At 50.9% G+C, this 113,740-nt stretch overlaps 5 protein-coding genes across 12 annotated transcripts; 1 reads left to right on the top strand and 4 right to left on the bottom strand.

Annotated features, from left to right (window-relative positions):
- Positions 1-1,817: 1,817 nt before the first annotated feature.
- Positions 1,818-14,726, bottom strand: SPATC1L (spermatogenesis and centriole associated 1 like; the record flags this gene model as incomplete). 2 transcript variants are annotated; one of them, XM_079100794.1, is made up of 4 exons in its annotated part: positions 14,241-14,726; positions 9,467-9,814; positions 2,599-2,750; positions 1,818-2,144 (listed from the first exon to the last, which is right to left on the bottom strand). In XM_079100794.1, the coding sequence occupies exons 1-4, from the start codon at positions 14,440-14,442 to the stop codon at positions 1,818-1,820; spliced, it is 1,029 nt and encodes a 342-aa protein (XP_078956920.1). In that variant the 5' UTR covers positions 14,443-14,726. The 2 variants fall into 2 exon arrangements, with proteins under 2 accessions (XP_078956920.1, XP_078956921.1); XM_079100795.1 differs by lacking the exon at positions 1,818-2,144 and having other exon boundaries at positions 2,649-2,750; positions 9,531-9,814.
- Positions 14,727-21,227: 6,501 nt separating this feature from the next.
- Positions 21,228-47,061, bottom strand: LSS (lanosterol synthase). Of its 3 annotated transcripts, none has more exons than XM_079100753.1 (22): positions 46,919-47,061; positions 46,625-46,793; positions 45,528-45,666; positions 44,242-44,350; positions 43,483-43,604; positions 41,955-42,051; positions 40,030-40,165; positions 39,530-39,638; positions 39,173-39,291; positions 38,339-38,436; positions 37,787-37,814; positions 36,569-36,625; positions 35,984-36,055; positions 35,015-35,065; positions 34,400-34,549; positions 33,760-33,856; positions 33,008-33,113; positions 24,393-24,458; positions 23,840-23,920; positions 23,132-23,302; positions 22,032-22,110; positions 21,228-21,490 (listed from the first exon to the last, which is right to left on the bottom strand). In XM_079100753.1, exons 1-22 carry the CDS (start codon positions 46,930-46,932, stop codon positions 21,359-21,361), a joined length of 2,202 nt encoding a protein of 733 aa, XP_078956879.1. In that variant the 5' UTR covers positions 46,933-47,061; the 3' UTR covers positions 21,228-21,358. The 3 variants fall into 3 exon arrangements, with proteins under 3 accessions (XP_078956879.1, XP_078956880.1, XP_078956881.1); XM_079100754.1 differs by having other exon boundaries at positions 45,561-45,666; XM_079100755.1 differs by lacking the exon at positions 24,393-24,458.
- Positions 47,062-49,181: 2,120 nt separating this feature from the next.
- MCM3AP (minichromosome maintenance complex component 3 associated protein) lies at positions 49,182-92,542 on the bottom strand. Of its 4 annotated transcripts, none has more exons than XM_079101334.1 (29): positions 92,085-92,542; positions 90,462-91,765; positions 90,010-90,230; positions 86,948-87,026; positions 86,556-86,697; positions 84,317-84,507; positions 82,575-82,714; positions 81,245-81,442; positions 80,483-80,751; positions 79,287-79,449; positions 78,718-78,878; positions 77,722-77,963; positions 77,189-77,394; positions 76,293-76,393; positions 73,333-73,464; positions 72,693-72,806; positions 70,458-70,610; positions 68,634-68,831; positions 66,827-66,895; positions 66,613-66,747; positions 64,787-64,940; positions 58,955-59,213; positions 58,670-58,767; positions 57,064-57,454; positions 55,752-56,009; positions 55,177-55,306; positions 53,184-53,390; positions 50,836-50,986; positions 49,182-49,480 (listed from the first exon to the last, which is right to left on the bottom strand). In XM_079101334.1, the coding sequence occupies exons 2-29, from the start codon at positions 91,663-91,665 to the stop codon at positions 49,322-49,324; spliced, it is 5,925 nt and encodes a 1,974-aa protein (XP_078957460.1). In that variant the 5' UTR covers positions 91,666-91,765; positions 92,085-92,542; the 3' UTR covers positions 49,182-49,321. The 4 variants fall into 4 exon arrangements, 3 of the variants coding, with proteins under 3 accessions (XP_078957460.1, XP_078957461.1, XP_078957462.1); XM_079101335.1 differs by having other exon boundaries at positions 53,184-53,357; XR_013757400.1 differs by lacking the exon at positions 49,182-49,480 and having other exon boundaries at positions 50,848-50,986; positions 53,184-53,319.
- A 137-nt stretch (positions 92,543-92,679) lies between these two features.
- Positions 92,680-98,816, top strand: YBEY (ybeY metalloendoribonuclease). Of its 2 annotated transcripts, XM_079101337.1 has the most exons (5): positions 92,692-92,885; positions 93,264-93,561; positions 94,927-95,055; positions 97,254-97,322; positions 98,347-98,816. In XM_079101337.1, the coding sequence occupies exons 2-5, from the start codon at positions 93,352-93,354 to the stop codon at positions 98,431-98,433; spliced, it is 495 nt and encodes a 164-aa protein (XP_078957463.1). In that variant the 5' UTR covers positions 92,692-92,885; positions 93,264-93,351; the 3' UTR covers positions 98,434-98,816. The 2 variants fall into 2 exon arrangements, with proteins under 2 accessions (XP_078957464.1, XP_078957463.1); XM_079101338.1 differs by lacking the exon at positions 97,254-97,322 and having other exon boundaries at positions 92,680-92,885.
- An 11-nt stretch (positions 98,817-98,827) lies between these two features.
- Positions 98,828-111,349, bottom strand: LOC306670444 (uncharacterized protein C21orf58). Its single transcript, XM_079155087.1, is given in 10 exon segments — positions 98,828-101,425; positions 101,791-102,008; positions 102,312-102,430; positions 106,637-106,655; positions 106,657-106,715; positions 106,718-106,750; positions 108,479-108,671; positions 109,405-109,478; positions 110,416-110,476; positions 111,195-111,349. Coding segments are annotated over 10 exon segments (885 nt in total). The 5' UTR covers positions 111,258-111,349; the 3' UTR covers positions 98,828-101,379.
- Between the last annotated feature and the right edge of the window lie 2,391 nt (positions 111,350-113,740).

Here is a 113,740-nt window from a genome sequence, read left to right as displayed (position 1 = left end):
GAGTGTGTGCTTGTGAGAGTGTGTTTGTGCAGGTGCTGGCGTGCACGTGTGTGTGGGCGTCAGTGTCCGTGTACACACAGAGGACAGGCAGACGTGGTAGACGTGGGCGTGTGTGCACCTGGGTCGGGCAGAGCACGATGTGGGTGTTCATGGCAGCACTCTGTAGGTGTTGGTGAGTGTGTGTCAGTGCGAGCACATGTGGGTGTTTTCGTGGGTGCTCTAGCATGCACGTGGGTACTAGTGTAAGCATATGTGTGGACGTGGGTGTGTATGGAAGATGGTGTGTGGAGTGTGGATGTGTGTGGGTGTTGACACAGCATGCACATGGATGTTAGTGTTCATGTTAATGTGAGCGCATATGTGAATGTTGGTGTGTGTGGACATGGGCGTGTGTAGATGGTGTGTGTGGATGTGGGGGTGTGTGGATGGTGTGTGTGGATGGTGTGTGTGCAAGGTGTGTGTGTGAGGTGTGTGTGTGAGGAGCAGGATGAGCCTGGAGCACCTGCTGGTGCCGAGTTGGGCGGGAGGTGCATGGAAAGCAAACCCAAGACCAGGCGCCACAAAGGAGGCCCCGCAGCCTGGGGAGGCCACACAGGAGCTCCAGAGTCCCTCCAAGGCGCCTGTATGGGGACTGCGCGGGGACTGCGCAGGGATGATGCCCCACGCCCAACATCGGCCTTGGGCAGGCAGAGCTGGCCGGCTCCCGCCAGGCCCACTGTAGGCTCCAACCCCTGCGCAGGGCCAGTGCTGCCCAGGCGTGGCACAGGGGCAGGCCTACCTGGGCAGCGTCCTCCCGCTGTTGAAGAGTAAGGAGAGGCTCGCAGCCTCTGGCCTGCTGGAGAGCCCCCAGAACCTCCTCCTGCAAGGGCAGCAGGGGAGTGGCCTGCTGGTGGGGACCCGGCCAGCCATGGGTGTCCCTCAGGGGCCCCCCCACAGGGTGGACACTCGGGCCCACTGTGTGATGGGGTGAGCCAGCCAGAGCCCGAGGGCAGACTCCTGCCCGGGAGCTGAGGACACCAGGGCCCTGGGGGAACGTGGCCCAAGTCGGGTGCTCCGGCCAGGGGGGCACTGGTGCAGCAGTGAGCTCCAGGCTGGGGACTGATGCTAGAGTCCCGCTCCCGTGCCCCTCAGGACAGTTGCAGACATCCACAGGTCTCCTTGGCCCCAGGGCTAGCCCCATGAACACAGTGGACAGGCTCGCTTCCCCTGGTGCTGTGGCTTCCTCACTTCCTGCCCCAGGTAACTGACCTCCCCGGCTGGCTCAGTCGCACAGGCCGAGCACAGTTCAGCGTCCCTCACTTTAGACCGAGGGCCGCGTTTCCCATCGGCACAGGGCCTGGGGCTCAGCCATCCCGACTTCATCCAATCCCACCTGCAGCCCTGCGTCTGAAACCCGAGCAGCGACGGACCTCGCTGGTCCTTTCAGGGAGGGTCTGGGGCTTCTGAGGCTGTGTGCCCCTGGCAAGGCGCTGAGAGCCCTGGCACAGTCCTGGCGCCGGGCCCCGTGCCCTCCCCACGGGCTCTTCCCACAGACACAGTGGGCATTTCCTGCAGGCGAGCAGAGACCAGGGCGCTCTCCACGCCCTCAAAGAGCCAGAGGTAAGGCAGACAGGTAAACATGCTTTTAATAAGGCGACAGGTGCCCTCGACCGTGGGTGGCGGCGGGCTGCGCAGTGCCCCGGAGGGCGGCTGGCCGCGGCGGGCCTTTCCCCGCTGCAGCGCCAGCAGACCAGCGCCCCCTGCGGGAGGGACATGCAGGAGCACGGCGGCCCCGGGTTTGGAACAGACATATTTATTGCGGGAGGAGGCGGCGCGGCTCACCAGGCGAAGAGCGGCTTGCTGTCCTCCTTGGAGAGCTCGCACAGACAGTTCAGCAGCAGCAGCGAGTCGCCCAGGAACTTCGGCGGCACGATGTCGATGACCAGCTTGCGCAGCGCGGCGGGGCTGCTGTGCAGCGGGTTGGCGCGCAGGTCGGGCCGCTGCTTCAGGATGCCGTAGGTGTTGATGAGGAACTCGCTGAAGACGGGGTGCACCTCGCGGCTGTAGCCCAGCTTCTCCAGCCGGGCTGTCAGCGTCAGGTAGCGGTGTGTCAGCTCCCGTAGCTTCTTCTCGTCCACCGAGCCGTCCAGGGACTTGATGGAGGTCTGGGAACACAGAGTAGTCAGGGCTGCCTCCTGGCAGTGGGGTGGGAGCAGGCAGGGCTGCCCCAGCAGGTCAGTGGAGACATCCCGGCTCCCACCCTCCAGCACCTCGGGAAGATGAGCCATGGGGCCCTGGTGGACCAAGGACAGCCGGTGCCCCAAGATTGAGCCAGCCTCAGGGTGCACCCAGGTGCCCAGCAACCCCTGGGTCAGCCCCAGGATGTGCCCAGGTGCCCAGCAATTCCTGGGTCAGTTCCAGGATGTGCCTAGGTGCCCAACAACCTCTAGGTCAGTTTCAGGATGCACCTGGGTGTCCAGCAACCCTTGGGTCAGTTCCAGGATGCACCTGGGTGCCCAGCGACCCCTGGGTCAGCCCCAAGGTGCAAGCAGGTGCCCCCGCCCATGGGTCAGCCCCCAGTCACATCTGGGGTCCCAGTCCCAGGCAGCCAGGATGCACCTGCTTGATCTTCTCAGGGATGTTGGACACGGTGAAGCCGTAGAGCCGCGTCACGCCTGGGAACACGTAGGCCAGGATGCGCCGGTCCAGCTGGAAGGCGATCTCTCCAACAATGCGGCCGTCCTTCTCAGCACCCGCAAAGCTCTGGATCTCTGCACGAGGAGAGGCAGGCGTGGCTTCCAGTCAGAATCATCCAGGGGCCTGGCCCCCACTGCCCACCCGGCAAGAGCAGAGACCTAGAGTGGAAGGGAGCCTTCCCTCTGGTCTGCCCTCAGAGGTTCTTTGGGGGCCAGACACTGTGGCCCCCTCCTCTGCCAGAGGTGTGTGGACTGCTTCAGAAGCTGAGCGAGCCCAGCCTGCTACCTAGGGCAGTTCCCAGGTTTGGTCTCCCTGCCCAGTGCAGGGCTGTCCCTGCTGACCTGGATGCCACCCTGCCACCAGGCACTGAGGAGAGGGCTAGGTGTGTGCCCTGGCCTGAGGACAGTGGGGGGCAGTGGCCCCACAGCCAAGGGAAGGGTGAGACTCTGGGGCACACAGCCGGTCCTGGGCCCCTGAGGCCAGCTCTTCCCCGACTGTGCAGGGAATGCTGGGCTGGCAGGAGACCCTGTTCATTATTCCCTGTCACCACCTGGAACACTTCCTCCCACACACAAAAATGGCTCCCGAATGCCCCTCAGGCAGCCTCTGACGCCCTGGAGGCACTGGCCACCTGATGCAATGCAGGTCAAGACCCTTCAAGACTGGGGGCTCTTGGAGGATGAGTCACAGCGAGGCCCTGGCTAGAGATCGTTTTGGCCGTTGCCCCACCCTCCTCTCTGCCCCATCCCTGAGGTGCAAGAGCAAGCGTGCCCACAGCTGCTCCCCTGCTGGTGCCGCTCAGAGGCCCTCTCCCCCCGTGGAGAGGCACACAGGCCCACCCACATCCACAGCATCCTGAAGGCCCTGAGACCTCCTCCTCAGAGTCTCTCAGAGCTGCCAGCTGGGCAAGGCCAGCTGCAGGTGCAGGTCCTGTGCCCCCATGACACAGTTCAGCACCACACTCAGGCACCAGTGCCACGGAGGCAGTCCTGACCCTGCCCTGTGCAGCTAGTGCCCATGGCCTTGGAGTGTCTGGGGTGCTCCAACCCAGCCCTGGAGACCCAAGACCTTCTGGTCACCATGGAGTGTGAGGGGCCAAGGCCAGGACCATTCTGCCTGCTGCTCACCCTGGACAGACATGCCCACCAGATGTCAAGTCCTGTACCAGGGGCCAGATACACAGTGACGGACAACTGTGTCTGCAGATGAGCCTGGGCAGCTGAGGCTGTGGACTCGGCTGCTGTGGAGGTGCATGGGACCAGGCCAGAGGAAGCTTCTGCAGGGGGCAGGGTCCTGCCCGGGCATGCACACGGGACCAGGCACACAAGAGGCTGGGCCAGTGCTGTCCAGGACACTGTGTCAACTGCCGTGTCCCCTACAGGACCAGCCCCTCCCAAGGCATCTACACTGTTTCCCAAAGTGTGCTCCATGGAACACCGGGCCTGCAGGGCGAATGCAGAAAGGCTGCGTGCTGCCAGAGCTGGGATGATGCGCCCTGCTCCCCTGCACAGGCTGCTGGAAGCTGGCACTGGCACAACCTGTCTGCCCAGCCAGACACGGCAGGGGCGCGCCCTTGGGCATCCTGTAACTGCAGCTACTTCTGGCCCAGGAGGAAGAGGCCTCTGCGTGGGCGGCTGTGACAGGCCAGGAGCCAGGCTGGGGGCAGGAGGATGCAGGCTGCCTCTGCACGGTCCCTCTCTTGGCACACTTCCCAGACTTTATGGAATGTGGTTCCCCTGCACAAAGGTCCTTTGGGGGAGCCTGAGACAGCTGTGGGAACTAGGTCTGGGGCACCTGCTACAACATTTTCATCACCTCAAAATAAATCCTGTCCCTGATAACAACCACTCCCCCAGCCCCTGGAGACCAGCAGTCTGTTTTCCGTCTCTATGTGTTCATCTGTTCGGGACGTTCCACAGAATGTGTGGCCTTTCGTGTCTGACTTCATGGCACTCAGCATGGTGTTCCAAGGCCCATCCACACGGAAGTGAGTCCCAGCGCTTCATTCCTGTTTATGGCTGAGTAATATTCCATCATGGAGTTAGATCATAAAGTTTTATCTGCACTGCCAGCTTGTGGGCATCTGGCTGTTTCTACTCTGGCTAATCTGAGCATGGCTGTGTAAACATGCAAGTACAGGCTTTGCCTTCCAGTCTCTGGGTGCACACCCAGGAATGGGGTTGTGTCACGTGGGAACACTGTGTTCAGCCTGTGAGGACTGCCAGGCTGTTTTCCAAGGGGCCGCCCACTGGCGTTCCCACCAGTGTGCGTTCAAGGCTCCACTTCCCGCCCAGGCCGTTTGCTGTGAAAGGCAGCTCACGTGGGTCTCTGCATCACCCTGATGGCACAGACCCTGTGACCACTTCACCTGCGTGCTGGTCATCTGCACATCTTCTTGAGGGTTGTCCAGCCACACCCTTGGCCATTTTGACTAGATCATCTGTAAGAGCTCTTCTGAGCGCACGATTTGCCAGTACTTCCTCCCATTCTCTAGGTGATACTTCACTGTTTTGAAACTGTTCTTTGAAGCACAAAGTGTCTACTCTGGCGAAGTCGAGGTGACTAGTCTTCTCTGGTTGCCGGTGCTGTTGGTGTCAAGGTGACGCTGACCTCACCTGGGCTTCCTCTGCGAGTGACGGCTCAGGCTCGTTGAGCTCTCTGGGGCACTAGATGGGCCTGAGGTGGGTTCTGTGCATGGCGCAAGGTGGGGTCGACGGCTTCCTTTGCAGGAGCATGTCCCCAGCACCGTTTGTTGTGGTCCTTCCTTCATTGGATTGCCTGGCACCTTTGTGGGACAACCAACCATGAATGTTCGAACTTATTTCTTGGCTCTCGATCCTTTTCCACGGGTCACTGTCTGTCCTTATGACAGTACCGCACAGCCTTGATTTCTGTAGTCTGACGGGAAGTCTTGGGATTGAAAAGGGTGAGTCTCCTGAGTTCGCTCCTTTTTAAAAATTGTTTTGCTTATTCTAGGTCCCTTGTATTTCCATGTGAATGTAAGTTTCAGCTTATCAAATTTTTGTAAAGAAACCAGCTGGAACTTTGATAAGGATTGCATTAAATCTACAGATCAATGCAAGTTATTGACTATTAAACAATATTAAGCATTCTAATCCATGAACCCAAGACTCACCCTCTACTGAGGTCTTTCATCACTCAATGCTGTGTTGTAGTTTGGTGTCCGTCTTTACCAGAGGCTGCAGAAGGCAGACTGTGCAGCACAGCACCAGGGCCGGCGGGGCATGAGAGGGAGGTGTACTCCTTCATCCCTAGCTTCTCTCGTGTGCCTCTGCCCCCACCTCCCCTGAATCTTTAATGGGCGGATGAGACTGCTACACCTGAGATGTTCTAGAACTCCTCTAGTCCAAACTGTGCTCTCCGCCATCCAGCCAAAAGCTATTCTTCAAAAAAGAAGGTCAATACAACCAATATACCTCCAGCCCCACACAGAAACCACATGGGGAGTGGGAGGTGACACAAGCCAAGGACATCTGCAGGCAATGAGAAATGTCAGGAAGCACTTCAGACCAAGAGCCCTGAGAGCCTCGAGAAAAGGGACCAAGTCCTGAGAAGACATAAACTGCTGCCTGAGCCTGGTAGTCACGCCGTGGTCCCAGCAACTCAGGAGGATGAGGCCAGGGGGTCACGAGTTCAAGGGCAGCCTGGGCAACTTGACCAGGCCCCTCTCTCAATGAAAAGGGCTGGGATGTGGTTCAGTGGCAGAGCACCTGGGTTTAGTCCACTGGTTCGAAAAGACAAACCAGCAAAGCTCACTCAAGAAGAGAGAGACAATCGGGATAGCCATAGATCAATAAAACGGAATGTATGGGGGAAGACATTCTTACAGAGAAAATCCAAGGCTCAAGCAGTTTCATTGGTGAATTCTACCAGACAGTTAAGAAATAAACAGTACAAACTTGACACACACTCTTCCAAGATAATTAAAGAGGAGGAAACATCCCACCTGGGTTCAGGCCAGCCGTATAATACCTAGTCAGAAAATGGCATTAAAAGAGGACTACAGCACAAGATTCCTCATTAGCAAAGGTTCTGAACCAGATCTCAGTAACTTGAATCTAACAATACAAAAAAATGTGACACATTGTGATGAAATGGGCTTTGCCTCGGGAATCCTTGATCTGTTCACATAGGAGCACGCAACCTGTGTGACTGTTTGGTGCACAGCCACAAGAATGGGACGTTAACGCCATGTGTGATGAGATGTCAAATTACATTCTACTGCCATGTATGACTAAAAAGGACAGATCAAAGATTTGAAAAAGGAACGAATGCATGGTTGGCTTCACACTCAAGGATCAACGTGGTTTACCTTACGCCGTGGCCTGTAGGGGATTGGTCTCTGGGGGTGAGCTTTAAGAGGGAAGCCTCAGCTCTTTGGACATGCCCTCCCAGTGCAGGTGGGACCCCCTCGCTGACGCTGCTTCCTGGCTCTGAGAAGCGCTCCTGCCATGGTGGGCAGCCTCACCAGAGGCCCAAACTAGTGGTGGACATAACCTCCAGAACCATGAGCCAAAATAAACCTCTCTTTACTTCATAAATAGCCTGTGCCAGGTGTTTCATTATAGTGAAGCAAAGCTACTTGATACACAATGTTCACCAACCACAAAGGAAAACCAAATGCTCATCTCGATAGATGCAGGAAAGCATCTGACAAAATCCAACATCCACTCATGACAAACAAGCAAACTAGATTTCAAAAGGAACTTCTTCAAGACCATGAAAGGCATCTACAAAAACCTCAGCTAACTCCAGGCTCACTGGTGACAGACCGAACCCCACACCAGGGGAAGGCACCACGCTGCTCAACACTGCTTTGGAGGTCTGGCCAGCACAGTAAAGCTGGAGGAAGAGGTATAGCACCTTCTCAGCCTGTGCAGCTTCATCCCCAGCACTGAAAGGAAGAGGAAAAAAGGAAAAGGCATATCACTAGAAATGTTTAAAAAGTTTAAACATTTGTCTTCATTCACAGCACAACCATCTCTGTACTTTAGGATGCTAAGGACGAGACGTCCAGGAGAGATGGCAGAATGGAAGGGTCCTCTGCATGACTGCAAGTAGAAAACAACACTCCAGGTGAGGAGGGGCGCTCCAGGCAGGGAAAGCTCGGACGCCAGGGAATCCCACAGGAAGCTACTAGGACAAGTTAATGTATTGCAGAAGGTAAAGACCAAGCCAGAAAGATGACAGACATGTCACTCAGAAGCACAGGCATGGACTTATTAGCAGTTTCTCCAGAGAAAGAGAACAAACAGGGCATGTGCCCACAGAGACTAATGGCCCAAGACCGGCAAGCTGGACACCCAGGAGGCCTGATGGTGTGGGTGTGGCTCCTGCTCAAAGGCCAGCAGGCTGGAGACCCAGGAAGAGTGATGTGCAGGGTCAGGATCAGAGGTAGCCAGGTAGGAGTTCTCTCTGACTCAGAGGAAAGTCTGTCCAGGCCTCAACTCATCGGATGAGGCCCAACCTCAGTGAAACCTCAACCTCACACAAAGATACCTGCACAGACACAACCAGAATAAAGTTAGGCCAAATATCTGGATTCTCATGGCCTAGTCAAGGTGACTCATGAAATCAACTATTGCAGGGTCAATATACAAAAATCAATTGTGCTACTGTTTTCTAGAAATAGACACCAGAGATTGATATGATATAGCAATACTACTTACTATAGCATCAAGAATATTAAATACTCAGGGGTAAACGTGACTAAAGTGTGCAAGACAGGGGAAGGAGGAGGGGAAGAGACGGGAAGGTGCTGGGAGGAAACTGTCAGCTGTGCCACGTGCACGTGCAAGCAGGGCACGAGGCATCCCACTATCGTGCTCAGTCATGGTGCTCCAGTAACGGACAAAAAATGGAAAGGAAACTTTGAAAGTGTTCAAGACCTGCATGTGCAGAACCACAGAACATTGCTGAGCACTGGTACAGACTGTGGGCCGACACAGAGTCCACAAAGGATCCATGCTGTGAAGGTGCCCTTCCTCTGACACTTGAGCTCGTTGACTTGCAGGCTCGGATGATCCCAGTCAAAGTCATAGCAGGCTTCTTTGTAGAAATGGACAAGCTGATTCCAAATGCATATGGAAATGCAAAGGATCCAGGAGAGCCAGAACAACTTCAAGAAAACGAAGCTGAAGAGCCTATATGTCCTGCTTGATTCACAGTCTTGCTATAAAGCCACAGGACTCTAATCCAGGTGGACACAGACAGGTGGACAGGACGCACGGAGGACGTAGAAACAGCCTCACGGGTGTTCAGACAGCCGATGTTCAGCAAGTAACCAAACAGTTCAACCACAGGGACTGTCCCTGAGCACTGGGGCTGGTGGAGCAGATGTCTATATGGAAACCCAAACCCAAGACAGAAATGACGTGGACTTATAAGAAGTCCAAATGTAAACCCTACAGCTGTAGAACTTCTGGAACACAGAGGAAAGAACCTGGATTTGGCAAAGACTTTCCAAAAGTACCAACTACAAGAGAATATCGGAATATTGGACTTCATCAAATTCAACAGTTTTGCTTCCCCAAAACATCATGGAAATGGAAGAGTCACAGACTGGGAGGCTGTGTCTAAACAACATGCCCACAAAGGACTTGTATCTAGAATATTCAACAAACTCTCACAACCAGAAAGGCAAGCAACTCAGCTTTCCTAGAAGGTGCCCAAAGCCCTGGACCCTACCCCAGACCAGCAGCCCGCGTGCTCTGCGTGGCTGGAGAACCTACAAGCCAGGTCGCTGCCCAGCCACCTGCACACGCCTCACCATTGAGGTAGTAGCTCCGCCTGGTCCTGTCCCCGGTGGGCAGGTTGCTCTCTGAGAAGCACACCTTCTTGGGCCGCACCATCTCCCTGGGCTCGAGCAGGGTCTTGTCCACCAGCGGGTCCTGCAGGGGGCTCAGGAGTGGAGACAGCTTCCTGTCGGTGCCCCGTGCATGCAGCTCCGGGGCACCAATGAAGGCTTTGAAGGTCACCTGGGAGGAGGTCGCACAGCCCGGGGATGCTTCGTCCTCGCTGGAGAGGGGGGCGTGCGAGCACAGTAGGTCCTCCAGGGAGGACGTCTGCATCTGGGAGGGCGTGTCCGGGACACTGCTGAACCTTCCAAAGTCTGGACCTGGGGTGGAGAGGAAAGAGACGGAAGGTCAGGCAGGAGATGGACACCCTCAATGTGCAGAGCACCCTGGGGAGCCCCTAGGGAGCACCAGCACCCCAACCACCGCTCTGGCCCCTGCTGGCACCTCCCTGGTAACAGGTAGCATTGGCTCGTGGGCTCGAGCAAAGCAGTGTGCAGGCCTCACACTCGGGCCACTCCCACAGTGACTTCCGCACGCCTCTCTAATTTGTCAGCAATGGCGTCATTCTGTGGGAACTGTCTGAGATCTGTCCGTGATCAGACACCTGCACACAGTGACTCCCGACCACGGTGGGGAAGGCCCAGCTGTGGGTAGCCTCCCTGGTCGGCTCCTGGGCTCAAGTAAGTGAGCGTTTGGTGTTTTTGCTTCACACACCATGGGGCACAGACAAGCCCCATCTCCCTGGGGTCAGATTCAGCTTAACTCTTATTGCTGCTGAGGTCCTGTGCTACCTGCATGTCAGGAGTTCATTCTCCTGGCAATAAAGCAAAGATACACTTGAAAAACTATTTTAAGAGCTATCAAAAAAGCTTGTCTTAAAATGAGTATATTCAGGAACCAGCTATTTTACACTCAAAAATATCTTCAGAGGAAAAAGAAAGTTTAGAGGAAGAAAATTCACCAAGATCCTGCACCATCTTCCCAAGGAGGAGGCCTGCAGACCCTCTTCACACTAAGAAGGGCACCGTGTATGAGTTCCACCTGGGAATGCCGACACAAGCAGAGCTCCTCAAGGAGATCATTAAATGATTCAATAAGAAGTAGAAAACCCACATGGGCCAACAAAGAGAAGAAATATCCAAATCTTATAAATAGGTACTTATAAATAATCATTCCCTGAAGGACCGCAGGCCCAGGGGGTCTGTGGCAAGTTCTTTCAAGTTCCCCAACAGCGTATGATCCCTACATCATACCAGTCAGGTTGAAACGCTGAAAAAAATAGAAGATGCACAACTAAGGTGAAAACAAATCATAGTACAATTCAAACACCAAGAAATGTTGTCACAAATCTGAATCAAATTCCCAAAAAGATACTCCCCAGAAAGGAAAGTGGTCTGGGTCCACATAGAAAGAGTACAGAAAGAAGTCACGCACGACCGTCCTAGTACGTCCATGCAGGGGAAGCTCAGGACCCCAGCCAGCAAGGCCCACTATGGGGAGAGGAGGAGGGCACCTGGACCACCTGGATGCAGGCTCTCAGGACCCACAGGGGCCACTCGCAGCTGCTTCCGTACTTCACAGTAAATACTGGGAGGACTGTTCTCTGCGCCCAGCTGTGCCCATGCCCAGGCAGCTGGGGCTGTCAGACACTGCCCACAGGTGGCCAGGACTGTGCACCAGCAGCTCTTCTCTGGCCCCAGGGAAGAAGCCCCACGAAAACTACAGCCAGCCAGCGTCTGAGCAGTGAGGACGCAGCAAGAAGAAATCACTTAACATGGCCACTTGTGCATCAGGGGACTGTGGAAGGCGAAACTGGGAACCCGGATGAGAGTGAGCAGAGAGTGCCGGAGACGGCCGCCACACGGGCTGCCTGTGGCTCCACAGGCCACGGAAGTCACCATGCTGCCGAGGACCTCTGGCTGCTGTGCCTCCGACTGCCACACGGTGTCTGAAGGGGTCCCTGCAGTGTGTGAGGTCATCGGGGTGTTCAGAAGACACAGGAAGACCCTAAATTTACTTCTGCCTTCCAAACTGTGACCCTGCTTGTAGAAATGGACACTCGAAGGAAATAACCCTGATTTTTAAAGGAAGACCTTTTTGCAGTGTTACCTCAGGGGAAAAAAGAATTTTAATTTCAGAAGGAAGAGAGTTCATTCAACTGTGGCTCATCTGGCACTACGGCCTGCACAGCCTGCTTAAAACACATGTGCAGAGCAGGGACGATCGTGTCTGATGCCAAACAGGGGCTGGAACTCACGGCCACCAGAGCTCGGCGCCGCTCGACCAGCCAGATGCTGGCAGCACCGTCCTCCAGTGCTCTGCTCTGGACGAGCCCCAGAGGCACGGTGGAGCAGGGAACCAGGAGGACCCCAGAAAGCAGAGGGCAGCCTGCGGGAACGGGGCCCTGCGGGAACGTGTGCCACTGGCTCTCAGGCCCGGGAGAGACCACGCCAAGACCCTGCTTGCCAGGCCCCCAGGCAGACAGACATCTGTGAGGAGGCCAGGCGGCAGGACACCCTCCCATCCCCTGGGAGCACTTGGCAGTGTCTATTTTGAGATAGGGTTAGGGAGATCCCTGGCACAAGGTCAGAGGGCGTGGCTGCTCACAGCTGCACGGTCTGTGGTCCCAGGGAACTGGGAATGTGCTGCCCCATCACAGGGCCCAACTTCGAAGTGTGCTGTGCAGACACAGGAGGACCAATGGAGGGCGAGGGTAGGATGGATGGTAAGGGGTCAAATTGCGAACATGATCTTGGTTAGGTAAACTAAAAGAGCAGACGGAGTCACTCCTGCTTGTCCATCAGGAGTGCCAGAGGAAGCTCATCAGCGTGGGCAGTGCCTGTGGGGGTGAACCAAGAAGCAGGGACATCCTCTGTGGCTTCTATGCTGGTGGCACTATCGAACGTGCATCCTGGTTCCAAAGCAGACATCAGGGGACTCCTGGAGACGTGCAGCCACAGCTGCACCTTTGCTGAGCTGTGCTCCTTCCCATCTGTAAACTTCCATTCCACCAAGCACTTGGCACTGGCTTTCCAAACTCCAGTCCCCAAGCCATGATTGTGCCCCTGCTGGACGACCCAGGGGTCTCAAGGGTTAGGGTTAGGGTTAGGGTTAGGTGGGGCCAGGCCTGAATGAGCCCCAGGAACCCGACTCATCCCAGACACACCCAGATGTGGGGAGGTGGGAGGCCGGCCTGCCCTTGCACATCAAGCTGCCTGGCAGACCTGACTGAAGCCCACAGCCAGCCTGAGCCACAAGACCCTTAGCACGTGCCCTGTGGCTGGGTTCCCCCACTTTGTGGGAGATTTGGGGGCCTCAGGTTGTGGCTCCCCTGAGCCTGGAGTCCAAGAAGAGCCAGGCCTGCTGGGACTGCTGAAGGACAGGGCCCCTGGCAGCTCAGAGCTGCTGACAGTAGTCAGCATTCAGGCCTGAGCTTAGCACCGTCCAGCTTCCCACCGTTCCAGGGTCTCTGGTGTCCATGGACTTGATTCTGGCACTCCAGGGTGCCACAGGGACCCAGCAAATGTCCTGTGGCCTCTCAGCCACTCCCCAGAGGTGCTGTCCCCATCTTCCATCCAACTCCCTGTGGGGAGCCCCTGACCACCTGAGCTCCCTCTCATGGGTTCCCTGGGGCTAGAGGTGCCAGGGAACCCGGGATAGATCTTTCCATCCCGCTCTACATCAGGGCAGTGGCCTTGCCCGCAGTTGGACCATGCAGGATGCCCTTTCCAGTGATAAACACGAGCAGAGGAGGGTGGCAGACACCCCAGGGGGACTCCAGGAAGTGACCACAGCATGTGCAGGCCGCAGGGGGCCCCTTGTGGCCAGCACTGGCACCCAGGGCATCCCACGAAGCTAGCCACAGTCAGCCAGATGCTCCACCTCACAGGCAGCAGAGCCTACAGGACCCCCAGGCTACTGCTCCGTTTCAGAGGCCTAGAAGACTGGACAGTGTCCCTGGCCTGCCAGCTGGGCCACGGTGCTCAGGCACAGAGTTCTCAAGCCTGCCTGGGGCTCTGCCCACTGTCCACCATCACGACCCAAGGCCAAGGCCACAATGTACCAACTGCACCCAAAGTCAGCCTATCACTATGGAAAGGGAACTTCTCGGGCTGGGCTGTGGCTCAGTGGAAAGAGCTTGCCTGGCATGTGTGAGGCACTGGGTTTGATCCTCAGCACCACGTATAAATAAAAAGGTCCACGGACAACTAAAATATACATATATATGCTAAAAAAGAAAGAAAAGGGAATTTCTTTCTCAAAAACATTCTAAACAGAACCAGAAAGCAATTGGCCTTTGTCTGTCTTCTCTGTAAGAAGTCACAGGAGGCTGGAGCAGCACCACGTGGCAGGCCATGGAGCCACGGCCTCCCACCCACTTGCCCCACAGGCTCCGTGGGGCCACTCCGGGCACCAGGCAGTCCCGAGACCCCTCTGGCTGATGACGTGTGGTGGCCCTGACAGAGCAGAGGCACAGTGCTCATGGGGGCCCATGCTCTGTGAGGAGCAGGCCAGGCCAGCACCGTCCTGCAGGAAGAGAGGCCCTCGTGGCTCAGGGCCGCAGGAGCACCCGTCCGCTCCAACCACAGTGGTGCTTCTGACGTGGCTGACGAAGGCAGCCCTGGACCCCGCAGGAGCCAGCCACGGCCGTGCTCCAGGCTGGACCCGAGGCCCCAGAGCTCAGGAGGACCCAAGGGTGGGGAGGTGCCCGCCTGAGTGGGAAGCCCCGGCCCGGCCGCACCTCACCTGCACACCCCGGGGAGCAGGCCTCAGGGTAGGCAGGGCCCCGGGGGAAGAGGGGCTCGCGGCCCCCGCGGCTGCAGCTCTCTTGGCAGCTCTCGCTGAGCAGCCGCTTCAGCATCTGGTTCTCCTTCAGCAGGCGCACCTGCTTCTTCAGGTCCGCGTTCTCGCTCATGAGCCTGTTCATCAGCTCGCTGCCCTCAGCCATGGCCGCCTCCGTGCTCACGTGCAGGCCTGCGCCCCCATGGAGATGGAAGTCCAGAGCTCACAGAGCCCACAGGAACCGCCTCAGACCCTGGAGTTCCACGGCTGCCGCCTTCCACAGCCTTGTGATGTCGCCCCCTTAAAGAGGCAGCACCGCCATCATCGGGGCCCAGACTGGGTGGCGCCAGGCACACAGACGTCCACTGGGGCTGGCCCGGCGTCCACACCTGAGGAAGGAAGGGCAGTGGGGGCCGACAGGGGAGCCCCGCCAGGGACACCAACACGATTCGCTGACTGTCACAAACTGAAGAGCCAGTGGCAGAGGACCACGCACAGGAATGCGGGGCACAGCGGGTCACACAGGGAGCCTCAGGCCTGTCAGTGACCACCTGGAAACAGCGCTGCACTGCTTCTCCAGCTGCCGTTTCTGGCTGGGAAGGCGCCGAGGGCGTCTCCCGCTGCTCTGAGGGTGAAGCCCCTGCCCCTTCCCTTCCCTGGGCTGGGCTCTCAGGTGCAGGCAGTGGAGGGGACCCGACAGAACGAAGCTGGGGTGGCGCTGCCTCGAGAGCAGCTGGGGCTTGGGGATAGAGGGGCCTCTGAACGCCAGCCCCATCACTGTCCCAGCACCAACCTGGGCCTGCAGGACACGGCCTCGGGAACTCGGAGCCCCCCAGGAGGGCTGCTAGGGGCTTCGGGACGGGAGCAGAGCAGGACCCTGGTCCACCTGAGCCCCAGCCTCCACACCCAGCCCCGCCACACAGCAGCTTGGAGCGGCTGGGCCACAGGCCTGCACTGTCCCTCAGCATGCTGGCCAGGACCCACTGCCCTGAGCCACTGGCTCAGCCTGTTACTGCTTGTGTTCCCGAGGGAACCGATGGGAATCTCCTCGTGCCTTTGCCTGGTTTATAACAGAGTCCCATAGCACGAGGGCCACTCTGCTCGGGCTGTTAGGTGACTGCTTTCTTAAGTCTGATGGACTCTACCAGAGATGGCATCTAGGCCCAGATTTCTCCTGGAATTTTAAAGTTTCTAGCCCAATTTCCTAGACAGATGTGAGGTGACAGCTGCTGTTTCTTCTCGGATCCACTGTGACAATAGATTTCTCAAGGAACTTGCCCTTGCTGTCCATCTGAATCACCCTGAAGGACGGGCAGATCCACCAGGGAGGGTGCCGGGAAGGACTGGGGAAGCAGGAGACCCACAGCCAGCGAGGGGAGCCCGGACCCCCAGGCAGGCGGGCCGTGCAGGGGGAGGGCCAGGCGGCCCTCATTCCTGGCAGCAGGCCGTTTCCTGTCCCACCTGGTCGGACTGGGCTCGGGCTCTGTCCTCACTGCAGGTGACTGCTCTCCTGCTCCCTTGCGCAGGCGCCCCAGCAAGGCGCTGCGGACGCTGGTTTGATCTGTCACTGTTCGTGGCAGCTGCGTCACAGGTCCACCTCGTGCTGCTCAGCCAGGAGCAGTTCTGCTTGTCCTGTGCTCACTCCATTTATTTATTTATTTTTTGTCCTGGGGTGCTTGACCACTGAGCCACACCCCCAGCCCTTTTTAAAATATTTTTTAGAGACAGGGTTTCACTGAGTTGCTTAGGGCCTCGCTAAGTTGTCCACGCTGGCCTTGAACTTGCTATCCTCCTGCCTCAGTCTCCGCAGCTGCTGGGATCTCAGGTGTGGGCCACCAGGCCTGGCCTCTTTTTCAAAGAGGTAAAATTGGGAGGCAGGAACAGAGACACCCTACGCCCTTCCTGCTCCACATGCAGTTCCCACCGGCACCCCACCAAGGGCCCACCTGTTCCCACCGCAGTACTAAACCGACAGGCCCTCACCCATGTAGGGTTCACCTGGGGGCTGTGCATGGGGCTGGACAGCGTGCAGTGACACGCACGCAGCACTACCGTGTCAGGAGTTTCGCTGCCCTAAAACCCAAGCTCTGCCTCCTCATCCACTCCTGCCCCCAGTGCAGGTGACCAATAACCTCCAGTCACATGGTTTTGCATTTCCCAAGACACAGGGCTGGCACCGCAGGGTCTGTGGCTCCCAACCCGCCTTCTCTCACTGAGGAATCTGCAGTCGGCTTCCAAGTCTGTGTGTTCCACAGCTCGTTTATTCCTTGCGCTGAACACTACCCATCACCTGGGTGGACTGGTTTATCTGTCCATCACCTGCTGAAGGACATCTTGGGTGCTTCCCAGTCTTGGCAATTCTGAGTCAAGCTGTGTGAACACCTGTGTGCAGGTTCTCTGAACTCCTCTGAGCAATGCCAAGGAGCATGCTGGCTGGATGGCATAGTGAACCTGCGAGGAGCTTTGTGGAAGCCGCCACGAGTCTTCCAGAGAGGCTGCAGCACTCTGCACCCCGCGGTCAGGCGCCTGTTTTCTCTTTTGGTCCTGGGGATTGAACCAGGGGTGCTTAATCACTGAGCCACATCCCCAGCCCTTTTTTTTTTTTTTAAATTTTAGAGACAGGATCTCACTGAGTTGCTGAGGCTGGCTTTGAACTCACCATCCTCCTGCCTCAGCCTCAGCCTCCGGACCCTAGGGTTACAGGTGTGCACAACCATGCCCAGCTCTTCACTTTAATGAGCTCCGGCTGACCATTTTCTTCTTCATGGATGACGCATTTGGTGTTGTACCTAGGATGTCACTGGCACACCCAGTGGTGGAGGTTCTCTGTCTAGGGGTTTTGTAGTCTGCACATTTAGGTCTGAGATGCACTTACTTTGTGAAGGGTTTACGGTGTATGTCTAGATTCACTTTCTGCTGAAGACTCCTTTTCCACAGGATGCTCTCGTAATGTTATTTGACTTCCAAATATTTGAGATTTTCTGGATCTTTCTGGCTTTGAGCTCATTTAATCCCATTGTGCTCAGAACTCTGCAAGGTTCCGATCCTTTTCAGTTGTGAGACTCAACTCAAGACCCAGCTGATGTCCTGTCTAGGTGGACGGTCCATGAGCACTGGGGTGTGTCTCCAAAGCCAGGCCGAGTGTGCCCTAGCACCTGTGAGCACATGTTGGCTGGGGATGTCCAGGTCTGTCCTCCCGAACCTTGTGTTCACCAGTAGCTGAGGCAGGTGCTTAAGTCTCCCACAACAGCACTAGTCTAGTTCCCTGCCTGGTTCTGAGGCGCTTGCCCATGTATGTTAAGTGGTTATTAAGTGTTCTTTTTTAAGACAGGGTCTTGCTATTTTGCCTAGGCTGGCCTTGAACTTGTGATCCTCCTGCCTCAGCCTCCACAGCTGCTGGGATTACAGGCGTGCACCACCACACCCAACCTAAACTTTTACTTTCAGCCTGTCTCTATACTTAAAAGTCTATTATGGACAACACAGACAGGCTGTGCTTTCCCATCCATGTGGCCATCTCTTTCCTAGTGGGGGCACTTGGATCTTTTCAATTGATAAAACTTCTAGGATTTGTCTGTCTCCATCTCGTTAGGAGCCACGTGTCCCATCTGGCCTCTGCTCTACCGACCTCCCTTCCTGAGCCACGCCTCTTTACTGTGAGGGGCTGCAGCAGGTTCACCTTGGTCCCGTGACTCACTGCAGCCCACCTCTCAGTAGTAAACTACCTTGTGACCTACCTCTTCTCCTGAGTGGGGGTCCAGACCATGTGCTCCCAACCTCCCTGGACAGCCTCTGTTCCTGTTGCCAAGGGTCCTTGTTAAAAGCCCCATTGTCTGCTTTTAAATGTCAGTGGCACTCTATTTTTATTAAAGAGAGTGTTTTAAGCAAAGAGGGAAAGCCCTCTGTACGGGCTGCCTACCATCTGGGTGGGCTTCCTTCCTCGACCAAGGGCACGACTTCCCTTTGGCTTTAACACCTTGACATTTCCGTGGGGTACCTGGTGGGGAGTCTTTCCAGCATGGTCAATCGGGAAAACGTCTCCCTGGCCTTCATGTCAAGTTGGCCAGTGTCCCCAGAACTGTACAGTCGGCCTGCATCGCGGCCTCCTCGTGTTCTTGACCTGCTGGTTGCTGTTGTGATGTGCCAGGGGGCTGCTGTCTGCTGAGCTGTGTGGATCTGTGGGCTTACATGTTTTCCAAGCAGAAACACCTGCCAGCAGGATCACTTCAGTGGTCCTCAGCCTTGGTCTCCCAACAGGTCCCTGTGCTTGTCGGTCTTCTGGCCATCTGGGTGCTTGAGCGCACTGCTTTCCCTGGGAGATCTGAAGGCAGACTTGTCAGGGGAGCACAGACCTTGGGCTTGCCCTTGTAGAAGCCTGTGTCTGGGGCTTTCCTGGGACTCAGAGACACCCTCGGGGCCTCGCTGCCTGGAGTACAGGACGTCATCACAGAAACCAGGGAAGACTGTCCCATAGAACCAGTCAATTCTGGTCATCCACTCTACCCTGTCCTGCTGCATGTGGAATGGAAGACTTAAGCCAGCACCCGTCATCTCAGAGAAGAGAGCGGAGAGAACACTGCATGTCACCAAGAGGGGCAGGGCAGGAACTGCCACCCAGAGGTCCTAGTGAGTTCACCCAGCTCTCCAGAGTCACACCCCTGGACTCCTCTGGCCTCCCTTTGAGGTCTGGCTTGACCACAATGCCCTTGTGGAAAGGCGCTGTGAGGAATAGCCCAGGGAAACCTGGGGTCCCCACCCACCCTCTCTGGATGTCCCCAACCAGAGGGTTGCACATCTCCTAAGCCACAGGGGTTTCCTCTCCAGTGCCTCCTGGAGACTGAGCACATCTGTAGCTCTGGGAGTGAGTCAGTCAGACACTGGTGCGCACGGCAGGTGCTAAGCTTCCTCCTGACCCATCGGAATGTCCTGCCTGTGTTTTCCTGTCTCAATTTTCTTTCTTTCTTTCTTTTTTTTTTTTTTATATTTTTTGTTGTAGGTGGACATATTTTTATTTTACTTATTTTTATATAGAGCTAAGGATCAAACCCAGTGGTAGGCAAGTGCTCTACCACTGAGACCCAGCTCCTCTGTCTCAATTTTCTAACCTTAATTCCTTTCTGAAAAAAATTGAATTGTAAGTAACTTATGTTGCAGATAGAGAAATTAAAATAAATCAATCTAACTGATCAATCACATGACTGTATCGTCCTATTTGCTGAAGTTAGAGAAGAATGAAGCAATGACAGAAACAGCTGCTGGGAAAATCTGCACAGCAATATCTTGCAAGGCAAACACTTTCTCAGAGACGAGTTTCATCCAGTTAGGCCTTTCCCACTAGAAACTCCCTCCACCAAGCCAACCAATGTCCACATCAGCATGCACACAGGAGACTCAGGGCAGCACCTTCAGAACCTGCTCCTGACCACCAAACCCAACAAGCTGAGCCCAAGACTCCTCAGCAACTTACTCAGGACAGAGCCTGCTTTCACTCATGCCCAGGTAAGTGTTCCCCTCCAGCAAAGGGATACTGGTCTCCAAGCAGCTCTCTGGTCACTGACCTGAAGCCAAGAGACCCATACACCCCACACAGGGACAAGGGGGCAGTCTCGGAAAACCCCAGACCACAAACTCCCCAGACCAAGCAAAACCAGCATGATCGCTTCTCCCTAAGGGTTTAAGCATCACTTTATTAAGGGAGCTGGTCATGTAGGTGACTTTCAGTGACATATTCAGTATATAAGTGAGTTTGCAGCTGCCTTCTGGAAAACCCACGTCTTCTACAGTGATCTGGTCATAGCTGGATTCCTGAGAAAACCAGCTGCTGCTAGGGCAGGTCAGGCAGAGAGGGACTGGTCAGCACAGGCAGCAGTGCAGGCTGGGACCTGAGGCAGGAGAGCTGGGGAATCACGCTACGCAGGGAACAACAGGGTTGGGCAGGAGGCAGAGCTGCAGACCTGTGCTTGAGAGGGGGCAGCCCTGGAGGGTCCTGGGCAGGAGCAGGGGATCAGAGGGGCAAGCTTCTAAGGGAGAACAGAAGGGGCAGAGGTAAGAGCAGAGGCCTGGGGAGGCACTGCGGGGCCCACTCACCAAGGCTGGGAAGGACAGCTGCCACCAGGGGGCCTGAGTGCCTGCGTGCTCCTCCATGTGCGCAAGGTAAAGCCAGGGCCCACTGTCCTTCCCTGAGCCCTGGCTATGCAGGCCAGGCCCCACAGGGCTGGGGTTGCAGGAATTCAGAGCTCACTCAGGTACTGCTTTGGCAACACAGCCCTCACCTCCACTCACAGCACACACTTGGCGTGGAAGGTTGGCAGTGGCCTGGGGGCACTGTGAGCATTGTCCTGGGCCCCGGGTGGGTGGTGGCTGGGGGTGCTCGACTGCCTGTGGCACACAGCAGTACCCCACAGTAGAACCACCATGACTACACCCGTCCTCCCTGGCCTGCAAAGCCTGGAGATTAGGACGCTAGCACCCTCAGACAAATGAAGGACAGACAGGTGAGCTCACAAGCCAGGGGGAGGCCAGGTGCCACGCTGGGCTCCCATCACAGCCTCAGATGTGCACTGAGTCCCAGGGCATCACGGTGAACAAGAGCCAGCCCACTCCCCACTGACCAGTCTCTCTTACACCACCGTTGTGGGGCAGTGTCCCTCCCTGTCAGCACACAGGAGATGGGAGGAGCTCAGCCCAGGGCCACAGGCCATCAGCACCAGGCAGGATGCCCAGGCCCAGCGGCTCCCTTCCTGAGGACAGTTTCTCCAGCCTCCCTCCCTCAGGCAAGGCGTGAGCCAAGGTGTGCGGCGTGAGGTGCTGCGGCTCCTCAGGCGGCAGTCAGGCTTGCTCCCTTCCTCCCTGAGCCACTCTCAGAACCTAACCTGCACTGACAGTGTCTGAAGCCACCAACCAGTCCCCGTCCTGCCTCAGGCCTGATCCCGACACACAAGCTGAAGTGGAGCAGAGGGGCTGCAGCCCAAGGCAGGGGACTGGCTCCCACCAGCTGACCCCTGGCGAGACGGCTCATCTCGCAGGAACTGGGGTGAAGATGACACTCGCCACCCGCAGCGGCCAGGACGGTGGGTACACTCTCAAGGGCGGCCAGCGAGGGCTCTCTCGGGGTACAGGTTGGCGAAGCGGCCCAGGACCCAGATGGGGAAGATGTTCTTGTAGTTCGTGTAGCTGATGGCACAGGACTTGTTGAAGACCCCAGAGGTGTTCTCCTGGAAGGGCAGAGAGAGGGGCACCAGGCCCTGAGGGCCCTGTCCTGGACCCCAGCCCTGGCCTGTTGGACTAGTGTGGGCCGCTGAGCAGCAGGGGCAGGGAAAAAGGCGGGCAGTCGTCCATCTGGCCTCAGCCCAGCCGGGGGCTGTCCCCTGAGCAAACCCTCCTGGTCTTCAGTGCCCCCTGCCACGCCAGCTTTGTGGGCTTCGGCAGTACTCCTGCAGGAGGGGGCTGACTCAAACCCCTCGGGATGGGGAGACCTCTCCGGCACCTTCTGAGAGCGAGGGGCCACGTGTGGCACCACACGGTGGAGCAGTCGAGGGTTGTGCTGTGGGGGCATCTCCCACCCAGCTACCCACCAGAACTTGATTTGCGGATAGCAAGGCCTGCTGGGAACCGGCAACCTGGTCTGAAACTCCACCACACAGGCCTCTGGCTGGCACAGTGTCTGCACCCAAGCCCCAAAGCACCCAGTGAGGGACACCAGGGAGGATCTGAGAACCGCATGCAAGCTAACGGCCAACGCTGGGTCTCACGCACCTGGGGCCAGTCACCATTGGGAAGTTGCTTCTCCAGCAGACACTGGACCCCTCTCTCCTGGGCTGCAACATCAGGATGCCTGAGGAGAGGAGACGCGTGCTTGGCGGTGTGCAAAACACATGTGTGCAGGAGCCTGTGCTCACCATCACACACTGAGCTCACAGAACACCCTGCAACACTGTATGGTAGAGGACCTCAGCCTGCTGTGGCAAAGGGGAGCAGGGCAGGCGGGATGTGCCTCCTGCAGACCCGTGCCCAGAACCCAGCTGACCAAGGAGCCTGGTGCCAAGTATTGTTCAGCTCCCGGGGAAAGAAGGCTGAGCTGCACGCCCACCCAGCATGCTGGAGGCCGGGTACCTGTGTGCACCAAAGCACTCAGTGATGAGGTCAGAGCCTCCGTCAGAGGAACTGCGGTTTGGCAGGGCTGAGGTCAGCTTTGGGGGTGACCAGGAACAGAGTCCTGACAGTTCTGCCCTGGACACCCCTGCCTGTCACACCTGCTCACACCAACTGAGGGATTCAGGCTCTTACACCAACGAGGAATGCAGGCTCTGACTTGGCAAATCAGCAGACTGGACACTGCTTGCACAAGTGTGCACCTGCCTGTGCATGTGCACAGCTGCCTGTGTGTGTCCACTTGTGCATGCACACCTGTGTCTGCATGTCTGTGTGTGCATCTATATGTGTGGCTCAGTGCCAGTTGTGAACACAAGAAGGCCAGCTGCAGGGACGGAGGCTCTGACTAGTGGGACAAGGCAGCCACTGCAGCCGCCACATGAGAAGCAGTCTCCCACAAAGCCTGTCTCACCCCAGCTCCCTCAGGTCCCTGCTTTCCTTGCTCTGCCAACCACTGCTGGCCATCAATGCTGTCAACCAGAGTAGTCCACTTTCAAGAGGCAAGCCTCTCTGCAGGGTCCCACACAGCCTGATGGGCTGCTACCAACCCAGGAACGGAGAACTTGGCTCCTGGAGGAACCTGTGTCCCCAGAGTGACAGCTGAGCAGCAGCATGGCCCTATGACCCCTTGACTCTTTCCACATCTGCACTTGGCCCAGGTTGCCTACTTACAGTCAAGTGTCCCTCTGTCCTGTCACGCTTACCTGACAGCCATCAGCCCCATCAGGGCCCAGCACGTGTTGTGGATCTGGGACTGGGCACTCTGCACGTAGCGCCGCTGCTCACAGGACTCAAAGTCCTCCCCCCAGCCTCCATCCACCATCTGCAGGGATAGCAGGAAGCTGCAGGCCCGGGACACCTCCTCACAGGCAACCCTGCAGAGACCAGGAGACTTGAGACACCCTCACTGAGGAAGGTCAGGGCCCACCAGATCCCACCCTGGCAGGAAGCCTTAGGGCCAGGGAGGGCCTGCAGCTGTGAAGTGGGGAAACACACCCGCCTCCTAAGCTACAGGCCAAGTTCCTGAGGCAAACCAGTAACTGGGTTGCATCCTGTCAAGCACAGGTCACAGCACATCCCACATTTGCAGCTCACCTGATCCGGGAGGGCTGGGTGGGGTAGCCAGAGACAGGGCTTGGACCCACAGCCTCACCCTTCTCTCAGCAGGGCTCAAGCCCTCTACAGCTGGGAAAGCAGCATGCACTGGGAAGGCCTGGGGTCAGCTCTGGAGAACTCTGAGATGGCCCCTATCCGAAGGCTCACACGCCAGGGGAACATCTTTGTTCAACCTGGGATTCACATTCGTTGGGTTGTTGTTCTTATCCCACTGTTTAAAAATACTAGGAAACCCCAAAATCAAACATCAAACAGGAAAACACACGCAGAGGGTCAATGTTGGCAGCTGCACTCACCCCTCTTGGTAGGTGTGTCCCATGCAGGCGAAAGCTTCCAGGCCAAACCAGGTGCCGTAGGTGAAGCAAACCCCCCAGGAGCTGGAGGGAGAGGGGAGAGGGCCTCAGCCTGGGTTCCCACCCATGAGGAGGAGGCTCTGAGCAGAGAGGACAGGGCTGGGCTATTGCCAGGAAAGCATCTGCATGCCCCTCAGTTGCACCACCTTGCAGGGCCCTGACACGAGGCTGCAGCCACTGCACCCAGCGTCCAGGTACAGGACTCCTGTGAAGACTTAAGAGTCCCACACCTGTGACACAGGGACCACCTGGCTCAGCTGCCGCCTCCCAGGCAGACCTGGGACAGGGAGAAGGCCTCGCACTCAGGGCACAGAGCCTTCCACACACACAGCTGTCTGCCCCACAGCAGGCAACATGGGCACACACACCAGAAGCCCAGCACCCAGCAGGAGCCAGGACTGCTGGGCCACACCCTGCCTCCCACACAGGTGGCAGCAGGCAGAGTCCTAGCCCCACCCTCCGCCTCACCCGCTGTCCATGGTGCTTGCTGACTCACCCCTCCCAGGAGCCATCCGCCCTCTGCTTCTGCCGGCAGAACGCCAGGCCCCGCTCCAGTGTTTCCCTGGAACACAGGTGAGCCCCATGAGCACTCCAGCAAAACCAGTAACCCCCCAATTCCACCCAAACCAAGCTCTCCTAGAGGGAGCACAAAAATGGTCAAAATGACCTCCAGACAGGAGGAAAAGCAGCAGCCACAGGACACAGGAAGGGGGAAGCAGATGGTCAGAGCTTCAGAAAGACAGGCAAGAGAAAGGCCTGTGCTGAGTGCAGTGACTGACAGGATAGCCGCAAGACATTGCTGTCAGTCACACAGGCCCAGGCCTGTCCCAGGGAGTGAACAGGCGGGACTGGCCATGGACATCACTGTCGACCACAAAGGCCCAGGTCTGTCCCAGGGAGTGAACAGGCGGGACTGGCCATGGACATCACTGTCGACCACAAAGGCCCAGGCCTGTCTCAGAGAGTGAACAGGCGGGACTAACCATGGACATCACTGTCGGCCACACAGGCCCAGGCCTGTCCCAGAGAGTGAACAGGCAGGACTGGCCATGGACAATGCTATCGGCCACACCACAGGCCTCAGCATACCACAGGAAAAAAGAAAAGAAAATTTGGTTATAGAGGAATGATCAAGGCTGCAAAGGTGCACTCTACACCTGGCTGTCCATCTGAACTATGAGCTCTCTCCAAAGGCTGACCCTCCTCCAGGACCCATGCCCAGGTCATCCTACAGGGCCTGCCTTGCTTCTCAAGAACAGCTGCAGCAGAGCTGACGATGTCCCTATGGGGACCTCCCTGGGAAAGACAAGCAGACTCCCTCTCTATGGGTTCTCTCCCTTGCCAGTTTCACGACGAAGCCACCAGGGGCCCACACAGTGGAAGAGATGGCAGCTTCCAGCCTGGGACACACACAAGGAGTGGGACCCTGCCCACAAGCACACACTGAGAGGCAGACCCCCACAGCTGGTGCTTGGATGAGGCCCAGTCAACACCTCTGAAGCCTGAAGCAGGGGACCCCCTCAGCTGTGCCTGGCAGACCCACAGAAACTGAACTGTATGGGTGTGCTGTCCACGTGCTAAAATGCTGCTGCAAAGCACGTGGCCACACTGCTGCTCAGCACCTGAGCAAACGTGCACCCAGGCAGAGGAGCAATTCCAAGCGTGGAGTGATGTGACTCTAGTGGGAAATTCCAGGGATGCAACATCAAAACTGCCTCAAGGTAGAGTGCCTAGAATCCTAAAACTACTAAAAACAGGAGTCAAAAATGCAAACTGTTCCAGAAAGAAAACTCCAGGCCCAGCAGCTTTCTCATAAACCCTGCTCAGTCATGAACACCCACCCTCCTGTCACAGGGACTCGCCCTAGCACACAAGGTGAGGAACGCTCTTTGCCCACCCAGATGTGGGCCTCTAACTTCCACATGGGGAACCAGCTCTGTCGGGGCTGCCTCAGCAACGCCAAGGTCTGCATGGCAGCCCTCTGCAGCACCAACGGTACAGGGCAGAGAGAAGCCTCTAGTCAAGGCCGAAACTCAACACCCGCTGGCGTCGGAGAGAAGCCCCACCTCACAGCAGGAGCAGCACTTCCTCAACTGAAGAAGGCCGATGCTGAGAGCCCCCAGGAGTCCCACTCTTGCAGAGACACAGCAGCTCTGCCCCTAGAATCAGGAAACCTGGCAAAGATGCCTCTGTTTCCACTTCTGAGAGAGCGTTGGAAGGTCAGCCAGGGCAGCAGGAGCGTTGGAAGGTCAGCCAGGGCAGCAGGAGGAGGAAGACAGCAGCGCTGAGGACCGACAGGAAGGAAACATCTCTAAGTGTTTCATATACACTCACTAACGTGGTTTTGTGGACTGTAGATCCAGTTTTAAAACCAAAAAAAGGGAAAGAATGAAGTCACTTGCCAGTGACATAAACATCCACAGGGAAAGCTCAAAAAGTCATCAGGGTAAGGATTTGCCCCAGTGGTTCAACCAGCGAATTCCACCAAACTCAAGGAAGAAACTACACCAAGTCTCCAGAGGACAGTCACTCAGTCTGCGGGGCCAGCACATGCCACACCAAGGCAGACCAGGCCGCTCACAAAATGAAGGCGAGGCGAGGATCCTCCGGAGCAGGCAGAAAAGCCCTCCACAGAACTCACATCACACCTGACAACGAGTAAGAGAGCTATAGGCCAGCAGCCAGGGATCTAACTCCAGGGCAGCAAGGCCGGCTCAGCCTCTGCTGATCAGTCAAGGCATCCATTATGCAAACAGGCCGAAGAAGAAAGGCCACGACCGGCACAGATGCAGCTCAGTGGCAGGGCCGTCGCCTAGGTTCCAGCCCAGCACCACAAAAAAAAAAAAAAAAAAAAAAGAAAAAGAAAGAAAGAAAATCCCAATCAATCGATGCAGAAAGAGCATTTGACAAAATTCAACATGCCCTCATGATGAAACGCTCAGCAAACAAGAGACGAACAGCTGAATCAAGAACATCTACAGAAGCCCGAGCTAGTCCGGCACTCAATAGTGAAAAAGAAACCAGGAGCTTCTGGCTGAGCCTGGGCAAGGTCAGGAGCCCACGCAGCCCCTGTGGACACTGCGCCACACTTCCTAGCCACTGCGACAGACAAGGGAGAGACCACACAGTCAACAGAAAGGAAACAGACCACGAACGGCTGTCTATACAGAATATCCCCAAGAAGCCACAGCGACAGCACTGCAGCTCCTTGGCAGTCACAGGCTGCGGGACTCCATCAGCCCCCTGCTGCAATGGCGGTTAGGTCCCACGTTTACAACCTGGTGCCACACATGAGCACCCAACTTGGAATGATCCACTGCAAGCCTAGCAAAAACACGCACAGGATCCACACGACACCACAAACTCTGACCAAAGAAGTCAAAGATCCTCCTGCCTTGACTGAAATTCCAGCAGGTTATTTTGATTCCAAAATTTATTGGAAAAGCAAAAACACAGAACAGCCAACACCATCGAAGGGAAATAAAATGAGAGGACTGAATCCGCCCCATTCCAAAACTCACTATGAAACTACAGTAACCCAGCCAGTGTGGCACTGGAAAAAGAATCAGCAGAGCAGCACGACACAACAGAGCCCAAGGGCAGACAATCAAGCCAGCCAGGGATCTCCAGCAAAGCAGCAACGCAACACAGGGAGAGAAGGCCTTCCAACCAGTGGAGCTGAACTCCTGACACCATGCTCAGGAAATGACTTGGAAGCAGACCTGACTTTCTTCACAAGAATGTAGTCAAAATGGATCACAGGCTAAGTGCAAAATATGAAACTTGATCACTTCTAATGCACAACACAGGAAAACCGAGGTAACTAGGGCTTGGCAAGCATTTTGTTTGTTTGTTTGTTTTAAAGTTGCCAGTGAGCCTTTATTTAACTTATTTATTTTGTGTGGTGCTGAGGATCGATCCTAGGGCCTCACACATGCCAGGCAAGTGCTCCACCACCAGCTACAGCCCCAGCCCAGCAAGTGCTCTTTATTTCCCCACAGTTTTGTTTTGTGTTTGGTACTGGGATTGAACCCTGGGGTGCTCCACCACTGAGCTACAACCACAGCCCTTTTTATTTTTTATTTTGAGATAGGTCCTCACTAATTGGCTTAAAGGTCTCAGAAAGTTTCTGAGGCTGGCCTTGAATTTGCAATCCTCCTGCCACACCTACCCAAGTAGCTGGGATTACAGGTATACGCCACCACACCCTGCTTTGCAATTACTTTTTAAATACAACACCGGCCAGGAGTGGTGGTATACACCTGTAATCCCAGCAATTCAGGAGGTTAAGGCAGGGGGACTGCAAATTCAGGGCCAGCCTCAGGAGCTCAGAAAGGCCCTTAGCAACTCAGTGAGACCCTGTCTCCAAATCAAATATAAAAAAGGGCTGTGGGGTTGCTCAATGGTTAAGGACCCCAAGTTCAATCCCCAATACCAAAGAGCATGCTCCATGAGTGAAAACAATGGATGTCACCAACACAAAAAACTTCAGCTCTGCAAAAGGTATTGCCAATAGCTGAGCACAATGGTACATGCCTTGTAATCCCAGCAACTCAGGAAACTGAGGCAGGAGGAGCACAAGCTCAAAGCCAGCCTAGGCAACTTAGTGGGGCCCATCTCAAAATAAAAATAAAAAGGGCAGGGATGTGGTTCAGTGGTGAGGTGCTTGCCTAGTGTGTTTGAGATCCTGAGTTGATCCCTGGTATCAGAAGAGACAAGACAAACAGGTACCCAGCTCTTTCCTCCAGTGCCCCTGCTGAAGCGGCAAAAATGGAGCTCAGACCTGTGTCGGGGGCATTTCAAGGCCCTGCCACAGTCACAGGAAGATTGTGCAGTCCCTTTCCAAAGAGCCGAAACAGAAGCAGTGTTCAACCTGTGCCCTTCTGAGGGGATGAGGAAGGTGCTCAAGGACACGACAAGGGACAGCAAACTGGCAGAGCCGTCAGGCTTGCAGCAAGAAAAGCATCGCAGGCTGGGCAGGCGCAGGGAGAAGAGGCTGATGGCACAGGCAGTCGTCACCAGGCCGAAGCTAGACAGAGAAGACATAGGACAGCAGCCTCACAGAGAACTCACAGCGGAACGCTGCCCAGACCGGGGAAGCACCATCAGGGCACTGCAAGCAAACCCACACCAGCCCACAGCCCAGACCCTGGCAGCTCCAAGGCTGGCGAGGGTGCGCAGCGGGACTGTGGCTCTCGGTTGGCAAGAGCGAAGGACTCGCAGACAGTCCTGCAGTTCCTTACAGAGCAACGCAGCTCAGCCTCGCCTCCACACTCCCTGGCATCGGCCTCCAGAGCAGCTTTACGTGTAACTGCCAACACAGAAAACAGACACCGCACGCTTCTGAAGACAGAAGAGGGAACGTGGTCCAGCATTGGAAAGCAGCTCAGTGGTGGACTGCATCCTCAGCAAGTACGAGGCCCAGGATGTGGCTCCCAGCATGGCAGAAGAGAAAAGGCAGGGAAGAAATGGAGTGAGGCACCACGCCATAAAAAGGCGTGTGCGCCCTAACTGCACACTGTGAGTGACAGAGGCCGGGCTGGACAGTGCATCCCGCAGGCAAGACCGCGGAGACAGGGAAAGCACCCAGCTGCCAGAGGCCAGGGCGGGGTACCCAGGACAGCACAGGAGCTTTCGGAGCAGCTCTAGACCTGATGTGGACATGTGTCACTCACTGTGCTTTGTAAACATCCTCAGGATGCCACACAAAGAGGGAGTCCAAATGTAAACTACCGACAGTGGACTGACGACATTGGTTCATGGGCTGCAACAATGTGCACGTCAACGTGCGAGGTGGATACTGGGGAAACCACGGGGAGGAGGCGGTGGCGGACTCTCTTCCCCTTGATTTACTGTAAATATAAAACTTTGCTAAATAAAGCATATCGGTTTTTCTAAGTCTAGCAGATTTTCTAGCTGTGCAATCATATCAAAATCAAAGGCCATGGAGATAATAAACAGATGGATGAGGCAGAGGCTGTTAGTACAACGTCCACAAACATGAAGGGACAGCAACGGTCCTGAGGCCACACAGGTACCGGAAGAGGAGGAGCGCCACAGGTCCACACTTCAGGGATCCCTGGAGAAGCAGCCTGCACAGGTGCCCTCCAGGGGAGAGTCGGGGCTGTGACGCACGGCAAGCGCCTCTCGGCGTGCACCTTCACAGTCCAGCACAGAAGCACCTGCCAAATGCACCCCACAATATCACCTCCCTTCAAGCCCAAGACCAAAGACCTGCCCCGATGGAGAGACCAGGCCAGACAGCCCAGTCAGAGTTGGGGGAGGACTGCACTTTAAGGATCTAGTAAGACAGCCGCTGCCAACGGGGCAGAGGTTAAATGACATCAGTGACTCCCAAGAACCCACAGCCTGCCAGCCGGGTGTCAACACGGCACAGCATAGCTCACTGCTGTGCTCAGGAGACAGGTGGGCTGCAGCAGGAAACGTGGGGAGCCAACACAAGACGCAGACAACCAAGGGAACAGACGAGAAGCAGGACTGCCTCCTGCTGTTCTGTGACCTTTCTGTCACTGTGAAATCAAGGGAGAAGTCTGACGTGGGGTAGTAATGGAATATTCCAGGTAGTGTCGAGCAACTGCCAACCTCAAACTGCATCTAAGACACTCTTGAAATAAATTAAAAATTGTGATATAAACAAATTAGACTAATATATTTGACCATTTAAAAACCAAAGAGTATGGCCAGGCATGGTGGCACACACCTGCAATCCCAGTGACTCAGGAAGCTGAACAGGACTATAAGTTCAAAGTCAGTCTCAGCAACTTAGCAGGACACTGTCTCAAAATAAAAATTGAAAAGGGTGGTGATGTGGCTCAGCGGTAGAGCACCCTAGATCCAATCCCTAGTACCAAAAAGCGCCCAAAATCAAAGACTAACATTCAGATACCTGAAAAGACAAAAAGAACAAAGAGACTAGGGAAACACCTATGACTTAAGACAAAGAAGTGTCTATGATACTTCCAACACGTCCCCAAGAAGAGAAGCCATCTGTGCGAAACCACCGGGAAGGGCGTGATTAGATGCGGCAGACGAGCACAGACCTGCACTGGGCATGTGGAGACAGAAGCTCCAGCATGGTGGCCACCAGCCAGTGGAGTCCTTGGGACAACAGGCAGCGCTTCCCTGCCCACAATGACCCATCACGGCTGCACAGGGCCCAGGCAGCGGGAGAGCAGGGCACACGCCGGCCCAGTGCTGGGGTAAGGACGTCACAGACAGGGCCTGACAGGAGAATCTAGTGAGGGGACGGGAAGGCTGGACAGCAGCAGTGCAGACCAGGAGCACAGGCTCACGAGCCGCAGAGCCATGCCCTTCCAGGACTAGAGAGGAGCAGCCAGCTCTTCTCCCAGCAGCCGGGGACAGCTTCCTTTCTTCTTTGCACTCGTTTGTTCCACATCTTCTTTAAAGAACACGCTTCACTTTAATCACAGTAATTCTTAAAAGACGATGAGTTAAAAAGAAGGGACCATCCAGTGAGTGCAGCTGAAGACGACTAGAGCTCAGAGGTAAGGGCCATGTCACAGAGTGGAGCATCGCATGGTCGGGGACTGCGTCAACCTGGGTGCTCAGCTCGGGTGACCAGAACAGGGCCACACACCCCACACAGCTGCACCTGCCTGCCAGGACAGAAGCCGCCTTGGCGCTCAGGGCCTGCAACCACAACTAGAAAATCCTCAGCAACATGCTCCCAAAAATTCAGGGACCAGAGAAGAACTCAGACTAGAACAGAAACACTTAACCTCGTAATAGCTCAAAACTTATGCACAGTACCAGGTGCATATTCCAACAGAAGAAACCTGAAAGGCACTTAACTAAGTATCCAAGTTAGAAAAAGAAATAAAGTAGAAAAACAATAATCAAGAGCAGAAACGGATGAGAAATAAACAGGCATCCTGGGCAGAACTCCGACTATCAATGGCTTCTTCCAAAGAGCAGCAAGTGTCAGGAAGTTCACCAGTTGCTCAAGTCAACAGGGGGCTAACTGGGCCGTGGCCCATGCCAGCTGGGGCAGAAACCCCACACTGACAGGAAGAGTACAAAGTCCTCACAGTCCTCTATCAGAGAAGGCCAACTATGATCATAAACCCTCAGAGACAACTCTGGGCCCAGGTAGATTCACAGGGAATTGAGAAATAGGAGAGAAATAGCATAAATATTACATAAATTCTTAAAAAAGGATTCTCACTGAATTTATGAGTCCAACATTATCTTAACAGAAGTTGATAAGGACATTAAAAGAAATGACAATTACAGAGTTTTTCCCATAACCACAGCTATAAAAATTCTAGACTAAACATTCTTTAAATTCAATTCTTCAATATAAAAGGACAATACTCCTTGGTGAAGCTGATCTATACTAGATCTAACATTCAAAAATGAAACAATCAAAAGGGTTGAAGAACCTACAGAACTGCACGCCCTCTAACAGCAACACACTCCTAGGCCCACAACCATGAGAAGTGGCACCCACGTGCCCCCAAAGACAAGCACAGAGGAGTCACAGGAGGACGTTTCATAAAAGCAGATGTTGAAGCAGTGGTGTGCACCTCTAGTCCAGTCGTGGAGGCCAAGAGCAAGCATTGGTGACATGCCAGGGGTATGTGGCATCTGCGCTCGCCAACAGCTGACACTGGCCCCAGCTCACATGCGCCAGGGATGCGAGTGTGCACCTGCAGGATGCCACAGGCGGTAGCTTGAAGCAACAACAGGAAGCTGGAGGAGGCAGGAGGTGGCTCCTTCCAGGCAGGCAAGGGTGGGCCAGGGCTCATCAGAGGCAGCTGTGAGGTTGCTTGGGGGGCATCCCCTGGGGCAATCCTGAACTCCTCTCTGGGCACTGGCTGCCCCTCAGAGTGAAGACTGCTTGGCTGCCCTTTAATTGGACACAGATGGAGACTTAGGTCTGCATGCTCATTAACATTGCCAAGAAGAGGACAATCACAACTCTTCTGAATTATGGCTAGGGGTCCTCAGTACCACAAATGCACGGCTAGATGCAGGGGCCACAGAAATCCCTGTGCTCAGACAGGCCGTTCTCCAAGCTGCCCAGCTTAGGTGGCCAGGCCTCAGGTCTCTGGCCTTGGCCCTCCTCACCTGATTTCCACTGCTCTGTGGTCCGGGCAGTGCTTGTGGAACAGCCTCAGTGCCTGCATCACTGCCGAGGTGCACTCCACGTACGTGTAGTCGATCATGATGTCCCCTGGCAGGGAGGCGGGTGAGGGGGAGGCCTGACTCACCACACTGCCCAGGGCCCGCAACCCAGGCCAAGTCACTGTGAGCAGGGGCAACACAGCACGCAGAACCTATGCCTAGGCAGGACTCCCTCATGGCTTGGCTACGTGGCACAGGGGCCAAGCAAGGCTTGCTCAGCTGTGAAGTGTGCAAGGTAGGGCAAAGAGGGGCAATGCCCAGGATAAGGGGGACACACACACAACAAGCAGTTGCACGCCTCCCCCAAAGTCCTATTTGACAGACTGAGGAGTAAGACAACCGGAAGCCACCAAGGAGGTGCTCGAAGGCTACACAGGAGCAATAGCAGCATGCAGACATGGTCCAGCACCCCATAGCACACTATCCCCGGGCTCCCACAGTGCCTCAGGTGCTGTGAGCACCGTGAGGCCTCTCAAGATGCACAGCAGCTCCACACAAGCAAGCTCAATCAATCAAGAGCTGGCCAGGCTGAGCCAAGGAGCTCAGGAGAATCCCACCCAAATCTCCCAGTGGCCCCCCAGACAGAACCATAGCCCTTTCATCCAAAACCCAGGAACCCACCACTCCAATTAGGGAGAGCTCCACAGGCTGCTGGGACCCAGACCTGTGCACTGCACTGCTGGTCCAGCACTCACCAAAGATCTCAGAAGGGTTCAGCAGCTCCAGCAAGTGTCCCCCACGCTTGGTCTCATAGGTGGCGAACCCTCCGTCAGGATTCCTCATGTTCAGCAGCTGAAACCAAGAGGATATCCTGAGTAATAGGCATGCTCACCATACACAGGTCAAGGTGGAGCTTTCTAGACACACCCCAGGGCTGAAAACCTGGAGGGGAAAGGGGACAGGGAGTAGGTGTGCATACTGGGCAAGCTCGTGTGCCCGGTGCAGTCCCTGCAGCCACAGCAGTCACAGCCTCACACAGCTGCCCAGAGACAGGTGCTCATCAATTTAGAAGTCACTGCCAATCCTGGGATGGTGCAGAGGTCCGTGAAGATGTGCTCAAGAACCAAGCTGCTCAGAGGACTGCACAAAACCAGTAGAAACTCTTATGTTTCCTCCAGACACCAGAAGGAACCACCAGCTTTCCCAAAGGCGGCTCACATGGACACACAGCAGGTCCTGGTGCCACACAGCCACCCCTGGCCTGTGGCAAGGCAGGCACCAACTCCTTCAGCACAGGACTCTGGGCAAACAGCCAGGGTTCCAATGACCTGAGCACTCACTCCCGCAGCTGAGCCCTGGGGGTGGAGAGCGCTCAGGGTCTGGGCAGGGCCTCACCACAGCCACAGCATCAAAGAGCCGCTCTTGGGGGATGTGCTGGGTGATGGAGGGACACTTCTCCTGCAGGAGCATCACAGACTTCAGGGCCTCAGCTGTGCAGTCAGCAACGATCCAGGTGCAGTCCAGAGTGCTGAAGCAGAAGCCACCCTGCAAAGCACAAGCGTGAGCTCCCCTGCCTTGGCCCAGTCAGGACAGAGCCCATGTGGACAGACCTGACTCTCTAGCACAGGGAGCCCCAAGGCTGCAGCCTCATGCTGGGCCTTCTCAGATCTCAAGGCAGGGGTTCAACACCATGAAAAGGCAGTGGCTGCCCACAACACCCAAGAGTCAGGCCACGGGCACCAGCTCTGTAACCCTCTTTCATTTGCCTTCCCCTCAACTCTCTGGCTCACATTCTGCCCTTTACTCAACAGCTGTGTGCTGTGCTGCCAACTGCCCCAAGGCATGGCCACATGTGTGCACAGACTGCCCCATAGCCTTGGTGACTCAGGCACTGGCCCCCACACCAGTCCTCAGGCATCTACAGAGCAGGAAGCCTGAGGACCCAGGGAGAACCCTCCTCAGAGGGAAGGACCAGCTGAGCTGGGGTGTGTGCTGGTTAGCCAGGCATACCTTGTTCATCTGGCGGTAATACTTCTCATAGTCAGGAGGGTTGTCAGGGACCTGGGCAGAACAGAGAGCACATGTGGAAAGCGCACAAGCCCATGGTCACAGGCCCATGCTGCTGTCTGGGAACCAGAGCTCCAGTGCAGCAAGGCACATAATGCTATGCGGCCCACAGCCCATGGCTGCCACTGCTGGGCAAGGGGCTCAACAGGAAAGTTGGATACCCACTCTGCAGTCCCAGGCACACAGACCCTCCACTCCTGAGCCAAAGGCTCAGCTTGGTCTGTGTATGTGTGTCAGGCTCCACTTTGCTCAGTGCATGTCTGGGCAGCAGCCAGAAGCAGGCCCTGCTGTGGAAAGGTGCAAATAGCTCCACCAGCCTAGACAGACACAGACTTTGGCCGCATGCAGGCCCTTGAAGCAGCCTCTAGTGAGACCTGAGGAGAGTAGGCAGGGCACAAAGGGTACGCACTCTGGGTAGGGGTCGCCAGCTGAACCAAGGCTGGAGGCAGCCACTGTGGGAGGTACGCTGGGGCTGGGTATGGGGGGCCAGTACCAGACAGCAGGACATGTGATGGGGCTGCAGACTGGGATGGCAGGCAAGAGCAAGAGACACTGAAAATGTCCAAGTGGGGACTCAGGGAAGTATGACTGATTTGGCAGGACAGATGGCAGCATGGTCTTGAGGAAGAAGGCCACTGGCTGGTGTCCTCCACTGGCAGGGGCGCCTCAAATGTGCTGGGGCATGAATAGGCTGGAGGGCTAAGAGAGGCAGCTCCTGACTGCACACGGGTCAGCCCAGCCTCAGCACACGGCCACACCCAGCATGAAGGCAGAAATCATCACTGGTGACGGGCTGCTGCAGGCCAAGCCAAGAACTGCCCTGGGGTGACTGGGGTGGACAGAGGAAGCCTAGGGGCTGGAAAGGGCAGCCTGGGGAGGCAGGGCAGAGAAGAGAAAAGCCACAGGCCGCACCTGTGACAGTCGTAGGAACTCATGTGCCTTCTGCAGGCAGGACAAGAACTCTGGCCTGTGGTGAGCGCCTGCCTGGAAGACAACAAGACAGACGGTGAGCAGGGCTCAGCCCCCTTGGTGACCCCCAGGGTGAGAGTTCCCTGACAGTCTCCAGGAAGTCTAGGCTTCCTGTTGTACTAACCTCTACATGGCCAGTGAGTCGTGACAAAGGCAGCAGAGGTCAGAAGGGATGCCCCCGACCCCGGCCCAGCCCTTGGGATTCCACCAGCCTCCTTCCCACCCGCACAGAAGCACCTCGTTCTTCTCCAGCACATGACTGAAAACTTGTACAAGCCCCTTAGGTTCTAGGAGCCCAAAACCACCTGGCTCAGGGACGCCTGCCTGGCTCCCTCTGGCAGGACTCCCCAGGCTCACCTCCCAAAGTCCCAGCAGGCAGAGCAGCCGGGCAGGGCCAGCAACTCTCTGGAGCCAGGCTATGGGACTCTCAAGGAGAGTGTGGGTAGTCAGCCGGGCTACGCCCCTTAGGTGAACGCATGGCCCACACACACAGGTCAGGTGGAGGGAGCAGAGGAGACAGTTACATACCTCAAGCAGAGCTTGTATGGCAAATGCGGTATCCCAAATCTGTGATCCATTGGTGCCCTATGTGCAAAGGAAGGGCCATGGCAGCAGCCACCAACAGCACCCACCCACCCTCCACCTCCCAGGATCTGAGGAGTCAGGGGCTCCTGCCCTGCTGACACCCACACCAGCTTCTGAGACCTGGGACCCTCATAGCCAACGAGAGCACAGAGAGCACAAGGTCCTGCTTGCAGGAGTGGGTACTGAAGACCCACCTGCCTTGATGGTCCCCGACCAGGACAGTTACGCATGGACTTCTAGGACCCCACAATTCCTCAGGGCTCCTCCATCCCCATGATAGGGGTGAACCCCAGTCATAGGACTATCAGACACACTCCCCCATTTCCTAGTACAGTTGGGGTAGGGGAACCCAGTAGAGACACCAGCTGAAGCAAGGAAGGCCCACTTCAAATCTGGTTTCCAGACAATACTGCAGGAGGCAGATGGCCAAGTCCCAGTGAGTCTGCTCAGGGACTTCTAAAATACCTGACAGAAGCCCTAGGCCCCCACCCCATGGGGCAGTCATAGGCCCTCTGCTCTCCTAGGACTCACTAGGGGCCAAGAATCCAAATCAGCCCCCTCTGCCCAGAAAGGAACACATCTGCTATCCACCTATCAACCAGAGTCCCAGAAAGGATTTGGAAAGACACTGTCCACATGCCATGCACCATGTCCAGAGAATACCTTCTCCTTGCCCTGGGTGGTCACACCCGTCCCCACCCACACTCTTTGGGTTCCGCAGAGAGGAAGCCCTGTGGTACTCCCATAACCCACTGAACCTACCCATGACTGCAGAGAAAGACCCCCAGGATGACCCAGGAGCCAAGAGTTGAAGAAACAGAGCCCCCAAAGACCTGCCATAGGAACCTCCAAATGACCACTTGGATAAGAGTCCCACACCAACCAGAGTCACCCTCGTGGCACAGTAACAGGATGAGAACTGCAGGGTCTGAGCCACCTTGTTGGAGCAATTAAGCCGCCCCGACCAACAGAGCCAAGAGCAAACACTGATGCTGCAGAAGGGTGTGCAGGGACATGTGGTGACCAGAACAGGCTCCCAGGAGCTCCCAGACCCTGCAGGGCAGTCTAGAGGAGCACCGAGTCTCGTGAATCCAAAAGGATGAAAAACAAAGGGCAATACTGTTGCAAGGACACCAGCAACCACAGCCCCATAGCCCTTACCTGCATTTTCAAGCCGTCCAGGCCCATCCTATGAATTTGAGAGAAGCCTGAGTCAGGGCAAGGAGGAAGTGGAAGGGCAGTAGCCAGTGAGCCCCGGAGCACCCCTGTCCATCCCTGAGACCTGGCACTGGCCTCAGTGCTGCCCAGCTGGGCTCAGGGGCACAGGGGCACACACGACAGAAAAGAAGTCAAGTTTCCCCAGCAGGGAGCAGTAGGAGGACCTGATACCTGGTCACCCCTGCAGTCCCCACCCAGCACAGCATGAGGGAGGATGGCCTCATGAGCACAGGGCTTCCTACCCAGGTCCTGACTGTCCCACCTCAGGTAACAGTCCAGGCGGACAAGCCCACAGGTCTACAGGCTTCCTCACACCAACCAAACCTGACCCCAACCCTCCACAGGCTTCCTGGCTCCACCTTCCAGGTCATCCCAAGCTCTTGCTAGGAGGCAGATCTTCCCAAAGACAACCTCGCCAGAGCTCCTGGGTCCTGGAGTTGCTTCCAGAATTCTGGCACCCAGCACCGAGCACTGTTACCGCCCGGCTGCACTCACCAGAGGAAATCTGGGATCCTGGAGACGTGTTCCTGGAAAGCAGAGGAGGCCGGCCCATCCACAGACCAGCGCACAAGCATGTTGATGTTCTTTGAGATCTATGGGAGATGTGGCCATCAGGGTCTGCCCAAACTCACTCCAGGGCCCAGCAGGACCCTTCTATGTTAATAGAAGCTGGGGTCAGCTGAGGTCACCGGTTCATGAAGGAAGGACTGGGTGCCAGCAAGGAGCTTACTCAGACCCCATGGGGCTGGCCCATCATAGCCCACCTCACTACCCCTACTGTTTGCCAGCTGTGAGCCTGCCTTCATGCTGAGTCCCCACCAGTCCCACCTTCACTGGCCAGTAGGCCCTGATCATGGGGCACACACCACTGGCTTGTGCTCCTTGAGGTCCCTAATATGCACACAACCAGCATCCACCAGACCCCAACCCCAGGAGGCAAAGTAGGCTCCAAAGGCAAGGCATCCCCAGCCAGGAGAGCAAACAGGAGGAGAACACAAGGCCCTGCTACTGCTTCCCCAGGCACTCCCGAGCCCTGCAACCACAGGGCAGGTATGGGCTACCTGGGCACACACCAGGACAGAGACAGGAGAGGAAAAGCACCTCCCAGCTGGCCTAAAAGCACAGGTAGCCCAAGAAGCAGGTGTCTACATGCAGGTAGGAGGGTGGGCTGTGCGTGGCTGGGCAGCTTCACCAAGCCCAGGGCACAGGGGCAAGGGCAGGAGTCCTCCACACCCCTGAGACCAGGCCTCGTCCCAAGTGGAGGTGTGCCAGGCTCCAGGGAGAGCCCCTGCTCCCAGCTCCAAGGACAGGGAGGGGCAGGTCACTAACCGGGCCAATGCTGAGGCTCTTGGTGAAGCGATCATCTGCAGCGATGTGCTCGTACAGCAGCTGGACAGCACGCCGCCGTAGGCTGGAGCTATGGTAGCGCTCATACAGGTTGAGGACAGCTGTGGGCAGCAGAAGGCAATGCCCGGCCTAGCCCACAGCCCTGGAGGGCACACCCACACCTCCTGCTGCCCTGCCCCACCAAGGGGTCATTTAGGGGGCCCCCAGCCCTGAGCATGTGGACCAGGGCAGGGCTGCGAGGAGGTGGCTCAGTGCCAGTGAATGAATGAATGAGGGCGTCACAGGCAACACCCTGCCGTGCTCCACCCAGGCCTGGCCGGCCCCTTGGGAGGCACCCACCGTAAGTGACACGCAGCAGCCAACTGTGTGGTGTATACTGCTCTTCTTGGGCCACATTGTTCCTCTGTGCTGGCCAGTCGATACTGGCATAGTCCTCCACATAGAGCTCCTGGGGACAGGGGAGCCACTGGAGGTGAGAGGACGCAGACCCGCATCCCAGAAACAGAGGCCACCTGACTCCAACCAGTGTGGCCTCCATCTGCCAGCCTTCAGGGCCCTGGATGCACCTGCACCCTGAGGTGGGGGCACACCCAACAAAAGACCTTACAGGGTGTGAAGGCCAGGCCATGCCAGCCTTGTCAGGGCCACTGAGGAGCTACCCCAATAATGAGGCCCTGGCCCACCCTCTCCTCCTTCTACAGGGCACAGTCCAGTCCAATCCCATCTCAGGGCACTTCCCAAGCACAAAGCTGCAAGCTGGGTGAGGATTCACGTGGTTAAATCCCAGGGGGACCCTAGCCCTGGAGGGTGGCAAGGTCCCTTGGAATCAGAGGGCTCACCTGGCGGAGGCTCTGGACCAGTGGGTCCTCTGAGGCGCTCAGCCGGGTGGCATAGCAGTAGCTCATGGGGAGGTAGACCTGCCGACAGTGGCACCAGAGTGTGGAGGGGTGCGCGGGCATCCAGTCGGGAAACAGCCTGGGGGACAGCCTGCATCAGTGGGAGACCCAGCACACAAAGCAATCCCCTCCCAGTCTTAAGGCCAGGGCTCTTCCCAGCACGACAGCAGGTGGATAGCTGGGAGGCCACACCTGGGCGTGCTGGCACTCGCAGCTATGCCGCGGGGTGCAGAGGGCCAGTGTGCCCACCCTCCCAGGGAGCTGACGTCCCCTGCCTCTCAGACCCACAGTAACACAGGACAAGGGAAATGAAGTGGGGGGTCACAGAAACCTGGGCTATGTGCAACTTTTCTAAAAACAGAAAACTACTCTCAAATTAAGGTTACTTTAGAAAGTGTATTTTCAAAACTTTAGGCTCAGGGTCTTTCCCTCTCTGACACTGGCATGGCTACACCAGCTGCTCAGGCAGCATGCACCTGGCCGTCCCACTCTCTGCTGTGGACCCTTATCCTACGTGGAAGCTACACAGGCTGAGTGCCCCGCCGTTCCCCACCGGGAGCTCCAGGCCTCAGCCGCCTCTGCCTCCCAGGGCTTCCTCACTGACTCCAGAGCACGCCTCGCAATCTGGGCAGCATTCAAAGCTTTTCTGCAGTAGGAGTGGCTCAGGGTCTTTGGCCCTCCATCCCACCCAACCCTCTGCCCTCTAACCCACCCACAAACCAACTCCAGTGAGGATCAGTAACAAGGTAGTGACTGTAGACCCCGGAACTGACCAACAGAGCCCTGCAGCATGGGAACACAAGCCAGTCACCCGCTTCTGCCCAGGAGCTGCACTGACCACCCCACCCAGGGCCTCCTTTGCCTTCTCCTCACACAGGTGATTCAGTGCTCAACCTGGCCAGATGCCCATAGTGGATAACCGGACACCAGCCTGCCTCAGGACACCTCAGGTGGCCTGGCACAGGCAGCTCTGTCCGACCCGTCACTTAGTGTCTGCCCTCCCTCCCACTTGTCACCACTTAATCTGGGTGATGTTAAGCCCACAGGCCTTGCTTCAGGACCCTGTGGCCCACTCCCACAGCTCTCCAAGGAAGATAGCAGGGGCTCTTCCTGGGGGACCTCACCCATAAAATGCATCACACCAGGAGCAGATGTACATGCCAAGAATGTTTTCCAGGGAGAGGGCCATAGTTTTCGAGATGTCACAAAACATTAAAAGTTGCCTTAAGGAATCAGCATTAACTTTGCTGGACAAATGCTAGGTGGTTCTGTTAAAACAAACTTAAGAACTGGGTACGCAACTCAGTGGCAGAGTGCTTGCCTAGCATGCACAAGATCCTGGGGATGGAACAGCACTTTCTAAACTGTCAAGTGGGAATGCATGGCTGGGCAGCTTAGGCTTGGTCCAGGAGGGAGAATAGGGAGCCCAACCTCTCACCACCCGCTCCAGGTGCACACAGATATGCGCCACCGCATGCATCTGGGCCCATCCCTCACCCGACAGTCTCTGAACTTTCTAAACATTCGCCACAAACAAGGCAAGGGGAAGGAGAGGAGCGGTGACCAGCAGACCTCCGAAGAAGGTCTGGGTGAAGGGCACCTCTTTCCTCTGTTCCTGCATGGTTACCAGATGTGGCCTCGTCTACCACACAACACCCTCACTTCCTATTGTGCCACGATTCTATAGTCACCTGCCATATGTGTGACCTGTGGACTGAGCCGGCACCCCCTTCCTGCTCAGCAGGGAACCCTTCCACCCATCTATGGAGCTCAGCATAGGAAAGGCCTCTGTGGGGAGCATGATTCCCCCACACCCCATCACTCCATCCACCAGAGTAGGAAGTGTCACCAGCAGAAGGCAGGCCTACCACATCTCAGGGAACAGGGTGTTCAGGCCTTCCCAGCTGTAGACGTTCAGGACCGCCAGCCAGAACTTCCCCCAGGAGGGGATAGCCACAGCACCACCTGGGAAGAGAACAGGCCCACATACCTGTCCTGTCAGCAGAGCCCACCCTACCTATGAAGACTGGCCCTCAGCACTTACACGGGCCCCTTCTTATATGAACTGAGGGAAATCTGCCACAGATCCCGCAACCCCCATAGGAGAAGCAGGGTCCAGAGCTGCCCAGGACATCACAGCTAATGGGAGGAACCGATGGCTTTCCCAGGAGCGTGTCTAGCTCCAGGAGAGCTATTTGAAGACCCTGCCCTCAAGAGGGAGCACATGAAGGCAGCTACCTAGGAAGATAGGGGGACACTTCATTGTTCGGGCAAGGGATAAGCCCAGATGCACATGGTGGCCCACCTGGAGAAGGTGGTCAGAATGTGAGAAACTGGGCTCCCTTTTCTCTCTCCAGACCACACCTAAGTTGCCCCAGCCATGTATTCCCACCTGACACTGAGTCCGGCACAGGTGAAGACAGGACTGGCCCTGGAGCAGATCCAACACTTATGGCCCCATGTTACAGCACATGGCAACACTGACTTGCACAAGTTTTATGAGGAGGCTCCACCCCAAACCCAGGTATGCGACATTCACAAAGACCCAGGAAGCTACTAGGTAAAGTGTGACCCAAACTCATTCTTCCACCAGACAGAGGTGCAACTTGGGGCCCAAGACAGCAACTCTGTGAACTTGGCATCAATACCTCTAAAGGCTGACAAACATCTGAAGGGAGAATGCAGGGTCTCATAAGAATGTGTACAGGACACTTCATCCAGCCTGGGAGATCAGAAAGAAATAAAGAAAGGACACTGAGAGGCTAGGTGAAGAGTAAGTGAGGCAGCAGGGTGGGGAGGAGGTGGAATGGAAGGATGCAGAATGTGAGAGCCCTGAAGAGGGAAAAAAAGCAGGATGGAAAGGACAGGCTGCAGAAGGTCCATGAGGGGAAGGGCCACACCAGGCTCTGCACTGCAGCAATGTGGGGCTACACTTTGCTCTCAGAGCAGCTGGAACCATGGAGCCTGCTTCAGTGGACTTCAAAGCCCAAAGGAAAGGGAAGAGGCAGCCAAGCCGAGGCACATGGGTGGGCAAGTGAGAAGGGTGTGAGCAGAGTGCCACGGGGCCTGAGGCAAGCCTGCCACAGATCCTGCAGCCCCGCTAGAAGCAGGGTCCAGAGCTGCCTATGGCTGGGCTGCCTGTAGAAGGTATGTCCTCAAGTACCACATTAGCATGTTGCTTTTAACATTTTGCCAATTCATGACACAAACAGAATTATCAGGTCTTCTTAATTTGAAGAGCTGACCATTTCGCCTGTTTCTGCTTTGACACATCCTTGTCCACATAACTCTGTCCAATGTTTCAGTTAGAGCTATGTCTTCTGATTCTCACCTGCAAGAACCTGTCATACCAATGCCACATAAACCCATGACCCACACATGCTGTGTAGCCTGTACCTTTCTGGTGAAGAATGTTCCGGGCTCGTACCAGGTCAGGATCATCAGGGTCAACACCTAGGATTCTGAGAGCCACATAGTTGAGTGCAGTCCCAAACACTGTGGACTTGTCCTCAATGTGCCTACAGGAGCAAGAAACAGGTAGAAAATGATGTCTGTCATCATCTCCAAGGAAAAAAGTTATGCTGGTAGGGAAGTTTGCCTAGAAAAGGAAGAATGTGAAAATACTTTCCCCTGACATGACGTCACAACTCAGGAAACACCAGTCATCCTCAGGAGCTTCAACTTCCATGACAACAGATCTGCACCCAAATCCCCTAGGAGAACCCACCCACCCTTCTGCTCACTTCCCATACAAGTGGCTGTGTCTGTCCAAGCACAGTCCACTGTGTCAGGGGCACCACACCCAGGAGGACCAGGCTGTCCTCCCAAAGTGTGTACCAACAAGGAAAGTGGACTGGGATGAGGACTGCTGCGACCACTCACATCTGCTACCACCCCAGAGGATAAGGCAACTTTCTTCTACGATGAAACAAGATGGCTTTCACGGGCATGTAGGTCTCTGAAGTCCCCACCAGCCATGAAACCCAGCCACAGCACAGCTGTGAAATGAAGCCCAGCACCAGCCCACTCCCCTCCACCCAGGTCCACAGCTGCAATCATCTCACCTCTCAACAGCAGCCTGGAAACCTAAGCATCAGCTCCACAAAGTCACGAGCGCGCACGCACACACACACGTGTACAGCCAGGTGTACTCACAGGCCCCAGCCACCGTCACGGAGCTGTACTGATCTCAGGTACCGCACCATCTCCTCTCTGTACCCAGGCGGCAGAGGGATGTGAGCTGTGTGGCACGCGATCAGGAGTCCTGCGTGGCAAGAAGGGTGTTCCTCACTGGGAGCCGGTGCTCAGTGCTGCTAACTGGACCCCTTCCTCCTGAGGACCCACCCTGATAGGAAGCTGCCCCATGGATCTCCTTTCTATGGAAACAAGCCCAAGAAGGTCATTCTTCTTGGGTCCCTGTGAGACAGGACTCAAGGGAGCAGAAGCACAGGTGGCGCTCCCACCCAGGACCTGCAGAAGCCACCAGGCTGTCCCTGAGTCACAGAAATAACAAACACTGCACCAAGTCTCGAAGAGGCCACCCAAAAGTGCCCTGAAGGCCTGACAAGGAGCCCTCATCCAAGTTCAGTGGCCGACAAGGGGAGGCCAGTCTTGCTTCAACACCTGCTAGGAAATAAAACACCTGATGGGTGATGTTGGCTGCTTATTGTGTTGTTCTGTTTTGAAAACTTTTTATAAGCATGTGTCACTCTGCAAAGGTGGTGGGGGAAACACTATCAACGAGATCCTTTTTTCTCAGCCTGGTCCTCCTGGTACGGTGTTCCTAGGCCACCCTCTACCCCCATGCCCTAGAACAAAAATGGTCTCAGGGCAGTTACTAAACACACCTGTACTTGCACAAGAATTCAGGCCACTGAAACAGTAGGATTGCAAGGCACTGAGGAAGAGGGTCCCAGTGCATGGGAAGATCTCCCACACTACAACACTGAGTGCTTCTGTAGAAAAACACTCCCACATACTAGACAGTCTTGTCCAACCAGACCAGACAGTACCCAGAAGTCATATCCTTGCAAGCCCAGGCCGGAGGTTTCCCTGTCACAGCTCCCTCACACACCCTTTCAAGGGGAGCCCACAATGAACATCACAACACTCACATGGACATCAGCTCCCCACACACCACTCTGCCCACCTACAGCAGCTTAGCATAGGTTGGGCCCTCTACACAGTCCCTCTCACCCAGCACTGGGACTCAAAAGCCTCCTCCCTAGTTCCCCTAGAGAACACCCTGCATCCCTTATCAGAGTGCCTCCGCTCCCGTCCCAGCACCAGCAGCAGGGTGACTGGGACTGCGGGCAACCCCTCCTCCTTCGCTCATGACCTCCTGTGCATTCACCTGCTTCAACAAAAGCCTAGACCGAAAAACAGAATCCCAAGGATATCCAGGGCAGTCTTGCCCTCAGGCTGGGGCAGTAAGCTCCTACCTGGCAAGAGGAAGAGAGGGCCACCGTAATCACCTGCCCAGTGCCCATCCTCAGCCTGCAGTCCTACATAAAATGTTACTCCGTTCAGAGCTCCTTCACGAGCCGTGTGAGCTTTGGGCAAGTCCTTAAAGTAACTGCTCTGCAAAGGGACAAAAGAAATGAGAGCTGAAGGAGACTGCTGCCCAGTCAGAGTCCTCTTCACCCACAACCCAAGTCAAAAAATCGGGTCTAGATTACTTTAAAAGTTTCAGCTGTTTTAATCAAGTCTGAAAGTCTGAGACAGTTCAATACCTGAGTAAGGTACAGGTCCACATTTTCAGTTTTGCTGTTCAGTCTCCTGTCTGCAAATTTCTTCATAACTTCCCTAAATGTGGTGGTGTTTTTTTTCCCCTCTTGGTACTAAGGATTAAACCCAGGGGCACTTAACCACTGAGCCACATCTCCAGCCCTTTTTATTTTAAATTTTGAGATAGGGTCTTTCCAAGTTGCTTAGGGCCTCACTACTTTGCTGAGGCTGGCTTTGAACTTTCCATCCTCCTGCCTCAGCCTTCTGAGCCCCTGGGATTATAGGCGTACAACCACCATGCCAGGCTGTAAGATGTCTTAAATAAACAAAGCACCTGGAGTGTGAACAGGGCACTGACACCCACTTGGGCCTGGAACTCCTTCCTTTCTCAGAAAGGACCCAAAGGACTGCAGGCACAGCAGCGCCCCAGAACCGGGTCTGGGGGTGGCTGGAGGTCAGGACTTGGCAGGAAGCCCTTGTGTGTACACTACCACTCTGTGACTAGATGACTTTCTGCGTATGGATGACCATAACCAGAAGTCAGGTCAAAGAACTTCTGTGAATAAATACAAAAATCACAACCATCTTTTGTAATTCTTCTGTATATCTAAAATTATTTCAAAATAAAGTTCTCAAAACACAATTCCGGCAATCTTGCAGGTGTAGGGGATGAAGGGGCTGAAGCCAAGAGGGCCTTTCTGAAACAGCAATTTCCTCCTGCTGAGAGTAACGCGCTGACAGGCTGCAACCCCGTCCTGAGGGCCCGCGCTGCGGCTCGAGGAGCGGGCGCGACGCGCGAGCGGCCACTTACGGTGTCCAGCCCCACCGAGTGCGCCTCCAGACCGGTCTGCGGGCGGCCAGCGTCGTCGTCCCCGCCGCAGTACGTCCACGTCTGCCGCCCCAGCTCGCTGCGGAGCCGCCAGCGGCTGAGGTCGGAGGCCGGCTCGGTTTTGCGGGGTCCGCCTCTGCGCCGCAGACACCTGGCGGACCAGCGCGGTGAGCGCCCGCCCCGCCGCCCCGCCGCCCCGCCGCCCCGCGCCCCGCTCACCCGCCCGGCGCCCTCCCGGCCCGTGTGCGCGCACCCGCCGCCCGGCCCGGGACTCACGTGCCCTCCATCATGACAGCTCCGCGCTCGGCCGCAGCACCGCGACCCGCCGCCTAGGCCCGCCGGCACACCCCAGCCCCGCGCACCGCGCAGACGCGCGCCTCGGCTGACCGCCTGCCGGTGGCCCGATGCCGCGCAGCCAATCAGAGCGCCGCGAGCGGGGCGCCGTGCGCCGGGCGGCCGCGGTGGCGGAGCGCGCCACACACCACGCGGCCAGGGCGGAGCCTTCGGGGCGGGGCGGGGCAGGGCGTGAGGGGACGGTCCTTGTGGGCGGGTCCTGCGCCGCGGGCCGTCCGGAGAGGCGGGGCCGGCGCCTGGTGGGCGTGGCTTGGGTGGGCCCTGTGGGCGTGGCGAAGGCGGTAGGGCTGTGGGCCCGCTCTTCGGGTGCCTCAGTCGCTGCATCTGCTCTGGGCGCCGAGTGGCGCGCGGCGTCCTGAGGCGGGCGCGCGGAGGCGGGGCGACCCGGAGGCTTGCGAAGAGGGTCTGCGGAGGCTGGGAGGCAAAGAGTTTGGGGAGGCTCTCAGGCTCAGAGACCGGCGAGGCTGGCGGCCTGAGCCGTGAGGAATCCCTGTGGCCTGAGGTGAGTGCGGGGACGCGGGGCGGGAGCCCGGGGTCGCGGTGGGGGTGGAGCCCGGGGGTCGAGGGGGCGGGAGCCTGGGGTCAGGGGTGGGGGTCGAGCCCGGGAGTCGAGGGGCGGGAGCCCGGCGTCTGGGTGGAGGGTGGAGCCTGGGGGTCGGGGTGGGGGTGGAGCCCGGAGATGGGCTGGGGATGTGGCTCAATCGTTAAGTGCCCCTAGGTTCAACCCCTGATTAAAAAAAGACAAAATTATAATAAAGCAAAAGCAAACGAAGGCGTGATTTCCAGTCCATAATGCTATTCCCATTCAAATGATAAACCTAAGGATGTAAATAAAGACATTTTAGATATGCAAGCTCAAGCTGTTAAAGCCGAGCTTCATCAAAGTGAGAAAGCAGACCAAGGAAGAGAAAGATAGGACTTAGAATCCAGGTCCTGGAGGGTTATCTTCCACAGAAAGTGGAGCTAGCACTGTATCTGAAGCATATGGTCCTAAGCAGCTTTATTTACTCTTGGGGTAGAGAATTTTGGGTGTAGTAATAGGAACAGAGAAAAACAGGCAAATGAAAAAATAAGGCAATTATTAACTCTAGGAAAAATCAAACGTTGTACCTCAAGAAAACAAACTGAACTCAGAATGCAGATTTCAGCCAGCACATTACACTGTTCAGGGAGACTAATAGGAAAAGAAATACAGGTATGTGTGAATGGTATACATTGCAGGGAAGACCGTATGAGAGCTAACTCCTCTCCCATTATAGGAAGTTAACAATGTCTAAAATCAAAAATTAAGAAAGAGCATTAACTCTTTGTTGATAAATACGAAGTGAATCACTGAAGAAATCCCTGAAAGAGTAGTGTTGGGTGAACATAGGGAGTGGCTGGTGGATTTGGTGAGGTGAGGTGGTACTTCTGTTTCCTTAGTGCAATAAGTAAGGTCATTATCTAACCATTTTGGAGGTTTGAATAGAACCAGAAGACATGAAATAGTCTTCTGGGATTACAATGGGAGATAGAGAATGAATTTAAGATTGGTGGTCATAATGTCACCAAGTCTATTAATAACCTTTCTCAAATTTACCCTTTTGCTCCATACTAGCTGCTAGAACTGTCTTACAAACCCTGCCTGTTCAACCTGGACAGCTGCAACACTCAATTCTCAAGATTCTTGACTCATCTTCCCTCCTCCACATAGTATTTTTAAGAGAAAATGGGACCAGGTCACTTCCCTCCCTCATGTCCTCCAACAACTGGTTCCCATGGTTCAGAATATGGTCTGACCTTGCCGGTCTATTCCTTTCACATGGCCACCCAACCAAACTGGTGCCTCTGTGCTTCCTCCATGTCCTCCCAAGTAAATTCTCCCATCTTTCCCAGCTTCCAGTCCAGGAATACCTGTCCATGCACATGTTGGGAGTCCTGTGTATATATACATACATCTGTTAGTTCTCATGTGAGTTGGTTGCTCCTGGAAGGCAGGGGTCCTATGCCTTATTCATCCCTACGTAGCTGATGGCTGGCACGTCAGGGACTGTGACTTTGCTGAGAGAATTCTCTCTTGTTATACATGGAAATGTAAGCTGCAAACAATCTCAGCATTTATGGGTGGGGGCAGTCAGATCATGAAACAGATAAAAACATTAAAGATGTCACACAAGGGAAAATAACTTTTCTTCTGCAAACTGGGTAGGATCTTATTAGAGATTCAAATGGTTTATTTGCATGATTAATCACATTTTTCAACAGTACATCAAGCATCTGTGAATAACATAATTTTGGGTAAAAGCAGAAATTCTTCTAGATACAACTCCTCTCCAGTTAGGCTCCTCAAATGTCCACCATGTCCAGCAGTGCAGAGAGATGGAGCTCAGAGGCAACTTCCTCTTCCCTTGAACTCTGGATCAGTCTTTCCAGATGCTTCAACCGCTCTGTCAGAGATGTGCCTGTCATCTCTGACAACTGCAATTGCTCCTCTGTCCTTATGTTCTAGTGGAATAAAAAATAAACCAAAAATAGTTTCAGGAATCAATAAACCAAGACTTATTATCTGTGAAGACACTCGATTTGGCTCAGGTTAACCTAATCTGGGGCCCACTGGGCTCGAGACCACCTCCCACCTTGGCATCCATCACACATGCTTCCAGCCTCTTCCAGTAAGTACGTGGAGCCTATCATCTTGAAACAACTTTTCTCTCTGTATCCTACATAAATAATTTACAGTGCCACTCATTTTTTTTGTGTGTGTGTGGGGGTGCTCACTGGGGATTGAACTCGGGGGCACTCGACCACTGAGCCACATCCCCAACCCTATTTTGTAATTTATTTAGAGACAAGGTCCCACTGAGTTGCTTAGCACTTCACTTTTACCAAGGCTGGCTTTGAACTCCTGATCTTCCTGCCTCAGGCTCCTGAACGGCTGAGATTACAGGTATGTGCCACTGTGCCTGGCATTACTCATTTTTAATAAGATATCCTCAAGGGCTGTGACAATATATTCACCATATGAAGGTACTGTAACTTGTTTAACCAAACTCCCATCTTTGGATAGTTTGTCTCCACTTCTATGTAGCATAGTCAATACTACAGTGAACATTTTATACATTAATTCTTGAGAATGGCAGTGTTTTTAGAGCAGAATTAGTAAGCCAAACCGTATGAATTTTTTAAAAGTATTTGCCAGTCTGATAAGTGGAAACAACATGTCATTTCCACCGCAATTGGGAGGCTTCCAAAAGCCACTTCAGGAACTCAATCTTCACCACTAGCAGCACAGATCTGTGGCTAAACTCTGTTTCTGTTTCTTTAACCAATGAGGAAAGGATGGTGAGATAGAACCACCCTGGGCTTTGAAGCCAGTAGGATCTGGCTTTGAAAAGCAACTCCACCCTTAACCAGATGAACACTCCGGATGGCTTCTGTGAGCATACCCTTTTCATTCACTAATTTCCCCAAGGAGAATTCATCCTAGAAGCAAGTCTGGGTAATGCCAAGGTTCAGACCGCCTATGATCCAAAAGTAGAAGTGTCTGTTGTCACCTTTTTATCTTCATCAGTGCCCTCACTACACAAGGGTCACAGGTTCTACTCAGTTCTTAAGCATGTTTCATTTCCATTCATTCACTTCACAAGGAGATATTCAACTGGTCGAGTCTCTATAACACCGACATAGAAAGTTTCTAAAACGTCTACGCTAATGATTTATTGGCTGTCATGATATCACATGATGAATCAAGATACTACTCTGTTTTCTAGCACCACTCTGAGTCTCTGATTCTAGTGTAAATGCCAAATGCACTCTCTTCTCACCTGTGAACTGGTTGTTGTAGATGTCTCTCTTCTCACCTGTGAACTGGTTGTTGTAGAGGTTTTTGCCACAGGTTTGATGGTCTGAGGAACAGACACTAGTGTCTGAGGAAGGTAGAGGGGAAGAGAAGTCGAGTCTGTCACTGCTCTTGAGTCTTGAGACAACCACTGCTGAAGTCGATCTTCAAACCTGAAACAGCATGTGATCATGAATTCAGAAACACCTGAGCACTAAGAAGCACAAAGTTAACTATCATTTTCCTTCCATGTATACCTCACATTTTTAAAATCCTACCACTGAGCTACATCCCTGGCCCTTTTTACTTTTTATTTTGAGGGTCTCCCAAAGTTGCCTTGAACTTGTGAGTGCCCTGCTTCAGCCTTCCAAGCTGATGAGATTACTGGAGTGCATCACCATGCCCAGATCTCATTTCTTGATGGATTATCCAAATGTATAAGTTGCTGTTTATAATTTAAAACTAACTCAAAATAATATCCCAGTACCACCTAACACACTCACATTCCACTGCTATCTCCATACACTGTTCTTTTTAAGAATAATGGTATGAAGCTGGGCATGGTGGCAGCACTTGTCCCAGCTACTTAGAAGGACAAGGCTGGAAGATCACTTGAGCTCAGAATTTGATGTCACACTGGGCAACACACTGAGACTCTGTCTCAAACACATACACCTGGTCTGGAGCTGTAGCTCAGTGGTAGAGCATGCTTAAATCATACACACCTAGGTAAACTCACTTTTAGAAATACCTTCACTCTTTCCAACACACTTATCAAAGCACCCACTAAATGCAAGGCACCTTTCTAAGTACTAGGAAGACAGCAATGAAATAAAACAGATAAGACCCCATCCCAAACCTGTCTTTAGTGAAGGGAGACAGGCAAGGAACATATAGCAAAGCAAACAGTCAGAAGATAAGAAAGACAGAGCCAGGGAAACAGGGAGGGCAGGGATAAGAAAGGAAAACCCACATAAAAGCAGATGCTTGAGCACAGACCTAAAGGATGAGGGTGGAGTGGCTGGGAAATGAGGCAAGAGAAGCAGCACACCCAGAAGTCAGAGAGAGAATGGGCACAAGCCACACAAAGCCTGGGGCTCCCTCGTAAGGAGTCTCAGGTTTGAGGCCAGCCTGGGCACCTTGACAGGACGCTGCCTCAAAAAAAATAAATAAAATAAAAAGGGCTAGAGAGGTAGCTCACTGGTAGAACAAACCAGGGTTTAATCCCCAGAACAACAAAAACAAAAAGCAGAGGACTTAGGGTTTTAGAGATAAATTTGGAGTTGTTTGAATACTGGTGTTATCTAAAAATTCATGAAACTGGATAAAATCACAGATGAGTTGGTACAGATAATGCAAAGTCAGATCTGGAGTTGCGCCTGGGCATCAGTTGGGAGCTGAGAACTAGCCAGCAGGGAAGTCCTTGGGAGGGGAGTAGGGGCATCCTAGCAGCAAGGAACAAAGGTGAGGACAGATGACAGGACTAGGGGTTTATGGCCACATTCAACCTATGCTGGCCAAGGAGACTAGAAAGAGGAATGGAGAGGTGAGAATCACAGAGTTTCTAAGTTTTAGAGACGTTCTACTGTTAAAGGAGCAGAAACGTGGGGTGGTAATTGGGGAAATGGGGCCAAGGAGATGTCTTCATGTTTGCACACTGATTGGTACATTCTAGCAGAGGGAAGGACAGCGACACAGGAAAGGGGCACCCACTGGTTGAGTGCCTGTAAGTAGGTGGAAGATGAGATCCCAGCTAAGGGCAGGGCTGACTTCAGCTACCAGCTGGATGATTCTGCCCCATCAAGGAGGGGACATGGGATGGGCTGGTCACAGAAAGGCTGCTGGATATGGTTGGGCAAGACAGTGGGGGCAGGCGCACGACCTATATCAAGTCCCTTCCAACTAGTTTTCTCAGTACAACTAAACAAGGCCACCAAGTGAGGGTGCAAGGGGAAGTTGGAGGCAGTGCGTGATGTAGAGGGTCAGCACCAGCTCCCACCCATTCGCAGTGGGACAAGCCACAGAAGACTCACCAAGGGCAGAGAGCCACTGTTCAGCACTCACCATCTTTTGGGTAGACTCAGACACACGTATTTCTCACTAAAAATCTAAAGCTAACTTTCAATAACAATTAGTGAAATCAATTTCAAATAATATAACTGTTAAAACATAATCACCTAGGGCACTGCTTGTCTTCCAAGAGCCTATGCTTTAGAAATGTTTGACTCATTCTCTCTATCAAACAAAATTACGTCACTAAACCTGGTCTTCTCTGACCTGGCTATCTTGACTCAAATGAGCAACCCGTCTCTCCCCACTACATGAAGCGAACTGAACAGCACATACGAATTAGAAGGCAACAGGCCTCACCTCTTGTTCTCCTCCTTCTCCAGCAGCAGACTACTGGACAGACATTGTGCCAGGAGCTCCTGGGCAGAAGCTCCTCGAATCAGATCTTCCGCACTGAGATTCCGCTCCTCTCGGTCACACTCTGCATTCCTCTTCCCTTTATGGTGCACATGAGGTAACGGAGTAGGAAAATTGCTTGTAGAAGAATGAAAAGACTTTATCCCCAAACTGTAAGTACATGTTTTGAAATGCTTATGGTCAGGAAAGTGGGAGAAAGGATCCCTGCAGCACTGTGCAGCATGTGGACGAGCCATACATGTGCACCCACCCTGAGCAGCACACGCCTCAGACCTTCTGTGATGGCTCATGCTTAGGTCAGTCCTGCATCTGCCTCTGGAATTCCCTCAATTCAGGGAACGGGACTCAGAGAGAAGGTAGCGGCCCTGTACTGCAGGGTCATCTTCACACTTGGCAGCATCAAGAGACATTGTTGCTCCCGGAAGCTTCTGCTCTCACGGGGCAGCTGGGATCTTAACGAGCTTCTCTACTTTGGGTCTTACTTCCCATCCCAGGGTTACATGCAGATTCTCTATGTTGCCCATTTTGGCCTATATTGCCAGTGTTCTTACACTTTACGTTTAGCACTCAGATCCATCTGGAAGAATGTTTGCAGATGGCTGGAGAGGGCTTCTAATGTTTGTTTCTAAAGAGATGGCCATGTCTGCCTTTTCACACGAATATGACTGGACACCGCAGTCCTGTCACATACAGTTCTGTCCGAACTTTCCATTTTGGTCTGTTCTACACCACCATTGCCATGTGGTTTTAAGTATTATAGCTTTATCATGTTTTGATATTCGGCCAAGCAGACCTTCTTTCTTAGTCTTATTCAAGATTATCTCAGCCATTGCTACCTATTTTCTTTTCTTTTTTCTTTTTTTTTTTTTTTTCAGTGCTGGGGATCGAACCCAGGGCCAACTGAGCTATCTCCCCAGCCCTACCTATTTTCTTATACTGATGAATTTTAGAATCAATTTGTCAATACCAATGGGAAACACTATTGGCCTTTGATTAGCAATGCCCTGACTTTATGATTTGCACTGACATCTTTACAGCACTGCATGTTCTTATTGTCAAAGCTGGCCTGCACCTCATTTATCCAGGGTTCCTTTGCACATTCAAGCCCCTGAACACTCCCTTGCTGGGGTTTAAGGACTTGTCTGTCAATTCATGACCATATGTTATAGGTTTGTTGCTGTCATGAGGATTTTTTATAGGTTGTAGGTCATCTATCCTAACTTTGAACAGTCCTAAGGGCTTGGCTGTGAGTTATCATGGAGTCACAGGTGTACTCTCTGGAAATGACAATTCTCTGATAATTCACGCCCATCTGAACCCATGTCACTCAGTGGTCAGGATCCAGGACGCGGGGCACCAGCAGTGACAACATGAGCAACACGTGCTGCTTGTTTTGCCGTTTTCTGGTTTTTTGTTTTTGTTTTTCTTTTTTTGGTAGTTTAATGGAAATTTTTTTTACTGAAACTTCACAATAACATCAAGAATAAGTGTAAGTATTAATAAATGCAGTTCAACAACTAATAAAATGATTACTTATTTTCATATTGTGGCAAAAGACTACATTAATACATTTATACTGTTGATATTGTTTATCTTGGAAGAAAGCCTACTTGAGAATTTTTTTAGGTGTTACAGGACTGCATGTGTCAACACGTTGCTGGTGTTTGTGAGACCAGGGACCAATCTTCTTGTCTGCACTCTCTCAGCTGGGTATGACTTCAGAGTCAGGCTCATGTAATAAATGAAAGGAGATGCCTCTGACTTCATTCTAGAACAATTTCTATGACAGTGGAATAATCTGTGCCTTAAGGATTATCAAAACTGGCCCACAATGGGCTAGATTCAGTGTGCCATACGTCAGTTTCCACGGTGCACTTCTGGATGAGAACAATACGATGTAGGGCAGCAACAGAAACACACTAAACATGGACCTTACCGTCCCTGACTCAGCTGTAGCTCCTTCTGCGTCTGCACTCTGGCTTGTTCCCATGACAAAGGAACATCGTAGTTTTTCAAATGGTTTTTAAAAAAATATACACATATCTGACCATCTTCACTCAGTGCCTCTGAGAAAACAATACAAAAGTAGATTAAAAACATTATCAAAAGAGCAACCTGGCATTTGCTCAGACTTAGAGCTCTAAGGACCGTCTTCTAACTAACACTACTCCCATGCTGTGGTCAGATACACTCTGAGTGTCCATGAGCCAGTCAAGGCCCAGACAGGCTCCTGTCCAGACTGTGGCAGACCAGTAATGACTCTCAAAGCCACAGAATCTCCTCTGCCAGCCTAGGAGGTCTGTTTCAGGTAGGGGAATCCAGATCTCTTGGAACCTTCTTAGTTCTTCCCAATGTTTAGATGTCACCTAGAAGTCACTGGCCTTAGAGGGAAGTCCTAAGGAAATGGAGGCTGGGGAAAAGAAGTAATGTCAAGTAAATATCATCCTTTACTAAAACGGGACCAGGAAAGTCTCCTAAGGACCTGGCCCTACAGCACTAAGCTCTAACTACCTGAGATGACAGGAAGCCTGGGGGGCATCCAATCCCTCAGCTTGTGGTTGATGCACAAGGCAATGATGTCATCCCAAGGAATCTCCTCGACAGAGGGTCCTGCCCCCCGGCCCGGTGAGGAGCTCTTGTTCTTCCACCTGCAATATGTTCTGCGGAGCAGGTTCTCCACCTGTGACTGGAGGACGGGCTGTGTCTGGCGTGAGCTGGGGATCTGGGAGGTATACTGGATAACCATGGAGCATACAGGAAGCCAGGGTGCTGAAGAAAAAGAGCCCCATGAATTACAGGTTTGATCAAAGTACAGGTAAAAAAGCACATGAAATGTTAATACTATTTTGTTAGATGAAAGCAACTGTGTAGTTGGTAGTCTGCTTTTAAATATGTACACAGCAGAACCACAGCTGTTGAGGGAAAGAACAGCTTGCTCTCAAGGCCCAAGGGCAGTGTCCACAGCAAGGTCCACCTCAGAAACTCTGACAACACGGGTCTGCGGCCACCCAGGAATCATATTTAATAAGCACACAGGAAAGCCTGGTATAGGTGGTCTTGGTTTCCCCTGGGGAACAGCACCTAGCTGAGGGCACAGAAGGTTTCCACTGAGTGGTTCACTTCCCTTCAGGTTTCTTTTCTTTTCTTTTCTTTTTTTTTTTTTTTTTTTTTTTGCAGTGCTGGGGATTGAACCCAGGGCCTTGTGCTTTCAAGGCAAGCACCCTACCAACTGAGCTACTCCCCAGCCCCTCCCTTCAGGTTTCTTAAATGATGATAATTTGGAAGGGTCCCTGAGGCCCAGTCAGTGTGTATGCTGAGGCCACACACTGCCAGGTACGCAGCAAACAGGCTCATTCCCCAGCACCAGCATTCACATGGCAAGGAGCAACCCCTGCCATGCTAGGCTTGAACCAACCCAGGTGACCTGTGGAATCTCTGTCACAATGGCCCAAAGGTCTGACCCAGGAACAGCAGGCGCAGACAGGCTTCAAAGGAACACTGGCATAAATCAGAACTGAGTGTCACCACCCCAGCATCTCAGGGACAGGGCTGTGTGGGCTCTCTTACTCTTTGACCCAGCCCATCTGTTCCAGTAATTGGGACCTGTGAGGCAGGAAGAGCAGCCTGTGGCTAGTGCTGGGGAAAGGCCAATAGTCCCCGACTCCATAAAATCCCCGGCTCCTTAAACCAGTGAACTCAAAAGACAGGTGCAGGTAGAAGCAGACCTCAGACTGAGCTCACTACATGCCAGACTGAAACGTCAAGGAAACAGGAGGCTCTGCCACAGCCAGCCCTCCACTTTCCCCTCCGCATAAGCACATACCCTCTGGGGGTGGAAGGTCCATCTGCGGGAGCTGAAACCCAAGCACAGCCTGCTTAAGCCAAGCCAGGTGCTCTGGGGAGTTCCAGTGCAGGTGCGGAAGCAATTGGCTACCCCCTGCCTCAGCAAATTCAGTGACAGGCCATGACAGGTCACACAGCTGCTCAGAGGACACCACAGAGGCCAGGAACTGCAGCACACTGTTAAAGAGCTCAATGATGGCGCTGGGCTCCTGTGAGGCCAGGCCACCCAGACGTCTCTCTCTTCTGTCATGGAAAAAACGTCCACTAAACTCATGGCCAATCCCATCCTCAATGTACTGAATAAGAGTCTGGCAGCAAAGGTCAAGGGCATGAGGACAGCGAGACACCAGCCACTGCACCGCCTGAGAAACCTGAGAAGCAGAGACAATTGGGAGAAATATGGTAAATGATTCACAATGGTTTTAATAAAAAGCAGTTTTCTGAAAGGGCTTGGCACTTTTCTCATGGCTGACTGAGGTAGATGTCACCAGAGCAACAGACTTCAACCGCAGGCAGTAGGGAGGGGCATATAAGCTTCCTCTGTGATTGAGTGGCTTTCTAGGGCCCTGAGACACACCCACCAGAGTCCCCAGAGTGTGTCCCCACCAGCCCCATCCAGCCAAGGAGTGGCACCTGTAAGAAACCCCTGGAGAGGCACAGGCCTCAGGAAATCATCCCTGCACAGCCTCTTCACCACACACAAAAATGGAAGCCATATCTCTTGTCCAAAGGACTGACAGCTTCGTTATACACTAGGATGGAAGTAATTTTTTTTTTTTTTTTTTTTTTATTCCTAGCACCTCTTTCTCCAGGTGCAATTGATACAGCTGTCAGCTCATATTTCAAGGACAACCACTCTAGAAAAATAACTTCTGCATCTGATGTTGCCATATAAGGCATAAATGGTATATTTTACATTCATAAAAACAAGACTAAGCTACTTAAAAGACTGAGGCATTAGGACCACAAGTTTGAGGCCAGCCTAGCAACTTAGCAAGATCTGGACTCGTAGTAAAAAATAAAAAGAACTGTGATAAAGGGCCCCTAAGTTCAGTCCTAACATGGAGATTGTTAGGGACTGGGGGAAAATTCACATGAACAATTCAATTTGTCGCAGACAGCAGAAGAACTATGGGCAAATTTTATCATTTATTTTGATTCCTGCTTATATCTTTAGAAAATTATGTGCATAAAACAATTAAAATATATACTGATATAAACAAAACTTTAAGTAGATCAGAAGGGGAAAAAAAAAACAAAATTATCTTGATAGACCTTTAAAAATGATGAAACCTAGCTGGACTCAGTGGTGCAAACCTGTGACCCCAACAACTTGGGAGACTGAGGCAGGAGGATCGCAAACTCAAGGCCAAACTCAGCAACTTAGGGAGGAGGCCCTTAAGCAACCTGGTGAGACCCTGTCTCAGATAAAAAATAAACAGACTGGGGATATGGACAGTGGTAGAGTGTCCCTGGGTTCCATCTCTAATGGAAGGGAGAGAGGATGAGAGGGAGGGAGGAAGCGGGAGGGGGGGAGGAAGTGAGGGAGAGAGGGAGGAAGGAAGGAAGGAAGGAAAGAACCTTACCTTCATGGTGCCCTGCAAATCATTAATAGAATTAGGAATCTCGGTAACAGTGTAATCTGAAATCAGCTTAGCTGAAACCAAGTCCTGCAGCATCAGACCTTCAAGATAAAGAGATGACAGTCATATATGTCGCACCTGCTTGCACACCTGACACCTCACAGTGCTGACCCCACCCTACCCAGCAGTGGGGCCCCAGTCCCAGTGGTTCCCATCACCACTGCTCACACCCGGGCTCTACCCGTTTATTAAGCAATGCTAGTTCATAAAGAGACTTCCTTCACAAACCATCCTCCACTTCCTTCCTGACATCGTCCCTTCCGGAGCTGGGCACAAGGACCACCAGTGGAAGTGCAGGCTGAAAGGGTTTGGCCTGCAGGAGCTGCTTGAGCTGTAACAAGGCCGACAGCCAATACACATCCTCCTCTGCCACGTCATCGCTCTTCACTTTGGGGGCAAGCAGCAACATGAGCCCGCTGGCTCCCAGGAGGTCCTTGTGGGTCTCCACAGCATCGAGGGCACCATCACTGAGGGTCCCACAGGCCACCTGCAAGAGCACCCAGACCATCACGATGGACGCTCCAGGGAACAAGTTAGTGGTGCACAGTCTGCAGATCCCCAAGTACCAGACGCTCACTGTGCTCTGGACAGGACAGGTCAGCCTTTCATCGATGAGACCATGGATGAAGTGTGAGAAACAGCCAGGTCAACAGATCTAACCTCTAGTAAAAGCTGTTTTACCACGTTTCTATGACCTTGATGAACCTTAAACAGATATAAAACAGTTAAGTTCATGAGAACAGAAAATTGAGAAAGGCAAGCCAGCAGCGGACAAGGGGTTCTGATGCGTTTCTAGAGAGCAGTAATAAGATGAGTTACAGAAGCAAAGGAAACTACACAAAAGGCTGCCGGGGGCATTGGCCACCCCCAGCCCCACCCCTGAGAGCACCAGGAGTTACCCAGGGAAGAGTGGAATAAGTCTTTTCCAGAGAAACCTAATAGCCCACAGAACAGATACTCAGATCCAGACATTTGGGAGTCCCCCCAAAAATGTTGGCTTACTAAACTTCTGGCCAACCTTTATGGGCCTCACTCAGATACAGCTGGACAGCCTCAGCTAAGATGTTACAAGAGTCTCCAGAACAAAGGAAACCAATGGTGCACAGAACACATGCAAATATAGACCTCAAAAACCCTGACTTCCTCAGAGATACAGACAATGCATCCCAAAACAGATATGAGATGCTGTAAGGAAATCTTCCAGAACACAGCATACAAAAATAAGAAAAAGGATAAGAAGCACACATGATCAATTGATGAAGTCCAATATCTGCCAAAAGGGGCTTCAGAGTCAACAGAAAAGAAAGAAGGAAATAGGAATCATAGGGACACAACAACTGTCCCAGAAGTGAAACAAGTCTCCAGCCTTGGGTACGCTAGTGCATGCCTGTAATCCCAGCAACTTGGGAGAGAGGTAGGAGGATCACTGTTTGAGGCAGGCTTGGCAACTCAGTGACACTACATCTCAAAATAAACTATTTTTTTTTTTTTATTGTAAACAAATGGGATACATGTTGTCTGTTTGTACTTGGAGTAACGGCATACCATTTGCCTAATCATACATTTACATAGGGTAATGGTGTTTAATTCATTGTTATTTTTCCCTTCCCCCCATCCCTCCCACCCCTCTTTTCCCTATATACAGTCCCTCCTTCCTCCATTCTTGCCCCCCTCCCACCCCCCATTATGTGTCATCATCTGCTTATCAGCGAGATTCGTCCTTTTGGTTTTTTGAGGTTGGCTTATCTCACTTAGCATGATTTTCTCCAATTTCATCCATTTGCCTGCAAATGCCATAATTTTATTATTCTTTATAGCCGAGTTAATATTCCATTGTGTGTATGTATGTATGTATGTATGTATATATATATATATATATATTATATATATATATATATATATCACAGTTTCTTTGTCCATTCATCAATTGAAGGACATCTAGGTTGGTTCCACAGTCTGGCTATTGTGAATTGAGCAGCTATGAACATTGATGTGGCTGTATCTCTGTAGTAGGCTGATCTTAAGTCCTTTGGGTATAGGCTGAGGAGTAGGATAGCTGGGTCAAATGGTAGGTCCATTCCAAGTTTTCTAAGGAATCTCCACACTGCTTTCCAGAGTGGCTGCACTAATTTGCAGCCCCATCAGCAATGTATGAGTGTACCTTTTTCCCCACATCCTCTCCAACACCTATTGTTGCTTGTATTCTTGATAATCGCCATTCTAATTGAGGTGAGATGGAATCTTAGTGTAGTTTTTATATGCATTTCTCTTATTACTAAAGATGGTGAACATTTTTTCTTATGTTTGTTGATTGCTTGTAGATCGTCTTCTGTGAAGCATCTGTTCATATCCTTAGCCCATTTGTTGATTGTGTTATTTGTATTCTTGGTGTAGAGTTTTTTGAGTTCTTTATATATTCTGAAAATTAATGCTCTAATCTGAAGTATGAGTGGCAAAGATTTTTCTCCCGCTTCGCATTGCTGATAGTTTCCTTTGTTGAGAGAAAGCTTTTTAGTTTGAATCTACCCCAGTGATTGATTCTTGCTTTTATTTCTTGTGCTATGGAAGTCCTGTTAAGGAAGTTTGATCCTAAGCTGACATGTTGAAGATTTGGACCTACTTTTTCTTCTGTAAGATGCAGGGTCTCTGGTCTGATTCTGAGGTCCATGGTCCATTTTGAGTTGAGTTTTGTGCAGGGTGAGAGATAGGGGTTTAGTTTCATTCTGCTGCATATGGATTTCCAATTTTCTCAGCACCATTTGTTGAAGAGGCTATCTTTTCTCCATTGCATAATTTTGGCACCTTTGTCTAGTATGAGAAAACTGTATTTATTTGAGTTTGTGTCTATGTCCTATATTCTGTACCATTGATCTACCTGTCTATCTTGGTGCTAATACCATGCCGTTTTTGTTACTATTGCTTTGTAGTATAGTTGAAGTTCTGGTATTGCGATATCCCCTGCTTCGCTCTTTCTGCTAAGGATTGCTTTAGCTATTCTGGGTTTCTTATTCTTCCAGATGAATTTCATGATTGCTTGCTCTATTTCTGTGAGGTAAATAATTGGGATTTTAATTGGAATTGCATTGAATCTGTATAGCACTTTTGGTAGTATGGCCATTTTGACAATATTAATTCTGCCTATCCAAGAACATGGGAGATCTTTCCATCTTCTAAGGTCTTCCTCAATTTCTTTCTTCAATGTTTTGTAGCTTTCATTATAGAGATCTTTTACCTCTTTTAGATCTTTTTTTAGATTGACTCCCAGATGTTTCATCGCTTGCATATAAAAATGCTTTAGATTTATGCGTGTTGATTTTATATCCTGCTATTTTGCTGAATTCATTGATGAGGTCTAGAATTTTTAAAAAGAAAGGGGCTGGGGATATAGCTCAGGGATAGAGTATCCCTGGATTCAATCCCCAGTACAATGAAAAAGGAAAAGAAAGGCAAGGTCACAGACATATCAAAAGCAATAGAGTAAATGCTAGGTGACAATGGAGCAAAACTGATAGATAAACAATTTTCTAGATATAATTCTACAAAGCTTGATAAGCTAGGAAACAAATGTAAGGATAAAACAAATATGTTTTCAGCAAGGAAAGGGCTTAGAAAATCCCCCTTCTATGCATCCTTCCTTTGAAGCACCTGGAAGACATATACCATCAAAAAAGGACTAAACCAAGAAAAACTATTACTGCTGCTGCTAATGAGAATATAAGCAAGGTCCTGGTATCTGTCAGGAAATGTTTTAAGAGCTCTGTAATACAACTCATTTCACCTCAAGGGCTTGATTAGCATCATACCACAGAGTAGGTACATGGCCTACATGGTTTATTTTAACTTCTATGAATAAAACAGATATAGTAAGTCAGAGTATCCCTACCTAAGTTGCACAGAGATTCTAAGGAATTTCCCAAGGTCACAAAATGGGCAGGTGGAGGAGCAGGGACAAGTGCTCACAAGGTGCCCAAAGGTGCATGCCATTTGTATAGAGGCCCATAACAGTCACACCCTGGAAGAGGCTGTCAGCCCAGGGCAGAACAAGAAGATGGCACTTTCTCAGAGGGAGGGCTCCAAGGAAAGAGGAGACATGGATCTATCAGGCCAAGTGACAGAACATGTGGAAAACTACTGAAATATATACAGTCCACCCACTAACAAAAAAATACACAGGAACTATGTAAGTAAGGAAAAAAAAGGCATCTATTTCTTACAGAAGAGAAAAAAATGTGGTCACCAAAAGAACACTACTGGTTCTGAGGCAAGCTGCAGTCACAAGAAATCAAAAAGGAACCCTACTTGCTGAAGTGATAAAAGGCATGGTATAGCTGCTCTGGGAAGATGGGGGGACCCTGATATAAGAGGCCCCTCCTTAGTGTGGTATGTAGCACCAAGTTGGCCCCCAAATCCCACCTCCCAGTGCCTATACCTTGCACAGTCCTCTGCCCTGAGCATGGGCCCAGTGTCTCCCTTCCAACAGAGAGAATCTAACAAAGGCAACAGATATCACTTCTATAACTAGGTCATGAAGAGGCCTGAACTGCCATTGTGACCACCCTTGCTTGCTTGCTCACTGCCATGTTGTGAGCTCCCTCATGTGGCAGGGAACTGAGAAAAATCTCTGGCCACAGCCTATAAGGAACTGCAGCTTTCAGATGAGACCATAAAACACGCCAACATCTTGATTTCCATCTTGTGAGAAGCCTGAGCCATGGGACCCAGCTAAACTGTGCTTGGATTCTGGACCCACAGAAACCATACGATGATGGTATCTGTCACTCTGAACTGCTGCATGGTAGGTAATCTGTTCTGTGCCATTAGACAACTAAAACACCCATGTGAATGGGAGCCCTGAAGGCCACTGAGCCAGTCCTGAGCGAGAGCGAGCAGATGGGACTGAGCATTCCTCCAGCACAGCCCAGCTAGTCCTCAGGAGGTGCTGGTACTGTGGCCGGGAAGAAGTGAGGTCAAGTACCATGCCCAGGCTCAGAGCTGGCCAGACTGGCAGCCACTGACACCAGGTCTGTTCAACACTGAAGCCTACACTTTCTGCCCTGCACTACTACTTTCCAAGGAAATAAAAAGGACACATCTGGTTTCATTTCTGAATATGTATGCAGAAACCTCAAACTAATTTATGTAGGTTTGAATCTAATGAAGTTCTTATTAAACCAAACTTCCCAAAGAACCAATCAGGTTCAATACATAAAATGCCTACGAAGAACAAAAATGAAACTTTGTAATAAAAAATGCAGGCCAGCTTAAATGTTCTTAAAGAGGTCTGCAATAGCCAAGCTCATGCTTGCTGAAGTTTGAATCTGCCATGTCCCCCAAAGGCCCCATGTGTTAAAAGGCCTAGACCCCAGCTTGGTACTAGTGGAAAGTGGTGGCATTTTTAAGAGGTGGTGGCCTAGTGGAAGGTCTTCAGGTCACTGAAGGCATGCTTTTGAAGAGGACAGAACCCAGCCCCTTCCTCTCTCCCTCTCTTTTGCTTCCCAGCCACTTGCTCCCACAATGATGTACTGTCTCACCACAAGCCCAAAGCAATAGGGCCAACACCATGGACTCAAGTATCTAAAATGTAAACCAAAATAAATAAACCTTTTCTCTTAATAAGCTGATTATCTCAGGTATTGATACAGTAACGGAAAGCTGTTTAATGCATTCGTCTACTGGACTCCAGCCTGAAGGCTCTCACCAAGTATGTCCATGAGTTATCATCAAGACACAAGGAAGCCCAAACATGGTGGTGCTCGCCTGCAACCTCAGCTACTCAGGAGGTGGAGGCAGGGGGATCATAAGTTTGAGGCCAGCCTGAGCAATTCAGTGAGACCCTGTTTTGAAATAAAAAAGAGCTAGGGATGTAGCTCAGTGGCAGAGTGCCCCAGGTTCCATCCCTAGTACCACCAGAAAAAGACACAAGGAAGGACAGGATAGACACTTGCTTCTGAGCCTCTCAAAGTCTTTCAAAACCACTTTAGAGAAAAAAATAGCACTTATATAATAATTCCAATGTCTGAGAGTGAGTGGAGGTAGATTCACAAAGTGGTTATCGCTCACCTTGATACACACATTGATAGAAACTGTCTGGTCCCCTTTGCTGCTGAGTGCGTTAAACATTGTGAGTGTCTGGATCTCACCAGCATTAGAACACATGTCACCAACCGAGCCGTCATCTCCCAGGAACTTAGCTTTTAGCCAATTTGCTAGAATTCTGTAGATAAAAAAATAACAACACTTGAAGAATCTAATTCTAACATGGAACTATAAAGAGTTTCAAGAAAAGAAGAAATACCATACAGATCTAGGGCCACAGACAGCGAATCTTACAGTGAGGCTGATGTGGACTAAACAGGATATCATTTAAAACAGCTGGGACCTACCTAAGCAAGAAGAGAAGAAACTCATGGAACAGTCTTATTCCAATATGACTGAAGATTCTAAAGCATTAAGCAAAGATTCTAAACAGAAAACATCTTTGGTGTTTGAAATACGTATTTTACAGAAACAAATTTCTTATGCCTGAAACCTTAAAAGTTTCCTAAGTGGCATACATTTCCTAATGAACTTAGCAAATTAGAAATAGCTATTTTAAGAAATGAATAATCTAAGTATTTTTAAATCACCACGACTCTTCACTGTTCAGTTGTCCTATGAAGTGAAGATCATGATTTCCCTTTCCTAGCCTGCATTTATCCCAGTACACTGATTAAAATGATGTGCTCAGAGGACTGAGTGCCTCCCACACCGTGGGAGCAGGAAGTGGGGCAGCTACTGTGGGACACAGTATGCAGTCCTCAAGACTCAGGGTCTTCAGTACCCTAGTGATTCCTCTCCTGTGTACAAACAAGCGTCCACACAAATACATAGCTGGATGTTCAAAGCACAGACAATCCAAATATCAACTAACAAACAAAATATACTACATTCATACTTGCTTCGACATGGATGAGCCTGGAAAACAGGCTTAGGGAAAGATGCTCATCACAAAAACATCACATATTGTTCTATTTGTAAAAGATATCCAGATTAGGCAAATCCATAGAAAAAAGAAGAAAAAAAAAAAAAAAAAACAATAGTTGCCAGGAGCTGGGGGTAGGAGAGGATGTAGACTGCTAATGAACACTTGGCTTTTGTTTAGGTGAAAAAAATATTCTAGAATAAAATCATGTTGATAGTTGTAAAATATAACTTAAAAAAAAAAATCACTGAAAACTTAAAACACACCAACACTTAAAATGGGTGAAGTTTATGCTATGTGAATTAATTACATTCCAGTAAGCTATTAACAAAAAAGAGCAGCATGTTCTGTACATGCAATAAAAGTGAGATTTCTGGAAGCTATTTGGTTATAGGAAATAATGTCATGTCATTTTTTTAGGTTTCTTCTTTTTTTTTTTTTTTTTTTTTACCATTTTTGTTTTAGTTGTAGCTGGACACGATACCTTTATTTTATTTTTAGGTGGTGCTGAGGATCAAACCCAGGGTCTCATGCGTGCTAGGCAAGCGCTGTACTACTGAGCCACAACCCCAGCCCAGGTTTCTTTTTTAAAATGCCAAAAGTATTTTTCCCTAAGGAAAAGAAATGGAACTACAGCAGACAAACCATAAACTTTCTTCTAGGAGTCTAAAATGAGTGGGCTGTAGTAAATACACCTTAGCATAGCTTTAAATGACAATCCTTAAATGCTTTTGGACCAAGACTACTGCCAAGTGGAATAAAAATTAAGATAATCAAATCTAAAGTATCAATTTCAAATCATGAGCAAAACACACTGTAAGTTTAAGCATTAAAAAATAAGTCTATGCTCCAGGGCTCACACCCCATGAGGCCCACAGCCCTGCCTGCCCAGTGCCCTCAGGGAAAAGCCACAACCCTGTCAGACCTGCCAGGACTCCCTGGGGACTGCTCTTCTCCATCAGGCAGCACCAGTACCAGCTTCCAGAACACTCGCTCGCGCCTCTCGGGGAGGTGCTCAGTCACAAGGGACAGCAGGTCCAGAGGCGCCCATGCAGCATGGCTGGAAGGGACAGACCACAGGGGTTAATCCCATGTACCCACCCCACAGAGGAGCAGCACACACAACAGGGCCAACAGACCTCAGCAGCTGCTGGTGGAAGTGCTGAACCTTCATCTGGTGAGTTGTCTTGTTTCTGAGCTGCCTCAACCTACAAAGGAAGGGAGAATGACAGCATGCATACACATGGCTGGCTCATGCCACAGAAGGGACTTAAGAGTATTTGCTGGTGTTTCTGAACAAAAACCAACTGGCTAGTGCCTCCTTGTGTCAAGTACTAAGAAGACCGAGAAAATGTCTTCTGATAAAGAAACAGGTTAGTCAGTGACCCCTTCATTCCGCAAATATCCATTCAGTATCTGCTGTGAGCTGGCCATGGGAAACAGCAACAAACAGACAAAAGTCCTCTTAGAACACACTCTCATGGGAGAGAATAGCCTCTGTACTGGCTGGCATAGTTTGCAGGACAGGCAGGAACCATGGTAAAAGCTATCATCTCACTCTGATGGTCAGAAGGAAATGTGAGCAAATAAATACCTGATGGAAAGAGGGCAGCCACCATGACTGTTTCTGACAATACTGAAGAGGAGGGAATGGCCACTCCCTGCCACAGGGCCTGAAGTGTTTGGAGAGTATAGTGGTGGTGCTGGGGTGTCTAGGAGAGTATGTTCAGTCCACTGTGACAAGAGGTGAGGCAACCTGACTGAGATGACAAAGAACCCTATCCTGGTGGGTGGAGGACTCTGGCTATAGCCATAATCCAGAAAGAAGCACTGGCAGAGATAGACCTGGTTAAGCCCTAAGGATGCTCTGAGGGTGGAGCTCAAGGAGGGTTGGTCTGAGAGAAGAATGCTAGCCCATGTCTGTGACCTCACATGATGGCCACTTGGGAGCAGGACAGGGGCAAGCTGAGGAAAATCAGATTCAGAGAGCATGCTGGGAACTAGACAGGAGTCTGGAATGCAGGGAAAAGGTCCTGGCTGGAGCTGCACCAAGGGAGCTGTCGGTGTGAAGGGTGGGGCCAGGTCACCAGGGAGAGGGCAGGGGCTGGGTTGAGGGAGCCAGTGAGAGGTGTCAGAGAAGGAGGTCAAGGCTGAGAAGGGCAGCTGGGGAGCAGGAGGGGGACAGAGGAAATACAAGAAACTGTGATTCCAAGGCAGACACGGGCAGAGAAAGTGCCCCAACCTCACAGCGTGCCTCACAGTAACCAGACTATTCAAGTCCCCCCACCACCTGTTTACAATTCAGAGACAACCTACAGGATCTGGTGGGCCTGATGACACAGAGACGGTTTAAGACAAGACATGGACCTCAATGCAGTGTGCCTGCTATGACCCCTCCATCATACCTCCAAGGGCCTGCCCACAGAGAGGCAGGGTGGCCCAGACAGCTATTCTCAAGAGGTACTGATGAGAAAGGCCAAGATTGGACAGTTTGGACCCCAGAACTGAACATGCTCAGGGCAACTAGGGGGTAGCAGCAGGTGGGGATGGAATTGCTAAGGCACTGCTGCAGAAAACAGAGGGTGGTGTGTTAACGAGGCACAGTAGAAGAAGGGGACCCACGTGAACCTCTGGCTCCACCAGTAAGGGTGGACATGCATGTACGTAAACTGGGAAGAGAGAAAAACAGGTGATTTTGAGTTAGTCAATCACCAAACCTGACTCTCTCAAGGTTTGAGTCTCTCAAGGTCTCTCGAAGCAGTGTGCAATCAGAGCCCTGCTTCCCAGTAGTAGAGCAAGTCACCTATCCCTAGCTATAGGAATGATACCTTCAAATTGCAACCTCCCGCCTGTCCTACTTCCTGACTCCATCTGTCTTCACTAGCAAATACACAGCTCCTGGTGAAGTACAGCAAGACAGGAGCCAAGGCATGCCTGGGCACTGACCTGGTGCAGGATATGCCCACTTTCCCTGCATGGCCCAGGTCCAAGAGGCCTTTGGCCAGGTTCTCCTCAGCAATGGGGCACTCTGCACTGGGTGCCAGTGCCCGCAGCCGGTCATTCACATCCACACAGCAGGGTGCTGCAGGAAAGGCACGCATCTGACGCCTTAGTTTCTTCCGGGCTGTAACAGCTTCCCTCCACCTGAAGGACACACCAACATACCATCATTTGAGGCTGAAACCATGGGACAAATGCAAACAGTTCAGCCCTATGACATCAAGAAACATGGTTTGGGGTCTTTTCCAGCAACAGTTCTTAAACTGAGAAATAAATGAGAATTAAAATGGAGGCATGACAGCAAAAAAGAGCACTGAAACTACTAAATTTAAGAGTTAACACTGAAGGATCTCTGAAGGCTCAGTTGGCAATATGGACACAAATCTAGCAAACACCACTGATGGGCATGTATCTTCCCACAGCATGCACATATGTACATGTATCAACAGTTGGTGCCAGGTGGGCACTGCAACACTTTGTCACCACTAGAAAGAGAGGCATGTGGGAGTCTGTCAACAGGGAACCAAGGTCATGTATGACATGCACTTGCAGTGACATGCTGCACAGTCACAGGGAGAGCACAACATACTGCACAGCCGGGCCCCCGCGCACACCAGGCAGACTCAAGACTTAAAGTACAGTTGAGAGCATGCTCTGCTGACAGCCACAAGACAAGGACAAGGCTACATAGCAACTGCTGTGTCTGAGGAGTGGACAAAGGTCTGTCTGGAAAGGAGACTCCCTCCTGCTGCTGCTCCCCTCCACACTGCTGCAGTCGTGACGGATGCTAATGCTCAAGTCTATCATGAAATGAATCACCATGCTGCACACACAATACATAAAGGCCCAGTCTAAAGATTAACTGTGAACACTCACATACTTCCAACCTGCCGGGAAGCTGTGGCTGTGATCAACACCCCTCTCTGCTCCCCACGGTAACCAGTGTGATCAGTTTGTTATTTTCCTTCTTTTCTTTAGGGTTACACTATTATGTATAAGTCCAAAACACTCTATTTAGCTTGAATGTACTCTATTTGTATTTATATAACTTCATTAAAAAAATTTTTTTCCCCACAACTGTCTCAGACTTAATGGTCAACTTAGAATTTTCTGACTTATGACAGCATGAAAACGGTATGAGTTCAGTAGAAACCGAACCTCAAATTCTGATCTCCTAGGCTGGTGAAATGCTATAAATATTGTACGGTGAGCTGCAGCTCCCAGTTGGCCACAAAATCACAAAAGTGAACAGCCAGTGTCCTATGTTGCTAACTATGACACTGGTTGAATTAGGCCTATCACGTGTATTTTCAACTTCTAACATTTCTAACTAACAATGAATTATCAGGAGACTTCTCCATGTGAAGGGAGGCGCACCTCTGCTTACATCTTAGAAACCCATCCATGTCCGTGCATGCAGCCGTGATTTGTCTGACATAGTCACAGCCATCTCCCTGTGTCTAGTGCAGCAGGTAAATAGCAAGCACCTTATAGGTATTAGTTGAAGTACAAAACAGCCACCCACTTCAGTCTAATTCCTTACTTATCCTCTTGGTTTATACTATTTAGGAGCATGCTACATGTGTGTGGGTGGTGTAACCAATTGTTTCTGATGTTATCATCCAATTAGAGTCCATTATTCAGATTTGTGACTAATAAAATGCTCTATGATCCTTTTGTCATTGGCTAAAGGAACTGATGGTAACACATGTTGAATTTGGTAAAAGAGCCCCGTGTGTGTGGATTTTATCTGTAGAACACAGGACTCACCGCTGTAGATACTTGCAGAAGCACTGAAGTTCCTGCAGTGTCTCCTTCGCAGTTTGGAAAATTTCCTCAGCAAGAAACAAGTCCACCAGGTGGGCACAGATATCCTCACAACAACGGGCCACACGAACCCTCTGGTCTGTCTCCACCGCATTCCTAGGAAACAGGACCGTCAGGGTGGAGGCACCGCACCAGGGCCCAGATGCTGAAGACTGGCTTTAGAAGTGCATGAGTCTGTGTCCTTCGTGTAGAAATGTAGTTATGTCTCCACTGCAAGAGAAACTTTTAAGAGTTGCAATCTTCACTTAGAAGTGCAGACATGTGGAAACGGGAAGAAGGACGAAAGTGGTACAGGGTGCTATAGTACACATCCAAAGGGACCGCTGCAACAGTCAAGAGAAGAGCCTTTAAGCTACCAGAGCGGCTCAGGAGACCTGAGACAGGAGGATTGCAAATTTGAGACTGGCCTAGACAACTGTCTCAATACTTGGGGGGGAAAAAAAGAAAGGTGGGGGATGAGGGGTGTATCTTGGTGCTAAAAGGACCCTGAGTTCACCCCACTACACGGTTTAAAAAAAAAGAAAGAAAAGAAATACACCTTCAGCCCCACTGGACATGATGGCACACACGTAACCCAGTACTTGAAGGGCTGAGGCAGGAGACTCGCTTGAGCCCAGGAGCTCAAGAACTGCCTGGGCAACATAGTGAGACCCCTTCTCCAAAAAAAAGAGAAGAAAACAAAAGAAACATTTATCCTAATAAACAGTGGAAATTTTTGACTTTTAAATGGCATAAGACAACTGCAAAATGTCAACATACGGCATTACAATCAGAAGTGTCTCAAATATATAATAGATCACTGGTGACTAGTAAGGACGGGCCTGTGGCCATGCAGTGGTAGCCTCAGATAAAACAGTATCTCAAAATTTTTTAAAATATATATTTTAGTTGTAGATGGACACAATACCTTTATTTTATTTATTTATTTTTATGTGGTGCTGAGGATCAAACCCAGTGCCTCACACGTGTGAGGCAAGCACTCAACCAGAGCCACAACCCCAGCCCCAGTATCTCAAATTGTAACAAAATTCTATCAAACAAGAGAGTCACAGAATCAAAGTAGCTTGAACAGTCAGTAGCTCATCCTTTGGGACACCTGGAGACAACCTGGGCTGAGCTGAACTCCAAGCATCCTGGAACTGTGGGACACTGTCTGTGTCACAGTAAGCCCTGGTTTTTACCTCTGTCCTAGCACTGTTCCTGAGTTTCACATACTGCCATCATTTGTGGGGTCTCTTCCAGAAAAAGGCTCCCAACTATGACGGATGGAAGAAACTATTAACTAAAGATGCACGACCTGCTGCCAGGTGTGGTGGCACATGCCTGTAATTCCTCCACCTTAGGAAATGAGGTGGGAGGATCACAAATTTGAGGTCAGCCTCAGCAACTTAAAAAGATCCTTCTCAGGCTGGGGTTGTGGCTCAGTGGTAGAGCTCTTGCCTAGCAAGTGTGAGGCACTGGGTTCCATCCTCAGCACCACATAAAAATTAAAAAGGGAAAAAAGGGGATGTAGCTCAGTGATAGAGCACTCCTGGGTTCAACCCTCATTACCAAAATAAATAAACAAATAATTAAAATAAAATAAAATAAAAAAGATATATTGCCTGCAGGATGAGTTCCCCACCCGCACTAGAAATTAGGGTACACAGCAAAGTGATCCACAGCATTCAGACTATATCATGGAAGTTTAAGCATAAAGTCAGATCTCCTTTCACAGCTGGAATCTTTTTTTTACCTGAAACTTGGCAACAAAATTACTAACATTCTTACATGAATAGCCCAAGGATACCTTTTAATATATAAAACAAGGGAGAGTCTCCTACTTGAAAAACATTGACCACATACCACCTGGTGTGGAATGGCAGCACACTGGACAACAGTATCAGCATCAAGGGCCAAGGCAGTCCACCCTGTGTCCACTATGCAGTGAAACTGCTAGCAGACATGTCCCCATGCCCAGTGCAGGACCCACAAAGAGGAGGCTGAAGTGAGGCCTCCCTGCTTCTGCTCCCTGACCACAGAATCAGCATGTTACCACTTGGCTATCCAAAAGATATGCTCCTTTTCAAATTTAGGTACACCTGCTATCCTGAACTGCACCAGCCTTGCCACAGTTCCTTCTAACCCTCTCCCTCCCGCCATGTCCCTGGCACTGCAGGACACCTGTACTTCACTCACTTCAACTCCTGGGAGCAAGTTTCCCACACACACTCTGTCACCATGAGTTCTGTCAGCTCTGCAGCCAAGCTCTGGCTCAAATGAGTTAACACCAGCTCTCTCTCTTGTTTCAGCCTATGGATAAAGAAAAAAAGCATAAGAGGAATGCTTAAGAATCAAAGTAAGTGCCAGGCACAGCAACACAGGCCTGTAATCCCAGCTATGTGGAAGCCTGAGGCAGGAGGATCAAGTCCAAGGCAAGCCTGGGTACCTGAGTGAAACCCTGTTTGGAAAAAAAAAAAAAAAAAAAAGCTAGAAGTGTAGTTCAGAGGTACAATGCCACAAAATTTTTTAAAAATTAAAAACTATTTTACTCCTTGATCATGCAGATGAAAATGAGTGGTCCTGCCTGAGTCAGCAGGCCACCTCCACTGCATCTCCCTTCCCTACTTGTCCTGCTGAGGGGAAGGGGCACTGTTTACAAGGCTGGTATGGTCAGGGGATCCCACCTACTCCCTGGGACAAAGTATACAAGAGTGATGGATGGGTCTGAAGAGGTCTAATGGCAGCACACTGGACAACAGTATCAGCATCAGGGCCAGGCAGTCCTCCCTGGGTCCACACACTGACCATGTCTTACTGCAGGGCAAGGCACACTCACCTTTCCTCTTCAGCCCGCCTCTTTTCCTCCTCCCTTCGCTCCCTTTCCTTAGTCACTTCTTCAACTGCAACATGCCTCAAAAGACCTGTGGTTGTAGTTGTTAACAGATCCTCCATGGCAGCATTAGAAACACTAAGAGGAACAAAATGGATAGAATTCAAAGTCAGGAAAAAGAAAGTCATTATACAGTATTATCAAGTAGGATTGTTCCTGGAATGCAAAGATGGTTTAACCTATGAAAACCAATCAACGCAATACAACCACATTAACAGAACAAAGTTAAAATACACACACACCTACAATCCCCTCAATTAATGCAGAAAGAACATCTAGCAAGATTCAAACTGGGAACAAAAGCAACCCTCTCAAGTCATTTATGAAACACCCATAGTGCTCATCACACCGTGGCGAAAGCCTAAAGCTTTTCCTCTGAGACCAGAAAATAATGATGCCCACTTCCTGCACTTCAACACATTACTGAAGTTAAAACCTGAGCAATTAGACAAGAAAAAATAAGCAACATCCAAATTGGAAAAGTAATAAAACTATGTCTATTCACACATGACATGATCTTATATAAAAAAAATCCTAGGAATTCTAATAAAGAAGCTCAATAAGTTGGAGGATAAAAATCAATATACAGTGAACAGAGGACATATCTCAGTAGTATGCTTGCCTGGCCTGCACAAGACCCTGGATTTGATACCAGCACTGAAAAAAAAAAAATCAATATGCAAAAATCAGTACTATTTCTATACATAAGCAATGAATAACCTGAAATGGAATTAAGAAAATATTCCATTTATAAGTAGCCTAAAAATAATCAGGAATAAATTCCACCAAGGAGGCAAAAGGCTTGTACACTGCAAACTATTAAAACGCTGCTGAAAAAAATTAAGGATGACCTAAAAAAGTAAAAAGAAAGCCCATGTTTATGGATTAGAAAATTTAATATTAAGATGACAATACAACCCAAACTAATCTATAGGTTCAGTGCAATCCTTATCAAAATCCAACAGCATTTTTTGCAGAAATAGAAAAATGCATCCTAATATTAGAATGGCATTGGAGGCTGGGGATACAGCTCAGTTGGTAGAGTGCTTGCCTCACATGTACAAAGCCCTGGGTTCAATCCCCAGCACCACCAAAAAAAAAAAAATTAGAATGGTATCTCGAGGAATCCCAAGTAGCAAAACAGCCTTGAGAAAACAAGAACAACAAAATTAAAGGACGGACACTTTCCAGTATCAAAACTTATTACAGAGCTACATTAACCAAAACAAGGTAGTACTGGTGTAAGGACAGACAAAAAGACCAGTGAAGTAGAACACAGAAAGAAACCCTCATGTGTACGTTCAAATGATTTTCAACAAGGTTGCCAAGACCAGTCAATGGGGAAAGAAGTCTTTTCAACAAATGGTATTAGGAAAACAAGATATCCACTGTCAAAAGAATGAGGTTGGACCCGTATCTTACACCACACACAAAAATGAAATAAAATGAATCAAAAACCTAAACTTAAGAGATAATACTACAAAACTCTTCCAAGTGTGGTAGCACATGACTATAATCCAGCAATTTGGGAAGCTTAGGCCAGGAGAAGGAGTACAAGTTCAAGACCAGCCTCAGCGATTTAGCAACACCCTATCTCAAAATTAAAAATAGAAAAGGGATAGGGATGTAGCACACTGGTAAGCAACCCTGGATTCAATTCCCAGTACCACAAATAAATAAGCCCATGGAAATAGCTTTTTTAGTTTCATCAAATAGCACCCTGGTGGCACACACCTATAATTGCAGCTACTTGGGAGGCTGAGGCAGAAGGATCAAAAGTTCAAGGCCAGCAAGACTCTGTCTCAAAAAAAGAATTTAAAAAGGGCTGGAGGTGTAGCTCAGTAATAGAATACCCCTGAGTTCAATCCTCAATAACAACAAAGAAAAAGAATTAGGAAGTTTATATCTTAATTCTAGGATTAAAAAAAAAAAAAATGGAATCAACCAAGCATGACAACATGCACCTACAGTCACAGTTACCTGGAAGACTGAGGTAAGAGGATCCCTTAAGCCCAGGAGTTCAAGACCCCACCTCAGAAAGAAAAAAAAAAAATTAAGAAACATATAGACAGTGTCAATTCTTTTATGTAATTTTTTTTTTTTTTTTTTTTTTTTTGAGATGGAATCTCAATATGTTGCCCAGGCTGGTCTTGAACTTGTAGTTTCAAGTGATCTTCCTGCCTCAGGTAGCTGTATTTTATTCATTTCTATATGTACTGGGGGAACAGGTGGGGAGGAGTACTGGGGATTGAACCCAGAAGTGCTCCAACACTATACCCCAGCCTGTTTCATTTTAGTGAAGAAAGGATCTCACTAAGTTTCCCAGGATGGCCTTGAATTTGCAGTCCTCTTGCCTCAGCTCCCAAATCGCTGGGATTACAGGTGCGTGCCACCACACCTGGGCCACGTAGCTGCATTTTATACAGACAAAATAATATCTTTTCTTATCATTATGCAACATCATGTACACTTGGATTTTTAAAAGATATGTAGCTCACTTTACAAAAATTGCTTAAGAGCTTAGAAAAACTTTATTACATTCATTGAAACTAGATTGAGAAAAATTAGATACTTCTAACTTTTAACAAGGAAAGAACTAATTTTTACTTTATTGGAATTTTGAGATGTTTAAAGAAAAACGGATTTAATTTATAAATTTTAATAAACTGTTCCTCAAAAAGCATGTGTAAATGAATATTACATGCTAATGAGAGACAGCAGGACAAGAACGTAAGAACTAGCACCTGTCTAGAGTGGAAGGCTCAGAAGTCCCTGAAACCAGCACTACGAGCCTCGAGGCTGCTTGCCCAGACCCCGCAAGAAGAGCACAGCTTTGAGGAGCAACAAGTGTGCCCCAGGAGCAGACAGCTGACGAACAGCAGAAGGCAGCAACTGGTGTCACTCACCCCAGAGCGACAGCTGCGTAAGCTGCCCCAGCCGAGCTCACTTCCTCACAGTCCCTCTGAAGAGCCTCCTGGATGAGCTCTTCCACCACCTGCGCAAGGTCCTATGGAGAGACCAGCACAGGAGCCAAATGGAGCATCCCACCCAGGGCAGAAATCTTGAGTAAGACCATGTCAGTGGACACTGTCCTAAGGCATCTATTAACAAAGCGAATGACCCCTATCATGGGATCAGTCACGCTGCTTCAGGAGAGGTCTCTGAGGAACAGGAAGGTGCCTTCCAGAGGGAGAAGCCAAGGCAAGCCTGCTGGATGACCACCCTTCAGATGGCCCCAACTGTGCTCCAATTCATCTTCATTTTTCCACATCAAACATCCTCAACTTCTGTGGTGGTTCTTTATGCCCACCCCCCTCAGGACTCCCTGACTCCCCCCACGTGGTTAGTGCCCAGTGCCTGCCCCTGAACAGCCAGGACGACACATTCAAGTCCCACACCTGTGCAGTGAATAGGCCCTACTAGTTCCCTGGATACCCCTTGTCCACGGGCACACAGCACTCTTATAATCCCACAGGTGATGGTCAGCCTGGCCATCTCAAATGAGTAGGTGCTGACTTCAGCCAGACCACAAAGGCACAGGCTCAGGTCGACACTGTGGTAGGAAGCACTGAAGGACTGCTCTGACTACGCAGGTGAAGATGGGGGCTCTAAAGTTAGCCTGGAGGTGTCAGGCTCAGCTCTGCCACATGAAGCCGTGACCATGGGCAGATACCATCCTCCACTCTACTTGGCTCCTCTCTTGTAAGACCAGGCAACACAGCACCCTGACACAGGGCAGTGGAGGCCGAAGACATTTGTGCATACTGGGCTTCTCAGAGCCCTGACCTAGAAGATTCCCTACCGCATCAGAGTACACAGGAGCAGGCTTTGGAGGCAACAGCTCAGACTGCACGGAGGACTGGAAGAGACTGGGTGCCACAGATGGGGCTGGTGGTGGGACATGAGGCAGAGATACAGGTGAGGGTGTGGGGGCTGGAAGAGGTTGCGGAAGGAGACCCTGTGGTGGCACATCCAGGTCTGCCCCACATTCTTCTCCTCTCCCATCACCTGAAAGAAAGGACACAGGAAAACGTGCTGCTGCAGATGCACAGTAACAGCACCAGGTACACAGTCATCTCTATGCAGGGACAGCCAAACAGAACCCAAGGACTGGCCTGCTCTCCCTGAAAATACCCATGGGACCCCTGACGGTATACAGCTTCATGTACAAAACAGTACTGTGGTGTCAGGGTGCTTCAGAACTCCTATGTCCAGATGAAGAGAAATATACCTGAGTGCCAAGCCGAGGGCCACTCCTCCAGGCCCCAAAGTAAGAAAGGTGCTTCTAGGCGTGGAGAGGCTTCCTAGAGGAAAATGCAGTGCAGCTTCACTCACCCAGTGAATCCACGCTGGGTCTCTGAGTGCTGATGGGCAGCTCTGCGGCCAGACTCTCCCCGACGTACTTGTTCTGGGAGTTGAAGCTGCACACGGGTGTGTGACGAGGAACTGGGGGCAACGGCCCTCCATTCACAACTTCCCCAACCGACACCGTCAGCTTCCTGGTAATAAACACTGACTTCCTGGCCTTGGATAATCCCTCTGGTTCCAGGAATGCAGACCTGTTCAGCTCGACACAGCTACCCAGACCACAAAGAGCCCACAGAGAGGTGTCACTCAAGGAAGATGGCAGCTTCATCTTCCCAAGTCTAGTTGCAATGCCAGAAACCCAAACCTTATTCTGTGTTCTCAAGGCCAGATGCAGATGAGAGGAAGGCACAGATCACAGTAACCACTGCCACCAGCCTCCATAACCACCCAGTCTAGCACACATGGGACAACACATGCTCCTGTCTCAAGAATGGAAGGTGCTTGCCTCCTGGAAAACAGACCTGGAGAAAAAAGCTGCAGGAGGAAGGGGCTGGGGAAACCCCCAACGCAGGATGTTGAGTATAATGATACCAACTGCTGGAAGAGGGTTTGTGAATTTTGTCATGGTCTCAGAATACTGACTGGAAGATAGAGGAGAGCACGCTGGCCTGGCCTGTTGCTATCTCCATCTCAACCATCAGAAGCAGGCAGTGGTCACTCAAGGGTGAGCCCCTATCTTAAAGAAACAGAATAGGAAGGTTCCTAAATTCTATCTTTAGATTCTCTGGTAATTTATGAAGAGCACTGACTTTTGAGTTACAAAGAACTTGGTCTAAACCCCAGTCTGACAACCAACATCATGTGACTTTGAGAATACTTCCCAGCTATACGTCAGGAAAGCAGCAGGTAGAACATGCCTTCTCTGGGATCTGGCAAGCAACTGACACTTTGCAGTCCTTTATTGGAATTTAAAAAGAAAAATGGAAAGGGAGCAAAGCCCACAGTTTCAGTTTCAGTCCTTACCCATCAGAAACAGTGAGGCCATGATAGTTGAGGAAGTCTGTTGCCTCTTCACAATCTCTGAACAGCAGCATACGCACCACACCCTCCAGGGGAAAGACAGTAGATCGCTGCGTGCTCACCGTGTATGCAATGTTGAGAGCCCGGAGAGCATCCTTGCGGATCTGAAAGGGGAAGCCAGTTAAACAAAGGCAACAGTCAACCCCACTTAACCGGCCTCACCCCCAACATTTGGATTAAAAATGCTGAGAATTTCAAAATTAGGATTTTGTGCATGTGGTATGGGATCTCTGCTTTTTGGTTTCTGTCTGCATGAAAGATGACAATGCTGAACCTGGCTGCCATGCTCAAGATCTCTCTTTTCTGAGCCACAGTAAGCATTTACACTGCACACTTCCCTTGGCAGCAATCAATGGTGCCAATCCCAAGCCACCACAAGTCCCTCAAAGACTGCAGCAGGTTCCAGGAGAGGTAGCTAGAGCCTGCTTGGAAGAGTTCCAGAGCAGAGAGATGCTTCAGCACCACATGTACAACCTCTTCCTTCCAGTGCTACAAGCAGTTGTTCTACTTACCTGATTGAAATAACAGTGTAACAGACACGCATTCAGATAGGAAGCTGACTGGACCAGTTTGAAAAATCTCACAAAATTATTACTGTTCAATGCAGCAAAAGCCTGGACAGCAAAATCCACCTCAGGGGAGTTTCTAACGTCAGGGTGAAACTGTTGCACTTCTCTGTTAGAGAGACAAAATGTTCAGAGTGTTGCTTTTAATTAAACAACATTTCTAGATAGATAGATCTGATAAATAACTAGATTTCAACAATACTGAGAAAGAGGGTCTCATGGTGATGTGTGCCACTGAATTCTGTTTCCTGACTTCAGAGCCTACCTCTCTGGGGCTGGATCAATAAGGTTTTCTTTAAAAGGATAAAGTACAATGATTCAAGCAACGATTTAGGAATCATCAAAAGTTATCTTAAAGTAATGCTTACTCACTGCCAGCAGTATAACAACAAAGTCGTTATTTTCAAAAATAAATCAATTTGACCAAACTATTCAAGATAGAAAAAAATGATTATCATATATGAAAACATAGCACAGCCATTTTCCATTGCCAGCTTGTCTGCAAGGCTTAATTTTAAAACGTAACTACTCACACATCTAGATGTTCTACAAGGTTCTTGGACAAAATACTAAGTTAAGAAAGAATCTCACCATAAATAAGGGAATCTTGAAACTAGAAGACAATAGCCACCACTGAGTTCATTTACCCACTCAAAACTTGGCCCAGAGAACTCTGGCGTATTTATCAGATAAAGGTCTACTTACATATCAAACTGGGGTTTAAAATTCCTTCATTTTTAACACTATACTTACCATTTTGTTTCACAATGTTTTCCTCCTTCTTAGACCTTTGACTGAACTATCTGGAAAAAACAAATAGCTAACAACTCTAACAGGACATGTGGGCTTCCCTGTCCTGGTTCACTACCTGTATAATCAGGAGGCCCTCATCTTTATTTTTTCTCACTGAAGAGGAGAAAAGTTCTCTGCGTGAGATATGCTGGTACAGGGCATGCCCCTGTTGCTCTGCTTCCAGCGCAGCTCAGCAGTGACATCCCAGACCAGGGTGTACTACTGTCACCTAGTGTTTCCTAGCAGACAGAGCCCGGCACTGTCAGCTACTGCAATCTTAAAGCCTCTTTTCCAAGTTAAATCTTGTCTTTTCACAAATCAAAGGCCAGCTTGTCAATCAGAAAACTCACCTCAGGATGTCCCCCTTGTTGAGATTGAGCAGAACATTATACCCCTGGAACTCAGCCTCACTGGCACAGAAGATGCCCTTGTTCCTCAGGTCTTGGTACATCTCTTTCAGACTCTGTAGGCACTTGGTCATATTCTCATTGTTGATCTTGGCATCAAAGGAGGACATGGGTTCCTCACACATGAAGTGGGCACAGTGGATGTGAAATCGGGTGCACTTCTCTATCAGGGACACCGTCAGGGGATCACAGAGGTGCTGCTGTGTGATGTCCTGGCCACAGGGGAGGGGAGGATTACACACACACACCCACATTCATTGCTCACACTTTCACATGCTCCTCACACACACTTCCCCTGCAAAGAACCAACTATGAGAAAATCCATGCTTATCACCACTGAATTACTCACTTTTCAACTTAAACCAAGTCCATGAAGCACATTTTAAGAGGATTTCACAACAGCTTAAATAAAAGTTTGTTTTAGATTAAGATATCTGAGTAAGCCTGTAATCCCAGTGGCTTGGGAGACTGAGGCAGGATTGTGAGTTCAAAGCCAGCCTCAGCAATTTAGCGAGGCACTGTCTCAAAATACGAAATGAAAAAGGCTGGGGATGTGGTTCAGTGGTTAAGCACCCCTGGGTTCAATCCCAGGTACCACAAACAAACAAATAAACAAACAAAAAAATGCTGAATGAAATGAAAGTGCCCCAGTTTGCCTGGAACACACACGCATTTCCTGGTCTCCAGACCAGAGGCAGCTGATACCTTCCGTATGCCCCGTGTGCGGTTCCACACGAAGTCGTACCAGTCCCGCAGGCTGCCTTCCTTCTGGTCCATGATCTGAGTCACCAAGTAGTCCATGGTCCTGCTGAGTACTGCAGAAGGCCGTAGCTCATGTGGCAGGGGCTCCTCCTGATCAGCTGAGGACCGGCTATACTCCTTCACAGCTGCTGCATGGTCCACCTGGGAATACAAAGCAGGGACAAGTCACTTGTGTGGCAGGTGCTGGGGCCACCTCCCGGCACAATTGTTCCTTAAATCAAGGGGGAAATCATGCATGGACTCACACAAGATCAATGACTAAATACACTTTTTAAATGAACCCCTGGTTTCAACCCCATATCCAAAAAATAAAGATGAACTGAGGTTCAAAATGGTTGCCAAGGCCACACAGCTCGAGAGTTTCAGGGTCAAGATTTGTGTGTGTGTGTTTGTGTGTTATTAGAGATTTAACCCAGATGTACCTCTGAGCTATATGCCCCGCCTTCTTAAAATTTTTTTTTAATTAAAAATGTAAAAACCTGAAGAGCCAAATGATCTAGACTGGTGCAGATTTTTGGGGAACGTGTGCTAACACAAGTTCTAGAAAGGCCAGACCCTCTGGTGCAGTGATTTAATGCTTAGGATCAAAGCTGAAGAAAATAATCAAAATACCATAGATGCATTGCACACCAGATGCCAAACAACATTATTAATGGAACAGAAAACTTAGAAACAGTCTATGTACGGACTGCAAAAATGGGCAATTTTGACAGAGTTACGTAATGACACATATGCTTCATTCAGAAATGCTTATGAAGAGATCCTCCTAACAGGAAAGTGCTCAGGAAAAGATACAAATTGAATCTAGATCCTCATCTCCACGTAGAACATAAATACAAAAAAGGGCAGGAATAAAACTCTAAAAAGGGAAAAAATAAAATTTCAATCCAGTTGAAAAACCTACATCTAGGTAGAACTCTTCTCCAAGATGACCCATTCTCTTCCTTGGGAGTATCTCCCCTCCTTTTTTTTTTTCCTTCTAATAAACTTTGTTACCTTTCTTTTTTAAAAAAATAAACCTACATCTATACTTTATTGCATCAAGTATGATGTGGTTTAGCTGTAATACACAAAAACTACTTAGTTAACACATCAATACAAAACAGCTTAACATAACTATTAATAGCACAAAGGCCCACACCATCCAAAAAAAGCAAACACTCAGATCAAGTATCCACAGGTACCGAAATCACAAAAGAACAAGCCTTCCCCATCCCTGCCCTACACACCCCCACCTCCAACCCCTGCTGAGCAGGGGAGCCTAGAGTCCCACCTGGTCAGTGCCTGGGACCACTTCAAAAACACTAAGCTGACTCCGGGTCTCCCGCATGTACCGCTCCTTCTCAGGACACATGTCAGGGCACGTCCCAACAAAAGTCCTCGCTTTGTCCAGATCGGTCCTCTTCACCCGAGCTAAGTGATGTCAAGTAAAAGGTAAGGATACACCACATAGTTACTGAAAACTCACAGAATTGTATTTTTATAATAACAAAAGGAAAGACAAAAATGCTTAAAACACAAATTACAAAGGAAATATTTTTAAAATCCATCAGAAAAAGGGACTTACATGGCCTATCCTGACAGACAGTGGGCCTCAAGGATCAGAAAGACCCCCCTCCCCCCCGCTGGGTCCAGGCCTCTCCAACAGTCAACAGAACTTCACTGCAGACTAAAGATGGGCACCCCCCCACTCAAAGCTAGATGTACCACTAGTGTTCTGTGATTCTCTTTTTTTTTTCCTTTAAAAAGTTTATTTGCTTTTATTATTCTTTTTGTTGTTAATGTTAATATTTTCTGTTTGTTTGTTTGTTTATTAGTATTGGGGATTAAACCCAGGGGTACTTTATGACTGAGCTACAACCCATCCTTTTTTAAATTTTACTTTATTTATTTTTGAGACAGTGTTTCACAAAGTTACTTAGGGCCTAAATTGCTGAGGCTGGTCTTGAACTTGCCATCCTCCTGCCTCAACTCCCGAGTCACAGGATTACAGGCATGCACCACCGTGCCCAGACTAAATGTATCTTTTAAGTGAAATAGAGTGCAATAACTTCATGACTCAAAATGTAATCTTATTTTTATTTTGAAAAAAATCTAACACCTAGTAATAATTTCATTTGACATATAAAAATCACCATGTCAATGATATATGACAGCAGCTTTTATTACTGAGTTAAGGAAATACTGTGTTATTCCAATTCACTGCTTTTAAGAAAGAAAACTCCAAGGCTAGGGATGTGGCTCAGTGGTTAAATGCCCATGGACTTCAATTCCAGGTACCAAAAATAAAAAAAATAAATAAAAAGAAAGAAAAGAAAATAAAACTCTTTAAAAAAAAGAAAACTCTTAAATAGGCTTGGTGGGCACATGCCTGTAATCCCAGCTACTCATGAGCTGAGGTAGGAGGATCACAAATTCAAAGCCAGCCTCAGTAACTTAATACAGCCCTCAGGACTTAGGAAGATTCTGTCTCAGAATAAAAATAAAAAGGGGTAGGGATGTGGCTCAATGGATAAACACCCCTGGGTTCAATTCCCCAGAACCAAAATAAGAAATAAAATAAAATAACATAAAATTGAGGAAAAAGAAAAAAGAAACTCCTAAAGCTGAAATTTAAGAAAAAAAATTGCATATTCATATTCATATTTACATGTTTGGTCACTATCTCTTTCACATTAATGAATACTTTGAAGGCAACACATTTACATAGCTCGACATTCCACAGGGGGAACTGTGCTTGGAACACAATTTCCTCTCTGCTAACCACCAGTACAAGCAGCTCCTCTGCATCCTCTCACCACTATTTCATGCATATGTCTGCAAACACATTTATCTACCAGATACACACACAGCACCCAACCCAGGAAGACCGATAGATAGTAAAAAGCAGATGTGGCACATCAGAAACCCGGAAACTCAAGGCCAGTGAAGCCCATGGAAAGGGATGCTTCCCTTCTGGGAAGCCACCTCACCACAACCTTGCCATGGACTCTGGACCCTCACAATGCACCACACCTTGCCGCATGATTCGGTCTCTCTGGTCAAGCAGGCGGTACTTCTCCTCAGATGTCTCAGCCACAGTGCCTATCAGGGTACTGAGGGATGACACAGATGGTCCAAGGCCCTCAGAGCCCTCAGACCCAGAATCAAACGGGTCTCCCTCAAACTGGTGAGCTTTTAGAAGACTTGGCTTCTTCACTGGAGAGCTACAAAAAATAAAATAAAAAATAAAATAAAATAAGTAAATAATAAGATAAAATATAAAATAAAATAAAACAAAACAAAACACATTAAGGGCTCTTGTAAATTTTCCATTTCCAAACCTGTCAAGATTTTAGGGTCCTCTAAAGCTGAGAAAGCTCTAAAATGAGATGAGCCTTGATAAAACTGGTGATGAGAAAAGGAAAAGTTTTCTTTTTTTTAATGAAAAAGAAGCAAGGCCAGGCACAGTAGCACGTCTGTAATATCAGCAACTCAGCAAGACCCTTTCTAAAAAAAAAAATAAAAAGGGCTGGCAATATAGCTCCACGCTATAGTACCCTGGGTTCAATCCCCAATACCAGAAAAAGAGAAAAAAGCAGCAAGTGAGGCAGACATGGTGGCACACACCAGTAGTCCAGCTATTTGGAAGGGAGGCAGGAGGATCACTAGAGCCCAGAGGTTTGAGACCAGCCTGAGCAACATAGCAAGAGCTCATCTCAAGAGGGAAAAAAGTGGATTATGAACACAAAAGTAATATAATAATGATTTACTGGTTTTTAAATAATTTTTGAAATATTTCATGTTTTTAAAGATGAAATGAACTAATTTAAACAGTTAAAATAAATATTTCTCTCTCGAACAAATGTAATTCATTCTGGAGAAAAACAAAGCTCTAATGCCATAAGGAAGTACTCTGCCTACATACTGTAAGACCTGACTATTTCTGTAGAAGGACACAGTAAGCAGCATGGGTCCTCACTCTCAGCTTCCCTATTTTCTAGCTGGATTTCAATATTTTCTAAACTTAAATGCCAAAGACGGTGTAAGACTGGTTGAGCAAGAAAGACAAAATCAAAATCAAGTCAGCAATTAAACTGCTAATCATGAAATGGAAAGTGAACCTGGCACAGTGTGTGGCCACACCCATAATCCCAGCTACTTAGGAGGCACAGGCAGGAGGATCACAAGTTTGAGGCCAGTCTAGACAATTTAATGAGACCCTTTCTCAAAAAAAAAGAAGAAGAAAGACAGTTGGAGACAGTGATAGAGCGCTTGCTCAACATGAATGAGGCCATGAGTTAAATCCCCAGTACTGCAAAATGAATAAATACAATACAATGAGGACAATGAATTAGCCAAAAGAAAAGAAAGATTAAGGCAGAGACCTGTTGAAGCAGGCCCAGTTGTAAATAGGACAGGAGTCAGTCAGCTCTCTCAGACCACAAGCCCAGAGGAACAGCCCCTGGAAAAGAGTTCCCCATATAGACACGGCAGGCACATGATGGAGGGAACCATGCTCAGGCCAACATATGGCTGCCCAAGGAGAGAGCAGTCCCTTCACTGCAGTAACAGAAACCTGTAAGAAGTCCTACGGAAGCTGTATGAATCCTTATTAAGAATGCAGTTATTACAGCCAGTTACATGTCTCAATGGGAAAAGTTATGGATATGCAGTAGCATTTCAGGGGGCCTATAGGTAACCTCATGGGACATGAAGGAGCAAGACAAGCACAGATGGTGACCAGCACAAGGGCACTCACTCCATGAGCCCCATGGGGCAGGCACCCTTCTGTGCAGACAGAAGTTCTGCCACCCTAAGTGAGCAGCCTCCTGACCAGGAAATAACCCCCAGGACTCCCATAGCCGGGGCTGAAAAACCAGACCAGGCCAGACCACAGCAGTTTTGTGATGAGATTCTCCCAGGAACACACCGGGATGGAAACCAGGCCCACCCCAAATGAGGGCTTCTCAGTTCCTGGTCTGTGAGACAGAACCAGCCCTGCAGCTGGGAAGTTCCAAATGTAGAAAACCCACTCTCCGGTCCCAGCTGGGACCCAGTCCTGCAAAAACCTGCCATCCCAGAGTCTCCTCACTGCTCATCCAGGTTGGGGGCTCTTCAGAAGGACCCCTGCCCTCCAGTTCCAGAAGTCGCTGGCAACTAGTTCTTGTTTCCTCCCCTCCCCTCTGGTCCCTTGGCCACTACTCAGATGTCATTAGACGGCCATATCCCCCATGGATCCTTGAATGTGGTCAGCAGAAGAGACCAGGCCCACCTTTTATTCAGGCCTCCAACAGCAGGCCTCACCGTGGGCTTGCCAAGCGGGGAGTGCTGAAAGGATGCACCCTCTGTTCCCTGGCTGGCTTCGCCATCACCAGGTTTCTTCTCCTTCAGGGAAAAGGGTTTCTTATTGGGACCTGGGGACACAGAAGTCAGAACAGAGTTCACACCATCACAGATCTCCTGACGTTGGACTTCTCAGCTTCTTTTTAAGAAAGCATTATTTTTATGATTGTCACAAGAAGTTAAGAAAGAAGAAACAACTATGGGACACAAGGATCCACTTGGAGTCAGCCTTCCCACTGGTGTTAAGGAAAGGACTCACATTCACAGGTCAAAGAACTTGCACAGAGCATCAGACCTTCACAAGAATAACTGAAAACTCACTTATTTTCTTCTTGTGCCAAAAGATAGCCACATCCTTATGTAAGCTTTTCCCCTTCTTCCTTGCCAGGGCTGCAGATGCCTGAAAAACAGTAAAGTACCACAAGTATAAGGACAGCAGGGGAGAAGAGAACATTAGGCTTAAGACTTCAGGACAGCAGGAACAGATCACTTAAAGATGAAAAGGAGCCAACAATGCTTCCTTCCACCAATGTTCTGCCTCATTTCTATCTCCGATTGTGGCTGCCATAGCCTTCATGTCCCTTCCTATCACACAAGCATGTATCCGAACTTCTCCTTTTTGAAATAACATATGAACTTGGCCTCTGGCATTTGGTGAAATGAATCTCATCAGCTGGTTTTATACAGAGAGACAGAAAGATTGCCATATCACACTTAAGCACAAAAGGAGTATCAACTACAAGATGATACACATGAGATACTACTTGTCACAAAACACACACAAGCCTGGCATGGTGGCACACGCCTGTAATCCCAGTGGTTCAGGAGGCTGAGACAGAAGAATTGAGAGTTCAAAGCCAGTCAGCAACTTAGCAAGGTCCCAAGCAACTTAGCGAGACCCGCTCTCTAAATAAAATAGAAAAAGAGCTGGGGATGTCGCACAGTGGTGAAGCACCCCTGGGTTTAATCCCTGGTACCAAAAAACACACACACACACACACACACAAAACCCTACGTGTACATATTGTATACACATAGATATACAATGTCTAGAAAAATATGCACCATACTGGGTGACAGGAGACATGGATGAATCAGCTTCATCCATATCAATAAATTATTACAATGGCAATGTATTTATTTGTCCATTATGTAATAAAACATCTAAGGTTCACCTAAGAAGCTCATTACATAGGTAAAACATTTTTTAAAATGAGGATCACCATGTGACCCAACAATTCTACTCCCAAGAGTATACCCCCAAAAATGAAAGCAGAAAGGGACTCAAACATATAATTACATACTAATGATCAGAGCAGTATTATCCACAAAAGCCAAAGATGGAAGCAACCCAATGTCCATCAACACAGTGTTTTATTAACAAAGTGTTGTCCATGCATACAATAGACTACTACTCACCCATAAAAGGAATAATGTTCTGATACATGCTACTATGAATGCTAACTGACATAAGCCACACAAAAAGACAAATTCTGTATGACTCAACATACATGAAATATCTAGGTGAATTCTTAGTGATAGAAAGTAGACTGGAGGTTACCAGGGAATAGACCAGGTTACAATGAGCAGAATGGACTTACTGCTTAATGGTTAGAGTTTCTGTTTACAATAGTGAAAAAATTCTGGAAATAATTGTATGGCTGCACTTCATTGTGAACATAATTAATGATAATAAATTATTTTAATAATAAATCAATAGCAAACTTCCTAAAACTGAATGTTTTGACTGAAAATTACTCTCTCAGGGATTTAAACAAAGGATAAAAACTATTCAGAAATACATGCACAAAAATATCCAAACCTAGAGAAATGGCTAAGTAAGCAAATAAACAGGACAGAATGCCATGTAGCATATAATCCCACACTAATAGAGACTGGTTATTGATCTTGGGAAATACTTAAGATTAGAAGGGCCCAGTGTTGCATGCCTGTAGTCCCAACTACTGGGAGACTGAGGTAGGAGAATCTTTTGAACCCAGGAGTTCAAAGCCAGCATGGTCAAGTGCAAATCCCTGTCTTTAAAAAAAAAAAAAAAAAAATACAAAGAGCTGGGTACACATTGTAATCCCAGCAGTTCAGGAGGCTGAGGTAGGAGAATCACAAATTCAAAGCCAGCCTCAGCAACAGAGTGAAGCCCTAAGCAACAGCAAAACCCTGTTTCAAAATAAAAAATATAAAGAGTTGGGGATACTGCTCAGTGGTTAAGCACTCCTGGGTTCAATCCCTGGTACCAAAAAATTAATTAATTAAAAATAAATATATAGGGGCTAGGAAAATAGCTCATGTGGTAGAGTGCTTGCCTCACAAGCACAAGGCCCTAGGTACAATCCTCAGCACTGCATTAATAAATAAATAAACAAGTAAATAAAAAGTTATGAAAACATGCTTTCTTTCTACTTTATAAATTCCTATAAAGCCAGGCACAGGGGCACCTGCCTGTAATCCCAGCAACTTGAGAGGCTAAGGCAGGAGGATCACAAGTTTGAGTCCAGGCTCAGAAACTTCTTGAGATCCTCAGCAACTTAGCAAGACCCTGTCTCAAAGTGAAAAAAATAAAAAGGGTTGAGGATGTAGCTCTGTGGTAAAGCACCCATGGGTTCAATCCCCAGTAACAACAACAACAATAAAAAAAAACTTACAGAACTTTATTTTTTCCATAAGAATAGTTAGAAAAAAATAATATATAAAGCTGTGTAACATAACCAATGCATTTGTGCATGTAACCTACAACCCATGGATCATATAGATGCTGAGAGTTGGTGCAAACTGAGCAGTTATTTCTGGAGGACAGGATTACAAGAGATTTCACATTTTCTTTGTATTACTGGAATATTTACAGTGTTCATGTACTGTGAGCAATTAAAAGAAAAACAAAACCAGAAAACTCAAGTGCTATGTGGTTATGGAGCCACTCCCAAGCCTTTCAGAGGACTAGACTGTTCCAATCACTCAGAGCTTTCTTTCTTTCTTCTTTTTTTTTTCTAACTATTTTAGTTGTAGGTGGACAAAATACCTTTCTTTATTTTTATGTGGTGCTGAGGATCAAACTCAGTGCCTTGTATGTGCTAGGCAAGCGCTCCATCACTGAGCCATAACCCCAGCCCACTCAGAGCTTTCTTAGAGCACTGCATTCCCTTGGGACCTCAAGGGTTCAAGATTCCAGGTTATGAAATAAACAAAGAGTCTGGCCCACATGCCTGTAATCCCAGTGCTATCCAAGCCTTTCCAGGTTAAGAATGAAATATCTGAGGCTTTCTCTATGTTCTAGCAAGCAAAGAAATGATGAATGTGTCACTTTTAAGCAGTTCAAAGGTGACAAAAGTCAAACCTGGAATAGCAAATTACAAGTCAGAAGTACTCACATGATCAAAAAAATGCACTACTGCAAGCTTCTTGCTGCGCCTGGTAAAGATGCGCTGCACTTTAGCAATTTTGCTAAAGTGTTTCTCCAGAATAGTTCTGTCATTGAGATAGTCAGGGATGTTCTTGCACTGGATTGCTGTGACTTCAGCGGGAGACAAGCCCCCAAGACTGTCTGTGCTCTCGCTTCTTTTACTCTGACGCATAGTTCCCCTTAGAGAATCTAGGGGTTCAGACAATGGAAACATAAACCATCAAGTGCAACACCTTCAAACAAGAGGGGTACCAGTCATCTAAAAGCAAAGAAGTTCATGGATGTAAGGCCTGCTCCAGAGACTGTGTTAGGGTCCCTAATACTTACAGAAGACTTAACAGAAAACAAGCTAATACCCAGGAAATTCACTGAGAGCCTGTCAGCAGGATTTACTCTGCATTGTACATTTTCAGAACTCACCTTCTTTTTTATCTATGCCTTCAATTTCTTCCTCTTTATTCACACCTGGAAGCCGGGAAGGTGCCAGGACAGACTGACTCCCTCCTGGGATAGCTATGTGGTCACTTTCCCCAGACTCCACAAAGCCACCTTCCTTTCTGGGTTCCTTGTTGCCCAGACGACTTACTTCTTTATTGCTTTTGAAGACATCCTGTATTGTCCTACCAAACAAAGTGCCTCCCCGAGGTCGATTCAGGCGGACAGGTCGTTTATCGGGAGGATGATCTCCCCTTGACAAAGGGTCTGAATCTTCTGCCTCGTGGCCGTGCCTCCTTGGGGAGCGATCCTGGTCCTCTTTCCTTTTCAGTCCTTTCATGAGGCCGGGAAGTGGCTCCACCTGGGAAACAGCTTCTTCACACCCTGGTCGGACACCTGTTTTGCTAACAGGGAAGGGTTCCCCCAAAGACCCAGAAGATGATATCGGGAAGCTACTGAAGCTACTATTAGAACTTCCAAAAATTGATTTAGGTCCTCTCTTCTCCTCCTCTACATTTTGGTTTGACAAAGCAGGGGTAAAGGCAGATGATGAATTACTACTACTAACTGGTTTTGAAAAGGTAAAATTTGAATTGGTAGCTGAACTACTTGTCACTTGAGGAAAAGAAAAAGAAGTCAGGCCTCCAGGACCACTACTAATGGGATGGGGAAATGTGAAAAACCCAGAAGTAATTTGACTCTGGGTTTTCTCTGGCTCAGACTCAGCCCCCAGTATTGGTCTGAACACTGCATTTTCCAGAGGTTTAAAGCTGAATTCTGTTTTTCCAAAGCCACAGCTTGCTATTTCTCCAGTTTCTGATCCAAAAGTAGAAGTACTTGGGAAAACCCCAAGGCTGGTGGGTGATTTGAAACTAAATCCTGCATTTCCAGGCAAAGATGAACTTGAAGGCCCAGAGACAGCTACAAAAGGTGTGTTTTCAGGTCCAGAAAAGAGTCCAGCACTTGAGGTTTGGGTGAGTCCAAAGGCTTGCACTGAAGAGGAAGGTGTCACAAAGCTGGGTACCTGTGAGAATGCTGTGTTCTTCCCAGATAATGTACTGTTTTGCCCAAAAAGAGAAGGTTGACCAAACCGAAATGGTGGTTTGGCCTGAAATGTTCCCACTGAACTACTAGAAGATGCTACAAAAGTACTAGGCTGCTGTCCACTGAAAGGGTTTGTTGGGTTCATCTTTGATTATTAGAAGGCAATAAATACTAAGTCACAAAATTATTCTCCTTCCTCACACAATCTGTTGCATCAGGGAGTGTCTCTTCATCTTCAGGATAAGCTGAAAGACAGAAATTCAGATCTCATCACAGAACGTCCTGCTAGAAAACCAAGAGTCTTGAACTCTAAGGATAATTACTTAAAAGGCAGGCAACGCAGAGGACTAAACAACCTTATTTTCTACTGAGATCTCACAAATTCTTTTTGTTGGTGGTCAGGGGTACAGGGTGGTACAAATAAAGTACTTTGTTGAAGAAGTTTAAAGCCTGAAGTTTAAAGGTTTAAAGCCTAAAGCCTTTAAGAGTAAAATAAAAATCTATTTTGCTGAGTGGATAAGTCAGTGAAAAGTCGCTTGGTAAAGAACGCACGCCGTTACTTACACCTTTCTACTTAAAGGGGAACTTCGCCCGAGTCTCCGCCTCCGGGGCCAGAGAAGTACAATGTAACACTGTGAAAACGCTACTGTTTCACAGTTTCCGCCCATCCAATCTTTCTCAGAGTAACTGGAGCACGGAAAACTTCTCCCAGGCCTAGGAATGTATTTTCTCCTGCGCTGGCGGCCGCCCTGGCGTAGAGGCCTCCGGCGGAGGAGCCGGCGGGGACCCAGCAGGCCGCGTTGCCGGCTCGGCGGGCGGCGCACGGTTAGAGACGCCGGAGAGGCGCGCCGGGCCGCGCGGGGGAGCTGGCAGGGCGGCGCCCACAGCCTGCTGCGGGACACCCAGGCCGGCCGCCGCCGCCCCACTCGGTTCTTCGTCCCCCTCCGCCCGCCGCTCTGGGCCCTCGGAGTCCCCCAGCGAAGGCCCTAGCCTCGTCCGCGGGAGCTGGCGCTCAGCTGGGGGCAACGGACAGAAAACACTGCGGACCGACTTCCGGTCCGCGTCGCGCTGGTCCGCCCGGACCGCCGCATTCAGGTTCCGCTCTGCGACTTCCGGTGGGCTTCCTGCGAGCGGCCCGCCCACTGCGTGAGCCCGCTGATCCCGGCTCTGGCGGTGCGTCTCAGGGCCTGCCGCTCCCGGCCCCAGTGAGTGCGCTGGCGGACCCGCCTCCGGCGTGGGGCGTGGCGCTCCCGGGCGTGGGCCCGCCTCGCCGAGCGCCCCCGGGAGCACTGGTTCGCCGACCCCTTCCCCGCCCGCCGTGTCCGTGCCCGCCGCTCCGCTCTCCGCTGATCCCTGGTTTCCTAGGTAAACGTAAATTCCCTCGAACTCGTTCAACAGTTCCGCGAAATGAAGTACCGATGGTGTTGCATGTGGAGTACCGATGGTGTTGCATGTGGAGTACCGATGGTGTTGCATGTGGAGTACCGATGCTGTTGCATGTGGAGTACCGATGGTGTTGCATGTGGAGTACCGATGCTGTTGCATGTGGAGTACCGATGGTGTTGCATGTGGAGTACCGATGCTGTTGCATGTGGAGTACCGATGCTGTTGCATGTGGAGTACCGATGCTGTTGCATGTGGAGTACCGATGCTGTTGCATGTGGAGTATCGATGGTGTTGCATGTGGAGTACCGATGCTGTTGCATGTGGAGTACCGATGGTGTTGCATGTGCGTTTTTACAGAGCGTGTCCGTTTCTGGTACTGACGAGCTGCCTGAAAACTTTAACCGCAGGTTCCGCCAACTGCCCTGAGGGCTGCGCGCTCCCTGAAATGAGCTTGGTGATTAGAAATCTGCAGCGAGCGGTCCCTGTCAGGAGGGTGCCGCTTCGCAGGAGGATGGAGGTAGTGAGGGACGTCCTGGGAGTCCAGAAATTCGACCTGGGAATCGTCTGTGTCGACAACAGGAGCATCCAGCACATTAATAGGATCTACAGAAAGAGAAATGTCCCAACCGATGTGCTTTCTTTTCCATTTCATGAGGTAAAAAATGTTCCTCTTCTTGTCCAACCTCACCAACAGAATACATCGCATATGTTAATTGCATCACAGACAAGATTCGTAACTTTGATTTTGAAAAATTTCAAAAATACACAAAAGCGGAGAGCACAGTCTGACCAGCACCCATTGAGCCATGCCTCTCCCCAGAGGCCCCAGTTCCACCATGGAGGTGCCAAGCAGAAAAGGAAAGGTGACTAAACTCCACCATCTTCCCTGTAGTGTGATCAGCAAATTAAAGAAGTAAAGTGCTGGGCTGGGTTGTGGCTCAGTGGTGGAGCACTTGCCCAGCATGTGTGAGGCACTGGGTTCAATTCTCAGCACTGCATATAAGTAAATGCTGAAAATAAAGGTCCTTCAACAACTAAAAAAAAAAAATTAAAAAAAAAGAAGTAAAATGCTTCTGCAGTTTTTAGTATGACTAAATAAACATGTTTTGATCCCAAAAAATGAAAATAACTCTGAGCCAGTCACAGTGATATTCAGCAACACAGGAGGCTGAGGCAGAAGGATTGCAAGTTGCAGGCCAACCCCCACAACACGGTGAGACCCTATCTCAAAAGAAAAAAATTTCCAAAGGATTCGGGATGTAGTTCAAAGGTAAAGTGACCCTGGGTTCAGTCCCTAGTACCATACACAAAAGAAAGAAAGAAAATAACACTGAAAATAAGAGAAACTAGGACATGTATTTTCAACAGATACAATGTAGTAGCTACAGGTAATTACATTATGTGAGTACAAGGCTTTATTCATTGTTATTAACAATGTAAATTGGAGCAACACTTTTGGAAAACAATTTGTCAACATACAGTGCTTCCAGAGCCTTTAAAATATACATATATGCTCTAATCCACTAATGTCACACCTGAGGAAATGAACTCAAAGAAGGAAGAAAATAAAATACTAACTGTATAGTGTTAAAATATTCACTTACTATTTTCCTTAGGACAAAAAAAAAATGGAAGCATCCTAAATATCCAGCCATAGATGACTGGGTTAATGGGAACAGTCCTCAGCTGAGGGACTGGTCTTCAGTCTTTCTGTGGGAGAGTGTGGAAGACTGTATAGGGAAAAATGGCAAGTGGAAAGAATAGAAATATAAAATGTGTCAATGAGCTGCTGATTTAACTCTCAAAGTTCTGTGTCTGTGCGACTTCCCATTGGAAGAAACAAAAGAAATGGGGTGGAGCTCAGTTGACAAGGTGGAAGCACTTGAGGTCACTTGCGTAGTGGCTGTGCAGTCTACCCCCTTAGGCCCTTGTGCTCTGCACCTCTGACTCTGGGCTGGGTTCTTCTGGTTGGGTTGCTGTTCCCGAAGCAGTGTCCTTAAGTCTGTTTCCTCATTTTTAGAATCTAAAGGCAGGTGAACTTCCCCAACCTGGTTGTCTGGATGACTGTAATTTGGGAGACATTTTCCTAGGAGTGGAGTATATCTTTCAGCAGTGCAAAGAAAACGAGGATTACTACGACATCCTGACTGTAAGTGGGGATGCTGACATCACATAGCCCGGGGAGGGGTTGAGGAGACCTATGTTCATGCTAGTGCTCTGGACACAAAGGGTTGCCATGGGAGAATCTACACATGGAGAGACGAGCATCCGGGGGCCTTTTCGGCTTTTATCTCCAGAGATCAGCAGGCTGCCTTTTACTGACTCCAACCTACAGCATGAACTTTTTATTAAGCTGCCCAAAACAGGGAAGTTGCAAGCCCCAGGACCATCCAGATTGTCTCTCCTCAATTTGACACAAAACAAAGGGAAAAGAGGCTTCTGAGAAGTGATGTGTGCATGGAGTCATAGTTAATGTGCCACAGATTCAGCTGAGATGGCTCCCTTTGACAGAACAGACACAACCTGAGCAATTTTGGGGGCATCCTAGGGCTTCTGAGTGACTGGAAACAGAACTTCCAGGAACCCCAGTGTGAAGGGTGTGGCTCAGACCCTGCATGCGCTCTCTCATGCAGTGTGCCAGGGAGGAGGTTGCAGACTTTGTTCCTGAAAGTGACATCAAGTGGCCCAGTGCAGGCTTCAGCACTCTGTGGCCAGCAGCTGTGCCCCTCCAAGGCAGTGGCCCTAGGCCTCTGCCTTCACTGTCCCACCCACATCTCTAGAAGATTCCGTACCCTGGTGTTCCCTCCTTGACTCAGGGCCCTCCCTGAGGCATATCCTGTTTTCCTCAAGTGAGAACCAGCCCACCACTGCTAGAACCCCATCCTCACAGGCATAGGCCAGGCCAGCTGTGCTAGGGGCTGAATCCCAGCAGCACCCTCCCTTCAGCCCTCCCCTCCTAGCCTCCATGTCACTAGCCCCAAGACATCTCACCTTGACTAACCCCTCTCCCTCCAGCCCCACCTCAGGGGAAATTATGATCTTCACCCCATCTAGCCCCTGGCCTGCCCCAGATCTCCAAGCCCACCCTGTGGGACCTCAGGCAAGTTGCAGCTACATCCTAATGCTGCCACCTGCTCAGAAGAGGGTTTCTAACCTCACCATGAGCTCACATCTTCACCTGTCTTGCTCTGGCTCTATCCCATGCCATCTCATGTCAGAGACCTGCCTCCCTACTCTGCCTCCAGAGGCCCTCTCCAGACCTACCCCACATCTGGCCCCCATCCCCTACCCTGCTATTACACCAAAGTTCTGCATGGAGAAATCAGTAAAATTTGGGTCTGCTGCAGGCCCCTGACCTGTGTTTTACTCTTGTGTCCAGTAATCAGAGGCCTTCCCTCTCTGGGGTTGAGCTAGGGGTTCAGGTTGTGCCCTCAGCTCAGGGTGGTTGGCCAGCCCGTGCCCACCCACCCCTCTTTCTTTAAACTTCCTCTTCTTCTGCCACTTAACTCTTTATTCACTTATTCACCCACTTCCCCTATCCCAGTACTGAACTCAGGGGTGCTCTACTACTGAGCTAAACCACCAGCCCTTTTCTTTTTTCTCTTGAGACAGGACCTCACTAAGTTGCCCATGCTGGCCTTTAACTTGGAATTGTCCTGCTTCAGCCTTTCTAGTTGCTGGGATTAAAGGCATGGGCCATAAAGCCCAGTTTACTTACTTATTTTTAAAACTGGGGTCTAGGGCTGGGGAGATAGCTCAGTTGGTAGAGTACTTGCCTTGCAAGCACAAGGCCCTGGGTTCAATCCCCAGCACCGAAAAAAAAAAAAAAAAAAAAACTGGGGTCTGGCTCACTAGTCGCCCAGACTGGTCTCAAACTCATGGTTTCAAGCAACATTCCTGCCTCAGCCTCCCAAGATGCAGGTTATGCCACAAGGCAGGCTGCTGAACTCTACTCCTGCCCATCATCACCTGCTGCTCCCAAGGCTCTTGGCGGTTCAGTCCTGATTGCCCCTTCCCAACCTGTGCCCAGCCCCCAGTAGCACTCCACTTTTGTGGTGTGAATTTGCTGAGTTGTTCCCATTTAAAACAGGAGAGAGCTTGGGCACAGTGGCACACACTTGTAAATAAGTAAATAATAAGGACTGGGATGTAAACTCAGTGATAGAGTTCCACCCCCAAAAAACAAACAAACAAAACACAGGTAGTAACTTGGGCTGGGTACTTACATTCGCGGATGACCCAGGACAGCTTGGTCTTACCAAAAACAGTCTTTGAAGGTGGAGGTGAACCTGAAGAAGCAGGCTCCTATTGCACCTTCCCTGAGTGACTTTTTAATTATTTCAACAGGTCACAGCCACCCATGGACTCTGTCACCTTCTAGGCTTCACACACAGCTCGGAGACTGAGTGGCAGGAGGTAGGAGAAAGCAGAGGCCCAGGCCATGCTGCTCCCACACACCCAGTGGTCCAAGGCAGGAGCTATGCAGCCAACCATGCTTTATTAAAAAAAAAAAAAAGGCTCACAAATGTTTATTTTAAATATTGGGCACCCCAGATGCTTCTAGCAGTATTGGAGTTCACTTTTGAAAGTCAGGCTGAAATTAAATCCCCCTGAGCCCTAGTAACTGATGCACCTGGAAAGCTTATTGTCTAGAAATCTTCCTGAAAGAAACTGAAGACATCTGTCTGTGGGAAACTGAGTTTAGTAGGGATTGAGACTCTCATACAAAGTGAATTGGCAACCTTTTTCCTCTAAGAGCACAGGTGGGCACTGCATTTATGAAGCTCTGTGCTGGTCTGAGTACCAGGTTGATGCAGGTTAAATTTGTAAGCAAACAGTCCATTACTCTCAAAGACTTGAAAAAACGTTTTTCAATTAAGATAAAAGCTGGGCTGGGGTTGTGGCTTGCCTACCACATGTGAGGCACTTGGTTCAATCCTCAACACCACATAAAATAAATAAATAAAAGGCATTGTGTCCATCTACAACTAAAAATATATGAAAAAAAAGTCGAGATAAAAGCTGGCTTGATCAGCCCTAGCTCCTCCCCCAACCCCTTCTGTGCCCCCAGCCTCCTGCACATTTCCTGCCACCCCTACCCCCACCACACCTTGCTCTGGCCCTCCACTGCCTCTCTCACCACCCCTCCTGTGCCCACCACCCCACTCATTTCCTCCCTCATCCCGTGCCTTTCCATCCACTCCCTGACCCCACGGACTGCTCTCAGGCTGTTCTTCAGCCTTGCTGGCAAATGCCGGGCTAAGAGTGCAGAACTGGGCACTGCCTTTGGGTCTGTGAGGGAGCTGTAAGGCCAGGTCCACCGGGCCTTTGCCCACCATGGGCTTCAGGGAGGGACTATCCAAAAAGGTGACCCCTGGGTGAGTCAGGGAGGTGGGGCGAGGGTCCTGGAGTCCAGCCAGCTAGTGTTCCTGTCTTCCAGATGTACCGCCAGGAGCAGCAAGTGTTGGAGGAGTTGATGCGTCGTACCGGAACAAGGCTCCAGCCCCTGAGCAGGGGCCTCTTCTGATGCAGTGGGAGCTCCAGACTGTAGCTGCACTGGTCATGCTGTCTTGGGGCCACAGAGGCACCAGCCCATGCTGAGGCCCAATTTTAGGAGTGGAACTTGGTTTCTTGAAGTACCAGAGAAGTGCCTATCCTTTTGTTTGGAACACAACAGATTGTTTTCATCATTGTAAGCAGAATAGTCGTAAGCCCTTACAGTTGAGGGAGGTGAGCGAAACCCCATGTGGATTCTGCCAATCTTCCACAGAACTGAAGAGCTTTGGTGAAAAAGCGTGTCCACCCCTGCAACCTGCTTGGAGTGGACAGCACAGCCCAGAGCACTTGTGCTTTCTCCTTCCTAGAGGCAGCTCCTGCAGATGCACAGGCAGGAGAGTACTGGGTCTTACCTACCCTGCACCTCACTTCACCTGAACAGATATCCAAGACCCAGAGCCTCCTCCCTCTCATCTCCCTCAAGGCCTAAACTGCCCAGGATCACGTGGCAGGCAAGGACGGAGGTGAGGCAACTGGTGGGCCCAGTATGGCTCCCCACCACCGTGCCTGCCCACTGCCTGCTCTGTGCCCTCCAGGAGGTGAAGCATCAACCTCCTTCTGCAGGAAATCTCCCTTGGCTAGTATTTCCTATTTATCCTCTGAAAATGGAAACAACCCTGGAGTTCCAGAGCTTGGACAGGCAGGGTCTATGAACCTGACCCCTCCCAGGTTCCTGCTCTGCCAAACAGCTCAACAGGTAGGCAGCACTGTGTATCTCACGATGGTAACATGCAGCCTCTTGGAGGCTTTTATTTGGGGGGGTGGGGGGGGTGCTGGGGATCGAACCAGGGCCTTGTGCTTATAAGGCAAGCACTGTACCAACTGAGCTATCTCCCCAGCCCCTCTTGGAGGCTTTTAACCATAAAACCTGGTGATACTATGATCCTGATCCTTTGTGTCTCCCATTAAATGATCTGAAAGCACAGAAACACCTTTCCATGAGAAAGTAAGTTCAGTGATCCATTTTCAGAATGTAGTATTTAACCTTACTTGGAATTTAAGAACCAGTTGTAGCCGTTTAAACTACAGCCCTTCCCTTGGCCCATCCCAATTTTAAAACTAGGTAATCACTAAATTGTAATCCTGAGCTCCTCCTACCAGAGCCAGGGCAGTACTGCACGAGGGGTAAAAGCAGGCCAACTGCCCACCCAGGTGTGCTTGCTGTCAGGTTTTCTTTGGTAGCAGGCCCTTCTGCAGAAAGAGTTTGCCAGGCTACCAGAGACGACCAATTTGGTCAAATTTCTTCCTTTTATCAAATTAATAACTACAATTGTTGTGGGTGCCACTTAAGAAGAGAACCCTCACCACTGAGAAATCCAAATTTGAGAGTCTATTAGCTGGCTGGCCAACCGTCTCACATAGTGCCCAAAAATGGTTATTGGGAGGACAGCCCCAAGTGTAGGGTTGCAAGGGTTTGTATACTATAAGTAAGGCATTAATCATAAGTGGCTGTTGCTATGATTTAAAACTACAAACTGAAGATCATGAGATCTAAAATCATAAGTGGAAGGGGATGTGGGTCAAAATGACTTTAGTTGGGTACAAGTTAAAGATTGGTTACTAACATCTAGACATTCGATCTCTGACAAGGTACATTGTCCAAGAAAAAGAGGAACCAAAAAGAACACTTCATTATGTAAGAATTGCCATTTTGTGTTGCCAGACATGCCACGCTAAGCAGCTGCTGGTGGGTGCAGAAGTGGGGCGTTCCCCCGGGAGAAGCATTTCCTATATGACGTGGAGTCTGTTTGGTTATTGCCCATATAGCCTGTCTCACAGCACGTTGAAAGGGAAAAACCAGAGACAAGCCACGGTAGAAAAAGTCAACATGATGCCAGGCACAGTGGCCATGCCTGTAATCCCAGTGACTTGGGAGGCTGAGGCAGGAGAATGCCTGAGGCCAGCCTGAGCAACTGGGGAGACCCTGTCTCAAAATAAAAAGGGTTGGGGATGGGGCTCAATGGTAGAGCATTTGCCCTGCCTGGGGTCAATTCTGGGTGGGGGAGAAAGGAAAGGAAAAGTCAGCCTGTAAATAGATCAGGTCAGGCCTTTTCATGCCTGGTTTTAACAAGAGCAGTCTCTAGAATCACATTCAGAAGAGCACTGAGAGGAGGGGACTGGGCGTAAGTCTCAACATGTCTGTTCCCATGGGCCTCACGTCCTCTTCATCTGTGGGAAGCTATTCTGAGAGCCAGGGCAGCCAGGAAGGAGGCCCATGTGTGGCTGTCAGCCCTGTTCATCTTGCTCCAGCCTGAGGGGCCCTGCCGTGAAGAGCTTAGTGACCGGGAAATTGCCCTACAGGAAAGTGAATGAACACTTATGCATAATACTTAAAATCAACACTTTTAAAAAACAACATTAAAACAGGAAGGGAACATAATTCTGCCAAGAAGAGTAACCAAAAAACACTCTTTATTTAAAGCATGTAGGTATTGGGTACATGTGATAAGAACCGTTGACAAGACTAGAGGAGCTGTCCTGCCCCCGCTGTGCAGGACCACCCTCAGGCACTTGCTTTTGACTTGCAGGGACAGAGTCAGGCAAGCCTGGGAGCATGCATGCATGCATATGTGTGGCTCAAAGGGAATCATACCACGTCCTACCATGAGGAAACTGTTTCACATGCGTCGGGGGGGTGCTGGGTCTCAAACACAGTCCTCACGCACACTAGTCAAGCACTCTACCACTGAGCTGCATCCTCAGCTCCAATTGACTTTCTTATGTCTCCCCATAGGAATGTTTAAATTTTTATGTTGTTAAAGCTGTTAATCTTTTTCTATGGAGAACCCTGAACTGTGTTTTTCTTGAATTCTTTCCTTATGAAATTTGTGTTTCACCTGGGTGAGGCATTCACCTGGTTTTCCCAGTGGCTCTGGAGGGGGAAGACCTTGCTGCTCACCAAGCTGGACCCAGGGACTCACACTCCTGGAGCCTGTGAGGGCAAATCACTATCCAGTGCCACCCTAGAGGAAAGACAAGGGTGATCTTGGGTGGTCACTGCCCTCCCTGGCTCACAGAACTTGCTATGAGTTGAGGGGTCACATGTGAGCCCAGAACACACCTTGTGGGAGTAATCCCAGGGCCAGTCCTGCTAGGCTGGACAAAGACCCCAACCACAGTTGACTTCCCCAGATGGGCTCCACATGGCCTAGCAACCTAGGACTGAAACCTACTGTTTCCTGGCAGATGGCGGGGCCTTTTCCCGCTTCCTTTCAAACCTCTGCCACGGTCTATAGGCCTGACCATGGGTGTCCACTGGGTCCTCAGGAATGTGGAGAAGCAACCCAGGCCCAGTGGGTCCTCCTGCTCTTTAACCCTCCAGACTTACATGGGGCCAGCCACATGGCGCATGGTGGGCAGGAAGCTGTTGGCTGCAGGGAGGGCAGTGGCTGTAACCACTGGAGGCCACGTAGAATAGCCAACAGGGATGCCAGGTGCAGGGCTAGCCTGCAGCAGAGCAGGGGATGCGTAGTGGTGGTGGTGGTGCACGGGGGCTGGCCTCTGCCTCTCGGCTCTCAGGATGACCTGGGGTGCCCACTGCAGATCCTGGCGGAGTACACAGCCCGGCTCAGGGTCATGACCAGCTGCCCTGGACACCCCTTCCCTGCACCTGCCCCCAGCTGGTGCACTGAGTGCAAGGGCAGGAAGGAGCAGGCTCTGAGCAGAGCTCCGGGTTGGGGGCTTTCTGGGCCCAGTTGGAGGATCCTTTCCTCCCTGGGGTGGGACTGAGGAGGCTTCAGGCTTCACAGTCAGCCCACAGACCCAGAGCCAGAGCCTTTCCAGAACTAGGCACACAGTCTTCTGAGGTGGGCCCAGGTGGCCCCTGGACACCTGTCCCACTGAGCCTACCTGCTGTGGGGTGTGTGATCCCCCAGGCACTGCTGCAGGTGGGAGGGCTTTGAGCAGCATGTTGTGCATGATGATCTGGTGCATTTGCGCATTCTGCATCAACATCATCTCCACCATGTCTAAAACGATGGACAAGAGACCGTGCTCTGTCACTCAGAGAAGGGACACACTGATAAGCTCTGCCACAGAAACAAAAACTGTAGGGCCTCACACTGTTAAAACAGCTTCATGAGCACCAGAGAGCATTCTAGCTTGTGTGCCTGTGCCCGTGCAGTTCCCTGGGCGTTGTTCTGTGTCTGGGACTCCTGGTCAGAGGGTGTGCATGGATAAGGGTTTGTGCATGCACCTGGCGGCCCTCATGAGGGGCTGTGCAATCTGCCTCAATGCCAGCAGTGGTTTTGATGTCCCCCCAACAGGGTATATCCCAGTCCTACTCCCCAAGACCTCCAAAGGTATCTTACTTGGAAAAGTGGTGTTTGCAGATTCCAGTGAAGATTTTGAATCAAGGAAATGATCCCGGATTACCTAGGTGGGCCCTAAATCCAGTGAAAGTGTCTCTATAATAAGAGGAGAGCTGGACATGCTGGTGCACACCTGCGATCCTGAGGCAGGAGGAAAGCAAGTTCAAGGCCAGCCTTAGCAACTCAGGGAGAGCCTGTCTCAAAAAAATTAAAACAAGGAGTGGGAACTAGCTCAGTGGGTAAAGTACCCCTGACTTCACTCCCCAGTACTAAAAAAAAATAAAAAATGCAAAATAAAAATAAATATAAAGGTCTGGGGGATATAATAATAATAAATAATAATAGAAGAGGATTAAGGCAGATAGAGGAGGAGACCCAGAAGTGGAGGCCACCTGGGAACAGAGACAGACACTGGAAGGACACCCAGGGCAACATCTGGAGCCTCCAGGAGTGGCAAGAGGCAAGAAGGCTCCTCTCAGGAGCCCATGGAGGGAGTACAGCCTACCCACACCTGGATTTTTGAGGTCTGCCCTCCAGAACCATGAGGTGGAGACCGTTGTGTTAAATCACCAAGGTTTGTTACCACAGCACAAGAAATTGACACACTCACCAGCAGGGGAACCAGGCAGCTGGTTTACTTTTAACAATGTGATGGGAGACGCTGGTTCTTCCCACAGCAAGGACCACATCCAGTGCTGCGGCTTTGACAGCCTTGCTGAGGGGACACAACTCCCGGAGCCTCTCAAACATCTCCAAGCTTAGAGTGTCCAGGATGGGCTGGGACAAGAGCACTCAGGAGTTGGGGCTGCCAAGGCCACAAGCCAGAAAGCCCTGAGAGCAGGATGGAAAAGCCAGACCCCTGTGGCAACACAACTGTGGGAGGGAACCCTAGTCCCTATGAGATGCAGCCAAGAAGTGGAGGGTAACAGCCCCACAGAGCAAAGACCCCAGGGAGCCCTCGGAGGCCTGGGAGGGTTTGACCCCCGCCCAGCGCTCCAGGAGGGTGGCTTCCGCAGTCAGCCTGAGGGTTCCCTCAATGGAGTCCAGTACATAAAGATCAGACCACTGCACAAGGGCCAGAAGAGGGGACATGGTCTCCATACATGGCCTGGGGCCCAGCTGTCCTCAGCAAAATAACGAGGGACCCTAAGTCACAGCACACACAAAGAAGTTACTCCATTTGGGCCATAAATCTACGTGATGGGCTGTATCTCCAGCACTGGGCCATAAATCTGAAGTAAGCAAGAGGAAGAAGAACACAGAACATTCTACGTGACCTTGAGTGGGTAGAGACACAAAAGGGACTGACCACAAACGACCAGACCCAAAGGTGCAGCTCCATTACAGCAAGGATATCTGGAGGAAGACCGTGGACAGGGTGGACCTGTGGCCACAGACTGTGGGCAGGGTGGACCTGCGGCCACAGTGCTTCCACCAGTGGTGTGAACCAGCACACATCCACAGCAGCAACTCAACTGGAAAGAACCAGGGTCCCTGGCCTCACAACACGGGAAGGGACGTGGTGGAGAAGTGCCGGAGAGGGGCCCACGGCCTCATCCCCACAGCTTGCAAGTGTGTTTTATTACACAGCACAAAGGGCTGTGCAGATAGGCTCGTTAAGAATCTTGAGACTTGGAAGCAACCCAGATGGCCATCAGTGGGGATGGGTGGGGGAAGAAAACGTGGCCCCCACGTGGACCATTGAGCCTGCCCCCGGCTGCAACATGGAAGAGACAAGGATGTTACCCAGGGACGAGCACAGTGCGGCTCCTCCGAGAGGCTCTGTCCAGGCAGCCCAGCTCCTCCGCACAGCCAGTGCGGGCTGGGGCGGGGCGCAGCAGCCCAGGAGTGCGGTCCACCTGCCAGACTGCAGTGGCTGGCCACCCTGGAAAGATTCAACTCGCTGTTTGTGCCATGGTTTTGAAAATGTTAGCCAGGTGCAGTAGCACACCCCTGTACTCCCAGCAGCCCAGGAGGCCAAAGCAGGAAGATCCCAACTTCAAAGCCAGCCTTAGCAACGTAGCCAGGCTCTGAGCAACTTAGCAAGACCCTGTCTCAAAGTAAAAGATTAAAAAGGACTGAGACATGGCTTGGTGGTTAAGCACCCCTGGGTTCAATCCCTGGTACAGAACAAAAAAAAATAAGTAAAATAAAGTCACTGGCAGGAAAGTGGGCAACGAGGGCATTGGTAGTCCCAGAAGATGGCAGAGGTCTGCCTCCTGGCAGTGGGATGGTCCCGCAGGGAGACACCGCGGTGGGGAAGGCGCAGGAGGCTCCAGTGCCACAGGTGGAGCCACACAGGCACCTCAGGAGAAGCCAAGCACATCAGCGTCTGTTTTGGGGGCTTTTTTTTTTTTAAAATAGAACTGAAATAGTACAAGTACTTTCAAGATTTTGCATTTTGATATTCAAATATTCATTAAGTTGGAATTTGTTTTGGCATAAGACTAGGGTAAGTAATTCAAATCTATTTTCTCTAAATATTTAGCAACTTATTAAATACTTAATTTTTTATCACTGATTGTAAAAGCCACTTTTTCTCTTTTGGCACCTGTACTTCCAAGCGCGCACACACACACACATACGGTTTTTCTCAGTTTGCTTTTGGAACTTGACATACTATCACTAAAGTTCATCTGGAGAAATAAAATCAGCTGTGCTGTCACACCAGCACCATCGGGGTCCTAGCATGAGGGGCACCTGAGGTGGGCTATGGGCAGCCTGGGACCGGCCTGGCAGCACTGCAGTGTAGGACAGAGCTAGAGTAGCTGGCCAGGTTGGTGTCCACCCCAGGACAGGGTGTGAACGCCTATTGGATGATGCAGCCACTCAACACCCAGGTCTGCCCGAGAGTCAGGAGGGGAGGGAAGGAAAACCATAGCGAGCTACCACTGTGCCCCATTGAAATAGCTCACGTTGAAAAAGACTGGTTCCAGGTACTCAGGAGGCTGAGGCAAGAGGATCACCTGAGCCCAGGAGTTCAAGGCCAGCCTGGGCAGCACAGCAAAACCCCATCTCAAAAAACAAAACAAACAAACAAAACCACACGAAGGGTTGGGGACGCTGAGGAGGAACTAGGACTTTCGAGCATTGCTAGTGGGAATGTGGATTGTTCAGACACTACAGAACAGTTGGGCGGTTTCTTAAGAGTTTGAACATAAGCCCACTGCATAAGTCGGACATCTCACACCCAGGTGTTTAACTCAAGAGAAGTGAAAACCCACGTTCACAGAAAGGCCCGCACGTGAATGCCCACCACAGCTGGAACCAGGAAATGACCCGATTGCCCATCGCAGGTGACAGATAACAAACTGGCATGTCAGGACCAGGGACACTGCCCATCAATTTTAAAGAGGGACTGGTGGTGAGCTGAGTGGCACAGCACGTGCCTAGCATGAACGAGACCCTCGTTCCATCCCTGCACCACAGAAAAGAAAAAAAACTCAATTTAGAATCAAAAGGTGCAACTTTTGACACCCCAGAAAGGTCATTTTGAATGTCAGATGCCTAAGTTACTTTACAAGAGAGCTTGGCAGGCCCGACGCGCGCTGAGGCGGGGCTGGGCCGCGGCCGTCCAGCCTGGCCCGCTGCCTTCTCACACTTTCTCCTCCTTGGAGCTCAGCGATATGCTTCACATAGGACTTCTTTGCTTTCTTTTGTTTTTTCTTTCTTTTTTCACAAACCTGGTGGTGCAACCAGGGCCTTGCACATGCTAAGCACATATTCTACCATGGATTTCTTAAACTTATCTTCACGTTCAGTAGCAGAAGTTGACCCTGATGACCATCCTGACTGTCACGAACGTCGTCTTTTCAGTAGACAGTCTCATGAACCCTTAGCAATATCAACAACGCGTCACCTCACCTTCTTTGATGCTTCCTGACCCTTTGAGCAGGAAAGGCCTGAGGAACAGGAATCTGGGCGAAGGAGTGGCGGCGAGGAGCTGCTGAATGATGGTGGCAGGAGGCTGGGCAGACCCTGCCAAGGCGGTTCGCCCCCTCGAATCCCTCCGTGGAGGTCATGTCCGACAGAGTCCCCACCACCCACCTGCTTTCCATCCACCCACCTGCTTTCCATCCACCCACCTGCTTTCCATCCACCCATCCTTTCTTCCATTCCCCCACCTACGCACCCATCTGTCCATCCATTTATAGATAGGAGTGAACGGATCTGGGTGTACTGAGGACCTGGGTCTTTGTCATCGTTTTCCTTGGTAGTACTGGGAATAGAACCCATGCTACTTTACCACTCCTCCGGCTTCACTTTTTTTTTCCTTTTCTTTTTTTCTTTCTTCTTTTTTTTTTTTTTTTAATTTTTTCTAGTCTTAGATGGACAGCATGCCTTTATTTTATTTGTTTATTTTTATGTGGTGCTAGAGATTGGACTCAGTGCCTCATACCTGCTAGGCAAAGTGCTTTGCCATGGAGATACAGCCCCAACCCCTTCTTCCTTTTCTTTCTTTCTCTATTTATTTAGAGACAGCCTCACTAAGTTGCTGAGGCCCTCTCTAAGTTACCCAAGCTGGTCCCAAATTTGCAATCTTCCTGCCTCAGCCTTCCATGTTGCTAGGATTAATAGGCACACGTCACCACTCCTGGCAGAATATAGTGCTTTTAATGTTTTCCACATTTCCTGTCATGGGCAGGGTGAGCCAATGCCTGGTGTCATCAATTCTGCTTTAGTGCAACTGACACTTGGCATGGCCAGTCTTTTCAACATGAGCTATTTCAATGGGGCACAGTGGTAGCTCACTGTGGTTTTCCTTCACTCCCCTCCTGACTCTCGGGCAGACCTGGGTGTTGAGTGGCTGCATCATCCAATAGGCGTTCATACCCTGTCCTGGCATGGACACCAACCTGGCCAGCTACTCTAGCTCTGTCATATATTGTAGGCATGTGTGGAACTGTGCAGATAACCTCCGGTTTCTCTTCTGAGTGAAAATAAATGTGTGGCATTTTTGCGTGAACACCAGAAACACTTGTTTTAATCCTCTTCCAGACAGAAAGCCCAGCATGACCTTGTCCTTCTTCATCCACTCACAGAAAGTGTGGCACAGCCCAGGGCCTGGCAAACTTTCCCCCAGAGGTCGGGGGAGTAAGCTGGCTCGTGGACCACACGGGTTCAGCTGCCAGTGCTCACCCTGCCATGGGGCCTTGAGAGCAGCTGCAGACAGAGCGACCAGGCCTGGCCCTGTTGAACTCAGGAACATCAGAATGTTCATTCCTTGTCATGTTGATGTGTCCCAAAGTGTTATTCTCTTATTATTATTATTATTATTTTTGCAAACATTAAAAAAAAATAAGTAAAACTGGGGCTAGGAGTGTAGCTCAGTGGTAGAGAGCTTGCCTATCATGTGAAAGGCCCTTGGTTTGATCCCCAACCTGGGAAAAACAAAACAAATCAAGCCAGACATGGTGGTGCACACCTGTGATCCCAACTACTTGTGAGGCTGAGGCAGGGGGTCACAAACTCAAAGCCAGCCTGGGACCCTGAGCCAGAACTTGTCTAAAAATAAAATGAAGCAACAACAGCAAACAGGGCTGGGGTGCAGCTCAGTGGTGGAGTGCCCCTGGCACCCTGAAACTAGCTGTGAGCCTGCTCTGCAGCCACCGTCTGCAGCCCTGGCACGGGGGATGCAGCCTCCCTGGAGTGGCTACTCCAGTCCCGGCTGCCCAGCATCCCTCCCCCAGCCCCTGCTGTCCCCACCGGAGCTGCAGGCCCCTCGCCCTCTTACCGGGTGCTGGATGATCCTCAGGGGCTCGGGGGCCTGCAGGGGCGTGGAGGCAGCCTGGTAGACACCCACAGGGGGCACTTCTGGGTGCAGGGCTGGCCTGGGGGCTCCTCCAGGTGGCCCCCTCCGGGCGCGGGGCTGGGGCTGCTCATCTAGGAGCTGCTGTTCCTGCAAGGCCAGCAGAGCCTACTGTGCCCAGCGTGGGCAGCAGAAGGAGCCCTGGACCAACGTGAACTCGGGGCATGGGACTGTCACCACCACGCCGCCCTGCCCCCAGCCGCCCCGGGCACATGGAGCCTGTGGCTGCTCCGGCCCTCGGCTCAGGTTGGCGCACCCAGAACTGGAGCCAGGCGGGAGAGTGAAGCCAAAGGCTTGCGGGGCTTTGCGGGGCACATCCTGGTGGATTGGCTTCTTCTGAAGCCTGCCACGCGCTGGCCATGAGCTGTCCTTTCTCAGCCAGCAGGGCTGTGTGCTCTTCAGGCGCGGCCAGCGTCTGCCTCCCAGCCCGGTCCTCCCAGGCGGCAGCCCCACTCCCGCCCTGGGCTTGCAGTGTCACACTGACACGGGCACACCCCTGGCATGGCCTCTGCTTGCTGCCAGCCAGCGTGGCATGGATGGGGCCCCTGGACATCTCTCATTCCCTTTCCTATGGGGTTGGGCCCTGATTTAAGGTTGTCTGTTTCCAGGCATGCTCTCCGCTGCCCAGCCCTTGAGAGCACCGGGGCCTGCAGCTCACACCATCTCAGGGAAGTCACCTCAGGACTCAGGGTTCAGTTTCCTACACACAATTCAAAACCAATAAGAAACCAGTCCGAGTCCAGTAGGGCCTCCCTGTCACGCGGGGTCTGTGTGTGGTAGCCAGCTCTTCCACCATGGAGCGTGGGAAGGTGCACAGACTTACCCAGAGTCTCTGCAGAAGGTCCTTCCTCCTCCTCAGAGCACGGGGCAAGGCCTCCTCTGGACTGGCCTCATGTCCTGGAGGGAGACACACCCCCTGCTCACTGAGGAAAGCTTCAAAGTTGGTGGCTCAGGCAGGTCTCTGCAGACCCTGTCAGAGTGCCATCACCTCCCTGCACCCTGGACCCCCGGGGTGACTCTGGCCTCCATGAGCACTCATCCTGTAGAGGGAGGACCACAGTCAGGGGTGGGGGGTGGGGAGAGGAGCCAGGAGTCACACAGGGCAGGTCCCTCTGGGTCCGGGCAAGCCCGGAGGCGGTAGGAGGTGGGCTTCTATGGGGCTGCGTGGAAACCTCAAAAGCCTGTTTCCCCATCGCCTGGTGCCACCAGGCCCAAGCTACCTGGAGACGAATGGCCTGCCCACCAAGTCAAGGAGAGGTCTTCTCCCCAGAGAAGGCTGTGGAGGGGTCCAGTCACCCTGGGTGTCTTGCTGATGCCCGGCTGCTGAGGATGCCCCACAGGCTCCTCAGGGGGCTCCCCCGACACTAGCAGGCCCTGCTGAGCAGGCCCTGGGTCACACAGTGTGGTCTGCAACATTCCATCCGATCTTGGGCCCAGGCTCTGCCAGTCTCCCTCAGGCGTTCCTGGAGTGTCGCTGGAGTCCGCAACCATGGCTCTTCCATGTTCCAAAGAACAAGACCCATTCCTCCTCAGCTCCTCCCTCAGGTGTGCTTCGACCTGGCTTCTGTCACTCTGTGCCAGGGAGGACACCCCTGCCCCAGGCCACCTCAGAGCTGAATAGGCTACCTGACCGGTGGGCAGGATGGGAATGTGCACGGCCCCCCGGGACCTGTAGGCTAAAGGTGGAGGGGCTGTGTCACCGGGGAAAGCAAAGTCCTTTCAGCTGTTGTGAAGTGAGAGCGCTGAGGAAAAGGCTGGCCCTGGGTGCTGCCCGCCGCCCTCCCCTGGTGGCCCCTGTGCCTGTCTGGGTGGTAGGGGCAGCCAGGGCTCTTACCTGGCACCGAGGGAGGGCCCTCCGAGTTCCCTTCTGTGTTCCCTCGCTCTTGCTCCAGCTTCTGGAGAAACAGAGGCTGGTGGTGATGTTGGCTCCAGGTTGGTTACCGAGCCTGCCTGGCGCCTCCTTGAGCTCCGGAGTGGCCACACCCGGACAGAGGTGAAGTGGGTCCACGGGCCATGCTGGTCACACACACTCTACGTAAACCAGTGGGACCCTCTGGAGGCCCTCAGGAAGGGTTGTGAGCAGCAATCCTTGGAGAGACTGTCCTGGGGAGATCTGGCCAGTGACCACCTCCAGGACCCTGCCCCGAGGATGCAGAATTGGTGAGAGGGAGGCGCAGGTGAGGAACAATGCGGGCAGGGGGTACAGAGGAGCAACAATGGGCCCTGAGGTCCCCGTGGGCCTGAGCTCTGTGGCCTGGTGAAGGAGTAGAAGGGACAGGGCATGGCAGGCTCAGTGCTGGGCCTTGTGTCTGGGGCACAGCAGCCCTTGCCTCAGAGCAGCCCTTTCCGGGGCGCTCTGCTGGTAGGTGCTCGTCTCCTGACTGGGAACTTCTAGGAGAGCCAAAGTGGTTCTGCATCTGTGCTATAAGAAGAAGCCAAGAAGCCACATTCGCAAGGCTAAGAACCCCTGGGAAGGTTGCTCTGACAGCAGGAATGTGCCCGGTGGGAGGCAGAGGCAGAGGATCCTGGAGGGTGTCTTCTGTTCTATCCTGTGAGCCCAGCGCTGGGCTGCCTCCTCCGGGTTAGTGCAGCAGTGGCCTGGCCCAGTCCTACCTGCTCCAAGAGCTTCAGTGTCAGGTGGGTGATCTGATCTGCCACCGATGAGTCCAGCATCATGGGGCTCCCCTGCTGTGGGCTTGTCCACCTCCTAGAGGCTGGCCTCAGGATGAGAGAAGAACGTGCATCCCTCCCTGGACTGCTGTGTCTGGAGCCAGCCCTGGGTGTGGTGTGGCTGTTGCCAGGCTTGGAGGACAGGGAGGCCCTTGTTGCCAGGCTTCCACCAGTCCTTCCCCAGCTCTGTGTTCCCAAGCAGAGGTCACCTATAAACACAGAATGGCAGGGTGGCCAGGCAGGGCTTACTGGGAAGGCAAGGGGGCAGCCACGGGGCCAGAGGGACAGAACCCAGAGTCCCTTCCAACACCCCCGCAGGACAGAGCCTGGAGGAACAGAGCAGAGAGGTCACCTCTTCCCCTCCACGGCCCCCCAGGGCATACAGGGCACCCCTTCCAGGGATCCTAGAGCATGAAGTGAGCCTAGCTAGACTCTTAGAGGACAGCAACTGGGGCCAGTGAGGACTTCAGGAAGCTCTGGGCTGCAGAAGGGGCAGGACAGGAGGGGCTTGTGCCAGGAGCCCCCCACCCACCCATACACAAGCAAGTGGTCATCTTGCACGGCATGGGGCCACCCCTGCAGGTTGGGACAGCTCTGTAGTGACCTAGCCCAGGGAGGGGCCAGGCATGGATGGAGGATGTTTTGCATGTGGCAGGTAAGGACAGATGAAGGAGGCCATGCACCAGAAGCTCCAAACTTCAGATTGACAGGCGAGCTGGCCTGATGGAGGCACCAGTGAAACAGGTGTGAAATCAGGCAATGGCAGCAACTGGGTCAGCCCTGTGGACTTGAGAGGTGTCCGGGCAGGGCCAGTATCCCCACAACACAGCCCACCTCAGAGCCTGCATTAGATCCCTGACATTGCTTCAGAGCCTCTCAATTTGCCCCTCCATTTCAGCACTTATGAGTTTATAAGTAGCATGGCCCGTTCTGATTGGCATCCCTCTGATAACCTCTGCTGAAGGAAGAGTGGGGGCAGAGGTGGCCATCTGGTCAAATCCAGACCCCAGAGCAGCTCTTGTGATGGGATCTGCTGGTGCAGCTCTCATGCTGACCCTGGAGCCGCAGGCCTGATGTCCATCTCCACCCCCACACATTTTCACTGCAGAAGGGGTCAGACTTGCCCTCCTGGGGACACCACCTGCCTCGCACCCCAGAGGGTGATGTCCTGGGGTTCTTCCTGGCACCCCTGGTACCAACAGATCTGGGCCCACAGTTAAGATACCAGCACATGTCCACAGCCTTCCTGATGCTGGAAGTGTTAGGAGACATTCAAAGGGTGGTCTAAGTGTACACAAAACTAGGTAATGTAGTTAAGTAGCTCAGAGCAGCTAGGAGGTAATCCCGGTGGTGTTCACAACATCTCCCTGTGGGCATGAGTTGCTATGCAGGTTTTCAAAGCTTACTTGTACGTCCGTTTTGACAAGGAGTCTTGCTATGTTGTTGTGGGGCAGGCTAGATGGCTAGAGTTAGGCTCCCCTGCAGAGACTTCCTGACAGCTACATTTTGGCATGTAGTCAAGGCCATGAACACCCTGATTCAGCACAGGTACTCAAAGTCATGAATCTCTGCTTGATAGCATGTGCCCACTTATGTAGTTTGTTGGCACTAGGCCTTCTGTTTTTGGCCTGAACATAAAAAGGTCCATGGACAGACCAGGGGGCTACTGCCTTTGGATAAAGCATGCGTGCTATCCCAACTGCCCTCACATTTTCTTCCACCTGTCAGGATCCTGAATCTATTTCCCAGGTCGGAGCCCTTGCAGGACAGTTGTCCAGGCTGTTCTCAAATTCCTGAACTCAAGCAACCTTCCTGCCTCAGTCTTCAGAACACTGGTACTCCAGGTGTGCTCCTCAGAGCTTTAGATATTGAAACATGTGGACAGATGCAGGCCAAATACGGATCCCTGGATGTTCTTACAAACCGATCCTTCAGTCTCTCCAGGCCTCTCCTAACAAACCCATCTCACCCAGTGTTTGTGCAAACAGTCCAATTCCACACCTGGGAACTGGCAGACTCCACTTGCTACTGGAGAGCTGCTATCTGACTCGGGGGAGCGCTTCCCATCAGTGGGTTTCCAGGGGTCCCTGAAGGTTTGCTTATACTGTGGTCCCACGGAGCCAAGAACCTGGCTGAGGCTACAGGCTGAGCTTTTCAGTAAGGCGTCTCCCAGCGCATGAAGGGCGGGAGGCATTATCAGTTAATCAGTCTGTTTCTGGGAGGGAGCAAACAGCACCTGGCCCTCCACAACAAACTGTATCCAAGTGAGGACATGGGAAGAGGGGAAAGGAATAAAGAAACCCACTGTGCGGTCGTCAAGGACAGACTAGTGACGTGTTGAATGCAGTTAGACAATGGGGTTTGTCTGAGGAATATTTCAGGAGGGCGGGGCCTGTACCAGGTCACCTCTGGAGGCAGTAACTTGAAAAGCTGGCCCTTCCCAACAGCCTCACCTGACCCAGGCTGGGTGTCCTGTGGAGGGGTCAACA

This window comes from Sciurus vulgaris (genome assembly GCF_902686455.1).
Source record: "Sciurus vulgaris genome assembly, chromosome: 10".
Lineage (NCBI taxonomy): Eukaryota > Metazoa > Chordata > Mammalia > Rodentia > Sciuridae > Sciurus > Sciurus vulgaris.
The sequence above is the reverse complement of the archived record's forward strand: the minus strand, read 5'-3'. Positions and strand labels throughout refer to the sequence as shown.

Excerpts from the sequence above, each read along its gene's own strand:
- LSS (XM_079100753.1), bottom strand. Across the intron at positions 44,351-45,527 it reads CCCTCTCTTCCTCTTGCCAG|GACTCCTGATCGCGTGCCAC; the intron begins GTAGGAGCTTAC and ends CTTGCCACGCAG. Across the intron at positions 33,114-33,759 it reads GAACCCTTCTGAGATCTTTG|GGGACATCATGATCGACTAC; the intron begins GTGAGTGCTGGA and ends CCTCCCTGCCAG.
- MCM3AP (XM_079101334.1), bottom strand. The coding sequence starts at position 91,665 with ATGAACCCAACAAACCCTTTCAGTGGACAGCAGCCTAGTACTTTTGTA. Across the intron at positions 90,231-90,461 it reads AGGCATAGATAAAAAAGAAG|ATTCTCTAAGGGGAACTATG; the intron begins GTGAGTTCTGAA and ends CTGAACCCCTAG. Across the intron at positions 81,443-82,574 it reads TGGTCCCAGGCACTGACCAG|GTGGACCATGCAGCAGCTGT; the intron begins GTGGGACTCTAG and ends TTGTATTCCCAG.
- YBEY (XM_079101337.1), top strand. The coding sequence starts at position 93,352 with ATGAGCTTGGTGATTAGAAATCTGCAGCGAGCGGTCCCTGTCAGGAGG. Across the intron at positions 95,056-97,253 it reads ATTACTACGACATCCTGACT|GTCACAGCCACCCATGGACT; the intron begins GTAAGTGGGGAT and ends TTATTTCAACAG. Across the intron at positions 97,323-98,346 it reads CGGAGACTGAGTGGCAGGAG|ATGTACCGCCAGGAGCAGCA; the intron begins GTAGGAGAAAGC and ends CCTGTCTTCCAG.